The 144,179-nt window shown below is 41.5% G+C and overlaps 6 protein-coding genes and 2 pseudogenes across 15 annotated transcripts; 2 read left to right on the plus strand and 6 right to left on the minus strand.

Moving 5' to 3' along the window:
* The first annotated feature begins 19,785 nt into the window (after positions 1-19,785).
* Positions 19,786-28,533, plus strand: LOC131239353 (mitochondrial phosphate carrier protein 3, mitochondrial-like). Its single transcript, XM_058237030.1, has 6 exons — positions 19,786-20,185; positions 21,585-21,946; positions 22,039-22,082; positions 26,989-27,203; positions 27,324-27,448; positions 28,145-28,533. The coding sequence occupies exons 1-6, from the start codon at positions 19,883-19,885 to the stop codon at positions 28,209-28,211; spliced, it is 1,116 nt and encodes a 371-aa protein (XP_058093013.1). The 5' UTR covers positions 19,786-19,882; the 3' UTR covers positions 28,212-28,533.
* A 7,804-nt stretch (positions 28,534-36,337) lies between these two features.
* Positions 36,338-39,625, minus strand: LOC131239351 (GDSL esterase/lipase At5g03980-like). Its single transcript, XM_058237029.1, has 5 exons — positions 39,338-39,625; positions 38,039-38,251; positions 37,468-37,619; positions 36,914-37,187; positions 36,338-36,774 (listed from the first exon to the last, which is right to left on the minus strand). Exons 1-5 carry the CDS (start codon positions 39,609-39,611, stop codon positions 36,557-36,559), a joined length of 1,131 nt encoding a protein of 376 aa, XP_058093012.1. The 5' UTR covers positions 39,612-39,625; the 3' UTR covers positions 36,338-36,556.
* A 37,125-nt stretch (positions 39,626-76,750) lies between these two features.
* Positions 76,751-85,315, plus strand: LOC131239349 (mitochondrial phosphate carrier protein 3, mitochondrial-like). Its single transcript, XM_058237017.1, has 6 exons — positions 76,751-77,156; positions 78,510-78,871; positions 78,964-79,007; positions 83,875-84,089; positions 84,244-84,368; positions 85,084-85,315. Exons 1-6 carry the CDS (start codon positions 76,758-76,760, stop codon positions 85,148-85,150), a joined length of 1,212 nt encoding a protein of 403 aa, XP_058093000.1. The 5' UTR covers positions 76,751-76,757; the 3' UTR covers positions 85,151-85,315.
* A 510-nt stretch (positions 85,316-85,825) lies between these two features.
* Positions 85,826-86,812, minus strand: LOC131238518 (GDSL esterase/lipase At5g03980-like). Its single transcript, XM_058236224.1, has 2 exons — positions 86,526-86,812; positions 85,826-86,299 (listed from the first exon to the last, which is right to left on the minus strand). The coding sequence occupies exons 1-2, from the start codon at positions 86,810-86,812 to the stop codon at positions 86,110-86,112; spliced, it is 477 nt and encodes a 158-aa protein (XP_058092207.1). The 3' UTR covers positions 85,826-86,109.
* A 14-nt stretch (positions 86,813-86,826) lies between these two features.
* On the minus strand, positions 86,827-88,314 carry LOC131238526 (GDSL esterase/lipase At1g28580-like; annotated as a pseudogene).
* A 7,106-nt stretch (positions 88,315-95,420) lies between these two features.
* LOC131238530 (GDSL esterase/lipase At5g03980-like) lies at positions 95,421-99,268 on the minus strand. The gene is made up of 5 exons (XM_058236229.1): positions 98,979-99,268; positions 97,701-97,913; positions 96,389-96,540; positions 95,833-96,106; positions 95,421-95,692 (listed from the first exon to the last, which is right to left on the minus strand). The coding sequence occupies exons 1-5, from the start codon at positions 99,250-99,252 to the stop codon at positions 95,475-95,477; spliced, it is 1,131 nt and encodes a 376-aa protein (XP_058092212.1). The 5' UTR covers positions 99,253-99,268; the 3' UTR covers positions 95,421-95,474.
* Positions 99,269-104,943: 5,675 nt separating this feature from the next.
* LOC131238535 (acetylajmalan esterase-like) lies at positions 104,944-106,994 on the minus strand (annotated as a pseudogene).
* A 4,745-nt stretch (positions 106,995-111,739) lies between these two features.
* Positions 111,740-133,886, minus strand: LOC131239350 (uncharacterized). Of its 10 annotated transcripts, none has more exons than XM_058237022.1 (11): positions 133,568-133,886; positions 133,430-133,489; positions 128,383-128,550; positions 124,444-124,510; positions 123,990-124,162; positions 123,760-123,888; positions 122,926-122,959; positions 120,814-120,935; positions 120,098-120,154; positions 119,743-119,823; positions 111,740-112,051 (listed from the first exon to the last, which is right to left on the minus strand). In XM_058237022.1, exons 1-11 carry the CDS (start codon positions 133,772-133,774, stop codon positions 111,986-111,988), a joined length of 1,164 nt encoding a protein of 387 aa, XP_058093005.1. In that variant the 5' UTR covers positions 133,775-133,886; the 3' UTR covers positions 111,740-111,985. The 10 variants fall into 10 exon arrangements, with proteins under 10 accessions (XP_058093005.1, XP_058093009.1, XP_058093006.1 ...); XM_058237026.1 differs by having other exon boundaries at positions 120,844-120,935; positions 123,769-123,897; XM_058237023.1 differs by having other exon boundaries at positions 123,769-123,897.
* Positions 133,887-144,179: the final 10,293 nt, after the last annotated feature.

Here is a 144,179-nt window from a genome sequence, read left to right on the forward strand (position 1 = left end):
AATCATAACCTCTGAGTGGTAAACACTTGTTTGTTGAAATCAAACCATATGATAGGATTAATTTCTAACTGTCTAATATTTTTTAATAAATTTGATATTAGATGATCAAGCGGGCATAATTTTTTCCTAAATATAAACTGATACCCATAATTCAGACGGTTTAATTTGAACTAATTTTATGCCATGTATGCATGTCTCAAGTACATGCGTATCATCTATGATACTTCGCCAGAGTATCAAAGGTGTTTCTCGGTGAGGGATCCAGGCACATTAATATAATGGTAGGTTGTGGAGCCCAAGCACTGTGGGCTCCACCATGATGTATGTGTTCCATCCATGCCGTCCACCCATTCTTTCAGATCATTTTATGATATGAGCCCAAAAATGAGTTCGAACCAAATCTCAAGTGGACCGCACAGTGTTGATTGAACGCCCACCATTAAAAACCTTTTGGGAGCCACAAAAGTTTTGGATCAAGTTGATAAATATTTTTTCCCTTCTTCTAAGTTTTTATTACCTAATCAACGGATTAGATGTCAAATAACCATTACAGTTGGCTCTAGGAGATTTTTAATGGTGTAATTCAATCACTATTGTTTTCCCACGGTGTGGTCCACCTGAGATTTATATCTACCTCAATTTTGTGATCAAGCCCTAAATTTATATTTCAAAATGGATGGACGGCATAGATAAAACACATACATCATGGTGGGCCCTACGTAGCACCAACCACTGGGCACACGAAATCCCTTCCTCCAGCGTAGATTCCAAGGAGGAGCTTCATAGTCATGCCTGAGATGACGTTTTGACAGTTCTCTTTTGACTTATTTGAAACGGATGGGCTATTCGTGGTCGGTGCTCTGTGGGTCCCATCATGATGTATGTGTTTCATCCATTCCGTCCATCTATTTTTCTAGATCAATTTATGGTAATACACAAAAAATGAGATACATCCCGGTCTCAAGTGGACCACATTACAAGAAACAGTGTTGAATGAACTTCGACCATTAAAAACCTTTTCAGGGCCATAAAAGTATTGGATTAAGTTGATCTTTGTTTTTTCCCTTCATCTGGGTCTTTATGACCTAATCAACAGATGGGATGTCAAATAAACAGTACAGTGAGCCTTAGGAGGATTTAAATGATGGATATCCAATCACTGTTGTTTTCCTATAGTGTGGTCCACTTGAGATTTATATCCCCTAATTTCTGGCATAAAAACCTAAAATGATATTTAAAAATGGATAAACGGAATGGATGAAACATATACATCATGGCGGGGCCCATAGAGCACCGACCACCACCTCTGGGGCTCATGTCAGGGGGAGTAGCCAATCCGCATCCCTGTTCTCTGAAAAAAAAATGCATCCCTATTTTGCATCCCTATTCTCTGGGAAGTAGCCAATCCATTCCATCCTTTTCACCTCCAACCTCCTACATCCTACCATTGTTCTTATACCCATGTTGCAGGCAGATACATGAGAGATCTAATCCATCCACTCATCAGGCGGGCCATCACGGAACTCGATTCGAGATCCAAGCCACTCATCAGGTGGACCCCATTCTCCAACGGAATCAAGAAAGAGGAAAAAAGAAGAAGAAGAAGAATCACCTTGATGATGTTGGTTGGGCGGACGTGCAGCGAGCAGGGGCAGCGAGCTGGGTGGGGACCGTGGGGTAGAGATGAGAAAGAGAAGAAAATTAGAATAGGGAGAAAGGGAAAGGGAGGCAGTTGCGGGTGGGGTGGGGACGTGGGATAGGGTTTTTAATTTTTACGATTTATATATATATATATATATATATAAACATATTTCTAACGAGCCGAGTCGAGCGCGAGTTCGAGTTTCGAGTCGAGTTCGAGTTTGAGTCGAGTCGAGTTAAAATGGGTCATGGTCGAACTCGGCTCGTACTCACCTTGAGCTGCAGTATTTCAGCTTGACTCGGCCCGACTCGGCCATTCAAGCCGAGTCAATCCAAGCTGACTCGAGCTGAGTCGAGCGAGTTATTCGAGCTAGCTCGACTCGTGAATAGCTCTACTGATGTGCGGTTTTCCCAGTCGATCGAGGAAGATGACTCCCTTAATAACGGTACAACTCGAAAGGTAAGTAAATCCAATGATCTAGATGGTCCGATCGGTGTGGATTTGTACTCTGATCCTTGTGGGACCCATGTTTTGGACGGACAACCAATATCCCTAGATGGCGCCCAAACATCTCTCGTTCCACACCCGATTTCTCGAGTCAACAAGATCTCGTACAATATCTCCTAGCTAAATGTCGTGGAGATTCTAACACCCTAATTTCGACACTTGAGATGATCCAAGATCATTTCTACAAGGATCCTAATGGCTGAGATTATGTTAGCTGTCTAATAGAAAGATTCCCTTGAAGCTTCCCTAGCGGCGGAGAGAAGCAACGTTGGTTGCCCTAAGAGGAATGATTTAGATGGTGTTCATCCAACAGCTGAGGATGTAAGAGGTTAGGGTTGCCAGCTTGGCAAACAGGAGAAGAAACGGAGTTTTCTGTTTTTGGAAAATGCCGCACGCACTCCTGTCTTGTGCATGTGATTGCATACATGCACACGTGCTTCCACGTGTGGGATGAGTTGGGTTTTGGTCAAACCGACCCTCTGAACTAGATTAACGGTTTAGATTTTGATGATGGAGCATGAGGTGGGCCACAGATCATGCACAAGCTAACCAGTTTAAACGGCTTTAGTAGAAGACAGAAAAAGTGCCTTTAACTGCCCCTCTTTTCTTTCCTAGGAAACCCTAAAACGCAGCAATAATGGAGGGCTAGGATGTATTCATTTCAATGGCTTGGGTTCGAAAGCGGTTTTTCTCAGATTTGCCAGCTCGTCAAAAAGAAAATCTTCCATTTTTAGAAAGTGTTGTACACATGCCTATTTTATGTCAGTGATCGCAAGCACGTGCCTTTATATCAATGTGGAATAAGACCTAAGGTCAGGTCGGATCTGAGGTTTATGCATGATGGACGGTTTAGATCTTTCTTATCGTTGAAGTTGGTAGGCCACGATTAGCTCTAGCGAGGCAATGAAAGGGAAAGGAGCTTCCATCCTTCCAAAAATGGCTGCAAGCACAGATGATCGTGCCTGTGTGTAGAAGAATTTGTGGTGTGGTCGGATTTGTGGACCGCACGCGATGGACGGTTCGGATCCATCCAATGATCACCATGGTGGGACCCATTTTGAACAAGGACGACCGTCCGTTTGAAATTGATCTGGCGGGAAAGGAGAATTTCTCCTTTTTTTGCAAATTCCTCGGGTCATCGCCCGGTTTGGTCTATTGACCGGTTAGGTGTGGTGCAAGTGCACATGCTATCGTGCACACAACACCTGTGTGGGGTCCATATGGATGTCTTTGACAAATCCAGTCCATCAGTTTATTTTTCAAGATCATATTAGGGCAGAGGTTTGAAGATGAGGCAGATCCATAGCTTAGGTGGACCATAATGACTAAAACATGGCCGTTAAGCGCCAATTATCATCGATCTGACGATTGGATCAGTTTTAGTTTGTATATTAAGGGTAATGGTCCCCAAAGTTGATTTGTGAAATTCACTCCATCCATTTGTCTTGAATAGGTTTGTTGTGCCATCCCACCAAAGTTGAGGTAGATCCAATATTTAGATGGGCCATACGTTTAGATTTCGGCCTTCTAGTTGTAGATTCTTGTCGATCCGATGGTCAAATTGCATTTAATCTGGTCGTCAATGGTTGTAATGGTCCTAGGGTCTACCTAGATAGGATTCAATGGTTAAATTAGTGGTCCAATGGCTTAAGTGTGATGACAAAGTGACGAACCTTTAAGTTGGACTCAGATGAATGAATGATTGCAAGTTGCAAGTTACACCAAGATCTAGGTCTATTGACCAACTATTTGTATAATTTAGATTGTCACAGATGACTTCGTTTGATTGATATGAATTGGGCGCACTAGATTTGTTTTGATTCAGGGTTAATGATCTTATAGCACTAAAGTTTCGTTTAAGTAGTTTATAGAGCTTTTCGGCTAGCTAAGTGAGTGCGTATGGTAGGTCGTTACTAACCAAAATCGGATAGTTGAGATGGGTGGATAAATAGGTGGTTGGGCGATGGTGTACAGAATAGATTTTTAGATGACTCCATGCATATGCATATACTAATTAGGCATCCAAGGTGAAACTCGAGTATAGAAAGTACGGGGTGTTACAATCTACCCCCCTTAAAGAAATTTCATCCTTGAGATTCTATAACACACATCCTAATTATCAATATTATGAGTGATTAAATCATCCTAATGGTGGGCCTTGTCTTTCACTTGTCAACATAAAAAGTCGCAACTTACATCCTTAACAAGAGGTATCTAAATCTATTGTAACCATTAAGTCCCTAGGGTAACCAATGGTCTAATGTATATGGATCTCACTAAAGGTTAGAAATATATTCAGTACTATTTAGAAATTAGGGATTCGTTTTAATGCTCGTCACCATCTTGATTTCCCATAATATTTATTAGGGTTACAAGTTTGTTTAGGTGACGACTAAGTAATGCTAATATATCTTTCTCTTTATTTTCTTATACTTTTAATAATAGTTTCCTGTCATCTAAAGTACAATGCAATTTTCTATCTTCAGAGTTCGGGCTAATACGATCAGATGGTTGTAGTAGGATTGAGCCTGATACATCGATCATCTGGTTGCGCAAAATAGTGGATTCACAAGTTTCATTTTCCAATCCCGGTAATTGAGGTTTGCTAGGATTGGAATTTGGATCAAACCGCATATGCTTTGCTTAAATGCGTTTCCGTCAGTTCATGATCCCGACTATTCTAGACACTTGGGAATATCATAAAGTTTTCTATTAGTACCACAAGAGTACTCAAAATTTACATGAAACAAAACTAAATGACCATCACATTCTCACAACGCACTTTAGTTATCTCGTGCACTGCTTGAAAATTTCAAGGTCCAGAGTTCTATAAGAAAGTTCGAGTTTTAATTCTGCCAAATTCATGTAGATTCTCAAATCCATGCTTAGTCTAGGGTCCAAAATTTATCCAAAATTTTGTAAATTCACTTCTAATACTTCTAACTACTGGAAATCATGAGAATTGTGTCCTCTAGCTAGGGAGAAGTATCAGGGGATTTCAAATTACAATTCCTAGTATGATTCCTTATGTTTGGGGAATGCTTATGTTTGATATAGTGTTCAATAGGGATATTAAGGGATTTCCTACGATGCCTAAGTTCATTACATTAGTTGAAGGTTGAAACGATCTCATTTATAACCAAAGGAAAATCATGGGAACAGTTTAGATCTTAGATTTCCACAAATGTTCATTGGGTGTCTAATTCAATGAATGTTCTTGTTTGATCTAATGTACATCATAGTGGTTTGTTCATTCTCTCATGGTACCTAAATTTAGTTTCCAAGATTCAATAACTAAATCTAGAAATTACAAAGGAGCCTAAAATTCTGCGTCTCTATATTCAAAATTTTCCTTAATTCTAAAGGAGTTATAAATAAATTCAAATGGCCTTTCTAATAATTTTCTAAGGGGACCTAGTGTTTGGTTTATGGGAATCTAAATTTAATTTCTACATTCAAACAACTAAACTTGAACTTTCCTATGGGGCCTAAAGTTTTAAGCCTCTACATTTTCAATTTCACTAATTCTGAGGGAATTTTAAATAAGTTCGAATAACTATCCTAATAATTCCTAAGGAAGACTTAAGTTTGGGTCTCTACATTCTCAAATTTCTCTCCAAGTCTAGGGAAATTTACTTATGTTCAAATATCTAATCCCAACATCTCAACTTGAGACATTAAAGGTCTGTATAAGTTCGTTTTCCAAAGGCAAGGTTAGTCTAGACTCTCTTTGATACCATCTTGTAACACCTTGGTTTTCGGAACCCGAGTACACTACTTGTTTTCCAAAAACCCGAGTGTTAACCTTTAAAATTCTTCAAATTTCACATACATTTTTTTTAGAGTTAACCATTTAAGCTGAATAAAAACAATCCAAGTATAAGAGGGAGTCTAAATATACATAAACAAGGTTTCAAGTGGTTACCCAAAAACTTATACAAATTAATGTCTTAACACTTACAAACATGACAATACAAATTAAATACAAATGTAATTAGGAATAAGGAGTCGCAAGATCATCTGGCTCCTCCCATTCCATATGAACGCCAGTATGCATGTCATCTGCGTCTCCTGCACACTGAATACGGTTTGATAGCGTCAATGGCTATCTAGTGGGGTATAACCCCCAAGATTTATCGCAGCATCAAGATAATTAGGCATAGTTATTAGAGACAGTATATAACAAATATTACACAATGATTATCAAGGGAATCAGATAAGGTTCATCAGATATGCATTTATTAAATAAATCACACAAGATAATCTTGTTTAAATGCATAAATACATGCACATGCTCATAAACCTGAGGATGCACATCCAACTAGTAAAAAGTTATCCAAGGAGAACTAGTCACCCGAAAAAGACCATACAGACCGCCCGCGGTAAATTAACTACCTGAAAAAGGCCATGTAGACCATACACACTGCCCGTGGTAGATTAACTACCTGGAAAAGGCACATGCTCACGACCATTAGGGTCACCATTGTAAGGCCCATCATTCTTAAATGCAATCAGGTTATCCTAGTCTGTATTCAATCCCCGTATCACGCCTAAACACCCGTTAAGATCCTAGGACCCTTGATAAATGATTTTGAGGCAAACCAACTATTGAATTATAAGCAAGCGTTACAGCCGATGTACAACACGAAGATGCGCAGTTGCTTAAGATTACTTAATCAAATGGTTGGATGGAGAGGTGCACTACAGCCTACGAGTTTAATGACTTAAGAATCATGTAAAGACGCCTATTCAAATGCACCTATACTAGTTCGTGATCCCTAAAACCACTCTAGGCCAAATTAGAGGCTATCCACCCAAGGAGTCAATCAAAATCAATTTAATCTTTATTTTTGGAAAATCTATAACTTAGCACTAAGAAATTATAATAAAAATTATCATGTATGGTCCACTAATACATGTAATACACCTTAAATTTGGGACCGAAGCCTAGTATTTATAGGCTTAACAAATGTCTCTGACAGGAAACAAAACGAAATGAAATGAAATAAAATAAAATAAAATAAAATAAGATTAGGCCTTAAGAAGAAGATAATAATAATAATAGCAATAATTAAATATTTAATAATATAAAATCATGAGAATATGGGAAATCCTAGTTACCTACAGAGTGAGACCCATGACATGGATAAAAATATATGCATGTGCAATGAGGAAATAATAATAATAATAATAATATTATTATTATTATTATTATAAGTATGGTAACATGATAGTTAATGCATAATTGGTGATATAACCCACAATCTAGCCATTGAATTCTAGGTTAAATGGTCCATTGGATTTTTTTAACCGTTGACGTTCGATTTAGAGATGATCCGACCATCGGATCAATGAGAATTCACAAGTAGGACTCAAAATTCAAGTTATATGGGCCACCTGAGCCTTGGACCCACCTGATATCCGGTTAAGGGCTCTGATTGGGCCCTGCAAGTGGGGTAGACAGTGTGGATTTATCACAAATATCATGGCAGACCCCACTTAGCGGCGCACATGTGCACAACTGGTGTACACTCAAGGTGCACCAGACTGCCTACACGGTCAGATGAGCTCTGACTCGTGTTTTATCAAAAATAGAGAGGTCTTCCCTTTCTCTGTTTTTTGACAGCCGACGGACAACGTCCGTTTGGGACGCACCATGGCCCACCATCTCAGATCAGATGGGTGATCTGAACCGTCCATACTGTCCACATCTAAGGCTTGACCAAAACCCGGTGAATCCCGTATGTATGTATGACCGTATGTACACACAAAAGTACGTGCAAAATAGTCCTACAAACACACATTTCCAAAAATGGAAACTGCTCTCACGACAGCAGGGTGTTTCGCGTGAACCTACTCCTAAAATCTCAGCCCTTAAATCCAAATACATCTAGACCATCCATTTCAATGCAGGAAACCCTAAATGGTATTCTAAAGTTTTGCCATTCACTGTTCTTACGGCAACACGAAGAAATCGCCGTTTCCTTCAACTCGCAAAACCACCTCACTTTCGGTCTTGGAGCTTCGATTTCAGCCATCCACGAGCTCCTATGGGTGTGTTCAAACCGTCCAAAAATGATGGAATCAAAGGACCCATCGGTTTGAGAGACGCCATTAGAGCTGGCCATCTTCCCTAGTAAAACCCGACAACTGACCAGCCAGCGACCGCATTTCAGGTGTGGTTGGGCCGCGCCAGACGTTTGCTACTGGGTTTCCAGCAGGGAGGAAAAAGAAGGGAAGAAGCAGAAGAAGAAGGAAGAAGGAGAGTGGTGCGGTTGTTGCACCGCACCAACACGAACTTGGAACCAAGCCCAGTTCAAGTCCGAGATGGGCCGAGTCTGTCGTGTTGGGCCACCCCAGTGATGGGTCCAGCCACGTCTGGACTGTCCGGAAGCAGAAAAGAAAGAGAAAAGAGAAGCAGGAATGAGAGAACAAAGAGAAGGAAGAAGAGGGAGCAAGAAAGGGAGAAGGAAGAGAGAATAAACGTGAGTCGATTCGGTTTGGGATCGAGTTAGCCTGCTGGCCATTGGTTGGGCCAAGTCTAGACCTTGGTTGGTCCAGCATGATGGTCAGAGGAAGAAAAGGAATTATAGAAGAAGGAGAATCAAGTAGTGGAGGGAGAGGTCAGATTAGATCGACTTGCCACTGAGTCAGGTGAGTCGTCGACTCACTGAACCGAGTCAACTCGAGTTGGGCCTGGTTCGAGCCATACTGAGGAGGGAGAGATGGAAAAAGAGAGAAAAGGTAGGCGGTTGAGTGGAGTCGAGTCAACTCACTTGAACCGAGTGGACGAAGGTAAGTCCACCTCCTTCTATATTGAAGTTATTTCGATTTTAGTATCAATATTATCATTAGCAGGATCATAAATCTTGAGCATGATTAACCATTAGTAAATTACCTATACTTGTATTAGTTACTATAGGCAAATTTCATGTGTTAAATATAAGTATTTTGCATTCTTAAATATTATCATGGATGGTAGGGCATGCTATTTAATTTCATCACATGCATGGATTATTAAGATCACATCAACTAGTATATATTATATCCTTAATGTTAATGATCACCATGAGATTATCAATATTATTAGCGTATGGTCAAACGTAAATCAATATTTTATTAGTGTTAGTCCTTATCATTAGTGAATATTCTACTATTAATACTTGTATTATTTAAGAGATTACTAGTCATTGTAAGAATATAAGATAATGTCGGTACATTTAAATATGAACATATGAATCATCATTATTAATATTGATGGACTAATACTCCTATTATAAATATTGTTCGATCCATTATACAATAATAATAATATTAACAATATTTATAATAATTTAGTATTCAAATCATCTAAACATTAAAGTACACTTTAAAATAAGATCATAAAACCTAGGTAATCCAAACCTCAGGTTGAGACCTTAACCCTAAATAATGTGTAAAACTTGTATCTGACCATATGATTTTACAATGTATGGTAGGCTTTGGTTCTAATGACACATACGTTTCCTAGTGACACTAATGAGCAACTCGACACGTAAGGTGAGGACTCACCCTTTGAGCTTCGTACTTTGATTCATTAACCACTAGATGATGCCTTAATCCTTTCTATTCAGTGTCTTCTAAGTTACTTGATTTTGTTACTTAACTTATCATGTGAATAGGTGAATATGATAATGTGTTTTGCACCTGATTCCTGTGATAGATAATGAACATATCTCTTTAATTATAACATGTATAAATGATTTGGCGATAACATGCTATCTTTAGTTGTATATTGTTAAATAACTATACCCTTGTTGTCTACGATTGAGTGATGTAATGAATGAAACCTGTCGTGAACTCACCATCTTGCGGTCCATATTTGACTTACACGAATTGAATCTTACTTTGCCTTATATGGCTCGGACCACATATTTGCCCTATGTGGCTTGGATCGTATATTTGACCTCATGGCTTTGATGGTCTATTGGTGCCCTTTTGTGGCTTGTTGGTTATGTTCACATACCCTGTTGTTTTCTAACCATCTTGTGGTGTTCAGTCGTACCATGATTTCATGGTGGAAATAAAGTTCGATTATCGATTTTCTAGCCATCTTGCGGTGTTTACGTATGATATGATTTTTGGATAGTCTAGAGTCGTATGTTGGTTTCCTAGCCATCTTGCAGTGTTCAGTCGTACCATGATTTTCGGGTGGAGTTGAAGTTCGTTTATCAATTTTCTAGCCATCTTACGGTGTTCACGTACGATATGATTTTCGGGTGGTCTAGAGTTGTATGTTGGTTTTCTAATCATCTTGCGACGTTAAGTTGTACCATGATTTTTGGGTGGAGCTGAAGTTCCCTTATTGATTTTTTAATCATCTTGCAGTGTTCACATACAATATGATTTTCGAGTGGTCTAGAGTTTGTATGTTGATTGTTTCTTCATTTATAGAGTCAGTCGTACCATGATTTTCAGGTAGAGCTGAAGTTTGCTTATCGATTTTCTAGCCATCTTGCGGAATTCACATACGATATGATTCCCCAGGTGAAGTAGAGGTTTAAAGGTTGATTTTTTATTCACCTTATGGATTTCACTTGTACCATGATTTTCGGGTGGAGCTGAAGTTTGCTTATCGATTTTCTAACCATCTTACGGAGTTCACGTACAATGTGATTTTTAGGTGTAATAGAAAGTCGTATGGTTGATTATTTGATTATCTGAACATATTCCCTTAAATTGCGATTAGTATTATATTTTGCCTATGAGGAGATTCTGTTAATTGGCTTGATTTTTGAGTATGTGATAATGATTATGAAATGCCTTGTTTAACATATTCATTTTCATAACTTGTGATTTGTAATGGATTATGAATGATGAGTGCGCAATCTTAGAGGGTGCTCCTCACTGTGATAGCCATTGACGTTATCAAACCATAACATTTGATGCAGGTGTAGAGAAAGTCAATGCTATTTACAGAGTTGCTATAGGATTTCATATCCCAAGGTTTTTGTAATTTACTTTATTTCACATGTAATATTATTTCATTTTGTAATTGTAAGAATGGGGGCATTGGTTTGTATAAATCATTATGGGTAGCTTTTTGTATATTTCAAATATAAATGAAATTTTTCCTTATGCTGATTTGTCCACTTTACGCTCATCTGCTTACTCTGAATGAATGAAAAAAAATGTATACTCGAATTTGACTATCCTTTAAGGTTAATACTCGGGTTTTTGGGAAACGGGTCATATACTCGGGCCTTAAAAAGTCGAGGCGTTATAGAGTACCTGCATAGAAAGAAGATAAAGGAGACCCTGGGTAGAGTAAGGGACCCTCTGATGCCAAAGTCAGGCTAGGAATCTATATCTTGTAGTAATGAGGGGTTTTGGGTGAGAGATTTTGTATACCTTTCACCATTAGAAATGCTCCTATTTATGGAGAGAGAGAATGTTGTAGTATGGGGGATTCTTTCCTGATATCTTGGAGATCTACTACGATACAGGATCTTCCGGAGATTGTAAGGATTTGATATTATCTTCTAGAGATCTTTGAGACTTAGGAAGATTCTTTGGATCGGTAGTTTGACTTTAGTTCGTTTATCAAGGCGGGTGCCGAGTTGGAAACGATTGATACTGTCCTGCTCAATAGATCAGCATTCACTATTTTCGACTGTCAATCAAGCAGGAAGGTTCATGTTCCCTGCAGCTGGGTGTTAAGACTTTTTAACCTTGTCAGAGGTTCTATGATCGTATTATGGCCGACCTATAGCCGATCTATGACCGATATATGGCCGATCTGTGACCGATCTGTGGCTGGTCTGTGACCTATCTGTGACTGATCTATGTCCGATCTGTGACCGATCTATGGTCAATCTGTGACCAATCTATAGCCAGTTTGTGACTGATCTGTGGCTGATTTATGGCCGACCTATGGGTTAGGTCGATATCTAGGCTTTAGGCGGACTCGTAGTCACATTCTTTGAGTGTCCTTACATTTGCATTACCCTTCTTAAAGGTTAATATGGTTTTGGACGTAGAAGCCTTATCAGGCTCGGGTTTCACCAGGCCTATGATGGTTCAGTAGAGTTGGTCCATTCCATAAGCTGACTTATCGACTTGTCCATTTTTCCCCCAACAGAAACCAATATTCATGTTTACATTCATAATTTCCCTCACAACCAACTTTCAAAGTCTAAAACACTCTTAACTCAAAGAACACTTTCCAAAACCAATCAAATCCATATTGAAAATAAATTAAAAGAATCATTTAACTATAAAACTAACTATTTAGAACTCTTAGGGTTGACTACGTGAATCCTTTTCCACAGTTCCACTCTATCATGCATCTTTGAAGACCCAACATGCATAAGAACCCAAGGCTCATATTGATGTTTATTTGTCATCTAACTTATCCATAATATTACATCGACATGGATAAGGGAAAAACACAAATATCAGCTTAATCCGAAACTTTCGAGGGACTTCCGGGGGCCCTCAAAAAGTTTCAATAGGCGTTCAATTTCCTTTATTTCCTGTGGTGCATAGTCCACTTGAGCTCTGGATTTACCTCATTTTTTAGTTCAATCCATGGATGACGAAGATAAGCCATATACATCATAGTGGGCCCCACTTCTTTCATAGTCCTTAGTTTTAAGGCTGACTACTTGCAAAAAGCAAACCGTCAATGTCTGCATGAAAAATGCTATCCAAAATTAGCTTGATATATAACTACTCCTTTACCAGGATGTACAAAAGGTAAACTAAAAAAACCAAACATTGCCTAAATTGAATGAACTCTTAGCAAAATAATGAAATTTCAAAATAGATGGCATTTTCATTTACCACTAATTTCAATATTTACCATCAATCACACAATGCCGACTGGAACAAAAAAACTATAATTATCATCAATTACCACCAAATATGTAGTGCCGAGTGATATACCGTAGCATGCAAAAATGTTGCAAAACATGGGCCTACATTGCTAATAAGGTTTGCTGAGCGATATTTCAATGTTGTTGTTTCATAAATATATTTAAAAAAAAAAAAAAACTTCAACACTTTTTAAAAAAAAAATTATTTTATAACTGATGGATAGGAACTTCGAATTGCACGCGTGTAGTGACGTCACATATAAATAACTCCAATTGAACCCTTCAAATTATGAGTCCCTGTTGAGATGTAACACAAACCAAAACTTAAATTTAATTTGACGACTTAACTACTGGAATGGCATGCATTTATTAGACGGTTGAAAATGAAATTATTCAATTATCTTATTTGAAACGAGTCCTTGGGTTGCGGGCCTTGAATGGGCGGCTACAAGAACACTACGTCCATTGGCGAGGAGAAAAAGTGACAAACATTATACATCCCAGATCTTCCCATCCGATAGATTGTTAGGGTCATCCCCCTTCTTCAACGGAAATCATGGGGCCCACTAATGGGAACGGTAGATCAAGAGACTATTTTTATTGTGATGAATCGGCACTCAAAAATTCCCTAGCAATTGAGCATATATTAATGGACATCAACACTCCTTAATCACCAACCCCATTATCCAGTCAGTGTCCTCTGTTGGAGGATATAAGCAGAAGCAGTCCCAAGTTAAAATCAGACGATTAAATATATAGCGAACACAAAGCTTTATATGAAAAAACTCTCATGAAAAAACAACACAGTACAAAGCACCAACGAATCTATTATGATAATCAATATTGCAAGAAAAGAAAGAACTTAACAATTTGAAAATACACTCCAAACACCACGAAAACCCTTATATTTGAACGTCTCTTTGCTCACCAAAAATTATAAATATATTTTCAATAAACTATTCATGAATTATAAACCCATAAAAATTATTAAAATCAAAATAGAGAACAAAACTAATAATTCTATAAAACTGTATAAGTTGGCCGATGAGAACTTCAACCATATTGAGTGTCATTGATGTCTTATTGACGGGGTATAAACCACCTTTGATCAAATCAATTTGGAGTAAAAAACCGTCCGATAAGTAACGGCAAAAAAATAGGATTTCTCAAAAGGATTAGGTGACTCTCGATTGATCGACAACTGCTACATTTGTAGTTTGTCAATATCATCAGCAAATCCAGACAAATTTAAGATATGTGATAACATCTTTTCTCTTTTTGAGCCATCAATCTACCACAACAGCTAAACTATAAACTACTAAGATAATTTCCGTACGTGCACACCACCTTGGGAAAAGATCGTGTACACACCAACTTGGTATGCATGTATCTCCGGCGATCCAATAATGGCGGGGAGAAGAGTTGAAATGAATGCCAGGCAAGCATCTTCAAGTACTCATTTTAAAATGCCTTTGCCGAACATTTTTTTTAATAATGTGCGTAATGACTCTCGGTGCTCTCAGAGCGCACACAAGCCGTGTTCGCATATCCCAGAATATTCAAACCGTGGACCAGCAAACCACGAACAGAAAACTTGAAATTTTCATTGAAAATTACGTCTTCTCCGAGAAAGTTGGTCAACAATGGATGCGGATTGGGCACGACACCTGGATATGGACGGTCCAGCGAAGTATCTGTGGGGCCCACTGTGATGTATATTTTTCATCCACGCTATCCATTTATTTTGAAATATCATTTTAGGGTATAAACCCAAAAATGAAGCAGATTGAAGCCTGAAGTGGACCACACCATTGGAAGTAATGGGGATTGAACTCCTACCACTGAAAACTTCCTAGGGCCCACCGTGATGTTTATTTGCCATCCAACCTGTTCATAAGGTCACATAGACCTAAATAAAGGGAAGACATAAATAATGATCTAAAACTTCTGTTGGCACACAAGAATTTTTCAATGGTAGATTTTCAATCCCCAATGTTTCCTGTAGTGTGGTCCACTTGAGGCTTTAATCTATCTAATTTTTGGGTTTATGCAATAAAATGATATGCAAAAATAGATGGACGGCATGGATAAAACATATATATCAAGATGGACTCCAAAGGTTCTGGTGTGGTAGTACCCAGTCTGCATCCATCAACCGTGGCATTCGTCGTACTGCACAATGGAAACTGGACCATTGGTCAATAAATTTCGGCCGTTCATGCATCTATACATATGTGTACCCCACCTGCTGGTCGAATAAAATCCTACCGTTGAATTCTTGGAAGGTGGACCTGTGCTCTGTTTGAGTTGTAGAAGAAATTACCGTTGACTAAAAAAATTGCTGATTAAGATTTCAAAATCATACGGCTCATCAAAAATTTCCATTATTATGTTTATAGCACATTAAAAATTATCTTGATATTATACACTTAAGCCCTGGACCTGCCTATTTTTTGCATCATAGGTTAAAATGACCTGATAAAAGCGATGAACGGCGTGGATAAACCACTTACATCACCTTGGGCCCCACAGAGCCCTGCCCAGTCAAGCGACTATCCGTCACATTCTTTGCGTGGAAGACTTCCAACCACGCAGTCAATTCATGTTAACTGCAATAACTCGCACGTGCGTAGGTGCAGGATCCAAGCCCCTCATCAGATGGTCCACACCTGATGAGCCGTTTGAATCTTGCACGTAGGTACGTGTTGCATCGGCTAAGGTATGAAATGATTCCCACCTGTTATGTCCATTTGAAATCTACTCCGTCCATCAGTATTATGGCCAATGTTAGCAATCACCACAGGAACAGTGGTATGGATTGCCCATTATTAAAGGTTCTAAGGTCCACCTTGATGTATGGATTTTATCCACACCGTCCATCCATTTTTCCATATCATTTTAGTTTATAAACTAAAAAATGAGGCAGATCCAAGGGTCAAGCTTTCCTCGCTCAAGGAAGCAGCGATGTTAATGACACCCAATGTCAAAATCTTCTTAAGGCCCACCGTGATGTTTAACTGCCATCAAACATGTTCAAAACGTTACATAGAACTGGATGAAGCGAAAACGCAAATATAATCTTGATACAAAACTTCCATGGCCCCCAAAAAAATTCAATGTAGGTGTTTAATCCCTACTTGTGTGGTCTACTCGAGTCTTGGGACTGGCTCATTTTTGGGCTTATGATTTAAAATGATATAAAAGAATGGATGGACGGTGTGGATAGAACCTTAAATTACGGTGGCCCCTCAGAGGCCCTGTCCGTTCCAAGGTAGGGATGGGTAGGTGTAGTACCCAATCCGCGTCCCTGGCTGAGGCTGCATCGAATCGCCTTATGAAAAGCGGTATCGATGATGGGCGCTTCCATCCACGTGTCTCCTTTTGGTGTGGCCCACTTGGGTCTTGCATTTGAGACTTTCATCATAAGCTGTGAAACTGATGGATGGAATGGATTTCACTCTCAAATAGAGGTGGGCCCCACGGACTGTGAGGCAGGAACTCCGAAACTCGCCTTCCGCGAGTGTTTTCGCAGTCCACGTGGCAGTTCCTAGCTGGTCGTAGAGGCCGAAATGGAGGAGCATGAGAAAGGTCGTCGTGTTAAATACGCATTCGCCTTCCTTTCATACCCTAGCGGATCCCGCTTCAGAAAAATGCCACTGTCTTTGTCCAATATTACAGAAATGGCATTTGGGACCTGCGTTCCGATGCTGGTCACTTTGCGAGTTATTCGCATGCGTGTGTAAATCTACTCATCAATACACATATTCATTCACCTGCGTGTACGCTGGCCGTACTGACTAAAACTGCGTGGGGCCTACCGTGATTTATATATTTTATCCCTCCGTCCATCTATCTTACTATATAATTTTAGGCATCCACACCACATGAAAGAGTATGATTTGAACATTTATCCACCGTTGAAAATTTCTTATGGCCACGGAGTTTTTTGGATCAAGCTGATATTTTTGTTTTCCCTTCATATGTGTGTCTTCGTGATCTTATGAACAGGTTATATCACGAATAAATATTAGTGTGGGCCGCAGAAGGTTTCGACCATGGAAATCATTAATCTCACAGTTTCTTGTGGTGTGGTCCATTTAACCTTTGGATATACTTCGATTTTAGGATCAACCTAGAAAATGAGGTGGAAAAACGGATGGACGGCGTGAATCAACTATAAAGATTCACGGTGGGCCCAACGGTACTAAGCAACTAAAGTACGTAATCTATGTTGATGGATGGTCACGGATGGATCTGATTTTTGGTGCGTCCATCATGACTCTATCCACACATATACTATGGATGGTCCAAACGCTCCCATTTAAGCCAACTTATCGACTGTACACGCCGTAAGTTTTTCATCCTACACGCAGGCTATTCTGGACCGCTCGATCTGAGGGTCACGGTGGATAAAGTGGAACCCAAAATTGCAAAGATCGAATGACCAATCGGATCATGCCAGTTGAATTTTGGACCATCCCTATTGAGTCTAATAATCCATTTGACGTTCGACAATGAAATGGTTCGGATCACACGTTCATTGCACTCTTGAGATATCGGTTAGAAAAATGTGTTGGAAATATTGAAAAATAAAATATAAAATAAAAATAATTATTTTTGTTTTACTGGGCTGAATTTGCGTTTAGCAATTACAGAGCGTTTATTTAGGAACAATTCAACACAGCAACCGTTTTTCTAGTAGAATCAAATAGTAAATGTGTTAACAATATTTTAAGATGGATATGCTATATGGTATCCAAAGTTCCAGGTACAAATACTATACAAACATTCACATATAAACCATAATTATCTTTTTTTCATTTTTTAACACCCTGATCCATAGCTCAAGTGGTATATTTAATAGGCCCCTTGGATATTTAGCTGTACAGGTTCAGCTCATGATTGTGGATTTTAAACCACTGATCCTTGCAAATTCTTTTGGACCTTACAAGATTTGCCATTTTCTCTCCATTGAAGGCCGTCCATTCCTATATTTCTTTTCCCTTCCGTCCATCTCTGGGCACCAATTGAAGCGATAGGATCATCCGAATGAGGAGAATTTTAGATCAAGGTCCACCAGGTGGGACTCATTAAGATATGAACAATGAGCCCTGGTCTCATTTTGTATCTCTACTCACAATTGCTACTTTAATAAGCTCTCTCGTCTAGATTATATTTAAAATAAACTTGTTTATTAAAATTACTTTTTCAAAATTTAAAAAGTTATTATTTAAAATAAGTATGTTTTGTGACACATTTAACTGAGAGCTTTTTTTTTTTTAAAAAAGTAAATTTATAAGCAGTTGATATACTTTTTAAAATTATGGAAGCAATGTTGTAAAGCTGTTCATGTAATTGTTTTAGTAAATCTCATCATATATGGACTATCCCCAAATGGGCACCATGGATTTGGGAGGTTTTGAGGGAATTTTAAATCGCCTAATCACTTGGCACAAAAAAGTAATTAAGGATTTCATATCCAAGGAACTCAAAGAGAGAGTTTGAAATCCACGTTTAGAGCTTAGATTACATGTAAAATCCTTTTAAGAGCTGCACGTGTAATATATATGTTATTGGACTATTATTCTATTAGGCACACGACCTACTAATGATGTTCCAAAATAATTAGATTATCAATTACATCATTATAATTACCTTAATATTATGATCAACACCATCCAAACATTATTCATATAAATCAACGATAAAAAATAGTTGGTTAGTCACTTGGACGTGATTTTGTGCTTTTGGCCTATTCAAAACTTGGAATTTCTTCATTTTTAGGCAAAACATATATTAGAATGGGCTTACTATGGGCTTACTGTAACTATTGTATTAAATGTTACATAATATTCGTTCACTGGTTAAAGATATTAAAGTTGAAAATTGAGGCTCCCAAATTGGCCTTATGTTTTAAGACATTTAGTCATCCGTTACGTCACATCCCAAATGCCACCTTATAATCATAGGTCGAATTGTAGAAGCCCACATCCCAAGTACACCCGTGCAAGATCCAAGCCGTTAATTCCGTCTTAATGCACATGCATGTCAGCTTAAAAGTTCTGTGGGGTTGGCTCCAAATGAATTGTGTACTGAGTAAACTCAGCCGGGCTTACAGTGATTTTTTAAATTACATTCACTTTGTCCATCTATTTTTCCAAATAATTTTAGGACCACACCTTGGCAAATGGTGTGAATTAAATGTCTAGTACTAAAAAATATTCAAGAGTGATGAAAGTCTTAGATCAAGCTGATATTTATATTTTCCCATTGCTCATGTTCGTATGATGTTATAAACATTTGGATAACAAATAAACATTGCAGCGGGCCTAGCAAGGTTTTAACGGTGGAAATCATTATTCCTGCTTTTTTCAGTCATGTGGTTCACTTGAGCTTTGGATATAGCTTTATGCTGGGCTCAACCCCCATAATAAGCTCGAAAAACGGATGGACGGCTTGGATAAGCCGCATACATTCAAGGGGGGCCCAACAGAGTTTACTCAGTAGGATGAAATCGTACTGAGTAACTCAGTAGGCAATCCGGTTTCAGGCTGGCCATCCTTTCTCCATAAGCCCATTCTCGTACACGTGTGGTCCATCAATGCGTGGATACGACATGCCCCTGGTGGGCCGCATGTGATCAGCGGCCCGATCTCGCAGGCGTGTGCCGCGAGTCCCCTTCATTCCATTTATTCCGAGAGAATCGCCCTAGCATTTCACCTATGTAATTTATAGAAAACACAGGGGCATATTCGTCTCCACACCCTTTATATATACCGCCAGATCGATCTCGTTGGACAGGGTCGGCGTTCAGCTCCCATTTTCTGTCGCCAAACCCCGACTCTCTCTCTCTCTCTCTCTCTCTCTCTCTCTCTCAATGGCTCTCTCTGAAAGCTCTCGCCAATCCCTCCTTCCTTCCTATCTCTACTCATCTCCTTCGTCCCAAGGCCTAGATCTGCAGAAATTCCTCCAGAGAAACCCTAGCTTCACGTCGTCTCCATCTCCATCTCCCTCAAATGGAGTTCCTAAGGCCTTCATCGTTCCAGCGCCAAGCGAGCCCGGCAAGATCGAGATGTATTCACCGGCTTTCTACGCCGCCTGCACCTTCGGTGGTATCCTAAGCTGCGGCCTTACTCACACGGCCGTCACGCCTCTCGATCTCGTCAAGTGCAACATGCAGGTTTGCTTTCGTTGCTTTAGTGTTTTGATTTTGGCTCAGAAGCTTCGATTCCATTTCTTTTAGGTTTCTTGCTTGGATGTGATGTTTCTGTGTCATTTGTGGTCAGATCTGTTTGGATCTTCGATCGGACCTTCGATCTCTAAATTTCTAGGTTTATTATTATTATTTTGTTGATTTGGTCTTGATTAGGGTTTGATTTCTTCATTTCTAGGTTTTCAACTACCACTTGATGGATCAGAGCGTTAGTTTATAAATTTCTAGGTCTTGATTAGGGTTTGATTTCCTTCTTATTTTATATTTTTGGTTTTCGATCCTGGATCGTAAATTAGATTGACGATTCTTTGGTTTCTCCTTTAACTTTTGATTTTTCCAGTTTTGATGATAGTCGTATGTGATCAGATTGTTGCTTTGACGTCTTCATTTATAGGAATTTTGGCCGGATCCTAGTTGGATTTGGGTTTTGACTTGTATTGGTTGTTAAATTTCTTGATCTCTGTGGTTTCTGCCTCTCTTTAGTTGTTTCCTTCTTTAATCTGGACGTTTGATGTTGGATCAGAGCTTATATTTCCTTATTTTAGGTTTATGCTTCTTTTTGATGTTTTGATTTGACGGTTATTTGCTATTCTCAGTGAGCTCAATTGAATTAGGGGTATCATTTGCCAGTGATCTGTTCTGAATTCCTTGTTGCGGGAAATTGAGCATTTTTCCTTGAGGGAAACCGTCATTAGAACGATAGTCTTCATTCAAGGAAACTTGGGAGTAGCACCAATGGGTAATAAAATGAATAAATTATACTTAGATGGTCTGGCCATGTGCAGTAGAGGCCCAAACAGTTGAAGCCTCTATAAGGGCAAGGGGACTGCCCAAAGGGATGTTGGTGGAGATAGTGAGAAGATCTTCATTGATAGAGTGGAATGGCGGAACGGGATTGTGTAGCCGGCCCCAATTAGTTGGATAAGGCTTATTAGATGATGATGAATGATGATTTGATGCTTGGATTAAAACAGAAGTAGAGGATCCACAGGATTCTATGGATTCTGTGGTTTTTATTCTCGATTCCATTATATTGATGTTATTCTCATTTTGATGCTTCTATGTTTGGATCTTGTTAGTGGTTGAACTTGGTTGCATTAGTCTTTCTGTTCACATCCATGTTCCAAGTTGAGCTTTCCACACGTCTAAACAACCTATCTGTTGACATCAATGAGATTGATATTAAGGTTGTTTTGCCTTGACATTAACCTTTGGGATGTTTGCAGAAATAATAATCTGTTTGGGTTGATATTGAGATGTTCTGCATTGGATTGTTAGTTTGGGTTCTCGATCTTCGTCTTGGTTGATCTGTTTGCTTTTCTTCTCATGGATTCCTACTAATATTGTCCTCTGCTTGTCTCTTCAGATTGACCCTGCAAAGTACAAGAGCATCTCCTCTGGCTTTGGCGTGTTGCTCAAAGAGCAGGGACTTAGAGGTTTCTTCAAGGGTTGGGTGCCAACACTGCTTGGTTACAGTGCTCAGGGTGCCTGTAAGTTCGGCTTCTATGAGTTCTTTAAGAAATACTACTCTGACATTGCTGGGCCAGAGTATGCAGCCAAATACAAGACCTTGATCTATCTTGCGGGTTCTGCATCTGCTGAAGTGATCGCCGATGTTGCCCTTTGCCCAATGGAGGCAGTTAAGGTCAGGGTGCAAACTCAGCCTGGATTTGCGAGAGGATTGTCTGATGGGTTGCCTAAGTTTGTTAGATCTGAAGGCGTTCTTGGGTATGGATTTTCATCGCTGTTTCTTCTGTTTTTTAAGTCAGGGACCTTGAAGTTGTAAAATGTTGTTTTCTGATGCTTCTATACTTGCACAGGTTGTACAAGGGAATTGTTCCTCTTTGGGGACGTCAAATTCCATGTAAGCAGAGATGTTCTCTTAGCTTGTTTTACATTTGCGGCCTTCCCTTATTTATACTTATTAGTTACTTAAACACACACTTATCCTATAGAAAGTTATCCGGAGCACTGCTTTGGATAGAAAAGGATCATAGAAGTATGTTTGGCTGGATCATGTAGATTCTTTTCTCATTGCTTTGAATTTGAATTATGTTGCATAGTAGAGATGAATTGGGAAAGCAATTGGTTAGTATGGATGGTTCTAGCGTGGTTCTTCATGTGTTACCACAGCTTCATTTCTCTTTGAAAGCACATTTGTTTTCCTTAACATTAATTCTTGCTTATTTTATGCATGCATGTGCATGTGTGCCTTTATTTTACCATTCTTTGCACATTGGCTTGTTAGTTTTTATCATTTGGTTATGTCATTTTTGATCATCTTCATTGTCAGCATAATCATCATCATAATAATATAAGCCTTGTCCCAATTAATTGGGGTCGTCTACATGAATCATGTTCTGCAATTCCACTCAATCATGGGTCAGGCCTTCAGTTATACCATTGGTCATCTAGTCGTTTCTCACTACCTCCATTCATGTCCTTTTGGGCCTTCCCCTCGCCCTTTTAGAGCCTTCATCATGTACCAACGCACGCCTAACTGGTGTGGTTCTTGGTCTTTGTTTCGAACAAAAATGAGATATTTGGATATCTTTTTTTTGTTTGAAAATTTTATGTTAGTTCATGCTTACTGCTGGTGTTTACCCATGTGTCGCAGTTCAGCTTTCTCTTTGTTTTTATTCTATTTGTGTGTAGTGTTGAATAAACCATTATGTTATGTTACTTACTGAACTACTGTTGTAGGAGTTGTGCAGTGTTGTGATTGAGTTTGATGATACTGTTTCTCAATGATGCATATGTATGTCTCACACTTTAAGTGCCTGTTAACCATTCAAGTATACAGTTAGACTAGCTGTTTATTCTATCCCTAAAAACAGTAAACAGAGACTTGAGGACCTATGGTTTGACTGAAGATAAGATCTGTGATAGAGTGGAATGGCAGAACCTGATTCGTGTGTAGCTGGGCCGAATTAGTTGGGATAAGGCTTAGATGATAAATTGTTGTTTCTTAACTTAAACCCCTTTCTTCTCTCTGTTGAGAAAGATGCCTTTTTTATCCACTTCTGGGGAAAACAACCCTCATTGGATACCAATTGTAAAGCTTTGCTATTGGTGAACCTTATCACTCTGATAAAGTATGGACTATAATGTGTTCCCCACTTGCTAGAGGTTTTCCCTTCTTGTTGTGGGGTAACGTGTGATCTGCTTATCCGCATTTGAACTTCGATTATATGGTGGTAAGATTCATGATTTGGGCTTACTTTCATGTTTTGGGATAATGAGATGCTCCAAATATTAAAATGGTGCAACTTCAGTTTAAAAACTCCACGCCTTTGGTTTTGGGTAATGGCATTCTGTAGAATCATTTGTTTCTCCAAGTAGAGTTGAATAATATCCATGGAAAAACTTTACTGATCTTTGTTCGCTCTTTGTTGTTGATCACTGGATTTACCTTTTTTAATATGTATATGTACAAGGTGCAAGTGGTCATGTTTCTTATGTGGTTGTCTTCTTTTTTTATTTTTTATTTATTTTTTAAAACCTTCTGAGCATGAGCCAACAATTGATTGGTTTTGGCTTTTCCAACACATGCACTTGGACTTGCATGAACTCAAGTACTCGTAACTAATGATTGTGCCCATTTTTTAAGACCCCCTGTTTGAAGCACTCTGCAGCTGCGGCACACTGCCGTACGCTCCTTGCCACTAGAATGTAATGATCATTTAGATTTGATGCATAATTTCCACTCCTAAATTCTCTGTTTTCCTCTTTGACTCTCCTTGTTACCCTTTATATATCTCTAATCAAACTGTTGAGTCAGGGCATGGTTACTTCAATAGTCAGGCTAGCCTTCCAATAACGCAAGTTTGCTCACTTTAAATATTCGAGAAATTTAGGGGTCGTTTGGGTGCCTGTAATTTTTTTAGTTGTAAACACATTACACCTGTAAAAAGTTTCAGGTGTAATAGGTTTACATGCTATTCATGCTATTCTGTTTGGCTTTTAAGTGGTAATCTGTTTACAGGAAGACAGATTATGTGTTTGGCTAGCCTCTAAAGCGTGTACAATGGATGAAGTAGGTATTCATACCATACAGCTTGGGCAGTGAACCTTCCAAAATCCACAAATCACACAAGGACTTGATTTTTTTTAGGGCCCTAGGAGAGCATTAAAGCATGCACACACTAAACGGATTGTATGTTTTCCACCCATCACAGTGGGCCCCAAATGCAATCTAGACATTTTTAATGGTGGATGTCCCATGCTTCCCTCATGTGGTCCATTTGATAATGAGGCTGTCCTGACTTTCAAGGCAATCATGCCTAGAGTAGGGCATTAACAGACGTAATAACTATGTTCTCCTTCCGCACCTAGTTCTTCTTGGAATCTGGTCATGGTTTTCAAGATTTTAAGTGTGCGTAGAGCAAAGCATCCTCTCTGCTTGAGTCTTCTCCTTCTTATTTTTGAATGGAGCAGCACTCCAATGATGTGGTTCACAAACAATCATGTATAGAATAAGCCATTATCTCACCGTTTAGACATACATTGTCTGTTTTCCTTCCGCACCTAGTTCTTCATGGAATCTGGTCATGATTTTCAAGATTTTAAGTGTGCGTAGAGCAAACCATCCTCTCTGCTTGAGTTTCTCCTTCTTATTTTTGAATGGAGCTGCACTCCAATGATGTGGTTCACAAACAATCATGCATAGAATAAGCCATTATCTCACCGTTTAGACATACATTGTCTGTTTTCCTTCCTCACCTAGTTCTTCATGGAATCTGGTCATGATTTTCAAGATTTTAAGTGTGCGTAGAGCACACCACCCTCTCTGCTTGAGTCTTCTCCTCCTTAATTTTGAATGGGGCTGCACTCCAATGACATGGTTCACAAACAATCACGCATAGAATAAGCCATTATCTCACCATTTAGACATACATTATCTGTTTTCCTTCCACACCTAGTTCTTCATGGAATCTGGTCATGATTTTCAAGATTTTAAGTGTGCGTAGAGCAAACCATCCTTTCTGCTTGAGTAGTCTCCATTTTACTTTTGAATGGAGCTGCACTCTAATTATGTGGCTCAGAAACAATCATGCCTAGAATAAGTCATCGTCTCACCGTTTAGACATGCATTATCTGTTTTCCTTCCGCACCTACTTCTTCTTGGAATCTGGTCATGGTTTTCAAGATTTTACGTGTGCATAGAGCAAACCATCCTCTCTGCTTGAGTCTTCTCCCTCTTACTTTTGAATGGAGCTGAACTCCAATGACGTGGCTCACAAGCTTGTCTCCTTGCTTGGTCTAATGACACTTTCGGACTTCTATATATTGGGAAATTATTAGATTCGTGTGATTGATATGCTCTGACATGGTTGATTGTGCATGACTGAAGAATCCCCTGGGTTGGAAGATCCCCTTCTCAGTTCTCATTCAAGTCAAACACTGTCATTAAAATGGCAATAAAGGCAATTGAGGTAAAAAAGAAAAAACTGCAAGCGGCTGGAATGAGAAAAGGTTGATGAAGATGGTTGGAAGGATGTAGCATGGTCCTGAAAATGGCCAATGCTATGTGCTTGGGATATAGTCTGGACATCTTTTGTATCGACCCTCATCTTCTGGGGCTCCTCTGATCAATGTTCTGAATGACTGATTTGTGGACCCCAATTCTATGTGATTGCATGTAGCTCCTTTTGATGTTCGTCATCTGACATCTAACTGTATCATGCTACATTTGTAGAATGCATATATAGCTTTGCCATGTAATCCTGACTTCCTATGAGCTTTATGCGTTGTTTTGTATTTTTTAGGAAAGTATATCTGTTCAGAAAGCACCCTGCTGACACATGCCCATTGTCTTCGTGTCTCTCTCTCTCTCTCACACACAAAAGGAAAAAAAAAAACAGTAAAGAAAAAAAAAGACACATGCTCGTCTTTAGCTGGATGATTAAATGCATCACCCTTATTTTATACTGCAGTTTTAAAACTCGAGAACTTGACTTCAAAGTCTGTAGAGCTGATTTATGTAACTGGTTTTTACTGAGCCTGAACCCCAGGACTTGGTTATGTTTCATGTTTAGAGTCTCGGTGTGTTTAATTATGTTCTTTCCCCTCCTTTTAGAGCCAAAATGAGTTGACTCAACTGAGTGGCCCTTTTGAGTTGAATCGAGTGGATTGAGTAAACCTAGTTGAGTAGACTCAGGCGAGCGAAGTGGATTTTTTTTTTTTTCCGTGTTTCCAGACAAGGATTTTATACCCTTACATGACACCTTTCCCTGCACCTATTTCTGCTTGGGATTTTTTAATGGTTCAATGTATTGTGTGCATCTTCATAGATCGAGAAACAATTGCAGGAAATGATGCATGGAAGGAACTAATGAACGGTCACATTTGATTGCGAGTGTTCTAGTATTAAGCAGAAATGTGAAATGCACATTGGGAAATGGGAAACAAGAGATGTTTGTTCTTGCTAGGAAACAAGTTCCTCGTAATTATCAACGAGCTTTTGCTTTTGAATGGAGTTGCATTCTGGTGGTGATGCATGATACTTGTCTCGGTCAGCTTCATGGTCATTCTGGTGAAATAATAAGTTTCAACCACATTGTTAAAAAGACGTGAAATTACTTCCATGTTTGTCCATATAGTTTATGATGGCAAATTAACATATGATTTGCATCCGGTTAAATGAATAAAATCTGATAACCTGAGGAACAATATAGATAGGTGTGAGACAACTGAAAGATCTTTATTTTTCTATTTTCCAACAATTTTATCTTAGTTGTTCTGTTCTAAAACCAAATGTGTAAATGCAGATACCATGATGAAGTTTGCATCATTTGAAACCATTGTAGAGATGCTATACAAGCACGCCATCCCTACACCAAAGGACCAGTGCAGCAAACCTTTTCAACTGGGTGTGAGCTTTGCTGGTGGCTATGTTGCTGGTGTCTTCTGTGCCGTTGTTTCTCACCCTGCTGACAATCTCGTGTCTTTCCTGAACAATGCGAAGGGAGCAAGCGTGGGTGATGTGAGTCATCTTTTTCTTTTGTACTTTGATGCCCTGATGGTTATTCTTTCCTTTTTTTTTTTTCCCGATTACTTTGTGCGGCTCTGCAACTGAGTATGAGGCTTTTATTCATCTTTGCAGGCTGTGAAGAAACTTGGATTGTGGGGTCTCTTCACCCGTGGTCTTCCTCTTCGAATCGTCATGATTGGAACCCTGACAGGTGCACAATGGGGGATCTACGATGCCTTCAAAGTTTTCGTTGGCTTGTAAGTTCTTCACAAAAGCAGCTAATTTATTTCTTTCATTCTTTTTCCTTGTTTGTATCTTAGGGTGTGCTTGGTTGCGCAAGATATCATGAAATTTCATGACGAGCCAGGCCAATTTGGTGCAACCAAGCACATCCTTATATAATATAGTTATTGCTATTTGCCTATAGAAAACATGGGAGTAAAACTATCTTAAAAAAAATAAAAATTATGGGAGTAAAACTGAAACTTAATGACCTTAATGACCACAACCAAAAGATAACAAAGAATGATCTTATCCTTCCAGTGGTTGTCCCTTCCCTCATTCAATGCAGACTGCTGCCAATAATGTTGTTTCTCGTCCATTTTGAATATGGGTGGCAATGGGTTTGGCCAGTCCATCAGGTCTGGCCTTTTATGGAACTGTCTCAGATTGGACCTGGACTCCTAGGCCCTTTGGGTCTTGAAGTGTGGGCTTGTTTGGTAATCAGGTGATGGCCCAAGCATGGGCATAATGGACTTTCTGACATGTTGATCAATGGGGAACTGGCCAATGGATATCCATGTTGGAGTTGAGCACAGTACAGCAGAGAAGGAAATTGTCATGCTGTGATGGGGATATGTTTATATAAAGAATGACTGAAAATCATGTAATGGAGATGAAATAAGAGAATGGAAGTCTGAAGCTCATCCTATTTCTTTTGTTCTGATGTTCAGGCCAACCACGGGTGGGGTTGCTCCGGCGGCAGCTGCTGCACCTGCTCAAGAACTTGCAAAAGTGTAATAGCTTTGCCTGATCTCAGGCAAATGGCCATTGTATGTTGAACCTGTGGAGGGGAAAAAGAAGACTCGGAACCATGGTAATAAACAGTAGGTATTTTGCTGACACTGCTTGTTTCAATGCCAAGTGGGTATTGTATTCTTTTTTGAAACATAGTATTCTTTTCAACCTTTTTTTTTTTTTTGGAATTTTAGGAAGGGTGGTTTTGATCTCACCCTTCCAACCTCGACGGAACTTGTTGGACACAGAGTAGGATGTTCTGGCATTAGAAATGAAACTGAAATAACGACAGATTGGGAGTAGGATCTGTCTGTTTGTACTTGAATCATTATCTTTCCTTCTATTTTTTTTTTTTTTAACCTTTTATTTTTGGGTATGCCATTACCATTTTCTCCATCACTTGCAAGTGAGATGGAAGCCGAAACTCCATTTTACAGATTTTACTTATCTGCCCAATGCTGTTGTGTACTTTGCAAGCGCCTTGTCTATTCGACTTGTTTCAGCAATTTATTTTGGCTATTGAGTTCCTGTTCCAATAGTCTGATCAAGATTGGATAGATGGTATGGTCATGAGATTTGAAGTTTCATTTCCCTTTCTAAATATCAGAACAGTTATCATTTTCTTTTTTCACCTTTGATAGATAGTGGAGAAATGATCAGGGCCTACCGTGGTTTGTGTTGGCCACATAACTCGTGAATCAGGTGTGGCCTACTATCATTATGGAACGTCCCTGAGAAATCAGCTAGTCCAACCATCAGTTGGGCCCCATGAAGGTTTGTGTTTGGATATGAAATCAGCTAGTCCAATCATCAGTTGGGCGTTTGTGTTTGGATAGGTCTTATATCTGTGTTCACGTTCTAACATTTAGAGCTGCCACAAATAATGAATGACAACGAACATGTATCTCGAATTAAGAATTAATTAGCTCTTATACCTAAAAAAAATAAAAAGAAAATAACAAAGCCTGAGTTTCTAAGCATTTAGGTAAAATATCCAAAAAGCTAAAAAGAAATATCTACACCAAACGTTTCCACTGTTTGGCGATGTTGAAAATGAGCCAAATAGCTATTTGCCCATAAGCCTCTTCGGTAAGATGAATGCTGTCCCAATGGATGTATTTTTTGGGGTGAGGGCTCACCAAAACACCCTGCATATCACACATACTAAAGGGATTGAAGTTGTAAGCCCTTCCAATTCTATCTAGCTCCAATCCTGGTCATAAACATTGAAAAGAAACCCTTAGTGATTGTTATCTAAATGAAATCATAAGAGCTAGATTGTTATCAGCTAAGTGGCCAGGTTGCCAATCTTATTTGCATGCATGAGATGAGTTTTTTTACATGAGAGGGACGTGACTTGCACTTACCTTTAACTGAATCATGGTTAATGATCCCCATTAGTGTATTGTAGTAATCGGTGTATGTTATCAAAACCTGTGGGTATTTCTCTTTCAACTCTTGGATGGCCAGTTGGAGTTGACGGTTGTGGTACATTAATGTGAAGTCATTAAAGTATTTAGACACTTGTTGTCATTGTACGATGTTGGATGGTATGCAGGAGTTGACGGTTGTGGTACATTAATGTGAAGTCGTTGAAGTGTCTTAGACACTTCTTTTCATCATACGATGCTGGATGGTATGCAAACGATCGGGAAATTCCCAGGGATTGTTTGTTATCAGAACCTGTGGTAATTCCTCTTTCAGCTCTTGGATGGCCAGCTGGAGTTGATGGTTGTGGTACATTAATGTGAAGTCGTTGAAGTATCTTAGACACTAGTTTTCATCTTACGATGCTGGATGGTATGCAACTGATCGGGAAATTTTCAGGGATGATAAGATTAATAGCACCCATGTCGATGAGTTGCTGGATCCATCATCACCACAAAAAATCGTAACTATAATTAAATACGATTTAATGGTTAATCTGTTCCCATACAACCTTCAAAGGTCGGTTTAAGAGTTTTTTGGGCACAAAAATCCATGATGGGGTTTGTTCATCTGGTGGGCCCATGATAGCAAGGGGACAAAGATTGTTTTTTGGCCAATTGATCTAGATGGTGGTTCCCATGCAATACACGGCTAGGATATTTTGCATGTTTGAACATTGGTACTGAGACAGAAAAAGAGAACGTACATGGATTTCCCTTGTAGGAAAGCATAATTGTAGTCGTTCTCACCAATCTCTCGGACCAAAAAAAGTGTGGGCCCACCAAAAAAAGTGTTAGAACGCTAATTGATCAGATACAAAATGGGCCACAATGATCACCTTGTAAAGTGTGGTAGCCATTCGATATAAGAATGTTTGCTGTTGAATATGGACCGTTGTTCAATAGGCCACAAATCTAAAAGATGGAAGAGATTTTTGAGGCGTACATCCTGGGTTAGATTTTGAAGCCCAATTGAGACAGGCCTGGGTCTAGATCTTATAAAATTTCCTACTGTTAATGCCTAATGCAATGGTCAGAACATGCCTATTCTATTTATGTCCTTAATACTTGATCGGTTTGGGCTCGATTAATGAATGGTCTAGGTCCAATCCTGCCTAACTCGGTCCATCTTGGAGATATGATCCTATCTTCGATGGGTCCAACAAGCCAATGGTTTGGATCAGTGGGCCATGGGCGTTACTTTCACAAACAGAAACATGGTACTATAATGATAATTAAGATGAATTTAATGGATTATGGTTGATCTTACCAATTTGCCAGAAGCAGATAGAGCTGAGGTGGGCCTTAAACCAGTTGAGCTGGACTTCAAGGGAACTCTTTGTATAAGGCATTAGGACGCCATGGTTCACCCAAAAGAATAGCTGGAGAGCCGTCGCTCCAGCTACTACAAAATTAACTCCATGATTGAATGCAGCGTCCCTCTGAATGTATGGGTTGAGAAAGGGTAGATCTAACCACCTTGCTGCAGGAAAAGAAAAGAAAAAAAATAAATTCTGAATGGGTACTAAGTGGGACAAGCCCAACCCTTCAATCGACCCGTTAATAAGAGGAATACAACAACAACAACAAAATAAAAGATTGGATGGTTATTATTTTCCCATCAAAAAAATTTCCACTTGCCATGTGGGGCCCATTAGAACAACAATCTGGACCATTAAACCATGGACCTAACTCATTAAAAAAAATATAACGGAAGAGATTTTTCAATACCGAGTATATTGACCATGAGTAGCCCATTCGAGCATCGGCCAGTGGGCCAGAGGAATTACGTCTCTCGCTATACGGAAGTTTAGCGATGGACGAAAAGGGGCTGAAATTGTCTTCACGGATAAAGTTTCCGAGATATGAGATCCCCTAAATTGTATATGGCTTGAAAGCTTGAGCAGCACATTAAATATTTAGAAGAAAAATAACACTAAATGTAAATAGAATCAAAGAGAAGAATTGCTTTGTAGGTACAGCCATTGTAGGAGAAGAGAAGCCACCGGTGTTTGTATGAATGAGATATGAGTACGTTGAAAGAGTCTTCTATTTAGATTGAAGAGAGGATTTGTAGTTTTGGTTTCAACAGGAGATTTTTTTAGTTTTTACCACGTCCTAGTAGCATGCGGATTTCCTGCGAAAGTGCTGGATGGGACCCACTGAGATGTTTGTGAGAAATCATCCCCGTTCATATGCATTTTGGGCTCATTTTAGGATATGCGACCAAAACTGATGTGTATCCAAAACTTAGGGTCACACTATAGGAAACAGCAAATATCGGTGTGAATCGTTGAAACATTCTTGGGCCATTAAAATTTTGTGTGAGATTTTTTTTTTTTTTTTGGTATTTTAACTTCATGATAATGACCTTATAAATGGTTTTGATGGCATATAAACATAAATGTGGAGCCCAGGAAGATTTCGACGGTAGGAATTTCTTTCCCCAACTCATTTCATAAAATGAAAACTCAAAAGGGATGGACGGGGTGCATTTCTCATAAACATATCTGTGGGCCCCGTCCGGCATCCTTGCTGAGGAACTTTCTAAAAAATAGGCTTTGGTAGGAAATCCGCGGGACACAGATGGCCTGAGAAAGCCCTTTTGCAAGAAGTTAGGTGGGGCCCACCATTATGTTTGTGAGAAATCCACTCTGTTCATCCGTTTTGCTAGATAATATTAGGACATAGGCAGAAATGAAGTAGATCAAAAACTCAAGTGGGCCACATGATAGGAAAAAGTTTAGGATTAAACTTCTACCGTTGAAACGTTTGTGAGGCCACGGAAGCTCTGGATCAGGTTAATGTTTTTGTGTTTTGAGTTCATCCGAGTAGGAATGACCTTATGAACGGTATGAATGGAATATGAACATGACGGTGGACCACAGGGAGGCTTCAATGGCAGGCAGGGCTTTTTCATGTCGTGCGGGCCGCTTGAGTTTTGGATCTACATTATTTTTGGTCCCATGTCCTCACATGATCTGGAAAAACGTATGAATGGGGTGGATTTCTCACAAAGATCACGGTGGGCCCCAGCTAGCTTTCCATAGCAAGATTCGTAGGCAATCCGTGTCAGGAGTGTTCTTAAAAGAATGATCACTCATGTTTGGATCGCATGGTTGTTACCGTACAATCCGGGAATGTGGGCCCACCCAAGACTATTCATTTTCACAGTAGAATCATTCAGATCCACAACTCAGGTGACATATTACAGGGAGCAATATTTAATCATGCCCAAAACTAATATATTGACATGGGGTGGTCCACATGAGTTCTTTAATTGGATGATTTTTGGTGGGGCCCTTGATCCAGGTGGGGATCATCTGATGGCTGGATTGAATTGGATATACACAACTTGGTGGACCACACATTCCATTTGGAAGTTTCTATGATGGAGGCCCTTCCCCGATGTCTTCCATTGTCATCTTTGGTGCAGCCCAACTGACTCGAGGAAAAAGTTGGATTTCGAATCAGGCCTAACATGGGGGACACATGTGATGGATGGTTTGGATAGCACGCGGATTGTGCGTCCTACCCCGCCAGTCTCCAATGGGAATGGGCAGAAGTTTTGAGTGGCCACCATCTTATCCACACCGTCTATCCATTTTTCGGTATCATTTAATGGTAGAAGAGCAAATATAAGGCAGATCCAAGGCTCAATTGTACTACAAATTGGGGATTAAAATCTTACCGTTGAAAACTTACCCAGGCCACGAAAGTTTTAGATGGAGCTGATATTTGTGTTTTCTCTTCATCCAGGTCCATGTAGCGTTATGAATAGGTTTGATTGCAAATAAACATCACGGTGGCCCCTAGAAAAGCTTCAACGGGGAGAATCATTATCACCGCTTCTTCCTGTGGGTGGTCCAGTTGAGCCTGGGATCTGCCTCATTTTTGGGTTCCTATCCTAAAATGATACGGAAAAATGGATGGACGGTATGGATAAGACCCATACATTAAGGTGGCTACTCAAAGCTCCTGCCCGTTCCCTGATGAGACTCACAAAGTTCCAACCCATGGTAATTAGCATCGTTCGGACGTATGTGATCATTCCCCGCTTACTCACTGACGCAAGATGTGTTAGAAGATGGGTGGGGCTTAATTTGATGTTTGTGAGAAATCCATACCCATGTTAGGAAATCAGCCCAAAACTGAGATCTAAAACTCAAATGGGCCACACGACAGGAAAAGGTGGGGAGGGAAATTGCTTCCGTTGAAATCTTTCTTCAGCCCACTGTGATGTTTATATGCCGCCTAAACTGCTTATAAGGTCATCATTGTCACTTAAATGAATTTAAAAAGAAAAAATGTTAGCATGATCCAAGACTTTTGTCGCCTCACAAATGTTTCAACGGTAGGTGTTCAATTCCCACTATTTCCTGTTGTGCGGCCCACTTGAGTTTTGGATCCGGCACATTTTTGGGGCTAATTTTCTAACATGAGCCATAACCAATGGACCCGGTGGATTTCTCGCAACGATCACAGTGGTGGGCCCTATCGAGGATTGCAAGCAATCCTCATCCGGCCAAGTGGCCATGTAGGTTTATATGTGATCACGTGGACCATCGGATATTATGTGGCTCGCGTGCAATCTATCGATGAGTACTACTCTCCAACCGTCTATGTTAATCAAATGTCATTCTGAAACCATAGGAAGTGTTCAAATTTCATTGTGAAACTAACTAGTTCGGTTACACGGTTGAGGAAGACTTGGATACTCAGGTTGACTGTGATGGATGATACATAGGACGCGGTTTGGTTGATGATCCCAACACCAGCCAGCCACTTGGTGTCAAGGTATTGTGCACCATGTGTTTTTGTAACGTCCTGAATCTCGTGGCCGAATAGATACTCGACTCCCCATATTTTGGATGTTACTTATGCCTTGCAGAATCGTGTTTTATGGTTGTTTTACTTGGCATGTAAGCATTCGAGGAATTAAAGTGGATAATGCAATGTGCACTGAAACGAATGCAAATTCTATCTCGAAGTACAACTAACAAGAATATGTATGTGTCTAGTGTACGCGATCATATCCTAGCAAAAATACATATGGCTCTAAAATACGAAATGTCACAGCTCAAAATATCATCGCTGACCCTAAAGCAACCTATGGTGGCCCGCCTAGCCACTGAAAATACGAAAGCTCCTCCTCTGAGTTTACGGATGTCTCGTATAACGCGTCAGACTTCGGGGTACCTACATCTATGATAAGGTCTAGTTGATGTTTTAAAACATCGTCTTAGAGTGAGAGTGAGTGATCAACTTAGTGGTTCTATTAATATTAAGTTACACATGTTATTAATTCCACAAGCACAATTAACGATAAAGCAACAGAAACATTTAGTTCCTAGATACGCTTATTAATGCATATGCATACTATTATGAGATGATGCATGCCCTCACAATCTGACACTCCCTCATAGCGACTCTAACACCACATTCACAAATACTAAAACTTTCTCATCACGCAACCACAACGCCCAAGTCGCTACAACGTATACTAATGCGATGTGATAAGTAATCATGTTAGTTGAATATTTAATTAAATCTGTTCATCTAGCAAGATGGGGATGCTGAAATACGTCAGCTTAATCAATGACGATAATCCGATCACTAGGCTTAGGGCGGCTGTAGCGGCCCTGTACCTGCAATCCTTGATCTATCTGGGTTTGTCACTCATAGCTGAATTCATATGATAGGCAAGATCGTGAACAAAATTTCTCAGGTCACTACGGAGAGTCTCATCACCCCAGCGTAGGCCAACAACGCGGACATAGTGTCCTATACTATCATGCCCGGTTCCTGATGCTTGGGGATCGTATCGCTAACGGTTATGAGTGGGCCTCTTTAAGGCGCACGGTGCATCAGATTCATGTGGGTGTGATCAAACGTAGTAGACACATATGGTTGGTTAGCTAGTTGACTAGATCGGCTGACTCAAGCGAACTCCGGCGCAACCAACACTGGGTGCATGCATCCAGTGTAGTTTGACTACTGTCGGTTGTCCGTGTAGTCTAACTACTGTCAATTCTGATATTTATAAAAGGAAATGACACTTCAGAATATTGCCATACCTTCTGAATTTGATTCGGAATCTCCTCAGCAAGCGTAGATCTTGCATGAGAAGATAAGAGTTTCCAAATAGTCTGTCTGATTAAGGTTGGATAGATGGTATGGTAATGAGATTTGAAGTGTCAATTCCTTTTCTAAATATCAGAACAATTAGCCGCACATCTCTTCACCAGTCTACCAACTTGCTGATACACGGTCCACATTCGGGAAGGCACAATCGGTTAATCATCCAAATGCCAAATGCCCTTTATTTAGTGTGGAGCCCACCAAGGTGTGTTCACCTCATCCAATCCGTGCATCATGTGCTTAGTCCTACTGAGAATTGTTTATGGCATCCAATCCATACACATGGTGGAACCAAAAAAATGGTAGTACATCGCAATTAGCCCAATCCAACCATCAGCTGGATTCCACCAATTGAACTGGTTTACATATAGGCATCTATCAGGGTTTAACCGTGGTTTGTGTATGCCACCTAACTCGTGAATTTGGTGCCGCCTACCATCATTATGGAACGTCCCAGAGAAATCAGCTAGTCCAACCATCAGTTGGGCCCCAAGAAGGTTTGTATTTCAATTAGCTTTACATTTGGGTTCACATTCTAACATTTAGAGCTGACATAAATAATGAATTGAGTGGATGTCACATGTGCACCACGATTCCCCACTAGAACTTTTTAAAAGAAAAATATCTCATTAATCTTAAATAGCTTGACAACGAACATGTATCTCGAATAAAAATTAATTATCTCTTATATAAAAAAAAAGAAAAAGAAAAATAATAAATCCTGTGTTTCTAAGGATTAAGGTAAAAAATCTGTAAAAAAGAAAAGCTAAAAAGAAATTTCTATGCCAAACATTTCCACTGTCTAGCGACGCTGGAAATGAGCGAACTAGCCATTTGCCCATAAGCCTCTTGGGTGAGATGAACGCCATCCCAATGGATGTATTTTTCAGGGTTAGGGCACACCGGAACACCCTGCATACCACACATACTAACGAGATTGAAGTTGTAAGCACCACCGATTCCGCAACACGCTTTCAACAAACTATCCGACTCGAATCCTGGTCATGAACATTGGAAAGAAATCCTTAGTGATTGTTACCAAAACGAAATCATAAGAGCTAGACTGCTATTTACTATGCTGCTAGGATGCAATGTTATCTACATGAGATGAGTTAGTGGGATGTGGCTTGCACTTACCTTTATCTGAAGCATCCTTAATGATCCCCATTAGTGTATTGTAGTAATCGGCGTATGCTATCAGAACGTGAGGGAATTCCTCTTTCAGCTCTTGGATGGCCTGCTGGAGTTGACGGTTGTGGGACATTGCGAAGTCGTTGAAGTATCTTAGACAATTGTTTTCATCGTACGATGCTGGATCGTCGCTGCGGAATATTGTGAGGTAGATCGGTATGCAGCCGATTGGGAAATTCCCAGGGATGACAAGATGAACAGCACCGGCGTCGATGAGTTGCTGGATTCATCATCACCACCAGAAAAAAAGTAAATCATAACTATAATCAGATATGATTTAATGGTCAATTTGTCCTCATACATACTTCAAAGGTCGGTTTTAAAGTTTTTTGGGCAAAAGATGCATAATGGGGATTGTTCATCTGGTGGGCCCATGATAGCATGGGGACGTAGACCTTTTTTTAGCCAATTAATCTAGATGGTGGGCCCTATGCAATACATGGCTATGATGTTTTACATGTTTGAACATTGGTACCGAGATAGAGAAAAAGAGAACTTACACTAGCAACATCTTTGATCTTGTTGACCACATTGGGCACAAAGGTTGTAACCTCTTCAATGGATTTTCCTTGTATGAAAGCATAGTTGTAGTCGTTTCCACCAATCTCTCCCACCAAAAACAGTGCTTGCTCCAGCAGCTCATTTTCACATACTGCGGGCCCACCAAAAAAAGTGTTAGAACGCTAATTGATCAGATACAAGATGGGCCACACCATGATCACTTGGTATGAAAACCAAGTTATTCATTGAGTGGGCCACACCAATACACTAAGTCATACCAATGTCCATTGTTGCAACATGAGAAATAGTCTAGTGCTCTTGGAATTCCTGCCCAACGGTTGATTCTTACATCTAATCAATCATCTATAAAATGGACGGTTGAAGTTGTTTAAGGAAAAATTGACCCAATCTGCAATTTTAGCCATTTAGTTGTTGGGGCTCGTCTTTTTCTTTTGAAGATGAAACTATATTAGAGAATCGTAACCATCCTATCCACGGGTTTGAAACATGGTTATACATTGGCAATTAAGATGAATTTAATGTGAAACCATAGATCATCGTTGATCTTACCAATTTGTGAGAAACAAACAGAGTGGAGGTAGGCCTTAAACCAGTTGAGCTGAACTTCAAGGGAACTGTTTGTATTAAGCGTCTGGACGCCATGGTTCAACCAAAAGGATGGCTGGAGTGCTGTCGCTCCAGCTACTGCAAAATTAACTCCATTACCGAATGATGCGTCGCTCTGAAGGTATGGGTTGAGAAATGGAAGCTCTAACCACCTTGCTGTAATTAGAAAAAAAAAAAAGGAAGAAGAAAACAATTTGAATGAGCATGAGAAAATGTGAAAAAAAAAATGTGATTGGTGGGCCAGTCCATGGCGTGCATTCATGGCCGTTTATTAAACTGCGGCCATTCATTGGTGGGTCCAAGTGGGCCCACCTCTGATCCGGGCATGAATTCTTCTACGCACATCGGTGGATCCAAGTGGGCCCACCTTTAATCCAGGCATGAATTCCACAGGTTGGATTCTACACACATTGGTGGGTCCCACGCGCAACCCTTGGGGGCTTTAGTTAACGGTTCTGATCAGCTTATATAAACCCCACTTATCAAAGACCTAACTATTCTAAACAATGCACTGCAGCTCCCCTAATGAGTCCACTAGATGAAGAGTCCAGATCACATGGTTCATAGGTCGGTCTCATCTACGGTAGAGATTCGGTGGACCACACTAGTTGGAGGTACATCCTCTTTTTTTCAGTGGTTGGGCTGGCTACTTAAACCTGGTCTAGTGTTTGAAAATCCCACCAAAAAACATGTCCAAGAGTCAAAACCAACACTATCTGCAAGTGGGGCCCACAGTTTAATGTTCTTGAAAGTTTATATGATGGGACCCACTGGGGATGGATAAGTCTCCCAGATTGGAAGATCCTAGCCATCAAATCTTTTGACTCTTTCAAGTTGGGTTGCCTACACTACATTCCATCATATAATTCCTCCTAAAACCTGATAGAAAATCCAATTTATTGGATAAAGCTCATATACCAAAGAGAATTTTGAGAAGTTATATGATCCTCGTCCTAAGATTCTACTAAATGATTCAGACTCTTTATTTAATGGCCCCAAAGTGGATGGACCATGGCTACAAATCTACTAAGTGGGATAACCCCAACCCTTCAATCGACCTGTTAATAAGAGGAATACAACAACAACAACAACAAAAATAAAATATTGGACGGTTATGATCTTCCCATCAAAAAAATTTCTAATTGCCATGTGCGGTGCCTATCAGAATAACAATCTAGACAACTAAACCATGGACCCAGCTCATTAAAAAAAAAACAAACAATGGAAGATATTTTTCAATACCGAAGAAGTCGACCATGAGCAGCCCATTTGAGCATCGGCCGGTGGGTTGGTGGAAGTACGTTTCGCCATACGGAAGTTTAGCTATGGGCTCAAAGGTGCCGAGATTGTCTTCACGGATAAGGTTTCCGGTATCTGAGATCGAGTCGCCGAAATTATATATGGCTTGAAAGTTACAATCCATGGCTTCAGCAGCAGCACATGGAAGATTTAGAAGAAAAATAACACTGAATGTGATTAGAATCAGTGAGAGGAATTGGTTGCTAGGTGCAGCCATCGTAGGAGAAGAGAAGTAACAGGTGTTTCTACGGAGGAGGAGAAGCTATGAGTATGTTGAAAGAGTACTGTATTTATACCGAAGAGAGGATTTGTTGTTTGAGTTGGAACAGGAGTCTTTTTAGTAAACGAAGGACGCAGATTTCCTGCGAAAGCCTTTCCTTTATTAAGGCCCACTTGGCATCATGTCCTAACATGAAATTAAAAAAAAAACGGATGGATGAGGATGATTTGTCAAAAACATCACAGTGGACCCTTCCTGACTTCCGCAGGAACTTCCCGCTAAAGGCTTTCGCAGGAAATCCGCTTTCGAAAAGGAATGGGCTACTCCCCTGCCAACGGCCAATGGATGACGGTCGGTATTCTGAGGGCCCACCATGATGTATGTGTTTCATCCATGCCGTCCATCGATTTTTATAGATCATTTTATAGAATGAGACCAAAATTTAGGTATATATCAATCTCAAGTAGGCTACATTACAAGAAATTGTTTTGAATGAATGTTGACCATTAAAAACTTTTTGGGGGCCATAAAAGTTTTGGATCAATCTGATCTTTGTTTTTTCCCTTCATCTGGGTCTGTATGACCTAATCAACAGATTGGATGTCAAATAAAAAGTACGTCGGGCCTTGGGAGGATTTTATTGGTGGATCTCCTATCACTATTGTTTACCTGTGGTGTGGTCCAAATGATATTTATATCCCTCTAATTTATTCTATCAAATCCTAAAATGATCCGTAAAAATGGATGAACGGAATGGATTAAACACATACATCATGGCGAGGCCCACAGATCACGGAGTAGCCGATCCGTTCTCTCCTAGTTTTGGAGGCGGATTGCGTTATACCTTCGGACGGATTAGCAGGGCTCTGTGGGGCCCACCGTGATTTAATTTATTTTATCCCTGCCATTCATCACTTTTATCATATCATTTTAATTTATAATCTTGAAAATGAATCAGCTCCACAGCTCCATTGAACAATACCAAAGGAAGCTGCAGTGATAAACACTCACGGTTGAAACCTTCCAAAGGGCCACTGTGATGTTTTCCTACCATCCAACCTATTCATAAGGTAACGTAGATGTTGATGAAGTGAAAACAAAAATATCAGGTTGATCTGAAACTTCTCCAGCTCCCAAGAAGTTTTTAACGGTGAAAATTCAATCCACACTTTGTGGTCCACTTAACGACCATAACTGCATTAAGTTTTAGCTTACAACCTTAAAATGATTTGAAAAAAAACCATGAACGGCGTGGATAAAATACTTACATCATGATTGGCCCCACATAACCCTGGCCGGACGGATTACCGTCCAGGCGGGGGTAGGACGCAATCCGCGTCCGTTTTTACAACGTCCTGGACTCATGGTAGGACGCGGATTTACTGCGAAGTATATCCCAGGAAGTTCCTGCACAAGGATGATGGGTGGGGCCCACCGATATGTTTTTGAGAAATCTTCCCCGTTCATACGCTTTTTGAGCTCATTTGAAGACACGTGACCAAAACTGATGTGTATCCAAAACTTAAGTGGGCCACATGAGAGGAAATAGGGGTGCTCTGTGTGAATCGTTGTATATATATATATTTGATATTTTCACTTAATCCCAGTGGCAACGACCTTAAAAACGGTTTAGGGCCTATTTAGATTCGCGTAATAGGATGTATTATATTGTATTTGGGTATTGTTCACGTATCCGTTGAAAGATTTTTAGAATACATCCTAATCAGCATGCCATTATTCAATGTTTGGATAGGACATATTGTTCAGGCAAGTGTACAATTTCTTGTACTATGCTATGTTTGGATACGACGTTTTAGGCCTGCGTATTGTACCATCGTACAACATCTATACGGAATGATTTTTTTGAAATTCAACGTCCATTTCATGTAATACCCGTATCCTAGCCCGTACCATTCCATAGGCTTTCGCGGTCCTCCCGGTCGAATTCCGCCGACCCGCGAACTTTTATCGATAGTTGCGCGTGACCTCAAGTCGTATCCCGTATTCCAAAGTCGGCTCGACTCGAGACTTGTACCAGTGCGACTGCGTCGTCGTTACGGTTCCGACGCCACGTCTGGTGCGCCGAGGCGATACCCAGGTCAGGAGATGTGGGCCCGCGTTCAGTTCGAGAAAACACCACGTATTTGCAAGCCCAAGAGAATCTCTACAACATGTCAAATCAATCCCATTAATTAATCAAAGTACAACCCATCACTCCATCCCATCCCCAAGTACACAAGCCATTTCCCAAGTCAACTCTCTCTTACATGTCAAGTACATGCCCATCACCCATCACTCCCCATCACTCCATCACTCACACCCATCCGTCTCTCTTACAACATCTCTCTCATTCTCTCTCATTCTCCAAGCAACTCCAACGTCTCAACCTCTCCATGAGAGAAAGCTTGGTGTGGCCCACCTCCTAGCTCCCATCTCCACCATCTAAAGATCATCTCAACCATTGAAAATGCACCATTGGAGCTCTAGATCACATCGGTGTAAGGAAGAGTTCATGATCTAACGGTAGGTGTATTTTATGATTTGATTTGTGAAATTTTGATGATTTGAGGGCCCACATATAGTGAGACCCATCATGATGTATACATTGTATTAAGGGGCCCATAGTGGCGGGGCCCCTCCTCCATCCGTCTCTCTCTCTCTACTTTTATTTTGTTGATGATAGTAATGATATGTGGCGTGGGACCCACCATGACTGTCCATGCGAAATCCACACCGTCGACTAGGCCATGTGGCCGTGTGTGTATGTGTTTTACCCACGCTGGCCATCAGCTGTGGGGCCCACCTTGTGGCCGTGCTCCGTCTAGTACGTGGACTTCCCCCCTTGATGCTACCCAACGTCCAGAGCCTGGAAGTTTTAAAAGAATTTATATATATATATATATATATATATATATATATATATATATATACATATATTATAATAATAAATAATATAATATAATATAATATACATATATTATATGTATATAACCGATGGGTCCCACACGTGTGGACCCACCTGACCCTTGTATCCTATCCAGGCCATCCGTGGCCATCTTGATGTACGTGAGAACTCTCACCATCCAGATCTGGACGTGTGAGAGTCACTGTGATGTATACATTTTATGCACACTGTCCATCCCTCTGATGGACGTGGGACCCGCCCACACATGCTACATGTGTGGGGTGGGGGTGTATTTTATCCCACGCCGTTCATCTATACATCAAACCGTTCATCTGAGTTGGCCAGCAGCTGCAGCTGCTGTGCAGCGTCAGCAAGGTTTGTGGTCCCATCTTGATTGTATGGGTATCATCCACACCGTTCGTCCATCGTGGGACCCACCTTGAATGTATGTGCCTTGCATCCACCGTCAGTCCAGCGCGTCCAGAAGATCTGGACGCTAGACTGGATGGTGTGATATTGTATTATAAATATTGTATATGTAATATATTATATTATAAATATTATATAAATATTATGTATGTAATATATATATATATATTAATAATATAATATTTTTTTATATATAAAAACATTATGGTGGGCCACTCCCATGTGGGTCCCATGTGAATCAACACCGTCTAGATGAATCCGGACGGTGGATCTGGCTCCCCTTATATATATATAATATTATATTATATTTAAGTATATAATATATTGTATTATATAATATAATATAATATGGTGGGCCCCACGTGGGACCCACCAGATGTGTGTATATGTATATATGGTGGGGCCACATCCACGTGGAAGCCCACCTTACTGCATTATTTAGAGCCGTCCATCCATTGACGTGCTGGGCCACGCTCCTTGTCACGCTCCAAATTCGGGGACGGACAGCTTCCGTGATGCCCCGAATTCGGCACTCGACTTCCATACACCAAGTCTCGAGTTCGGCGCACCACAAGGAAGATTTTTGATTGATTTTTTTTTATTTTATATACATAGTAATACCTGAGCATAAAGATCCATGATCAAATTACCAAGTAACACTCTCCAATAGAAATCCTGATTGTTACAAATACAATGCCTTCCAAAGGTACATAACGTTAATATTGCTAAATCGAAAAATAGATGTAATGCATCGAGAAAGCTAAGTCTTCCAAGCTACTCCAACCCTGAAAAAAATGAAAAATAGGAGGCTTAGGCAAAAAGCCTAGTGAGTACACACGTGTGTGCAGTGTGTCCTACATGTAGGCAAGATAAATATGCTACAAGGAAATCATACCACAGCCATAACCATATTACATGCATCCGTAATCACGTCATCATCATCATATTGTCATGCCATAATTATACAATATCGAAAATACTGACAAGTCCATAAGTCATACAATATCAGAGTACGCAATATAAATCAGCATGTAAATGAGGAGTTATAAAGAGCCAAATATCAGATGTCGAGGATGCAATACAATATGTGGTGCGAATGAAATGACTATGCTGGAGTGAAGTCGGGATGGTAGTACGTAGTATCGCAGACTATGGGGTCTATCACAAGGGACTTTTATCCAAAATAGTCCCATACCTAATTTGGATAGTCAGACTCAATGTGGTAAACTCCTGATCTCAGGTTAGTCGCGCGCCCCAACCGAAATCCTGGCCATTATGAAGGTACACTCAACAAATAGTTGTGCACCACCAGCTCGAGTGAATAGTGAATGAATGAATGAGTATGCAACTCTTGTTCAATAAGTCCACATATCAGTACAGTTCATCTCTCGGATCATCACCGGGGTTTAGTACACTCCAAATGGCACTGTCTCTCTCCCAGCAGCACAGTCCAGGTGAGCGTAAGAAACCTCACTATCCGCCTGGCCAATAGTCTGCTAATACCCATCCGGCACGTCGATAGCGGACCCATTTATGAGCTGGTCAAACTCAGCCTAGTAATGCCCCCTACCCTCGGGCAGGTAAGGCCACACCCCCTCCCAACCGACCACGACACAGTGGGAAACGCGGCCTCCTGGTATTCGGCACTCGGACGCTCATGTATCCACTTGGTCTCGACGTTAGGGCGTCTCCTGGCCTAGGAGGTTTAGGAATTTTCACCCAGGGACATCTATGGCGCCTATATGCTAGAACCAAATATTTTCGGTGTCCCATCTGGCCATCTACGATATGCCTGTGGAGGCTACGGCCTTGATGTTGCTAGGGCACACAATGCAAGATGCATGAGTCATACAATATAGTGATGCATCAATCTTGCGCATACCGTGCACTCATGTGAGATAACCTCCGCCTATTAGGGAGTCTCATAACAATCTGTCCAACAACATATGCAATGGTCAACCACATCTCATAACAAAAATGCAGATGATGCGTATGGGCATGTATGATAATACTGTGCTGACACATACTCATAATCAGTATCAATAACCGGCCTCAACAATCGGCTTTGACAATGTGGACATTTAACCAACATTGTCCCCAAGGAATGGCCCACATAAATATCAATACATACATCATGGTGAAATCACACCACATCGGTCCTCAGATACATCACTTCGGGTCTCACACAAGGGCCGCACATTCATCGTATTGGGCCTCACTCATGGGCCGCATATACATCACATTGGGCCGTATCATAACTGCACTACACATCGCAATGGGCCTTGACTCATGGGCCATGAATACACCACATCAGGCTTCACGACCCATGGGCTTCAAATACTCAAGAGGTGAGCCCTACACATGGGCCTAAAATATATCTCAATGAGCCACGCCCATGAGTCTCAAATACATCACATTGGGCTTCGCCCATGGGCCTCGAATACATTGCAAGTGGCTTCAAATCTATTTCACAGGTAAACCACATACCTGGGCCTAATATACATCACTATGGGCCGCATCACATGGGACGAAAATACATCACAATGAGCTTCATCATATGAACCGAAAATATATCTCAATGGGCCTTGCCCATAGGCCACAAATACATGGCTACACCAATTATGATAAGTCTTATACTACAACCACTTCACACGTCACATAGATAATGACTCATATTCGGTGTCACATGGTTAAGGGCCGAGAGCCACATTTCATCATACCATTTATAGTTTAAAGATCACATTGTATAAAAATACAGGATCTTGATAGCATTAGCTTGGGTAATATAATCCTAAATCATATTCGGTTTAGTGTACAACTTGGTCATATGTGATTCAAGTGGTGGTATCGATGTCGATAAGTACAAACCTACGTTGTTGAATGGTCATCAATGCCACTTGATTTCATACGGTTAGGTGGCCTTGTACGTACTTCACATTCACACAGTTAGATGACTACATATACTACATGTACTCCACCATTGCCTATGATTAAGTGGCTATACATACATCAAATACCCACATGATCAATGGGCCAAACAGGTATCACACCCTCACACCACTAGAGTTTATATATTTGTTATAATTAAACATGTTTTTAAGAGTTTAAACACAAGTATCATGATCCTATTACTTGGGGCCGCACTCTAACTAAGGTGCCAAGTGATCAAGGGATGTCCACAATCAGCCCATTTAAAGGATTAATCATCATTACTTCAAAAATTACAATACCAGTTCATCATACGTTCCACACATGAAAATTACAAACTCTTATCGAAGAGGCCCAATGGTTGGCCCAAACAAGACTATCACTGATGGGCCCACATGGCGTTCACTCAAAATGGGGCCTTAACATTCTTGGGCTCACATATCAATGGAATTCATAATGGGTCCTATGCAATAGAGTCGATGGGGATTTCCCATGAGGTTGAGTTGTGTGTGACCCACCTACGACTTAGGTCTGCTTTGATTTTAGTCCAAGTCCTAAAAAGATATGAGGAAGTGGATGGTCTGCATGGATTAAATAGATACACCATGGTGGCCTTAGGTTGGATTCAATAGTTAAGTACTTATCCTCACAGCCTTATATTGTATGGTTCAATTCAGGTTGGATTGACTGTTCTATGGGATAATGGCCTAAAGGAAACCCGATATATGGGTCGATATCTAATACATCGTCAGGATGGCCCATAATGAATTTTCAATGATGAGAGTTTAATTTGCATTATTTCAGAACGTACGACTATCTAATCATTGGATGGGCCTAAGTCTAGGTAACATATCGTCAAAAGAGTTGATAAAATAGATAAACGATGAGGATCTTAAATATAAATCATGTCGTAACCATGGTGGATTAAGTGGCATAACACTTATATCAAAGTGGGTCATACCACACACAAGTTGAGAGGGTTACCCTCCCTTAAATATTTAGAATTATTTGTTGGGCCCACAGAGGTGTGGTTCATAAATCCAGCCCATCCATTATGTGTGTCCCACTTGGTTGAGTGGTCAGACCAAGTTTCAGATACATCCAAATTTCAGGTGGACCTAACAGGTGATTTACATACTCGAGCTTCGAGTTGTACAGACAGTTAAGGAGATCAAAGTTACATGGGTGCAAAGAGATGTATTTATTGCATATACACAGTTCATCTATTTTTTTTATTTTATTTTATTTTATTTTATTTTTTGAGATCATTTTATAGGATCATCCAAAAATGAATCTATCCGAAGATTATCTGGACCTCACCACAAACAGTAGTGGAGATAATGATTTCACCGTTAAACAATTTACAGGGCCCACCATACCGTTTATTTTCCATCCAATCTGTTCATAAGGTCACAAAGACCTGAATTAAGGGGAAAAATAAATTTCATACTGCTCCAAAATTTCTGACCCAAAAAGGGTTCCAATGGTTTACGTTCAATCCCTGCCACTTTTGTAGTGTGGCCCACTTGATAGTTAGATCTATCTTATTATTATTTTTTTCTTCTCAAGCCTTAAGACAAACTTGCCAAATGGATGGACGGTTTGGATATAACACATACCTCATGATCAGATTGATCCAAATCTTTTTTTTTTTGTAATTATTATTTATTATATATATATATATATATTTATGGTGTGGGCCGCCTGAGTTCTGTGTATAGCTGAAATTTGGGGGTGACCCATTTTTAAATGGGACCCATCAAATGCACGGTGCTGATGTTCGATATACATCAAGGTGGGGCCTATGGTGGGGCCCACCTCCTTCCAGGGTCAGTGGAGACGCTGGCAGCAATAGCGTCACCGCCGTTGTGGGCTTTTTTTTTTTTTTCATATATGGGGCCCACAACAGGACGATCCAGTCCATCTGTTGTGTGTGTCCCACTTGATGGAGGGGACAGTCCAAGTTTCAGATGCATCCAAATTTCAGGTGGGGCCCAGCAAGTGCTTTTATATGCTTTAGCCATGTCTGCACATTAGTTTAGATGGTGTGGACCACTTAAGTTCTTTGTACGGTTGATTTTTGGCGTGAACCATTTTTAGGAGGGGACCCAACAAATGCACAGTGTTGATGCCCGACACACATCAAGGTGGGGCCTGTGGTGGGGCCAACTTCCCTGCCCATTCCAATGCATGCGTCCAAAGGACGCTGGACGTGGTTGATTTAATCATGTTTGTAATGCAGGGTGTGTTTAAGAGCCTGGACTGAAAAAGGGTGGTAAATGCATGGATTTGACGCTCCAGAAGCACCAAGGCAAGGAACGGACTCTAGAAGACCAAGAGCAACGGAATTATACACTAGGGGTCCGCGAAAATCGAGAAACTGAAGCTTAAGTGGCCCAAAAGACGTCCAAAATGCAAGATCACGGGGTTCTCGCCATCCGATCAGCTCAAAACTTTATACATGGCCTGAGGGTCATAAATTAACCGTACACGTAAATTTTCATCCATTGGATCGCTGTGGAAGGGGCCCAACGGACAGATCAGCCCACAATTTACTGATCTGGGACCCACCTGATCTCTGGATACTCCTCATCTTCGGTCTCAACGCCTTAAATCATGAGAAGAACAAGATGGATGGTGTGGATTTCTCATAATCATCATACAGTGTATATAGTACACTTTTTGCACTAACACTGCATGGCAACACAGGGACGTCATCCTCTCGGATTCAAATTTTCGCCAGCGCGAAAACAGAGCTCGCGGCTGGCGTTTGTGGGGCCCAGGCATTGTTCAAAAGACAGATCTGGACCGTCTATTGTGACGAGAGGTTAGGGTAGACCCTCGCCTAGGTGTCGTTTTACCACCATGCAAGCTATTGTAAGATCCTAGCCGTTAAACGTAGGATGGACGGCAGAATAAAATATCGTATGGGCCACTCCAATTTCACTCCAAAAATATCCCTTCCAAAATGTTTTTTGGAGTAGATTCCAATGTACGGAATGGATTTTCGTCCTGACATCAATCAGTGGGCCGCCATCCATCACAGCGCCGACGCGGAAGCTCTGTTCGCAAACAGAGTTCGCGGTTGATCTCTATAGGCCTCCATAGGACAGCAACGGTCTGATCTGGACCGTCCATAAGAAGCCCACGCTCCCCATCATCCTAACCTAGGTGACGAATTTTCAAGAGGCAGCAGAGATATATTTTCATCCGTTCAAACGCAAGATAGACGGCAGTGAGAGAGATATTCCGTACCACTAAAGATCCGATCCAAAACCATCCATATACGACCGGTTTTTCTAGGTGAGCTCAGTGGACGGAGTGGATTTCCTGTCCAACTTCGATCATGGTTGCATGTGCAAACAAAACTGAAAAATTATTGGTTTTCTCTGTTGCGTAAAACGTCTCCAACTACGAAACAACCGACTTGCTTGCTGCGCAAACAGCCCAGCCGACCTACATCGGGTTATAAAAGGACAGAGAAGAGAGAAAGGGAGCCATCATCTGGGACAGGAAGTGCAGCCGTGGAGGCGAATTTTGAAGCCGGTTTCTGGAGTTTTTTTTTTTCCTTTTTCTTTTTCTTTTTATTTCTTTCCTTTCATATTTTTTATTTGGTTCTAGCAGGATCATGCTAGGCTAGACCTCTTAGCTCGGGCTAGGAGGTGAAGCTTGTAGGAAGATGGGAGATTCTACTTTGTGCCTTTAAATTTCATAAACTGAATTTGATTTAGTGATTATTATAAAGAATATTTTTCTTAGTCTTTAATGGTCAGTTGTGACTGAAATTACAATGGGTTTGCAATGGCTCTGAATATTTCTTTCCCCTTTTATGTTTATGAAGTCAGGAAGCCCTGTTGTTCATCATTGCTCCATGGGCATGGTAGGATGACAGTACCCTTCCTGATCCTCATACATTGTTGATTGGTTGGTAATTAGTTTAATCCTGTTGTTTGCTTTGTCTCCTGGGCATGGTTAGATGATGGAATCCATCCTAATTCATATACCATTCACCTCTTGAAAACTATATCAAAGGAAGTCTAGTTCAATTCCATGATTTCTGAAGCAGGCATAATTTCTCCCTGATCTCTACAAGTGGATCCTCTGAATCCCTAGTTTCCTTCCTCTGAATTCCTTAAAGTTTTAGATAATTATTCCACAATTATTCCTTAAATTTACATTTGATTTTGATTACATCTTAGGCTTGTTCTATTTCTACCTAGTTTCAGGAAACGTACAAGTTTCAGTCCCTGTGGATTCGACCTCGGTCTTACCGAGTTTATTACTACATCACAACCCTATACTTGGGGAGTGAACACCTCACACTGGCGTTCAGACAAAAAGACAACTTCAAAATATGCTGGACGTGGTTGACGTCAGCAATGGGCTGACGCCCTTCTATGTATATTTTTTTTTTGTTATTTTTTTTTCTCAAGGTTTTCCATATGTGGGGCCCATATCCTGACGATCCACTCCATCTGTTAGATTTTATGGCCCGAGACAGACCTAACAAGTCTAATATTCAGTATTTTCAAAGTACAGAATATCACAGCAGGCCCTAACAAATTATTACTTTTAAAACAATCATTTTGATGGTGTGGTCTACCTGAGATTTGGATTGTCTTCATTTTTCAGCTCCATGGCTAAAATGAGCTGAGAAATTAAATGGACAACGTGGATTGAATACATTCATCATGGGTGGGGCCCGTTAGGGACCCACAGCCCCTGCCCCTTTAGATCAAATTACTGGGACGCTGCTGCTAGCAAGCAACCTTCTTCTTCTTCTTCTTCTTCTTTTTTTATACGTGTAGGTGTGTGTGAGTTTGGCCAGCCCAATGGGCCAATGGTTGGATGACTTGGATGCCATACAAACATTTTGGTGGGTCCCACTATCAATGGGTCCCACATGAACTCTATAATAAATTGATTTTATATGTTTTCTCCTATGCATCCACACCATTAATATCATCATCATCATTATTGCAATTATCTTCACCATCAATTATACTATCTTCATCATCCACACCATTAATCACATCATCATCAACATCATCTCCACCATACATAAACACAACAAAAATAAAATAAGAATGAGTAGGGTGGGTGTACTCACCTTGATGAATTAGATGGATGGTTGAGATGGATGAAAGGTATGGGATTGATGGAGTTGATGGCCCACCAAGATCACTCCTCTCTCTCTTTCTCTTATGGAAAAATGGTGAAATACTAAGGGATGGGGGGTATTTATAAAAAAATGGATAAAATTTTGGTTAAGTTAAGCTAATGTGATTAATATTAGCTTAGGCTAGGATTATGGTACTTAATTCATGCTTTGCAATTAATGGTGGATTAAAGGAGCATGGGATAGCATGGTGTGGTGATGTCATGCATAGTGTATGGCATGGAGAAAGGTTGACTTTTATGCACATGAGAGAGAAGATGTATGGGTATGTGACATCACACACATGGGTAGTGATTCTCTCACCCATGTGTGGCATGTACATGTGTGCTGTGCACATGTGTGGAATGAAATACATGGTGCCATACGCACATGATACACTTATTATTCTTCACGGCGTATCTCACTAACGGATTATCATACCGACGCACGGGTGGTACCTCCACGATCGCGGCGACAGGGCAGTCAATATGAGATAGGTTTCGAGGTCTTGGGGTTCCGGTCAGTTGGGTGTGTACTATGAACGGTCAATCCAGGTCTAGCTAAGGGCATCGATCATCATGCATATATGCATGAAAAATAGTACCGAATGGACCAGGTGTTACACTCCTGGACCCCACCATGATGCGTGTGTAGTATCCATACCGTCCACCTATCTGGCGTGCCAAGCACGGCCCCACCATGATGGATGTTTTCCATCCAAACCGTTCATTCATTTGGTGGACAGCCACGTGCGTGAACCCCACCATGATGTATGTGCTTTATCCATGCCACCCATCAGTGGGCCCCATGACGTTAACAGTCCTGTGGGGGCCCGCTGCTATATGTGTTGCATCTAAACCACCCATCCATTTGGCAAGTCTGTCTCAAGGATTGAGACTAAAAATAAGGTAGATCTAGTTATCAGGTGGACCACACTACAGAAAGCAGTGGGTTTGAACTTCTACCATTGAAATCTCATTTTGGGTTACAGAAGTTTTGAATTAATATGATATTTGTTCCTTCCCCCTGTCCAGGTCTTTATGGCCTTGGGAATAGATTGGATGGAGAATATGGTGGGTCCTCCCTTGATGTAATTATGGCCCATCCATGGGGCTCACCCAGATGTAGTTATGGCCCATTGATACGACCCACTTGTAGTTGGTGCAGCTCATTGGTGCGGTCCATATATGTGGCCCACCTTGATGTATTGGTGGCTCATCCGCTAAGGCCCACCTTGATGCAATTGCGGCCCTCTTGATGAGTATGAAGCCCATTAGTGTGGCCCATTGATGTACCCCACTTGATGTGTATAAGGCCCATGTGTAGGGCTCACCTAATGTGTATTTGAAGTACATAAGGCCCATTGTGATATATCTGAGGCCCATGGGTCATGGCCCATATGCAGGGCCCACCTGTTATGTATTTAAAGCCCGTGAGATAAGGCCCATTGTGATGTATTCCCGGCCCATAAGATGTGGCCCATTGTGATATATATAGGCCCCGGTATGTGGCCCATTGTAATGTATTTGTGGCCCATTTGGGGAGGCCCGATGTGGTGTATACGTGGCCCTTGAGTGAGGCCCATTGCGATGTATATTAGGCCTTTGTGTGAGGACATGGGCCCACTATACATTTGACTCTATGTGGGCCACTTCTTGGGTGCAATATTGGTTAAATGGCCACATTGATGGGCAATGATGGTTTAATGTCCACATTGTGACCTTCCCTTAGGCCTTGTTCGTCCAAGTGTTGAGGCCGATTCCGATTGTCGAGGCCGATTGTATAGGCTGATTCTGATTGACGTGATCGATTTGTCGATTCCGATTATCAATCGATTCCGATTATTGTGACCGATTTGCCGATTTTGATTATCTATCGATTCTGATTGTCGTGACCGATTGACGATTCCAATTGACATGACCGATTTGCCGATTCTGATTATCGATCAATTCCAATTGTTGTGACTGATTGTCGATTCTGATTGATGTGATCGATTTGCCGATTACCGATTCCGATTGACGTGACCGATTTGCCAATTGCCGATTAGCGATCGAGGCCGATTATCATGACCGATTGTCGATTCCGATTGACGTGACCGATTTGCTGATTCTAATTATCGATCGATTCTAATTGTCGTGACCGATTGTCGATTCCGATTGACATGACCGATTTGCTGATTCTGATTATCGATCGATTCCGATTGTTGTGACCGATTCGCCGATTTCGATTATCGATCGATTCGATTTATTGAGACTGATTTTTGAGGCCGATTCCGTTTGGTAGAGGCCGATTCCAATTGTTGAGGTCGATTCCAATTGTCGAGGCCTAATGTAATGTATATAAGGCCCATGAGATGCGACCCTTTGTAATGTATATTAGGCCGGTGTTAGAGGCCCATTCTGATGTATATGTGGCCCATGTGATGCGGCCCACTTGATGTATATGAGGCCCAATGTGACGTATTTATGGCCATCCATTGGGGCCCATCTTGATGTGATGCATAATGGACTCGTGTGAGAGGCCCATTGCGATGTGTTTTGGGTCGATGGGTTGTGGCCCATTGTGATGTCTTCGAGGCCCATCGGACGTGGCCCATCCGATGTATATAAGCCCATGTGATGTGTATTAGGCCTATGTGACACGGCCCATTATGATTGTATGAGGCTCATTGTGGTGCATTTGAGGGCCAGGCTATGGAGCCCATTGTGATGTATGTTAGGCCCATGTGAAAGGCCCATCGTGTCACGCCCCAAACTCAGAAACCTGGCTTACAAAATTTTCGATCGCCGAATCCGACGCCGACAGCCTCCGTAGAACCCCATTCTCGGCTCCCAGCGCTCATTCTCCAGGTTCCGATCCTGGGATGCTACGAGGAGGATTTTTTTTTACATCAGTTTGATTCGTAATAAGCATAACCAAAGGCATAACCCACAGACAACAACCAAAAACTCCATCACATTTCCACTATGATCAAAAACTTTACAAGTACAATGAGCATAAAGGGAAATACAATGATGATGAACAAAAACTCCAAAATGATCTGCCACGCACCCAAACCTCAGCGCTGCTGAGATCCAACGTCACCTGCACGCAACGGTCGTGCATAAGATTATATAAAGCTTATAGGGTGGTGAAAGTGTATGCTCAAGGTGGTAATGCAGTTATGCAGTATCAGAGTAATGCGAAATATTCTGATGAATGCCAAGAATACCATTAGCCGTACCAAGGCCATGCGGTGCAAAGAATGATGTCGGTCATACCAAGGTCATGTAATGCGAAATGCAACTCAAGCATACAAATCCTCATCTAAGTTCACATATCAATACAGCTCAAAATCTGGAATATCACAGGGGTCTAGTACACTCCAAGCCAGATTGCCGCCCCATCGCGCGCAATAAGGTGAGTGGAAAAGACCTCACTATCCGCCTGCCAATATCGGGCTCGGCTCGTCAATAGCGGACCCATTCCTCGAGCTGGTCAGACTCAACCTAGCATTGCCCCCTACTCTCGGGCGGGTAAGGCCGCACCCCCTTCCAACCGACCACGACACAGTGGAATGCGCAATCGTCTGGTAATCGGCACTCGGCGCTCATGCACCCACTCGATCTAAACGTTGGAGTAACCTCTTGGTACCAAAAGGGTTTAGGACTTTCACACAGGGATATCTATAGCACCCCATGTAGAACAAAATTTCCGGTATCCAATCCTGCCAACCACGATACGCCTGTGGAGGCTACGGCCCTGATGTCGCTAGGGCGTAAAGTACCATATCACACAATGTGAATGCATGAATCACACTATGCAGCAATCCTGCGCGTATCATACGCTCATGTAGGGCAACACCCCTTGTACGGGAGCCCCTAAACAATCTGCCTGAAGGCATATGCGATGATCAGTCATTTCTCATACCAAGCATACGTATGATGCATATGATCATGAATCATGGAACTAAACATGTTATATGGGATGTATGATGTTCATAACGAAGATGGGCCTAGACGGCCTACACATAACACATACGAGCCTAACAATGGGCCCTAGGGAAAGTCATAATGCGAACATTTAACCAACACTATACTTGCAATGTGGACGTCAAACCACCATTGCTCCCAAGGCATAGCCCGACGTAAACATCATTACATAACCCATGTTGGGATCGTACATTGCAATGGACCTTAGGTACATCCCATTGGGCCTTAAATACATCAAATGGGCCATATCATATGGGCCTTATATTCATCAAGTGGGCCACATCATTGGGCCGCACCAATGGGCCTTATGTGCATTGCAATGGGCCATAACCCGTGGGCCTTAGAATGCATCAAATGGGCCTAATCTTATGGGCCTTATGTGTATCAAATGGGCCACACCAATTGGGCCCCATATGTACATCAAATGGGCCTCAACCCATAGGCCCCAATACATCTTAATGGGCCATAACCCATGGGCCTCTAATACATCAAATGGGCCTTGACTCATGGGCCTCAAGTAAACTGAGATGGGCCTCCCACCACCAGTATATTATATGTAATATAATATAATATATGATATATATATATATATATATATAATATAATATTATATATATATATATATATTTATATACACACACGTACACACCCACACACGCACGCACAGGGACACACACATCACAGTGGGCTCCAACGTCCGCCCGGACGGTGGGAGTAAAACATATACACCACTGTGGGCTCCACGTGGGGCCCACCATAATGTCTGCTTTCCATCCAACCCGTTGAGAAGGTCACGCAGACCTGGGAAAACAAATTTCACCCTGATCCAAAACTTCTGTGGACCCAAAAAGGGTTTCAAGGGTAGAGTTCAATTCACACTGTTTCCTATGATGTGGGCCACCTGAGTCTTGGATGGACCTGAAATTTGGAGGGTGGTCCACTGCCCTTAGGGCCCACCATATGAATGGATTGGATGACAAATAAACATCAAGGTGGGGCCCACGGCTACAGCCGTGGGTGGCTGTCCGTCTGCCCGGGCGCTTGTGCGCAGACAACGCCTGTTGCTTTTTTGACACATTGGTTTTCACAGGTGGGGTCTACATCTAGACAATCCATTCTGTCCAATGGCCCTCCATGGCTCCAGACAAGCAAAACAAGCCCAATATTGGGCATATTTCGTCATATAAAAGTATTAGGGAAGGTTTCAATGGTGAAAACCACCATTTGCTATGGTATGGCTCGCCAAGACCTCGGGTTGACACCATTTTTCGGTTCAACGCCTAACATGAGGTTGGGAACGGAATGGACGGCGTGGATTGAAGACATACATTAAGGTGTGGCCAAAATAAGTGGGCCTCCCCCATTGGCTTGGAACCAAGCTAATGTTTGTGTTTTCCAACAAAATGTCCAGCATCCCTGGACGTTGGACTTTAGTAAATACATTAGAGGTGGGCCCTGCTTAGGTTGGCCACCTCATGGAGGGTAGTGTGGATACAACACACACAAAGTGGGCCCCACTTATAGATGGTTTGGATAGAATGCATGCCTCATGGTGGGGTTCATTTAAGTGGTCCACACAACCTCATTATCATGATCTTAAAAAAAGAAAATGAAAAAGAGAGGGAGAGAGAGATAGAGAGTGGGACACGCGTGATGGAGGGACCCCGACACTATGTGCCCTCCCTTCAATGATCTACAACAGAAATCAAGTGGGTCATTACATGTGGGCCCATTAAATCGAAATCCAACGGTGGAGATCCATTCTCCATTAAAACAGACAGTCTAGATGACCCTAGGTATGCAAGGAAAATAAACATCATGATGGGGTCCATGGAGAATGACCCCATCATGGAATGATCATGATGATCCAAGTGGGCCATCGGCCACATCTTAGGGTCTAAAGTGAGATCCAAACCATTGATCGGTTGGCCTCACTTGGCCCATCTTAAAAACATTAAAAACTACCCTATCAAAGCACCCATTGCTTGATCTTCTTGCTCCCTTGGCTTCCTTACCTCCTTGTGCTTCTCTTTGATGGAGGAAGATGAGAAATGGATGGCTAGGATGAGAGATCTAGGGATGAAAAGGTTGGCCTCACATATGCATTTTTCTCTCCATGGAATAGCTTGGACGTGAGGAGCTCTTGGGTTGCTTGGATTGAGTTTGAAAATGAATGAGAGAGAGAGACTTGAAAAGTGAGAGGGATGGGTGATGGATGTGTTGATGTGGTGAGTGATGGGTGTAAGAGCCTCTTTTTGACTTTTGTGGCAAAAGTTATAAGGAACTGTATGGGCTTGTAAGATCTTTTTGACTTTTGGAGTTTGCTTGGGAATGGGTGAAAGATAATGTATCCTTGACATGATGGGATTGATGAGTTGATTGATTGATGTGACATCTTGTAGAGATTCCCTCGGAATTTGCACGCGCGGCGTTTTCCTCGCACCGAACGCTAGCCCACATCTCCTAACCACGGTATCGCCTTGGCGCGCGAGTCACCGCATCGGAACCGCGGCGACGATGCGGTCGCTAAGGTACAAGTCCTGGGTTGAGTCAATTCAGGTTGACGGCATGAGAATCAAGGTCGCGCGCAAATACCGGTTAAGGGTCGAAGGTTGCCGAAATTCGATCGGGAAGACCGCGGAAGTCTATGGAATGGAATGGTCTAGGATACGGGGCTTACAGCTCTCCCCTCCTAATAGAAATTTCGTCATCGAAATTTACATAATCATCGCAACTAAGCAGAACTCATAAGGAAGAAGAAACATACTCATCATCATATAACACTAGAGATAACATACAACATACAACATAATCAATCATAAAAAAGATGCTCGGCCTTGCGCTCCCAAGAAGCCTCCTCAACAGAATGGTGACAACAGAATGGTGACCCCACAGAACCTTCACCAACGGAATGACCTTGGTCCGGAGGACCTGCTCCTTCCGATCAAGAATACGGACTGGCTGCTCGATGTAAGAAGCGTCCTCACAAACCTTTAACGGTTGCCAATCGATAACAGGAACGATGTCTGACCCACACTTCCTCAACATGGAGACATGAAAAATGTTGTGGACGCCAGACAACTGAGATGGTAAGGCAAGCCGATAGGCCACGGCGCCAACGCGCTCAGTGATCTCAAAAGGTCCTATGAATCTCCGGGCAAGCTTGCCCTTCGCTTCAAATCGCACTACGCCCTTCATGGGCGAGACCTTGAGATACACATGGTCCCCTACATCAAACTCCAAGGGACGACGCCGACGATCAGCAAAACTCTTCTGCCGGCTTTGAGCTGTGCGCATCCTCTGCCTGATGATATCAATAGCCTCTGACATCTTCTGCACAAGCTCGGGACCTAGGAGACGACGCTCTCCAACCTTGGTCCAATAACTCAGTGATTTGCATGGTCTGCCATATAGTGCCTCAAAAGGAGCCATACCGATGGTCGCCTGATAGCTGTTATTGTATGCGAACTCAGTCAATCGCAGATGCTCATCCCAGCTACCCCCGAAATCAATCGGGCAGGCCCGAAGCATATCCTTAAGGATCTGGTTAACCCTCTCGGTCTGGCCATCGGTCGGCGGATGGTACGTGGTGCTGAGCTGCAAATCAGAACCCATCGCTCTCTGGAAGCTCCCCCAAAACTGAGATGTGAAACTCGGGTCTCGGTCAGAAACGATCGAGACTGGAACGCCATGCAGTATCACAATATCCTCGATGAATAATCTCGCAAGCCGGTCTAAAGGCCAAGTCGCACGTATCGCGATAAAATGTGCCGACTTCGTCAGACGATCAACGACAACCCAGATGGCGTCACGACCGCGCTAAGTCCTCGGCAAGCCCATAATGAAATCTGTAGATATGTGCTCCCACTTCCATATCGGGACACTCAGCGGCTGCAATAGACTAGGGAATTTCTGATGATTGGCCTTGACACGCTGGCACGTGTTACACTCGGCCACAAAATTGGAGATCTGACGCTTCATCCCCGCCCAAAAATACTGTCACCTTATATCATGGTCCATCTTCGTCGAGCCAGGGTGGATAGAAAACCGCGATCGATATGCCTCAGTTATAAGATTTATACGTAACTCAGCAATATTTGGGACACATAATCGGCCTCTGAAGCGAAGTCCACCGTCAGAACCAATCTGCCAATCTGCCTGACTCTGAGATGCTGCCTCTGCTCGATAATCCTGTAACGACTCGTCTGCCTGCTGAGCCTCGATCACCCTTTCGACAAGAAATGGTTGAATCGACAAGCTCGATAACTACACAATAGAAGACTACAAGCCAAACTCAAAGTCGTACTCTGCTATATCCTCGAGCATCCTCCACTCCTGAATCATCATATGCGCCACCAGGCCTCGTGGCTGACGGCTGAGGGCATCCGCCACCACATTTGCCTTACTCGGGTGGTACTGAAGATCGAAATCATAGTCCTTCAGGAGTTCCATCCAGCGCCTCTACCTCATGTTCAACTCAGACTGCAAGAAGAGGTACTTCAAGCTCTTATGGTTAGAGAAGAGCTCGAACCTGACCCCATAAAGATAATGTCTCCACACCTTCAGTGCAAAGACAACTGCAGCTAACTCTAAATCATGCGTGGGGTAGTTCAGCTCATGGACCTTGAGCTGACGAGACGCGAAGGCCACTGGTCTCCCGTGCTGCATCAGGACAGCACCCAAACCAATATGCGAGGCATCGGTAAATACAATAAAACCATCACTCCCAGAGGGAAGAGTGAGGACAGGAGCGGACGTGAGGCGGTCCTTCAACTCCATAAATGCTCGCTCGCAGGCATCGCTCCAAATAAACTCTGGGCCCTTCCGGGTCAACCTGGTCAACGGGGCTGCAATACGAGAGAAGCCCTCAATAAAACACCGGTAGTAGCCCGCTAAACAAAGGAAACTGCGAATCTCGGACGCAGTCATGGGCTGACCCCACTGACGCACTCCTCAACCTTCGAGGGTCCACTGCGACACCCTCCCTCGTCACCACGTGACCGAGGAAGTTCACCTCATCCTGCCAAAACTGGCACTTCTCCAGCTTCGCATGCAGCTGGTGTGCACGGAGGGTCTGTAACGTAACCTCCAAATGCTGCTCGTGCTCCTCACGGGTCCTCGAATAGATCAGAATGTCGTCGATGAAGACTACAACAAACAGATCGAGATACGGACGGAAGACCTCGTTCATTAACTGCATGAAGACCGCGGGTGCATTGGTCAGTCCAAAGGACATGACCTGAAACTCGAAATGACCATAACGCGTCCTGAATGCTGTCTTCGGAATGTCCTCTTCTCGGACCCGAATCTGATGATAACCGGAACGCAAGTCAATCTTTGAAAAGAACTGTGCACCCTGCAGCTGATCAAACAAATCATCAATCCTCGGGAGCGGGTGCTTGTTCTTGATTGTGACCTTGTTGAGCTCGCTGTAATCTACGTAGAGCCTCAACGAGCCATCCTTCTTCTTCACGAAGAGTACCGGCACTCCCCACGGTGAACTGCTCGGACAGATAAAGCCTAACTCGCGTAACTCATCCAACTGCTTCTGCAGTTCCCGCAACTCCAATGGTGCCATACGATATGAGGCCTTTGAAATAGGCGCGATACCGGGCACGAGATCAATCTGAAATTCGGTGAGTCTGCAAGACGGTAATCCCGGAATCTCCTGTAACACATCGGGAAAATCGTAAACCACGGGCAACTGGTCGATGCTCACCGCTATAGGCTCCTCTATGGCACATGACATCAAACAAGACAACGGCTCTCCTCTGGGCTTAGCAATGAACTGGAACTGCGGCAAGCTAGGTATACAAAATGTGACTGTCCTCGTGGAACAATCCAATATGGCGTGGTACTTGGCAAGGCAATCCATACCCAGGATGACGTCAAACTCGGACATCGGCAATGCAAACAGATATCTCCAACCAGAACGGGGCAAGACGAGCAAAATCGGCCCAACACTGCAGTCTTTCCCAAAGGAGTTGATACTGTCAACCCCTCACGAGTAGACTCCAATGGCAAACCAGTCGATCGGTAAAAACTCTCAGCCACAAAAGAATGCGATGCACCAGAATCAAACAACACACGTGCAATGCATGCAGATACTGGAAGTATACCCTCAACGATTCCTCCAGATGACTGAGGATCCTGCTAGGCCGCATATAATCCAGCCTGAGCCGGTTGGGGAGGTACCTGTCCCCTCTGAGCATGCTACTGCTGCTGCTGTCGCTGAGGTGGTCGAAACTGCTGCCTATGCTGCTACGGTCTCGGAGGCTGGTGCTGATGCTGCTGCTGAGGTGGCCTCGGTGGTGGGGGCTGCTGTCGCTACTGCTGTAGGGGTCTCTGCTGCTGCTGCGGTGGTGGAGGCTACTGTTGACCTCTCTGCTGCTGCTACTGGGGGCGAGGACACTCCCACATACGGTGTCCTGCCTCACCGCACCTAAAACAAGTGCCGGTGAACTGCCTCGGAGGTGGTGCTGGAGGTGCTGCTGGCGCTCGGAAGGCTGGGCGACCTATGCGCTTCTGCTGTGGTCGACCCTGCTGGGAATCACTAAAAGGAGCCTGCGTCTTCCGGTCCCTCCTCTGACTGCGATCAGACTGAGAACCGTCCCACTCAGCCTTAAAAATCTGGGCCTTCCGCACCACTTCCTCGAAAGTCGGGAGCTCATGCCCAATAACACGGCCTCGAAGACCGTAACGCAAGCCGCCCTCAAATCGGCGGGCTCTCCGCTCCTCATCATCCACTAGGTATGGTGCAAATCTGAACAGTGCTACAAAACGAGCAGCATACTGAGCCATTGTCATATCGCCCTGCACCAAGGCCTCAAACTCCAATGCTCGCTGTCATCGGATGTGATCAGGAAAATATTGTCGGTCAAACCGATCCACAAAATTCTCCCAAGTCCATACAAAATCAGCGCCTGTTGCTCGGGAGACTGATGCCGACCAGTGCTCAGCCTTACCATGAAGGAGAAATACGGCTAATCGAACTCGCCGCTCAGTCGTGCATCCCATCGTCTCAAATATCTTCTCCACATCGGTGCGCCATCTCTCAGCTACAGTCGGGTCTGGCTCACCTTGGAAATGTGGGGGATCGAGTTGTCGAAACTCACGAAGGAGGGTACTCGCGCGCTCCTGCTCTGGCTGGGCCGGTGAAACAACCAGGTGTCTGCTCTACCCCTGAAGTGCGGTCGTCACAGCGTGCAGCATCTGCTGTAAATAGGAAGCACTCACGGATACGGTCAGATTTGCACCGGTCTCTAGTGGAGGAGCAGCATCCTCAGGATGGGCGGTATGAATCTCTGGTAGAGGAGCGACATCCTCAGGCTGGGCAGTAGGAATCTCTGGTGGTGGAGCAGGGATCGTAGGTGGTAGGGCGGGAGTCGCAGGTGATGGAGCCGGAGTCTCAGGTGGTGGTGCGGGAGTCGATCGGGTCACTCTCCTGCGCGGCATGTCCTACAGGAAAGAGCGAAGGTGCCTATCAACTTTGAAAACTCTCGAAGGCACACTCGTTAAGGGTCGGTAATAAAAGATTGCTAGGCTAACCGAACTTATGACTTAAATCATTCATAGCATACATGTAATGTTGTTCTTGGTTATTCCCAAGTTATGCTCTGATACCAACTTCTGTCACGCCCCAAACTCGAAAACCGAGGTCACAAAATTTCCGATCGCCGAATTCGGCACCGATAGCCTCCATAGAACCCCATTCTCGGCTCCCATCACCCATTTGCTAGGTTCCAATCCTGGGATGCTACGAGGAGGATTTTTTTTACATCAGTTTGATTCGTAGTAAGTATAACCAAAGGCATAACCCACAAACAACAACCAAAAACTCCATCACATTTTCACTATGATCAAAAACTTTACAAGTACAATGAGCATAAAGGGAAATACAATGATGATGAACAAAAACTCTAAAATGATCTGCCACGTGCCCAAACCTCAGCGCTGCTGCGATCCAACGTCACCTGCACGCAACGGTCGTGCATAAGATTATATAAAGCTTAGAGGGTGGTGAAAGTGTATGCTCAAGGTGGTAATGCAGTTATGCAGTATTAGAGTAATGCGAAACATGCTGATAAATGCCAAGAATACCATTAGCCGCACCAAGGCCATGCGGTGCAAAGAATGATGTCGGCCATACCAAGGCCATGCAATGCGAAATGCAACTCAAGCATACAAATCCTTATCTAAGTCCACATATCGATACCGCTCAAAATCTGGAATATTACCGGGGTCTAGTACACTCCAAGCCAGATTGCCGCCTCATTACGCCCAATAAGGTGAGTGAAAAAGACCTCACTATCCGCCTGCCAATATCGGGCTCGGCTCGTCAATAGCGGACCCATTCCTCGAGCTGGTCAGACTCAGCCTAGCATTGCCCCCTACTCTTGGGCGGGTAAGGCCGCACCCCCTTCCAACCGACCACGACACAGTGGAAAGCGCAACCGTCTGGTAATCGGCACTCGGCGCTCATGCACCCACTTGGTCTAGACGTTGGAGCAACCTCTTGGTACCATAAGGGTTTAGGGACTTTCACCCAGGGATATCTATAGCACCCCATGTAGAATAAAATTTTCGGTATCCAATCCTGCCAACCACGATACGCCTGTGGAGGCTACGGCCCTGATGTCGCTAGGGCGTACAGTACCATATCACATAATGCGAATGCATGAATCACACTATGCAACAATCCTGCGCGTATCATACGCTCATGTAGGGCAACACCCCTTGTACGGGAGCCCCTAAACAATCTGCCCGAAGGCATATGCTATGATCAGTCATTTCTCATATCAAGCATACGTATGATGCATATGATCATGAATCATGGAACTAAACATGTTATATGGGATGGATGATGTTCATAACGAAGATGGGCCTAGATGGCCTACACATAACACGTACGAGCCTAATAATGGGCCCTAGGGAAAGTCATAATGCGGACATTTAACCAACACTATACTTGCAATGTGGACGTCAAACCACCATTGCTCCCAAGGCATAGCCTGACGTAAACATCATTACATAACCCATGTTGGGATCGTACATTGCAATGGACCTTAGGTACATCCCATTGGGCCTTAAATACATCAAATAGGCCATATCATATGGGCCTTATATTCATCAAGTGGGCCACATCATTGGGCTACACCAATGGGCCTTATGTGCATTGCAATGGGCCATAACCCGTGGGCCTTAGAATGCATCAAATGGGCCTAATCTTATGGGCCTTATGTGTATCAAATGGGCCACACTAATTGGGCCCCATATGTACATCAAATGGGCCTCAACCCATAGGCCCCAATACATCTTCATGGGCCATAACCCAGGGGCCCCTAATACATCAAATGGGCCTCGACTCATGGGCCTCAAGTAAACTGAGATGGGCCTCCCACCACCAGTATATTATATGTAATATAATATATGATATATATATATATATATATATAGTATAAACAATATTATATATAATATAATATTATATATATATATATACACACACGTACACACCCACACACGCACGCACATGAACACACCCACCGTCCAGGACGGTGGGGTTAAAAATACAAACATCACAGTGGGCTCCATGTGGGGCCCACCATAATGTTGATATGCCATCCAACCCGTTGATAAGGTCAAGTAGACCTAGATGAAGGGTGAAAACAAATTTCACCCTGATCCAAAACTTCTGTGGACCCAAAAAAGGGTTTCAAGGGTAGAGTTCAATTCACACTGTTTCCTATGATGTGGGCCACCTGAGTCTTGGATGGACCTGAAATTTGGAGGGTGGTCCACTGACCTTAGGGCCCACCATATGAACGGATTGGATGACAAATAAACATCAAGGTGGGGCCCACGGCTACAGCCGTGGCCGCTGCCCAGTCCGTCCGTCCGCTGGGCGCTGGTGCGCAGGCAGCGCCTGCTGCCTTTCTGACACAGCAGCGCTACTGTGTTATGATTTTTTTTTTAAATTTCAGTTTTTTTTTTGGTTTTCACAGGTGGGGTCCACATCTAGACAATCCACTCTGTCCAATGGCCCTCCATGGCTCCAGACAAGCAAAACAAGCCCAATATTGGGCATATTTCGTCATATAAAAGTATTAGGGAAGGTTTCAATGGTGAAAACCACCATTTGCTACGGTATTGCCTGCCAGGACCTTGGGTTGACACCATTTTTCGATTCAACGCCTAACATGAGGTTGGGAACGGAATGGACAACGTGGATTGAAGACATACATCAAGGTGTGGCCAAAATAAGTGGGCCTCCCCCATTGGCTTGGAACCAAGCTAATGTTTGTGTTTTCCAACAAAATGTCCAGCGTCCCTGGACGCTGGACTTTAGTAAATACATTAGAGGTGGGCCCTGCTTAGGTGGGCCACCTCATGGAGGGTGGTGTGGATACAACACACAAAGTGGGCCCCACTTATAGATGGTTTGGATAGAATGTATGCCTCATGGTGGGGTTCATTTAAGTGGGCCTCACAACCTCATTATCATGATCTTAAAAAAAGGAAATGAAAAAGAGATGGGAGAGAGAGATAGAGAGTGGGACACGCGTGATGGAGGGACCCCGGCACTATGGGCCCTCCCTTCAATGATCTACAACATAAATCAAGTGGGTCATTACATGTGGGCCCATTAAATCGAAATCCAACGGTGGAGATCCATTCTCCATTAAAATAGACAGTTTAGATGACCCTAGGTATGCAAGGAAAATAAACATCATGATGGGGTCCATGGAGAATGGCCCCATCATGGAATGATCATGATGATCCAAGTGGGCCATCAGCCACATCTTAGGGTCCAAAGTGAGATCCAAACCATTGATCGGTTGGCCTCACTTGGCCCATCTTAAAAATATTAAAAACTACCCTATCAAAGCACCCACCGCTTGATCTTCTTGCTCCCTTGACTTCCTTAGCTCCTTGTGCTTCTCTTTGATGGAGGAGGATGAGAAATGGATAGCTAGGATGGGAGATCTAGGGATGAAAAGGTGGGCCTCACATATGCATTTTTCTCTCCATGGAATGGCTTGGACGTGAGGAGCTCTTGGGTTGCTTGGATTGAGTTTAAAAATGAATGAGAGAGAGAGACTTGAAAAGGGAGAGGGATGGGTGATGGATGTGTTGATGTGGTGAGTGATGGGTGTAAGAGCCTCTTTTTGACTTTTACGGTAAAAGTTATAAGGAAATGTATGAGCTTGTAAGATCTTTTTAACTTTTAGAGTTTGCTTGGGAATGGGTGAAAAGTAATGTGTCCTTGACATGATGGGATTGATGGGTTGATTGATTAATGTGACATCTTGTAGAGATTCCCTCAGAATTCGCACGCGCGGCGTTTTCCTCGCACCGAACGCTGGCCCACATCTCCTAACCACGATATCGCCTTGGCGCGCGAGTCGCGGCATCGAAACCGCGTCGACGACACAGTCGCTAAGGTATAAGTCCTGGGTTAAGTCGATTCAGGTTGACGGCATGAGAATCAAGGTCGCGCACAAATACCGGTTAAGGGTCGAAGGTTGCTGGAATTCGACCGGGAATATCGCGGCAGTTTATGAAATGGAACGGTCTAGGATACGGGGCTTATACATCGTAATGTATATTAAGCTCTTGAGTGAGGCCCATGGTGTTATATTTTTAGCCCTTGTGTGAGGCCATGGGTCCACTATATGTTAGGCTCTATGTGGGCCATTCCTTGGGCGCAATGTTGGTTAAATGTCTACATTGCTGAGATCGACTGTCGATGCTGGTTATTGATATCGATTATAAGTATATGATAGCATAGCATCATGATACATGCCCATATGCATCATCTGCATGCTTGTTATGAGATGTGGCAGATCATTGCATATGTCATTGACCAAGTTGTTATGAGACTCCCTAATAGGCGGAGGTTATCTAACATGAGCGTACGGTATGCGAAGGATTGATGCATAACTGGATTGTATGACTCATGCATCTTGCATTGTGATTACTGTACGCCCTAGCGACATCAGAGCCGTAGCCTCCATAGGCATATCGTGGATGGCCAGATGGGACACCGAAAATCTGTTAGTAGCATCGGGCTGCCATAGATGGCCCTGAGTGAAAATTTCTAAACTCTCTTAGTACCAGAGGATGCCCCAATGTCGAGACTGAGTGGATATATATGAGTGCATGAGGGCTGAATACCAGGAGGCTGCGTCTCCCACTCCACTGTGTCGTGGTCAGTTGGGAGGGAGTGTGGCCTTACCCGCCCGAGGGTAGGGGGCATTACTAGGCTGAGTTTGACCAGCTCATGAATGGGTTCGCTATCGACGTGCCGAATAAGTATTGGCAGACTATTGGCCAGGCGGATAGTGAGGTTTCTTACGCTCACTTGGACTGTGCTGCTGGGAGAGGAGCAGTGCCATTTGGAGTATACTAGACCCCGGTGATGATCCCAGAGAGGAACCGTACTGATATGTGGACTTATTGAGCAGGAGTTACATACTCATTCATTCATTCACTATCCACTCGGGCTGGTGGTGCGCAACCATTTGTTACGTGTACCTTCGCATGGCAAGGATTTCGGTTGGGCGCGCGACTAACTTGAGATCAGGAGTTTACCATATTGAGTTTGACTGTCTAAATTTAGGTATGGGACTGGTTTGGATAGAAGTCCCTTATGATGGACCCCATAGCCTGCGATACTACGTACTATTATCCCGACTTCACTCCAGCTTGGTCATTTCATTTGCACCGGATATTGCATTGCATCCTCGGCATCTGATACTTGACTGTTTATGACATTATATTGAATACTTAGCTTACTATGTCTTCGCATTACATAACTGATTTACATTACTTCTTCAGTATTTGCCTCATTATGATCTGCATTGCTTGCCCTGATATCGTATGATTCATGATCTTGTCAGTATTTTCGCTTAGTCTGATTACTCTGATATTGCTTACTTGGCACTTACCTTGTGCATACACTCTCACCACCCACTAAGCTTTTTATAAGCTTATGCACGATAGATAAGTGCAGGTAATGTTAAGTTGCAATAGCGTGGAGCTTGGAGCATGTAGCTGACTTCTAGAGCTTTGATTTTAACATATGTATTTTCCTTTTAGCATTGTATTCAAAAGTTTATATTAGTGGATATGTGACGATGATGTTACCTTTGTGATTTGGGTAAACTTGTGGTCATGCTTCTTACGAGATAAATGTACGTTGGAAAATCCTCCTCGATCTGAGGATCGGAACCTGACATATGAGTGCTGGGAGCCGAGAATGGGGTACTACGGAGGCTGTCAGCACCGGATTCGGCGATCGAGATTCCCGTGAATCCGATTTTCAGGTTTGGGGCATGACATTTCATAAGAGCCGGTGCCTATCGTCAGTTGATATCATTAATCTCAGCCGTCCAACATGTTCGTTATTGAGTAATCCTATCCAACCATCCATAGGGTTCACGTTAGTGAGGCCAACCTGCCGATATTGAGTATGACAAAATCAAGCAACCGATGGAAGGCTCTGATCTACAAAGTATCATGATAGTAAGGCCCACTTGGGTTACTAGCTCAGGAACATCTTGCGAAAAACCTCCGTCCGAAAAATAGGGGGCCGGTTGTGGACCCCACGATGAGGTCAGCGCTCATCCACACCGTCCATACATTTTTTAGGATTTAACGAAACCTGATCTAGGCCACCTTTGTGCTTTACATTAAGGAAAAAATTGATGCATAATTTTAAAATAAAAATCATAGCAAAATATGCAATGGAATAAACAAAATGCACCTCACACATCTGATCAGATTTTTCACACCCGAATGAAAGTCACTAGAAAAATCGTACACATAGTATGTTCCTAAAAAAATACTATATATATATATACATACATACATACATACAAAAAACGCCATTACAATCCTTAACAAACTACTTTAAAACAGTCTTCTAAAACTAAAAAAGATTCAGACTTAAACTGAAATCGGCTTCTCTGGACAATCACGTAAATAACGACAAAATAAACTCCCTACTAGCCGGTGCAAACAATATGAACAGACTAAGTAGCAAACCAATAAGCGGACGATCGATGACTGGTTCGCTTCCTATACCATTAGTCGCCACCCTTTCATGCCTGTCTTCTTCTGAGCCAATGTCGTCTGTTATGGTTCGCTCTATGGGTGCATCTACACACGTCCTACTGTCCATCGTCGCGGGATGACTTGATGCACGAACATGCTGAATTTCAGGTGTTTCTTCGGCTGTTCTATCGATGGTGATGGCCTAAATGAAATAGTAAACAAATTATATTCTTTGTTAATATGATACTAGTAAGATTTAATAATCATTGCTTTAACTATCAAATCTTAAAACGTACGATATTTTTAAGCATATTAACCAACCTTGTATTGATTCCATGCAATCATGACATCTTCACAACACGAGAAAGACTTTGCACCTACTAAATCCGTGAACTTGTGCCTTACATTCTTCCCACGACTCATATATCCCGAGTTTCCTTTCGACGAACACCATGTAAAACTTCTTCTTCATTTTTCCTGCAATTGGTAAACATACAGTTTGTCAGCGCAAAAGGAGATTGATGTCTAGCAAATATCTTGACAAATTGAATAAGAAGCAGGCAAAATGAAAGTGATGGTATGTAAACATAATGAGGTCAGAAGTATATCAATATGAAACTAATTCAAATAGCTCTGATTCAGTGATATAATGTCAATAGTACCTATCGAAATATTCAAAACAAGAGTGTATCGAAAATCCCGTGAATCAGAAACAGTAATTCAACATTAACCTACCAATATTATCCAAACCAACTATTAATAGTGGTAGACAACTGAACCAATATTACAAATCTGGGAACCAGATTTTCTTGTCTAGTAGAACTGTATCACTCAAAACCTGTCAAGGCTATCTGTCTCGCAAAACAAATCTGCGAACCAAAACTCCCAAACTAGCAGAACTGTATCAATAGCAATATATGAATGTTATCTGTCTACCTCATCAAATGTAAGCTATGGTATGTTAGATTAAAATAGTCAGAAGTATATCAATACGAAACTAATTCAAATAGCTTTGATTCAGTGATATGATGTCAATAGTACCTATCGAAAGATTCAAAACAAGAGTGTATCGGAAATCCTGTGAATAAGAAACTGTAATTCAACATTAACCTGCCAATATTATCCAAACCAACTATTAGTAGTGGTAGACAACTAAACCAATATTGCAAATCTAAGAACTAGATTTTCCTGTTCAGTAGAACTGTATCACTCGAAACCTGTCAAGGTTATCTGTCTCGCATAACAAATTTGGGAACCAAAACTCCTAGACTAGCAGAACTGTATCAATAACAATATATGAATGTTACCTGTCTACCATAACAAATCTGGGAACCATAATTCCCTGAGTAGCAAAATTGTATTAATACAAATATGTGCAGATTATCTGCATACCATAACAAATCTGGGAGCCATAACTCATTGAATAACAGAACTGTATCAGTACAAATATGTTAAGATGATCTGCCTACCAGAACAAATTTGGGAACCATAACTCCTTGAGTAGCAAAACTGTATCAATACAAATATGTTAAGATGATCTACCTACTCGAACAAATCTAGGAACCATAACTCCCTGAGTAGCAGAACTGTATCATTATCAAATATGTGAAGATTATCTGCCTATCAGAACAAAATTGAGAACCAAAACTCCCTGACTAGCAGGATGATTCATGCCAGAATTGTAGCAGTAAGAATGTTAAACCTGCAACATTATAAGCAGACTTTGGAATAGTTCAGTGGCAATGCATAACTGCCACAATTCCTACTAACTAACATAAACCGTGCACGAATTGCATGATCCATTCGACTTGCATTAAAACCTGCCACATGACCCATTTGACCTGCATTAAAACCTGCAATATTCTTATATATACAACACAATCAATATGGGAAGGTCAAGATTGTCATCAGAATTGCTGATCCAACAGTAATTTAAACATCCACAGTATTAAAGTTAAATCCCAAAAGACCGCTCCATGTATGACCTAGATAAAACAGAAACCACACCCATCCAGCAGAAAGAAAGTAATGTCCAAAACACCATTGTCAAGAAATATATGATAAGTGACCCAAATTCACTACTGGCCACTCTGAGGAAGGATAACTTTTTCTATCCATTCTTTTCTTCTTTCGTGTCCCATCTTCATAAAATAACCATCACTTACTAAATCGGATTGCAGCACCCTTGTAGCCCGAATCCGGTCCTCACTGCTAAGACTATCCACGTCCTCAAGTATCCCTAGGAGCCGATGCACACGTGTCATGTTCTTGTCCTGTGCCATAGTTATGGTCAGGGCCTTTATAGCTTCTGCCACTTCCCCCATCCTGTCCCCTATTTGTTCACTCTGCTTACCCTTCTTATGACGGCTATTGTCACTCGCATCTGTGCGACTGTGACGAGATCCTGATATTGTCTCCATTGGGCTTTTATCATATCCCGTTGCCCTTTTTATGGATCGATCGACACCGCGAGTGCGGGGAGTAGGCCTCTGATCATCCTCATCATCGGATGAGAGTTGTACAATATTAGAAGCCTACTTATCAGAGTCGTCATAAGAATTCAATTCGTTACGACTGCGCCGCTTCCCTAAAATAGGTGAAGAGTAAGCCGTGCTTGCAAATGAATCCTGTGCACATTCATTGCCGAATATAAACGCCAAGTCATCCCATCTATCAATGTGCTTTCCACGCACTTGTTTAGCATAGAGGTGTGACTGTACAAACAAAGACAATATATTAAACATCATATATTGAAATCTAGAACTTTGTGGAATTGAAAGAAAAAAAATCATAAATCCTACCACGACATATCCATCCCAGACATCATCGATAGCGACAACCATCTTTCTGTCTTCATCCCACCCAAAACCAGATGCATTGAGTAGGTCTTTTATAGCCCAATACAACCTCTTCAAGGTCCGCAGGCGATTAGATATGTGACGATTTTCAAGTAAAATGCCACAACTATCATGGATTTCTTTGATGGTTGCGTTGTAGGCCTCGGGTTTAAACCCGATATCACTCTTAAGGCCGAGATTGATTTGTTCAACCAAGGCATCTACCAACGAATTGTCCATAATGTCGACCCATTATACTTTACTTATTTTACTAGTAGAGGCTATCCTACGCCTCGGGGTAAATATACCCTTTGGTGAGGGCCCTTTCCTTGAGGACGTAACAATTTTTTTTGGAGTTGAAATAGGTTGTTTTAGTGATCTTGGACTTATGGCTGGATGACCACCCATATTTGAAAGTGATGACTCGACGTTTTTATTCCTCAGATCCTTCGTGCTACTCCTTAGGAATTTCATTTGACCTACAACCATAACAAATTAATAGCAATATGACAGAGAACATTCGGAAGATGCACAAAATTAATGATTTATAAGGGAACATAAAAAGTTTACAGTCTATTTAACCATAAATTCCACACGAAAAGTAAAAATGAGTTAAAATATTCCTGCTATAAACATAACAGATTAGTATAGAATCAGTGAAAACTAAATACGTTGTCTGGTGCATGGAAGACTGTCATTCCACATTCTCTCAGCTATCTCGTCTCTTTTTCTCGCCCACTCTTCCTGACCGCAATCCGTCACCCGAGATAAAGCTCGTCCTTCCTCTATACTAGTTATCTCTACAGGGGATGGTGAAACATCTTTTGTACTGTTTCCACTGTCCTCTACTACCTTAGTCAGCTCGTCATCACCATTAACATAAAAAAATTATGAAGGACACAACAAGCTATGCCAATTTTAACTTGATTTTTAAACTTGAACTAATGAGGAGTACGTAAGATAGGAAATCGGCCCTTTAAAAGCCCAAAAGACCGCTCTATAACATTTTGCAACTGAGAGTGGTGATAATTGAAAAGTTCCTTTTGATTGACAGACTTTCTTCTAGTCTGGAACTCATTTAAATGATATTGCACACCTTGATAAGGGGGCCATAAATCCGAGCGAATGTGCATATTCAGCATCAACAACATAATATTTTCCTACACATTGCAATATATGTTTCAGTTATGTTTCATAAATAAACTCTTAAAATGTAAAGAAACACCTCCTATATATGATATTATGAGGAATCAGAAAACAGTCCGGGCAACGGTTAACGTATTTTGTAAGACGTGTATCGGATGCGGAACCATCTCAACTAGCAAGCACGTACACAAATTTCATATCGAAAGTACATGCGGCTTGAACATTTTGAAACAGAAATCTTTTTATATTTCTGAAAGTTGAGCTCGTTTCTTTTAGCAAATAAGCCAGGATATGGGTACATCTAGGCCCCCGATGCAATCCTACAATCAAACGTGTGCCACATGATCAGTTCCTTCCTTTTACCACGTATAATTCTTACCTATGACATCTAACACTTGTATAATATTACTTGAAAGTATGCACTCCATAGAGGATTGTCGGATATTTCTTTGGGTGTGTGTAATCAAAGGAACTTCACATATTCTAGATATAGACTGATAATAACATCCAACACCCTAGTAAAGTGTCTCCTTACAGTCTCACCAGATTTTGTAAATCGTTGACTAATCACACGATTACGTACATTGTGTCTGACAGTATATAAGAACATTACAACCTGCTCTTCCATACCACACCCCTTGTATCGGATATGAGTTTGTGATCTCTCAACAATGAACATAATTAGAAAAAATTGTCCCTAGACATTCTCACCTGCGCAAGACAATCAACATCGCTTTTTTTTATTATGCCATTGACAAATCTATCCCTATCAATGTGACAATCCTTCTGCTTTGCCTTAATATAGTAACGACGATAATATTCAGCAGCGCCCATTACACATGCAGAGGCTGCAATGACTGTTAATGCTGTAGCTACTTCACTCTCAGTCCATTCACTAGCAGAGGACCTTTCATCATTATTTTTTCCGCTATCGAAAGCCATAAGATTATTGTAAATGAAATTTATCTGAATGGAAATTACAATGGACCATAAAAATTATAGAAAAATATGCAAATGATATTCAACAGTCACAACAAGAAGTTAAAAAGCATGTGATGCATTTGTTTTTATGCAAACCAAATCATTATCTATTTACAGTGTTTTTTTTTCCAATTGAATGAAGTATGAATCTCTTTTTACAGTTGAATGAAGTATGAATCTCTTCTTACAGTTGAACGAAGCATGCATCTCTGAATACAGTTAAATGAAACATGAATCAAACATACAGTAGACATATTGAATTATGAATGTCTGTTTATAGTTATGTAAACATAAATGAATTTGTTTACACTTACACATCCAATCATGAACTTTCAAGTTCACACATGTATAATTTTTTTGATGCATGAATATTTGTTTACAAATATTTAAGCTTTGGATTCACTATATCTGTTTATAGTTATGTAGCCATACATGAATATATGTTTTTAATTATTTAAGCAAATCGGAATATCTATTTACAGTTATTTATGCAATCATGAATATGTGTTTACAGTTGTTTATCCAACCAACTGATCATCATCGATTACTTGAACACCTCATTTACTGGCTACATGTATCTTCTAAAGTTTCTGATATACACATAATTATTTTGATTTAAGTATCTGTCAATGAACATCATATATTCTAATAAACATGGGAATATCAAAATCAGTATTCACATACTTGTTCTCTGAATTGGAGATTGTAGAGACTTGGAAATATTGCACTGAGAGCTGCAAGATTTCTAATGTCTGAATCGGCGCATGATTAGTTTTAGGGGTTAGGGTTTGTTTTGATGATTAAAACATTTGATTGAGGAGATGGCAAATAAAAATGCGTGCTCTGATAGCACGCATGCCTTGATATAGAAATGTAGACAATAGTGAATAAGGAAAATATATTCTCATAGGACTTTTCATTCATTCAATCACCCTTTCGAATCATGTCTCTGTTACCACACACCGATGCACAGGCATCAAGCTATTTTAACAAGCCAGAATTTTAAAGCTGGAAAGGCATGAAGCTACCATAGAAAATCTCAGTACAACCGCATATAACCTTGCAGTTGTAATTGTAACTAGACAAATAACAATGTTAACAGGGAAAATCCTACAATGGTCTCGCATAACAGTTTATAAGGACTTTCTTGCTGAAAATGGTAGACATATACGAAAGAATGCATTTTAAGAAAAAAGGGTTTTAGAAGTGTAATACCTCAAAAAGAGATCAAGCCGGTAGATGGATAGCCTTAGGAGAACAAAAATATTTCTAAATACATAATGTTTTGCAAAGATTATATGACTGTGGGTATTTATAAACAGAAGCATTCCAATTTTCAAAATTTCTACAAGCCACAGACAATCGACTACCTGATTCTGGGTTGCATGCACCTGTCCTTTCCAATACTCCACCCTTCGAAGATGGATTTTGCAAAATCCCCAGTTGGATTCGATGAGTTGATATTTTCCTGAATTTCTCTCCATCAGCGGTATAGGCATAGCTGGATAAGGAATATGGGGTTGACAGATAGGGGTGTATATGCCTGACCGTATACACGCCATCAGCGAAAAATGAGCTTTTGCAAACGAAGAGGGAGATGCAACATTGAACCATGAATCGGCTCATGGTTATACTTCCAAACTGATCGGAGATCCAACCGGGAGAGAGATGATCATACCTGTATGATCGCCCTTCTGCCTCAGAGGTAAGTGGTGCGAATGACCGATTTGCAACCCGCAACGTCCTCAAGGAGGTTATCCTGGCTCCTGTTACTGGAACAGTACCTTCGGAAGGGAAGAAACAGTCATTGGATGGCGGCATGCACAATAGTGGTGATGAGCGTATGAGCTGCTAGTGTAGACTACTCATCGTTCTCCCCCTGGAGATAAAGCTTCTGTATTTCTTGGAATTCTTTCACATGATATTACAGTGCAAGTGCATTGAAGAGAGTACGCCTGGTAGCAGAGCCGTATGACAACGCTTTACTCCCATTTTTTGTGTCGTTCTAAAAGTTTTAACCCCAATTGTATAGTCCACTTGAGCCTTAGAACTGTTTTATTTTTGGGCTTCTACCCTAAATTATTTTGGCAAAATAGATGGACTGTGTGGATAAAGCCGTACGTCGTGGTAGCCCTGTGGATGTCCCAGTGGCACGACATGGCCAAGCTCACAAAATGGATGTTAACGAAGTGCATGCTACTCTTAACCGGGTGGTAGACTCCCAGGAGTTTCAACACCGGTCAAGGGTTTGAGTACCCATCAGTGGTGAAATCCCACGGCGTACGTGTGCATGTGTAAGCGTGTGTGTGTGTGCGTGTGTTATATATAAAAAAAAAGTGCAGGCTACTCTTCAGCAGTGGTGGTGAAATTATCGGGCGCTAGTTTTGAACGGCAGCTGTAAATTTCTTACAGCCTTTCTTTAGTTATTGGGAAATGGATTGCCTGTGGCGCCCACGACAAGGATATTCCCATGGCTCAGCGTGGCCCAACCTCTGTGGGGCCCACTGTACTGTGATTGTATTTTATCTATATTGTATATCTTTTTGCCATCTAATTGGCCCCACACAGCTTGAGCCACGTCGTGCCACAGGATATTCAGACACTCTGCTTCCGCGTTTCCGGGGAGAATGTACTTGGTTGTCTAAGGAGTGCATCCACCACGCATACCGTTGACCAACAAAAGTCGTTGCGCCGCCTTGGCAGACTCAGATGATATAGTTTGTCACCCAAATGCATACCGCCAGATCGAACTCGTCGGACAGGGTCCGCGTTCAACTCCTATTTGCTGTCGCCAAACCCCGTCTCTCTGTCTCTTTGTCTCTCTCAATGGCTTTCTCTGAAAGCTCTCGCCAATCCCTCCTTCCTTCCTATCTCTACTCATCTCCTTCATCCCAAGGCCTAGATCCGCAGAAATTGCTCCACAGAAACCCTAGCTCCACGTCGTCTCCATCTCCATCTCCCTCAAATGGAGTTCCCAAGGCCTTCATCGTTCCAGCGCCAAGCGAGCCCGGCAAGATCGAGATGTATTCACCGGCTTTCTACGCCGCCTGCACCTTCGGTGGTATCCTAAGCTGCGGCCTTACTCACACGGCCGTCACGCCTCTCGATGTCGTCAAGTGCAATATGCAGGTTTGCTCTCGTTGCTTTAGTGTTTTGATTTTGTGGATCCTCTACTGACGCAGGGGAGGACGTGAGGTCGAGCACCGTCTTCGTCAAGAGGATAACTATTCCGAATCCACGGAACTTATCTGGACATCCACGAGGAAAGAAAGCAAGAAGTAGAAATAAATTCGAAATTGATTAATGAATCATTGATAATCTTCTGATGCATCTCCTTACACCATTAATAAAGAAAAAATAAACTAAATTTCGTAATTACCAAAAATAACAAAATTCTAACTCTAATAAAAATCCTAATTCTAATAAAACTCTTCTAATGCCTAATTTCTAAAAATAAAAATTCCAAATAAACTTTCTCTAGAAGATTCCTGGTATAATTAAAAGTTATTTCTAAAAAGGAAGAAAATTTAAAACTCTAAAAATAGTAAAAATATAAAATAAAATCGGAATTACTAAAAATAGTAAAATTTTCTTAAAAATTCGTTTTTGAGCTGAAAGCGTGGTTTTCTGACGAAACGGACAAATGTGACCCACTTTGTGGGTTGGTTCACCTCGGATGGCCCGTTTCAGTAAAGATTAATAGATTGTGCACCCCGTAATGATACCCAGATCAAAAGTTATGGTCAATTTACAGTCCGTCTTCTTTTGGCCCCACCATGCTAGGAACGTATCTGTGACAACGTTCTACATCATCTACTTTTAATCCAAGCATCAAATCATCACTCATCATCTAATAAGCCTTATCCAACTAATTGGGGCCGGCTACCGTTCCGCCATTCCACTCTATCATTGAATATTTTCTCGCTATCTCCACCAACATCCCTTTAGGCAGTCCCCTTGCCCTTATAGAGGCTTCTAACTGTTTGGGCTTCTATTGCACATGGCCAGACCATCTAAGTATAATTCGTTTATTTTATTACCTATTGGTGCTACCCCCAAGTTTCCTTGAATGAAAATGATCGTTCTAATGACAGTTTCCTTCAAGGAAAATTGCTCAATTTCCCCTAACAAGGAATTCAAAACAGATCACTGGCAAATGATACCTCTAATTCAATTGAGCTCACTGAGAATAGCAAATAACCATCAAATCAAAACATCAAAAGAAGCATAAACCTAAAATAAAGAAATATAAGCTCTGATCCAACATCAGACGTCCAGATTCAACATCAGAGATTGATATTAAGGTTATCTTGCCTTGACATTAACCTTTGGGATGTTTGCAGAAATAATCATCTGTTTGGTTGATATTGAGATATTCTGCATTGGATTGTTAGTTTGGGTTCTTGATCTTCGTCTTGGTTGATCTGTTTGCTTTTCTTCTCATGGATTCCTGCTAATATTGTCCTCTGCTTGTCTCTTCAGATTGACCCTGCAAAGTACAAGAGCATCTACTCTGGCTTTGGCGTGTTGCTCAAAGACCAGGGACCTAGAGGTTTCTTCAGGGGTTGGGTGCCAACACTGCTTGGTTACAGTGCTCAGGGTGCCTGTAAGTACGGCTTCTATGAGTTCTTTAAGAAATACTACTCTGACATTGCTGGGCCAGAGTACGCAGCCAAATACAAGACCTTGATCTATCTTGCGGGTTCTGCATCTGCTGAAGTGATCGCTGATGTTGCCCTTTGCCCAATGGAGGCAGTTAAGGTCAGGGTGCAAACTCAGCCTGGATTTGCGAGAGGATTGTCTGATGGGTTGCCTAAGCTTGTTAGATCTGAAGGCGTTCTCGGGTATGGATTTTCTTCGCTGTTTCTTCTGTTTTTTAAGTCAGGGACCTTGAAGTTGTAAAATGTTGTTTTCTGATGCTTCTATACTTGCACAGGTTGTACAAGGGAATTGTTCCTCTTTGGGGACGTCAAATTCCATGTAAGCAGAGATGTTCTCTTAGCTTGTTTTACATTTGTGGCCTTCCTTTCTTTATACTTATTGGTTACTTAAACACATACTTATCCTATAGAAAGTTATCCAGAGCACTGCTTTGGATAGAAAAGGATCATAGAAGTATGTTTGGCTGGATCATGTAGATTCTTTTCTCATTGCTTTGAATTTGAATTATGTTGCATAGTAGAGATGAATTGGGAAAGCAATTGGTTAGTATGGATGGTTGTAGCGTGGTTTTTCATGTGTTACCACAGCTTCATTTCTCTTTGAAAGCACATTTGTTTTCCTTAACATTAATTCTTGCTTATTTTATGCATGCATGTGCATGTGTGCCTTTATTTTACCATTCTTTGCGCATTGGCTTGTTAGTTTTTATCATTTGGTTATGTCATTTTTGATCATCTTCATTGTCAGCATAATCATCATCATAATAATCTAAGCCTTGTCCCAATTAATTGGGGTCGTCTACATGAATCATGTTCTGCAATTCCACTCTATCAAGGGTCAGGCCTTCAGTTATACCATTGGTCATCTAGTTGTTTCTCGCTACCTCCATTCACATCCTTTTGGGCCTTCCCCTCGCCCTTTTAGAGCCTTCAACATGTACCAACGCACACCTAACTGGTGTGGTTCTTGGTCTTTGTTTTGAACAAAAATGAGATATTTGGATATCTTTTTTTGTTTGAAAATTTTATGTTAGTTCATGCTTACTACAGGTGTTTACCCATGTGTTGCAGTTCAGCTTTCTCTTTGTTTTTATTCTATTTGTGTGTAGTGTTGAATAAACCATTATGTTATGTTACTTACTGAACTACTGTTGTGGGAGTCGCGCAGTGTTGTGATTGAGTTTGATGATACTGTTTCTCAATGAATGCATATGTATGTCTCACACTTTAGGTGCCTGTTAACCATTCAAGTATACAGTTAGACTAGCTGTTTATTCTATCCGTAAAAAAGTAAGCAGAGACTTGAGGACCTATGGTTTGACTGAAGATATGATCCTTGATAGAGTGGAATGGCAGAACCTGATTCGTGTGTAGCTGGGCCCAATTAGTTGGGATAAGGCTTAGATGATAAATTGTTGTTTCTTAACTTAAACCCCTTCTCTGTGTTGAAAAAGATGCCTTTTTTATCCACTTCTGGGGAAAACAACCCTCATTGGATACCAATTGTAAAGCTTTGCTATTGGTGAACCTTATCACTCTGATAAAGTATGGACTATAATGTGTTCCCCACTTGCTAGAGGTTTTCCCTACTTGTTGTGGGATAACGTGTGATCTGCTTATCTGCATTTGAACTTCGATTATATGGTGGTAAGATTCATGATTTGGGCTTACTTTCATGTTTTCGGATAATGAGATGCCCCAAATATTAAAATGGTGCAACTTCAGTTTAAAAACTCCACGCCTTTGGCATTCTGTAGAATCATTTGTTTCTCCAAGTAGAGTTGAATAATATCCGTGGAAAAACTTTACTGATCTTTGTTCGCTCTTTGTTGTTGATCACTGGATTTACCTTTTTTAATATTTATATGTACAAGGTGCAAGTGGTCATGTTTCTTATGTGGCTGTCTTTTTAAAAAAAAAAAAAAAAAAAAACCATCTGAGCATGAGCCAACAATTGATTGGTTTTGGCTTTTCCAACACATGCACTTGGACTTGCATGAACTCAAGTACTCATAACTAATGATTGTGCCCATTTTTAAAGACCCCCTGTTTGAAGCACTCTGCAGCCGTGGCATACTGCCGTACACTCCTTGCCACAAGAATGTAATGATCATTTAGATTTGATGCATAATTTCCACTCCTAAATTCTCTGTTTTCCTCTATGACTCTACTTGGTACCATTTATATATCTCTAATCAAACTGTTGAGTCAGGGCATGATTACCTCAATAGTCGGGCTAGCCTTCCAATAACGCAAGTTTGCTCACTTTAAATATTCGAGAAATTTAGGGGTCGTTTGGATGCCTGTAATTTTTTTAGTTGTAAACACATTACACCTGTAAAAAGTTTCAGGTGTAATCGGTTTACATGCTATTCTGTTTGGCTTTAAAGTGGTAATCTGTTTACAGGAAGACAGATTGTCTGTTTGGCTAGCCTCTAAAGCGTGTACAATGGATACAGTAGGTTTTCGTACCATACAGCTTGGGCGGTGAACCTTCCAAAATCCACAAAACACACAAGGACTTGATTTTTTTAGGGCCCTAGGAGAGCATTAAAGCATGCACACACTAAACGGATTGTATGTTTTCCACCCATCACAGTGGGCCCCAAATGCAATCTAGACATTTTTATTGGCGGACGTCCCATGCTTCTCTCATGTGGTCCATTTGATAATGAGGCTGTCCTGACTTTCAAGGCAATCATGCCTAGAGTAGGGCATTATCAGACGTAATAACTATGTTTTCCTTCCGCACCTAGTTCTTCTTGGAATCTGGTCATGGTTTTCAAGATTTTAAGTGTGCGTAGAGCTAATCATCCTCTTTGCTTGAGTCTTCTCCTTCTTATTTTTGAATGGAGGTGCACTCCAATGATGTGGTTCACAATCAATCATGCATAGAATAAGCCATTATCTCACCATTTAGACATACACTGTCTGTTTTCCTTCCGCACCTATTTCTTCATGGAATCTGGTCATGATTTTCAAGATTTTAAGTGTGCGTAGAGCAAACCATCCTCTTTGCTTGAGTCTTCTCCTTCTTATTTATGAATGGAGCTGCACTCCAATGATGTGGTTCACAAACAATCATGCATAGAATAAGCCATTATCTCACTGTTTAGACATACATTGTCTGTTTTCCTTCTGCACCTAGTTCTTCATGGAAATCTGGTCATGATTTTCAAGATTTAAGTGTGCGTAAAGCAAACCACCCTCTCTGCTTGAGTCTTCTCCTTCTTAATTTTGAATGGGGCTGCACTCCAATGATGTGGTTCACAAACAATCATGCATAGAATAAGCCATTATCTCACCGTTTAGACATACATTGGCTGTTTTCCTTCCACACCTAGTTCTTCATCGAATCTGGTCATGATTTTCAAGATTTTAAGTGTGCGTAGAGCAAACCATCCTTCCTGCTTGAGTAGTCTCCATTTTACTTTTGAATGGAGCTGCACTCCAATGATGTGGCTCACAAACAATCATGCCTAGAATTAGCCATTATCTCACTGTTTAGACATGCATTACCGCACCTAGTTCTTCTTGGAATCTGCTCATGGTTTTCAAGATTTTACGTGTGCGCAGAGCAAACCATCCTCTCTGCTTGAGTCTTATCCCTCTTACTTTTGAATGGAGCTGAACTCTAATGATGTCGCTCACAAGCTTGCCTCCTTGCTTGGTCTAATGACACTTTTGGACATCTATATATTGGGAAATTATTAGATTTGTGTGATTGATATGCTCTAACATGGTTGATTGTGCATGACTGAAGAATCCCCTGGGTTGGAAGATCCCCTTCATTCAAGTCAAACACTGTCATTAAAATGGCAATAAAGGCAATTGGGGTAAAAAAGAAAAAACTGCAAGCGGCTGGAATGAGAAAAGGTCGATGAAGATGGTTGGAACGATGTAGCATGGTCCTGAAAATGGCCAATGCTATGTGCTTAGGATATAGTCTGGACATCTTTTGTATTGACCCCCATCTTCTGGGGCTCCTCTGATCAATGTTCCGAATGACTGATTTGTGGACCCCAATTCTATGTGATCGCATGTAACTCCTTTTGATGTTCATCATCTGACATCTAACTGTATCATGCTACAATTGTAGAATGCATCTATAGCTTTGCCTTGTGATCCTGAATTCCTATGAGCTTTATGCTTTGTTTTGTATGTTTTAGGAAAGTATATCTGTGCAGAAAGCACCCTGCTGACACATGCCCTTGTCTTCTTCTCTCTCTCTCTCTCTCTCAAAAAAAAAAAAAAAAAAAAAAAAAAAAATAGTAAAAGAAAAAAAAGATACATGCTCGTCTTTAGCTGGATGATTAAATGTGTCACCCTGTCTTTTATACTGCTGTTTTAAAACTCGAGAACTTGACTTCAAAGTCTGTAGAGCTGATTTGAGTAACTAGTTTTTACTGAGCCTGAACCCCAGGACTTGGTTATGTTTCATGTTTAGAGTCTCGGTGTGTTTAATTATGATCTTTCCCCTCCTTTTAGAGCCGAAATGAGTTGACTCAACTGAGTGGCCCTTTTGAGTTGAATCGAGTGGATTGAGTAAACCAAGTTGAGTAGATTCAGGCGAGTGAAGTGGAAATTTTTTATTTTTTATTTTCGTGTTTCCAGACAAGGATTTTATACCCTTACATGACACCTTTCCCTGCACCTATTTCTTCTTGGGATTTTTTAATGGTTCAATGTCTTGTGTGCATCTTCATAGATCAATAAACAATTGCAGGAAATGATGCACGGAATGAACTAATGAATGGTCACATTTGATTGCGAGTGTTCTAGTATTAAGCAGAAATGTGAAATGCACATTGGGAAATGGGAAACAAGAGATATTTGTTTTTGCTAGGAAACAAGTTCCTCGTAATTATCAACGAGCTTGCTTTTGAATGGAGTTGCATTCTGGTGGTGATGCATGATACTAGTCTCGTTCAGCTTCATGGTCATTCTGGTGAAATAATAAGTTTCAACCACATTGTTAAAAAGACGTGAAATTACTTCCATGTTTGTCCATATAGTTTATGATGGCAAGTTAACATATGATGTGCATCCGGTTAAATGAATAAAATCTGATAACCTGAGAAACAATATAGATAGGTGTGAGACAACTGAAAGAAGATCTTTATTTTTCTATTTTCTAACAATTTTATCTTAGTTGTTCTGTTCTAAAACCAAATGTGTAAATGCAGATACCATGGTGAAGTTTGCAACATTTGAAAACATTGTAGAGATGCTATACAAGCACGCCATTCCTACACCAAAGGACCAGTGCAGCAAACCTTTTCAACTGGGTGTGAGCTTTGCTGGTGGCTATGTTGCTGGTGTCTTCTGCGCCATTGTTTCTCACCCTGCTGACAATCTCGTGTCTTTCCTGAACAATGCGAAGGGAGCAACCGTGGGTGATGTGAGTCATCTTTTTCTTTTGTACTTTGATGCCCCGATGCAAATGTGCACTGTAGATGGTTATCCTTTCCTTCTTCTTTTTTTTTTTTTTTTTTTTTTCCGATTACTTTGTGCGGCTCTGCAACTGAGTATGAGGCTTTTATTCATCTTTGCAGGCTGTGAAGAAACTTGGATTGTTGGGTCTCTTCACCCGTGGTCTTCCTCTTCGAATCGTCATGATTGGAACCCTGACAGCTGCACAATGGGTGATCTACGATTCCTTCAAAGTTTTCGTTGGCTTGTAAGTTCTTCACAAAAGCAGCTAATTTATTTCTTTCATTCTTTTTCCTTGTTTATATCTTAGGGTGTGCTTGGTTGCGCAAGATATCATGAAATTTCATGACGAACCAGTCCAATTTGGTGCAACCAAGCACACCCTAATAATATAGTTATTGCTATTTGCCTATAGAAAACATGGGAGTAATGTAAAACTCTCTTTAAAAATAAATAAATTATGGGAGTAAAACTGAACTTAATGACCTTAATGACCACAACCAAAAGATAACAAAGATAGAATGATCTTATCCTTCCAGTGGTTGTCTCTTCCCTCATACAATGCAGACTGCTGCCAATAATGTTGTTTCTCGTCCATTTTGAATATGGGTGGCAATGGGTTTGGCCAGTCCATCAGGTCTGGCCTTTTATGGAACTGTCTCATGGAACTGTCTCAGATTGGACCTGGACTCCTAGGCCCTTTGGGTCTTGAAGTGTGGGCTTGTTTGGTAATCGGGTGATGGGCCAAGCATGGGCATAATGGACTTTTTGACATGTTGATCAATGGGGAACTGGCCAATGGATATCCATGTTGGAGTTGAGCACAGTACAGCAGAGAAGGAAATTGTCATGCTGTGATGGGGATATGTTTATATAAAGAATGACTGAAAATTATCTAATGGAGATGAAGAAAGAGAATGGAAGTCTGAAGCTCATCCTATTTCTTTTGTTCTGATGTTCAGGCCAACCACGGGTGGGGTTGCTCCGGCGGCAGCTGCTGCACCTGCTCAAGAACTTGCAAAAGTGTAATAGCTTTGCCTGATCTCAGGCAAATGGCCATTGTATGTTGAACCTGTGGAGGGCAAAAAGAAGACTCGGAACCATGGTAATAAACAATAGGTATTTTGCTGACACTGCTTGCTTCAATGCCAAGTGGGTATTGTATTCTTTTTTGAAACATAGTATTCTTTTCAACCTCCTTTTTTTTTTTTTTTTTTTTTTTTTTGGGAGTTTTAGGAAGGGTGGTTTTGATCTCACCCTTCCAACCTCGGCGGAACTTCGACACAGAGTAGGATGTCTGGCATTAGAAATGAAACTGAAATAACGACAGATTGGGAGTAGGGTCTGTCTGTTTGTACTTGAATCATTATATTTCCTTCTTTTTTTTTTGGGTATGTCATTACCATTTTCACCTTCACTTGCAAGTGAGATAGAAGCCAAAACTCCATTTTACAGATTTTACTTGTCTGCCCAATGCTGTTGTGTACTTTGCAAGCGCCTTACCTATTCGACTTATTTCGGCAATTTATTTTGGCTATTGAGTTCCTATTCCAAGAGTCTGATCAAGATTGGATAGATGGTATGATCATGAGATTTGAAGTTTCATTACCCTTTCTAAATATCAGAACAGTTATTATTTTCTTTTTTCACCTTTGATAGATAGTGGAGAAATGATCAGGGCCTACCGTGGTTTGTGTTGGCCACATGACTTGTGAATCAGGTGTGGCCTACCATCATTATGGAATGTCCCAGAGAAATCAGCTAGTCCAACCATCATTTGGGCCCCATGAAGGTTTGTGTTTGCATCGGCCTTAATATTTGTGTTCACGTTCTAACATTTAGAGCTGCCACAAATAATGAATGATAACGAATATGTATCTCGAATTAAGAATTAATTAGCTCTTATATGTAAAAAAATAAAAAGAAAATAACAAAGCCTGTGTTTCTAAGCATTTAGGTAAAATATCTAAAAAGCCAAAAAGAAATTTCTACACCAAACATTTCCACTGTTTGGCGATGTTGAAAATGAGCCAAATAGCCATTTGCCTGTGAGCCTCTTGGGTGAGATGAATGCTGTCCCAATGGATGTATTTTTTGAGGTTAGGGCACACCGGAACACCCTGCATACTACAGATGCCACACATACTAAAGGGGTTGAAGTTGTAAGCGCCACCAATTCTGCAACACGCTTTCATCAAATTATCCAGCTCGAATCCTAGTCATTAACATTGAAAAGAAACCCTAGTGATTGTTATCCAAACGAAATCATAAGAGCTAGATTGCTACCAGCTAAGTGGCCAGGATGCCAATGTTATTTGCATGAGATGAGTATTTCTTTGCATGAGACGAGTTTTTCTACATGACGGGACTTGCACTTACCTTTAGCTAAAGCATGGTTAATGACTTGCACTTACCTTTAGCTAAAGCATGGTTAATGATCCTCATTAGCGTCTTGTAGTAATCGGCGTATATTATCAGAACCTGGGGGAATTCCTTTTTCAGCTCTTGGATAGCCAGTTGGAGTTGACGGTTGTGGTACATTGTGAAGTCGTTGAAGCATCTTAGACACTTGTTTTCATCGTACAATGCTGGATGGTCGTTGTGGAATGCTGTGAGGTAGATTGGTATGCAACTGATCGGGAAATTCCCAGGGATGACAAGATTAATGGCACCAACGTTGATGAGTTCCATCATCACCACAAAAAATCATAACTATAATCAGATATGATTTAACGGTTAATCTGTCCCCATACAACCTTCAAAGGTCGGTTTAAGAGTTTTTTGGGCACAAAAATGCATGATGGGGTTTGTTCATTTGGTGGGCCCATGATAGCAAGGGGACGCAGAACTTTTTTCGGCCAATTGATCTAGATGGTAGGTCCCATGCAATACACGGGTAGGATATTTTTGCATGTTTGAACATTGGTACTGAGACAGAAAAAGAGAACTCACATGGATTTTTCTCGTAGGAAAGCATAGTTGTAGTCGTTCCCACCAATCTCTCATACCAAAAACAGTGCTTTCTCCATCTTTAATGCACATTCTATGGGCCCACAAAAAAAAAGTGTTAGAAAGCTAATTGATCAGATACAAGATGGGCCACAATGATCACCTTATAAAGTGTGGTAGCCATTCGATATAAGAATGTTTGCCATTGAATATGGACTGTTGTTCAATAGGTCACAAATCTAAAAGATGGAAGAGATTTTTGAGGCCATATATCCTGGGTTAGATTTTGAAGCCCAATTGAGACAAGCCTGAGCCTAGATCTTGTAAAATTTCCTACTATTAATGCCCAATGCAATGGTCAGAATAGGCCTATTCTATTTATGTCCTTAATACTTGGCCGGCTTAGGCCCGATTAATGAATGGTCTGGGCCCGATCCTGCCTAACTTGGTCCATCTTGGAGATATGATCCTATCTTCGACGGGTCCAACAAGCCAATGGTCTGGATCAGTGGGCCATTGGCGTCACTTGCACAAACTAAAGCATGGTAATTCAATGACAATTAAGATGAATTTAATGGATCGTGGTTGATCTTACCGATTTGCGAGAAGCAAATAGAGCTGAGGTGGGCCTTAAACCAATTGAGCTGGACTTCAAGGGAACTGTTTGTATAAGGCATGAGGGCGCCATGGTTCACCCAAAAGGACGGTGGGAGAGCCGTAACGCCGGCTACTGCAAATTAACTCCATGATTGAATGTGGCGTCTAACCACCTTACCATAGAAAAAGGAAAAAAATAAAAAAAAAATCTGAATGAGTACTAAGTGGGACAAGCCCAACCCTTCAATCAACGTGTTAATAAGTGGAATACAACAACAACAACAAAAACAAAAGATTGGACGGTTATTATCTTCCAATCAAAAAAAATTTCCACTTGCCATGTGGGGCCCATTAGAACAACAATTTGGACCATTAAATCATGGACCTAACTCATTAAATAATATATATATATATATATATATATAAAAATAAAATGGAAGAGATTTTTCAATACCGAGGACATCGACCATCAGCAGCCCATTCGAGCATTGGCCAGTGGGTCGGTGGAAGTACGTCTCGCCATACGGAAATTTAGCGATGGATGAAAAGGGGCTGAGATTGTCTTCACGGATAAGGTTTCCTGTATCTGAGATTTCCGAAATTGTATATAGCTTGAAAGCTACTATCCATGGCTTGAGCAGCGCACAAAAGATTTAGAAGATAAATAACACTGAATGGCTTTATAGGTGAAGCCATTGTAGGAGAAGAGAAGCTGCCGGTGTTTGTAGGATGAGATATGAGTAGGTTGAAAGAGTCTTCTATTTAGATCCAAGAGAGAGGTGTTCACTCCCCAAGTATAGGGTTGTGATGTAGTAATAAACTCGGTAAGACCGAGGTCGAATCCACAGGGACTGAGACTTGTACGTTTTCTGAAACTAGGTAGTAATAGAACTAGCCTAAGATGCAATCAAAATCAAATGTAAATTGATTAATAATGGGGAGAGATTAATGTAAAACTTTAAGGAATTCAGAGGAAGGAAACTAGGGATTCAGAGGATCCACTTGTAGAGATCAGGGAGAACTTATGCCTGCTTCAGAAATCATGGAAATTTACTAGACTTCCTTTGATATAGTTTTCAAGGGGTGAAAGGTATATGAATTAGAATGGATTCCATCATCTAACCATGTCCAGGAGACAAAGCAAACAACAGGATTAAACTAATTACCAACCAATCAATAATGTATGAGGATCAGGAAGGGTACTATCATCTTACCATGCCCATGGAGCAATGATGAACAACAGGGCTTCCTGACTTCATAAACATAAAAAGGGGAAAAAGGAATATTCAAAGCCATTGCAAATCCATTGTAATTTCAGTCACAACAGACCATTAAATACTGAGAAAATATTCCTTGAATTATCAACTTAAAAATCAAATTAAGTCCAGAAATTTTAAATTAAATGCATAAAATAAACTCTCCCATCTCGCTACAGGCTTCACCTCTTAGCCCTAGCTAAGAGGTTCAGCCAGACATGAATGGCTTGAACTTCTTAACAAATAAAAAGAAAAAGAAAACGAAAAATAAAAGAAAAATAAGAAAAATTTCTTATCTTTTCTCTCTCATCTTCTCTCTCTGTATTCTTTTCTTTTGTCCTCCACACGCTGCCAGCAGCTTGAATCTAAAACCGAGCACACCCTCTGTTCACGGCTGCACTCTCCCCACGGCTCAGCAGCAGTTGCTCTGTGTTCCTCCTCACGTTCAAAAACCAGAACCCAACACCTTCACATTCTTCCTCCTTGCCCAAAACTAAAGACGAGCCCCCTCTTCTCCCTTTCTTCTCTTATAAAACTGTCGTCAGGGAAGGATTTCCGTACTCCCTGCGGAAGTTTCACGAGCCGGAAGACTCCTTACACAACACTGCCGCTGCGTAGGCGTTTCCGCAGCCAAGAAAACGGAGGAAAGAGACTTCCCCTTCCCTTACATTCTTTCCAAATAGATAACGTCCCTCCGGACGGTTTTGGCCCCTCTACACAATAGACGGTCCGGATCACTGTTTTGATCAGCGATGATGGCCCACCTAGATCAACCGCAGCTTCCTGTTGCGAACAGTGCACGCGCGGTCGGGCGCTGTGAAGGCGGCGAACCGCTGATTGACGCCGTGTGTAAAATCCACTCTGACCATTCGATTCGCGTCGAAAAACCAGTAAGATTTGGCTGGTTTTATGTTAGATTCGGTGTGGCCCATACGATCTTTGTTCCCACCGTCCATTCCTGCGTTTACATGAAATCTGCCTCTGTGCGTGTGCATGAGCAAAAAAGGAAAGCTAGGCGACGGTGTTGGTCACCTCGCAGAGCATATGGACGGCTCTGATTGTCAAAAACTGTGGTTGATGGGGCCCACTACATGAAAACCGACGAACAGCGTCCGCCCGCTGTTTCCGTATGCGAGAAGGATCGGGTCAGCGGCGCTGACCCGATCGGCTTGATTCGGTGCAACGAGAGTGCACTTTTGCACTATGCACTGCTGCTTCCCATGGGTTCCATTATGATGTTTTTGAAAGATCCGCTCCGTCTATCCGTTTTGTCAGCTCATTTAAATGGTTGAGACCAAAAATGGAGAATATCCAGATATCAGGTGGGACCCACTTAAGGTTTTAAGGGGCTGATCTAACCGTTGGGCCATTTTCACAACGGTCCAATAGCTGATTTTTGATTTGTACGGCTTATTTAAGGTCTTCAAGCCATATATAAAGTTTCGAGCTGGACGGATGGTGGGAACCCCGTGATCTTGCATTCTGGCCGACTTTCAGGCTGCTTGAGTTCAGTTTCTCGATTTTCACAGATCCCTGGCATGTAATTCCGTCGATCTTGGTCCCTTGGAGTCCGTCCCTTGCCTTGGTGCATTCTGAATGTTAAATCCATGCTCTCAGTACCTTTTCCCAGTCCAAGCTCGTAAATACGCCCTGTAACACAAATATGATTAAAATGGGCTTATTAAACGGTACCATGTTCATAAATCCAGGCAATAAATGAGTCTGATATGCAATATTTGACCCTCAACAAGAGGATTTGTAGTTTTGGTTTTAACAGGAGAATTTTTTAGTTTTTACTACGTCCTAGTAGCATGCGGATTTCCTGCGAAAGTGCTGGATGGGGTCCACCGAGATGTTTGTGAGAAATCCTACCCGTTCATACGCATTTTGGGCTCATTTTAGGACATGCGACCAAAACTGATGTGTATCCAAAACTTAAGTGGGTCACACGATAGGAAACAGCGGATATTCGGTGTGAATTGTTGAAACATTCTTAGGCCATAAAATTTTTGTTTCGGAATTTTATTTTATTTTTTGGTATTTTTACTTCATGGTAATGACATTATAGACTGTTTGGATTACATATAAACATAAAGGTGGAGCCTAGGAAGATTTCAACGGTAAGAATTTCTTTCCCCAATTTTTACTCACGTTTGACCAAACTGAGTTTTAAATCCACTTCATTTTTGGTCTATTTTCATAAAATAAACACTCAAAAGGGGTGGACGGGGTGCATTTCTCATAAACATATCTGTGGGCGCTGAGGAAAAAAAAGGCTTTGACAAGAAATCCGCGAGACGGAGATGCCCTGAGAAAGCCCTTTGGCAAGAAGTTAGGTGGGGCTCACCGTTATGTTTGTGAGAAATCCACTCCGTTCATCCGTTTTGCTAGATACTATTAGTACATGGGCAGAAATGAACTAGATCAAAAACTCAAGTGGGCTGCTTGATAGGAAAGAGTTTAGGATTAAACTTCTACCGTTGAAACATTTGTGAGGCCACGGAAGCTCTGGATCAGGTTAATATTTTTGTGTTTTCAGTTCATCCGAGTGGGAATGACCTTATGAACGGTATGGATGGAATATGAACATGACGGTGGACCACAGGGAGGCTTCAATGGCTGGCAGGGCTTTTTCACGTTCGTGCGGGCCACTTGAGTTTTGGATCTACATTATTTTTGGTCCCATGTCCTCACATGATCTGGAAAAACGTATGAATGGGGTGGATTTCTCACAAAGATCACGGTGGGCCCCAGCTAGCTTTCCATAGCAAGATTCATAGGCAATCCGTGTCGGGAGTGTTCTTAAAAGAATGATCACTCATGTTTGGATCGCATGGTTGTTACCGTACAATCCGGATATTTGGGCCCACCCAAGATTATTTATTTTCACCGTAGAATCATTCAGATCCACAACTCAGGTGACACACTACAGGGAGCAATGTTTAATCATGCCCAAAACCAATATATTGACATGGTGTGGCCCACATGAGTTCTTTAATTGGATGATTTTTGGTGGGGCCTTTGATCCAGGTGGGGATCATCTGATGGCTGGATTGAATTGGATATACACAACTTGGTGGACCGCACATTCCATTTGAAAATTTCTATGATGGAGGCCCTTCCCCGATGTCTTCCATTGTCATCTTTGGTGCAGCCCAACTTACTCGAGGAAAAAGTTGGATTTCGAATCTGGCCTAACATGGGGGGACACATGTGATGGATGGTTTGGATAGCACGCGGATTGCGTTCTACCCAGCTAGTCTCCAATGGGAACGGGCAGAAGCTTTGAGTGGCCACCATGATGTATGGGTCTTATCCGCACGGGCTATCCATTTTTCGGTGTCATTTTATGGTAGAGGATCAAATATAAGGCAGATCCAATGCTCAATTGTACTACAAAATGGGGATTAAAATCTTACCGTTGAAAACTTATTGAGGCCAAGGAAGTTTTAGGTGGAGCTGATATTTGTGTTTTCTCTTCATTCAGGTCCATGTAGCGTTATGAATAGGTTTTATGGCAAATAAACATCACGGTGGCCCCTAGAAAAGCTTTAAAGGGGAGAATCATTATCACCGCTTCTTCCTGTGGTGTGGTTCAGTTGAGCCTGGGATCTGCTTCATTTTTGGGTTCCTATCCTAAAATGATAGGGAAAAATGGATGGACGGTGTGGATAAGACCCATACATTAAGATGGCTACTCAAAGCTCCCCCCGTTCCCCGTTGAGACTCACAAAGCTCCAACCCATGGTAATTAGCATCGTTCGGAGCGTATGTGATCATTCCCCGCTTGCTCACTGACGCAAGAAGTGTTAGAAGATGGGTGGGGCTTACTTTGATGTTTGTGAGAAATCCATACCGTCCATCCGTTTTTCCAGCTCATGTTAGGAAATCAGCCCAAAACTTAGAAAGATCTAAAACTCAAATGGGCCACACGACAGGAAAAGGTGGGGAGGGAAATTGCTTCCGTTGAAATCTTTCTTCAGTCCATTGTGATGTTTATATGCCATCCAAACTGCTCATAAGGTCATCATTGTCACTAAAATGAATTTAAAAAGCAAAAATATTAGCATGATCCAAGACTTTTGTCGCCTCACAAATGTTTCAACGGTAGGCGTTCAATTCCCACTATTTCCTGTCGTGCGGCCCACTTGAGTTTTGGATCCACCACATTTTTGGGGCTAATTTTCTAACATGAGCCATAACCAATGGACCTGGTGGATTTCTCGCAACCATCACAGTGGTGAGCCCCATCAAGGATTGCAAGCAATCCTCGTCTGGCCAAGTGGCCATGTAGGTTTATATGTGATCACGTGGACCATCGGAAAGTATGGGTCCATCGGGGATTGAATGTAACCTCAATATTAGCATTTTCATACCCTTTTTATTGTACGGCCGTGATTATCATGGTTATTATGTGGCTCGCGTGCAATCTATCGATGAGTGCTACCATCCAACCGACTATGTTAATCAATAGTCATTCTAAAACCATAGTAAGTGTTCAAATTTCATTGCGAAACTAACTAGGTCGGTTACATGGTTGAGGAAGACTTGGATTGTTTTTGCAACGTCCTGATTCTCGTGGCCGAATAGATATTCGACTCCCCATATTTTGGGTGTTACTTATGCCTTGTGGAAGCGTGTTTTATGATTTGTTTTGCTTGGCATGTAAGCATTTGAAGAATTAAAATGGATAATGCAATGTGCACTGAAACAAATGCAAATTCTATCGCAAAGTACGACTAACAAGAATATTATGTGTCTAGTGTACGGGATCATATCCTATCAAAAATACATATGGCTCCAAAATACGGAATGTCATAGCTCAAAATATCATTGTTGACCCTAAAGCAACCTATGGTGGCCCGCCTAGCCGCTGGAAATACGAAAACTCCTCTTCTGAGTCCACGGATGTCTCGTACAACGTGTCAGACTTCGGGGTACTTGCATTTATGATAGGGTCTAGTTGGTGTTTTAAAACATCATCTTAGAGTGGGAGTGAGTGATCAACTTAGTGGTTCCATTAATATCAAGTTACACATGTTATCAATTCCACAAGCATAATTAATAATAAAGCAACAGAAACATTCAGTTCCTAAATACGCTTATTAATGCATATGCATACTATTATGTGATGATACATGCTCTCACAATCCAGCACTCCCTCATAGTGACTCCAACGCCACATTCGCAAATGCTAAAACTTTCTCATCACGTGACCACAACGCCCAAGTCGCTACAACCTATACTAATGCGATGTGATAAGTAATCATGTTAGCCGAGTATTTAATTAAAACTGTTCATCCAGTAAGATAGGGATGTTGAAATACCTCCGCTTAATCAATGGCGATAATCCGATCACTAGGCCTAGGGCGGCCGTAGCGGCCCCATACCCAGGTCACTACGGGGAGTCTCATCACCCCAGCGTAGGCCGACAACGCAGACATTGTGTCCCATACTACTATGCCCGGTTCCCGATGCTTGGGGATTGTATCGGTAACGATTATGAGTGGGCCTCTCTAAGGCACGTGGTGCATCAGAGTCAGGTGAGTGTGATCAAACGTGGTGAACACATATGGTTGGTTAGCTAGTAGGCTAGTCCAGCTGACTCAAGTGAACTCCGGTGCAACCAAAACTGGGTGCATGCAACTAGTGTAGTCTGACTACTGTCGGTTGTCCGTGTAGTCTGACTATTGTCGGTTATGATATTTAGAAAAGGAAATGACACTTCAGACTATTGCCATACCTTCTGAATTTGATTCGCAATCTCCTTAGCAAGCTTAGATCTTGCCTGAGAAGATAGGAGTTTCCAAATAATCTGATCAAGATTGGATAGATGGTATGGTAATGAGATTTGAAGTGTCATTTCCTTTTCTAAATATCAGAACAATTAGCCGCACATCTCTTCATCAGTTTACCAACTTGTTGATACATGGTCCACATTGGGGAGGGCACAATCAGTTAATCATCCAAATGCCAAATATGCTATATTTAGTGTGGAGCCCACCAAGGTGTGTTCACCTCATCCAATCTGTGCATCATGTGCTTAGTCCTATTGAGAATTGTTTATGACATCCAATTCATACACAAGGCAGAACCAAAATAATAGTATATCGTAATTAGCCCAATTCAACCATCAGCTGGATTCCACCAATTGAACTGGTTTACATATAGGCATCTATCAAGGCTTAACCATGGTTTGTGTAGGCCACCTAACTTGTCATTAAGGTACCGCCTACCATCATTATGGAACGTCCCAGAGAAATTAGCTAGTCCAACCATCAGTTGGGCCCCAAGAAGGTTTGTGTTTCGATCAGCTTTACATCTGGGTTCACGTTCTAACATTTAGAGCTAACACAAATAATGATTTGAGTGGATGTTACATGCACACCACGATGCCCCCACCAGAACTTTTTAAAAGAAAAATATCTCATTAATCTTAAATAGCTTGATAACAAACATGTATCATAATAATAATAATAATAATAATAAAGCTTGTGTTTCTAACCATTAAGGTAAAAAATCTGCAAAAAAGAAAAGCTAAAAAGAAATTTCTATGCCAAACATTTCCACTGTCCAGCGACGCTGGAAATGAGCGAACTAGCCATTTGCCCATAAGCCTCTTGGGTGAGATGAACGCCGTCCCAATGGATGTATTTTTCAGGGTTAGGGCACACCGGAACACCCTGCATACCACACATACTAACGAGATTGAAGTTGTAAGCTCCACTAATTCCGCAACATGCTTTCAACAAACTATCCGGTTCGAATCCTGGTTATGAACATTAGAAAGAAATCCTTAGTGATTGTTATCAAAAAGGAATCATAAGAGCTAGATTGCTATCTGCTATGCAGCTAGGTTGCCAATATTATCTGCATGAGATGAGTTAGTGGGACGCAGCTTGCACTTACCTTTATCTGAAGCATCCTTAATGATCCCCATTAGTGTATTGTAGTAGTCGGCGTATGCTATCAGAACGTGAGGGAATTCCTCTTTCAGCTCTTGGATAGCCTGCTGGAGTTGACGGTTGTGGGACATTGCGAAGTCGTTGAAGTATCTTAGACAATTATTTTCATCGTATGATGCTGGATCGTCGCTGTGGAATATTGTGAGGTAGATCGGTATGCAGCCAATTGGAAAATTCCCAGGGATGACAAGATGAACAGCACCAGTGTCGATGAGTTGCTGGATTCATCATCACCACAAAAAAATAAAATAAATCATAACTATAATCAGATATGATTTAATGGTGAATCTGTCCTCATACATACTTCAAAGGTCGGTTTCAAAGTTTTTTGGGCACAAAAATGCCTGATGGGGATAGTTCATCTGGTGGGCCCTTGATAACATGGGGATGTAGACCTTTTTTCAACCAATTAATCTAGATGGTGGGTCTCATGCAATACACGGCTATGATGTTCTACATGTTTGAACATTGGTACTAAGATAGAGAAAAAGAGAACTTACACTAGCAACATCCTTGATCTTGTGGACCACATTGGGTACAAAGGTTGTAACCTCTTCAATGGATTTTCCTTGTAGGAAAGCATAATTGTAGTCGTTTCCACCAATCTCTCCCACCAAAAACAGTGCTTTCTCCAGCAGCTCATTTTCACATACTATGGGCACACCAAAAAAAAGAAAAAAGTGTTAAAACACTAATTGATCAGATACAAGATGGGCCACACCATGATCACCAAGTACGAAAACCAAGTTATTCATTGAGTGGGCCACACCAGTACACTAAGTCATACCAATGTCCATTGTTGCAATATGAGAAATAATCTAGTGCTCTTGGAATTCCTGCCCATCGGTTGATTCTTACATCTAATCAATCATTTATAAAATGGACGGTTGAAATTGTTTAAGTAAAAATTGACCCAATCTGCAATTTTAGCCATTTAGTTGTTGGGGCTCGTCTTTTTCTTTTGTAGATGAACCTATATTAGAAAATCGTAACCATCCTATCCACGGGTTTGAAAGGGATGGCTTAGAGAATCGTAAACAGTGTTTTTTGTCAAGTAGCCCATGAAATGTATAGTGAACCTTATGGATGGTCCGGATCAATCAATTGGCTGTCAATGATCCAGACGCAACTAGTCGCACCACTATAATAGTGCTCTGCGCGTATCGGATCATTTCTCGTGCAAAATTAAGGGTGCGTTTGGTTGCACCAAATATCATGAAATATTTCATCATTAATCATCATTCAGTTTAATTTAGTGAAAATTTTCATGATATGTCTTGAAAGTTGGTGCAACCAAACGGATTCTAAGAAGTATGATATGATAGATGGCCCCACATTATTCTATAGTATAGACATGCGTTTTCAGTTCTGAAAAGTGGGGCCCATGATTCGACAATCAAGACCATAGGTCTTTCAAGTCCCACCTTTGATGGATCTTGCACCCAAAATCTCCTAGATTGGAAAAGTGTGGCGGCCAGTCGATATTAGGATGTTTGCCATTGAATATGGACCGTTGTTCAATAGGCTACAAATCTAAAAGATGGAAAAGATTTTTGATGCCAAGATTTTGAAGCCCAATAGGGCCCGGGCGTGGATTTTACAAAATTTCCTAGTGTTAATACCCAATTCAATGATTAGAATAGACCTACTCTATTTATGTCCTTAATACTTAGGTTATACAATCCTATATGTGACGGGTCCAATAAGCAAATGGTCTGGATCAGTGGACCATGAGCCTCACTTGCACAAACTGAAACATGGTTATACAATCGCAATTAAGATGAGTTTAATGTGAATCATTGTTAATCTTACCAATTTGCGAGAAACATGCAGAGTGGAGGTAGGCCTTAAACCAGTTGAGCTGAACTTCAAGGGAACTATTTGTATTAAGTGTCTGGACACCATGGTTCAACCAAAAGGATGGCTGGAGTGCTGTCGCTCCTGCTACTGCAAAATTAACTCCATTGCCAAATGATGCGTCTCTCTGAAGGTATGGGTTGATAAATGGAAGCTCTAACCACCTTGCTGTAATAAAAAAAAAAAAACAATTTGAATGAGCATGAGAAAATGTGAAAAAAATATGTGATTGGTGGGCCAGTCCATGGCGTGCATTCATGGCCGTTTATTAAACTGTGGCCATTCATTGGTGGGTCCAAGTGGGCCCACCTCTGATCCAGGCATGAATTCTTCTACGCACATCGGTGGATCCAAGTGGGCCCACCTTTAATCCAGGCATGAATTCCACAGGTTGGATTCTACACACATTGGTGGGTCCCACGCGCAACCCTTGGGGGCTTTAGTTAACGGTTCTGATCAGCTTGTATAAACCCCACTTATCAAAGACCTAACTATTCTAAACAATGCACTGCAGCTTCCCTTATGAGTCCACTAGATGAAGAGTCCAGATCACATGGTTCATAGGTCGGTCTCATCTACGGTAGAGATTCGGTGGACCACACTAGTTGGCCGTACATCCTCTTTTTTTTCAATGGTTGGGCTGGCTACCTAAACCTGGTCTAGTGTTTGAAAATCCCACCAAAAAACATATATCATATCCAAGAGTCAAAACCAACACTATCTGCAAGTTGGGCCCACAGTTTAGTGTTCTTGAAAGTTTATATGATGGGAACCACTGGGGATGGACAAGTCTCCCAGATTGGAAGATCCTAGCCATCAAATCTTTTGACACTTTCAAGTTGGGTTGCCTACACTACATTCCATCGTATAATTCCTCCTAAAACCTGATAGAAAATCCAATTTATTGGATAAAGCTCATATACCAAAGAGAATTTTGAGAAGTTATATGATCCTCGTCTTAAGAGTCTACTAAATGATTCAGACTCTTCATTTAATGGGCCCCAAAGTGGATGGACCATGGCTACAAATCTCCAAAGTGGGATAACCCCAACCCTTCAATTGACCTGTTAATAAGAGGAATACAACAACAACGGCAACAAAAATAAAATATTGGACGGTTATGATCTTCCCATCAAAAAATTTTCTAATTGCCATGTGCGGTGCCTATCAGAACAACAATCTAGACAACTAAACTCATTAAAAAAAGAAACAATGGAAGATATTTTTCAATACCGAAGAAGTCGACCATGAGCAGCCCATTTGAGCATCGGCCGGTGGGTTGGTGGAAGTACGTTTTGCCATACGGAAGTTTAGTAATGGGCTCAAAGGTGCCGAGATTGTCTTGACGGATAAGATTTCCGGTATCTGAGATCGAGTCGCCGAAATTATATATGGCTTGAAAGTTACAATCCATGGCTTGGGCAGCAGCACATGGAAGATTTAGAAGAAAAATAACGCTGAATGTGAATAGAATCAATAAGAGGAATTGGTTGCTAGGTGCAGCCATCGTAGGAGAAGAGAAGTAACAGGTGTTTCTACGGAAGAAGAGAAGCTGTGAGTACGTTGAAAGAGTACTGTCTTTATATAGAAGAGAGTGGATTTGTTGTTTGGGTTGGAACAGGAAGCGGATTGCGTACTGAGTAAACTCTGTGGGGTCCACCGTCATTCATGTACTGTATCAACTCCGTAAATCCTCTTTATCATATAAATTTAGGGATTTAAACCAAAAATTAATCATATCCAAAGTTTAAGTGGACCACACCACCTGAAATAGTGTGAATTGAAGTCTACCGTTGAAAAGTTCTTGGGGCCCACAGAAGTTTTAGATCAAGATGATATTTGTGTTTTCCATTCATCCATGTCTGCGTGATCTTATGAACAGTTTGGATGACAAATAAACATCACTGGGGGCCTTAGAAATGTTTCAACGGTGGAAATCAATACTTCCACTGTTTCCTTTGGTATGGTCTACTTTAGCTTTTGATATACTTCAGTTTTAGGCTGAACCCCTAAAATGATTTAGAAAAACGTATGGGCGGTGTGGATAAACTACATGAATTCACAATGGGCCTAACAGAGTTTACTCAGGACAATAAGAGTGTACTGAGTTACTCAGTACGCAATTTCCTTCCAAAGGCTTTCGCAGGAAGTTCCTGCGCTGGGAAGCCGGGTGGGCCCACTGTGATGTTTTGACAAATCATCCCCGTCCATCCGTTTTTATTTTATCCACGCCGTTCATCGCTTTTATCAGATCATTTTAATCTATAATAGTAAAAATGAATAAGCTCCAAGGAAGCTGCAGTGATAATGACATTGACACTCCCGGTTGAAACCTTTCTAAGGGCCACCGTGATGTTTTCCTACCATCCAACCTATTCATAAGGTAATGTAGACGTTGATGAAGTGAAAATAAAAATATCAGCTTGATCTGAAACTTCTCCAGATCCCAAGAAGTTTTTAATGGTGAAAATTCAATCCACACTTTGTGCTCCACTTAATGACCATATAACTGCATTAAGTTTTAGCTTACTCCTTAAAATGATTTGAAAAAAAACAATGAACGGCTGGATAAAATACCTCCATCATGGTGGGCCCCACATAACCCTGACCGGACGGATTACCGTCCGGGCGGGGGTAGGACGCAATCCGCGTCCGTTTTTACAACTTCATGGACTCACGGTAGGACGTGAATCTCCTGCTAAGTATTTCACAGGAAGTTCCTGCACAAGGATGCTGGGTGGGGTCCACTGACATGTTTTTGAGAAATCTTCTCCGTTCACACGCTTTTTGAGCTCATTTTAGGACATGCGACCAAAAATGATGTGTATCCAAAACTTAAAAGGGCCACATGAGAGGAAACAGCGGGTTTTCTGTGTGAATCGTTGAAACATTCCTGGGGCATCAAATTTGTGTCAGGATTTTTTTATTTTTATTTTTATTTTCACTTAATCCCAGTATTAACGACCTTATAAACGGTTTAGATGGCATATAAATATCAAGGTGGAGCGGTAGGAATTTCTTTCCCTAATTTTTCCTCACGTGTGACAAAACTTAGTTTTAGATCACCTCATTTTTTGTATAATTTTCTAAGATGTGCATTCAAAATAGATGGACGGGGGATTAATTTCTTATAAACATCTCTGTGGGCCCCATCCGGGATCCTTGTGGAGGAACTTCCTAATAAAGGCTCTGACAGGAAATCCGCGTGATGGTATGAGTAGGACGCGGATGGCTGAGAAAGCACTTTTGCAAGAAGTTAGGTGGGGCCCACCGTGATGTTTGTTAGAAATCCACACAGTTCATCCATTTTTCTAGATACTATTAGGACATGGGTAAAAATAAAGTACGTTAAAAATTCAAGTTGGTGGCATAATACGAAAAAGCGGGGATTAAACTTTTACTGTTGAAACATTTGTGGGGCCACCGAAGCTTTGAATCAGGCTAATATTTTTGTGTTTTCAGTTCATCCGAGTAGGAATGACCTTATGAACGGTGGACCACAGGAAGGCTTCAATGGTAGGCATTTCCCTGCCCACTTTTTCTTGTTGTACAGGACACTTGAGTTGGGGGGTGGGGTGAACTTGGCGGACTATACATTCCATTTGGAAGTTTATATGATGGTAGTCCCTTTCCCTATGTGATCTTCCATTGTCATCTTTGGTGTAGCCCAACTGACACAAGGTTATAGTTGGATTTGGGATCAGGGCCTAACATGGGTGATACATGTGATGGATGATTCGTATGGAACTCACAAGGGACGCAGATTGCATCCTACCCCCTCCGGTCTCCGGATGGGAACGGGGTGTAGGAGCTTTAACTGGCCACCCTGATGTATAGGTCTCATCGACATGGTCCACACATTTTATTTTTATTTTTTTGTATCATTTTAGGGCATAAGCCTAAAAATGAGGCAGATCCAAGACTCAAGTGGACTACAAAATGGGATTCAAATTTTACCGTTGATAACTTCTTGGGGCCGCAAAAGTTTTAGATGGTGCTGATATTTGTGTTTTCTCTTCATCCAGGTCTATGTAACTTTATGAATAAGTTGGATGGCAAATAAACATCCCGGTGGGCCCTGGAAAAGGTTTAACGGTGAGAATCATTATCACTGCTGCTTCCTGTGGTGTGGTCAACTAGAGCCTAGGATCTGCCTCATTTTTGGGCTCATACCCTAAAATAATACGGAAAAATGAATGGACGGTGTGGATAAGATCCATACATCATGGTGGCCACTCAAAGCTCGGGTTGGTCCCCAGTGAGACTCGCAGAGCTCCAACCTATGGTAATGATTATTCCCCACTTACTTATGGACGGACGCAGGAAGTGTTGGAAGATGGGTGGGGCCTATTGTGATGTTTGTTAGAAATCCATACCGTCCATCCATTTTTCCAGCTCATGTTAGAAAATCAGCCCAAAACTAAGACAAATCTAAAACTTAAGTGCGCCACATGATAGGAAAAGTTGGGGAGGAAAATTACTTCCATTGAAATCTTCCTTCAGCCCAATGTGATGTTTTTATATGTTCGTAAGGTCATTGTCACTGAAATGAATTTAAAAAGCAAAAGTATTACTCTGATCCAAAACTTTTGTGGCCTCACAAATGTTTCAATGGTAGGCGTTCAATTCCCACTATTTCCTGTCATGTGGCCCACTTGAGTTTTGAATACACTACATTTTTAGAGCTAATTTTCTAACATGAGCTGGCAAAACCAATGGATCTGGTGGATTTCTCGCAAACAAACAACACGGTGGTGGGCCCCATTGAGTGTTGCAAGCAATCCTGATCCGGCCAAGTGGCCTTGTAGGTTCATATGTGATCACGTGTACCATCGGAAAGCATGGGTCTACCGGATTGAATGTAACCACAATATTAGCATTTTCATGCCCTTTTTATTGTACGGCCATGATTATCATGGTTAATATGTGGCTCGCGTGCAATATTCTACCGCTGACCACTACTGTCCAAAGGTCTATGTTAATCAATGATCATTCTCAGAAACTATAGTCAGTGTTCAAATTTCATTGTGAAACTAACTAGTTTGTACATAAGACAAGGAGACTAGGAGATAGTTACATGGCTGAGGAAGACTTGGATATTCAGGTCGACTGTGATGATGATATGTTGTATGCGTTTTGGCTGATGACCCCAACCCCAGCAAACCACCTGGTGTTAAAGCACTGTGGGCGAACCATCATGTGTGTTTTTTTGTAACACTGTATGTGTTTTGGTACCTTCATGAAAGAACGGGTTCTATTTCACTTAAGTTTCAGATTTTTGTCTAGGGGATTTCCATGTTTCAAGTGCTTTAATTTTTGGTCGAAGTTGAGCGATTTTGGGCACTTTCTTGGTTTGTCGCACATGATGAGCCTCAAGACTAGTGAAGTGGATAATACTCTATAGTTTTGGACTTAACGGAATTATGATGAGTGGTCTAAATCTATTTTGGTATGTCGGGGTGATTCTTGGGAGAGCCAACCCCTAAGGTCTGCTTCAGGTTTTGATCTTACTTAGGTTTAGCTATGTTTGTGGTGCCATCACCTCACAATTTGTGAAAGTTGCTGTTCAACCCCGTCTGTCTTTCCTTGGTTTATGGGGCTTCGCAAGCTTACCCCATGTAGTCTGCCAAGCTTGCCCCGTGTAGTCTGCCTGGCAAGGTCCTTAGGCGGCTCCGCTGGTGGACGCTCTAGGATCATGCGCCATTTGGCTTAGGGATCACAGTTTTATCCACCCCGTCCATCCATTTTGTCGGCTCCTTTTAGGGCCTAAGCCAGCTAGCTGGTGTCAAAGCTTTGTGGGCCGCATGATGATATGTGTTTTATCCACACAGTCTGTCTATTTTGCTAGCTCCTTTCAGGGCATAATCCCAAAATTCAAGCATATCCAAACCTCCAATTGACCACACCACCAATCAAGCCCCACACTTCAGGTTGGATGACAAACAAACAATGCAGACTACTGCCATTAATGTTGTTTCTCGTCCATTTCGAATATGGGTGGCAATGGGTTTGGCCAGTCCATCAGGTCTGTCCTTTTATGGAACTGTCTCAGATTGGAGCTGGATTCCTAGGCCCTTTGGGTCTTGAAGTGGGCCTTGATTCGTAATCGGGTGATGGGCCAAGCATGGGCATAATGAACTTTCTAACATGTTGATCAATGTGGAACTGACCAATGGATATCCATGTTGGAGATGAGCACAATACAGCAGAGAAGGAAATTATCATGCTGTGATGTGGATTTGTCTGTTTGTACTTGAATCATTATATTTCCTTTTTTCTTTTTCTTTTTCTTTTTTTAAAACTTTTTGGGTATGCCATTACCATTTTCTCCTGTAGAAGCCGAAACTCCAATACAGATTTTACTTATCTGCCCTATGCTGTTGTGTACTTTGCAAGCGCCTTACCTATTCTACTTATTTTGGCAATTTATTATTGCTATTGAGTTCCTATTCCAAGAGTCTGATCAAGATTGGATAGATGGTATGGTCATGAGATTTTGAAGTATCATTTCCTTTTCTAAATATCAGAACAATTAGCCAATCTTGATCAGACTCTTGGAATAGGTCTCAGTTCTAAAAGGTTTCGCTGCTTGCTGTTTGGGGCCTCATCAAGCTAAGAAACTTTTGTTTCTTGATTTTACTTAATCGGCATCATACTAATCCACAACTCAGTTGCGTCTCATGCACCTTCGCAACTCTGGAAAGTGTGCAAAAAACCTAGGTGTATTCTTCACGTAATCCAATCCCTGCATCGGGTACTCAGTCCTACCGAGTAGTGTTCATATGGCATCCAATCTGTACACAACTGCGTAATCAAAATAATGATAGTATATCGCAACCATTAGGTGGATTCCACCAATTGAACTAGGTATACATATAAGCATCTTTCAAGGCCTACCGGGCCACATAACTCGTGAATCAGGTGCGGCCTACCATTATTATGTAACGTCCCAGAGAAATCAGCTAGTCCAACCATTAGTTGGGCCCCAAGAAGGTTTGTGTTTGGATCGGCCTTATATTTGGGTTCACGTTCTAACATTTGGAGCTGGCATAAATAATGAATTGAGTGGATGTCACATGCAAACCATAATGCCCCATTAGAACTTTTTAAAAGAAAAATATCTCTTTAATCTTAAATAGCTTGAAAACAAAGATGTATCTCGAATTAAGAATTAATTAGCTCGTTTATATATATATATAAAGCCTGTGTTTCTAAGCATTAAGGTAAGAAATCTACAAAAAAAGAAAAGCTAAAAAGAAATTTCTACACCAAACATTTCCATTGTCCAGTGACGCTGGAAATAAGCGAACTAGTCATTTGCGCATAAGTCTCTTGGGTGAGATGAATGCCGTCCCAATGGATGTATTTTTCAGGGTTAGGGCACACCGGAACACCCCACACACCACACATTCTTAGGGGATTGAAGTTGTAAGCGCCACCAATTCCACAACACGCTTTCAGCAAACTATCCTGCTCGAATCCTAGTCATCAACATTGGAAAGAAACCCTTAGTGATTGCCAATGTTATCTGCATGGGATGAGTTTTTCTACATGAGTGGGATGTGGGCTTGCACTTACCTCTAGCTGAAGCATGGTTAATGATCCCCATTAGCGTATTGTAGTAATCGGCGTATGTTATCAGAACATGGGGGAATTCCTCTTTTAGCTCTTGGATGGCCTGCTGGAGTTGATGGTTGTGGTACATTGAGAAGTCGTTGAAGTATCTTAGGCACTTGTTTTCATCGTACAATGCTGGATCGTCATTGTGGAATGCTGTGAGATAGATCGGTATGCAGCCAATTAGGAAATTCCCAGGGATGACAAGATTAACGGCACCGGTGTCGATGAGTTGCTGGATTCATCATCACCACAAAAAAGATATTTAAAAAAAAAAAAATCATAACTATAATCAGATATGATTCAATGGTCAATTTGTCCTCATACAAACTTCAAAGGTCGGTTTTAAAGTTTTTTGGTCACAAAAATGCATGATGGGGATTGTTCATTTGATGGGCCGATGATAGCATAGGGACGCAAACCTTTTTTCAACGAATTAAACTAGACGGTGGGTCCCATGCAATACACGACTAGGATGTTCTACATGTTTGATCAGTGGTACTAAGAGAGAGAAAAGAGAACTTACACTAGCAACATCCTTGATCTTGTGGACCACATTGGGTACAAAGGTTGTAACCTCTTCAATGGATTTTCCTTGTAGGAAAGCATTGTTGTAGTCATTCCCACCAATCTCTCCTACCAAAAACAGTGCTTTCTCTAGCTTTTGTGCACATTCTGTGGGCCCACCGAAAAGAAGTGTTAAACGCTAATTGATCAGATACAAGATGGGCCACACCATGATCACTTGGTACGAAAAACAAGGTATTCATTAAGCGGGCCACACCATCGGTTGATTCTTACATACAATCAATCATCTATAAAATGTATCGCTGAAATTGTTTAAGGAAAACTTGGCAATTAAGATGAATTTAATAGATCGTAGTTGATCTTACCGATTTGCGAGAAGCAGATAGAGCTGAGGTGGGCCTTAAACCAGTTGAGTTGGACTTCAAGGGAAGTGTCTGTATGAGGCGTTCAGATGCCATGGTTCACCCAAAAGGATGATGGGAGAGCCGTCGCTCCGGCCACTGCAAAATTAACTCCATGATTGAATGCGGCGTCCCTCTTAAGGTATGGGTTGATAAAGGGAAGATCTAACCACCTGGCTGTAAAAAAATATATATATATATATATATCTGAATAAGAATGAGAAAATGTTTTTAAAAAAAAAAAAAAGTGTGATTGGTGGCTCAGTCCATGGCATGCGTTCATGGCTGTTTATTAAATTGTCACTTATGATCTTCCCATTGAAAAATTTTATACTTGCCATGTGGGGCAAATCAGAACAACAAGATGGACTACTAAACCATGGACCCAACCCATTAAAAAAATTAACAATGGAAGAGATCTTTCAATACCGACGAAATCAACCATGAGCAGCCCATTTGAGCATCGGCCAGTAGGTCGGTGGAAGTACGTCTCGCCATACGGAAATTTATCAATGGGCAAAAAGGAGCCGAGATTGTCTTCACGGATAAGGTTTCCGGTATCTGAGATCGAGTCACCAAAATTATATATGTCCTGAAAGCTACAATCTATGACTTGAGCAGCAGCACATGGGAGATTTTGAAGAAAAACAGCAGTGTATGTGAATAGAATCAATGAGAGGAATTGGTTGATAGGTGTAGCCATTGCAGGAGCAGTGTAGCTACAGGTGTTTGTATGGATATGATATGGGTACGTTGAATGAGTATAGTATTTATATAGAAGAGAGAGGAACTGTTGTTTTGGTTTGAACAGGAGTCGTAGGACGGATTGCCTGCGGAAGCCCTTTCGTAAGAAAGTCTTCTGCAAAGGTAGCTGGGGCCCACCGTGATGTTTGTAGGAAATCTATTCCGTTCATCCGTTTTGCTAGATTATGTTAGTTTGTGGGGTAAAAATGAAGGAGATCAAAAAGTCAAGTGAGCCGCATGATGGGAAAAAGCGAGGATTAAACTTCTATAATTGAAACTTTTGTGGGGCTACGGATGCTTTGGATCGGGCTAATGTTTTCGTTTTTTCAGTTCATCATAGTAGGAATGAGCTTATGAACGATATGGATAGCATATAAACATGACGGTGGACCCAGGGAGGCTTCAATGGCTGGCATTTCCCTGTCCACTTTTTCTTGTCATGCGGGCTAATTTAGTTTTCGATCTGCCTCATTTTTGGATTTATGCCCTAAAATGACCTCATAAAATGGATAGACGGTGTGGATTTCTCATAAACATCACGGTGGGCCCTACCTAGGTTTCCGGCAAGGAACTTCCTGCGCAGGGCTTTCGCAAGAATCCGCGTCCGCGTACGTGATCATTCCCCGCTTATTTAAGGGACGCAGGAAGTGTTGGAAGCGAAATCGGATTGCGTACTGAGTTATTCAGTACCCTCTTATAGTACCGAGTAAACTCAGTTGGGCCCACTTTGAATGTATGTGGTCTATCCACGCCGTCCATCCGTTTTTCCATCTAAGTTAAGGGGTTGATCCCAGAATTTAAGTATATCAAAAGATCAAGTGGATCATACCACTGGAAAAAGCGGGGATAATGATTTCCACCGTTGAATCCTTTCTAGGCCCCACAGTGATGTTTATTTGTCATCCAACCTGTTTATAAGATCATACAGACATGGATGAAAGGAAAACACAAATATAAGCTTGATCCAAAAACTTCTGAGGCCCTCAAGAAATTTTCAACGGTAGACGTTGAATTCAACTGTTTCCTGTGGTGTGGTCCATTTGAATATTGAATATGCCTCATTTTTGTCTTAAGTCCTAAAATTATCTGGTAAAATGGATGGACGGAGTGGGTAAAATACATAAGTGTGGACCTCACAGAGTTTACTCAGTACGCTGGTTAGTTACTCACTACGCAATCCGCTTCCTTTGGAAGCTGGGTGGGGCCTACCGTGATGTTTGTGGGAATCCATCCTGTCCATCCGTTTTTCCAGCTCATGTTAGAAAAGGAGCCCAAAACTGAGACAGATCTAAAACTCAAGTGGGCCACACGACAGGAAATGGTGGGGAGGAAAATTGCTTCCATGGGAATCTTTCCCAGTCCTACTGTGATGTTTATATGTCATCCAAACCGCTCACAAGGTCATTGTTAACTGAAAAAACAAAATTATTAGCCTGATCCAAAACTTATGTGGCCTCACCGTTCATTTTCCACTATTTCATGTCGTGTGGGCCACTTGAGTTTTGGATCAACCGCATTTTTTGGGCTAATTTTCTAACGTGAGCTGGCAAAACCAATGGACCCGTTGGATTTATTGCAAACATCACGGTGGTGGCCCCATCGATGGTTGCAAGCAATCCGTGGCCTTGTAGGTTCATATGTGATCACGTGGACCATCGGAAAGCATGGGTCTACTGTGGATTGAATGGAACCCCAGTATTAGCATTTTCATGCCCTTTTTATTGTACGGCCATGATTATCTTGGTTATTATGTGGCTCGCCTACCGCTGTCCACTACTATCCAACGGTCTATGTTAATCAATGATCATTCTCAGAAACTATATTAAGTGTGAAACTAAGGACAAGCGGACTAGGAGACGGTTACTCGGCTGATGAAGACTTGGATACTCAGGTCTGACTCTGATGTATGCTACACAGGTCGCGGTTTGGCTGGTGACCCCAACATCAGCCAGCCAGCTGGTGTCAAAGCACTATGGGCCCCACCATGATGTGTGTGTTTTATCCACCCCGTCCATCCATTTGCCAGCTACATTTAGTGCATGAGCCAGCTAGCTGGTGTCAAAGCCCTGTGGGCCGCACCATGATGTGTGTTTTTTATTCAAGCCGTCCGTCCATTTTGCTATCTCCTTTCGGGGCATAACCCCAAAATTCAAGCATGTCCAAATCTCCAATGGAACACATAGATCTGTTGGACTGACTGTAAAAGCTGTGGCCGTAGCATGACTATGTGCTTCATTAGCCCAACAAATCCATTCAGACCCAAATCTCAAGTGAACCATACTATAGGAAACAATGGTGTGATTGAATGCCCACCATTTACAACATCCTAAGGCCCATTATAATTTTTATTAGCATCCAACCTGTTGATTAGGTCACATGGACCTGAATGAAGCTTTTTTTGGCCCTCAAGAAGTTTTCAATGGTGGGAGTTCAATCAACATTGTTTCCTATGGTATGGCAACCTGAGATTTTAATATGCCTAACAAACATTATGGTGGGGCTCATAGAGGGACTGGATGGTCATTATGCTGAGTTCAGGTATATTAGGCTTTCTTCCTATGTGATATGTGATTTATGTAAGTAAGAACATAGTAGAGATAAATTGATTCTTTTAGGGTATTTTTCAATGTGAGATTTGTATATAGAGGAAGAGCGAAAGGGAGGTAAGTCTTGTATTTTAAGGAAAGGTCAGTAAACCTATACATATTATCAAATCATATAAATCTTAGTTCAGCATTAGGACTCTTGGTATGGATGACAAACATGAAGTTGACCAAGATTAGAGATAGGCATCAAGTCGAGTCGGACCGAGTTAGGGCTGACTCAACTCGATCCAGTTTTGAAATAGGCCTGACCCCAACTCGATACCGAGTCCAGCATGCTTGACTCGATCTGAGTTCGATCTGGCCTAGACTGATTCGGACTGAGTCCAATCCGGTCAAGTTGACACTGAGTTGGATTGAGAGATGTGGGAGGGAGGGAGTGGAGAGGAGAGACAGAGAGAGAGGGGGGAGGGTGATGGTGGTGGGTGGTTGCCGAGCTTGGAAGAGGAAGAGGAGGATAAGGGAGGGAGAGAGGGAGTGAAGAGAGAGGAGAGGAGAGTGATGGTGGTGAGTGGTTGCTTGGCTTGGAAGAGGAGGATGAGAGAAGGGAGAGAGGTTGGGATAAGTCGGGGTAGGGTTAGAGAGTCAGGTCGAGTCTAACTGGATCAAGTTTCGGGTCAAGTTAGGTCGACTTACTGGGTAACTAGAACTTGACTCAATTTGAGTTCGTACTCGATTCGGACCAACTCACCCATTCAGTTCTTGTCAAGTTGGACGATTCAAGTTAGCCGGATTGAGTTGTCTGGTGCCCACCTCTAGACCAGATGGAACTTTTGGATTCCACATGCATATCACAGGTGAGCCTGAAGCAACTTCCAAAGTCCCCTCCCATTCGGGTCTTCAGTTAGCCCGTCCAAACCATTGACACGGTGGGCCCTACTGTGCATGGCCCATCCACTCAGATTGAAGAGCGAATGCGTCAAACAATCTCCATCATAAGATAATCCTAATCTTTCAATCTGCAACATATAAACAGACCGCTGAAAATCTACAACAGCCGTCCCCACTCAGCTGGAAACGAATAGATGATTGGCTACCACCAGGGACTTCTGGGGTGTGATCAACGGTCTGGATGACCGAACCATGGGCTCCACTTGGACGCTATTTACCATGCGTCAATGGGATCAACATAACAAACCCACATCAGGAATCATACAATCAATGATCCAGCCAATGGTATGTACAGGAACTTCATTTTGTGAAAATGGGTGGGGCCCACACTTCCGTGATCCAAACCGTTGATATTGTGATTCCCACTGTGGTTGGTGCACCAAGGAGCTCCCAGAGTCCAGATTACAAAATCGTAACCCTTCAGTAGGTACCCCCAAAACAAAAACAAAAAAAAAGAAAAAAAAAGAATAAAGAATAAAGAAAAAAGACAGTTCATACCGGAGATGATACGATAGAGCCCCCAAGAACCGGAATATGGAAGTGCCATCTCTCTACATCACAAGTGGCCAGGATATCCATCAATCTAAACCGTCCAAATAGTGGGACTCATTATGGATGGATGACATTTCGAAAATCTTAAATACCAAAAGAACACAGCCATCACTAATCTTTAACCATTAACTTTTTTATCTTTTCCACAGTTAATTTGATGGCTAGGATCATCAGATCCATCCACATCATGAATCAAGGTCCATCCATAGTCGGTACCACTATAGGGACAGTCATGATTGAAAGAGAACCTTGCCATGCGTAATGTAGCAACATGGCCCTACCATATTCCCGTTCCTCGGGCCCCAACAGAGCATTTTTCTAACCCAAAAGGGCCAAATATTCCATAACCAGGATCTGGCAACCTGGTGGAGTTTTGGTGTATGGACCACCCTCCAGGTTTAGGTCCATCTTATCATCTGTTTAGATCAAGAGGGACTGGGCCCCCACCTGTACAAACTGAAAATTGAGGGTCCCAGACGTAACAAAATGTACAGACTTTCACTGACTTCCATCACACTGATGGCAATGAAGTACCCTAGTCGTGTGAATTTTAGGGTATGCCAGTCCACAATGGGACCCAGCAGATGAATGACCTACCTATAACTTCTGCAACCAAGATGCCATCGATCTGGAATACGAGAGAAATTTGATTAAATATATCTATAAATGATTTTAAAAAATAAAAATAAAAATCCAAAACAACACTCTAAACATTTAGATACAAAAAATAAAATAAAATCAACACCTCCCTATAAACCTGAAACATCTACCTTTTTTTTTTGACTCGATGGGAAAATGTCATGAATCTTGATAGTAGAGAGAGATACGGGTTTTGTATCCGTGGTTTCCTTTTTGCATCTTGATTACGGAGGGTGGCCTTGAAGAATCTGGACCAGGTCCCGGATCAGCGATTTCCTTTCTGCATCTTGAATCTGGAGACTGGTTTTGAAGGTTTCGAACTTGGTTCCTTCTCCAGTCGGTAAGATTGTTAGTAAGTGTAATTGATGGAACACATACATGCAAGCATGCAGGCCGAATTATAGGTTTCAGACGGGCCCTACCTACTGTGGATGACGGAGTTGCCAAAACCACCAAGATTAGAGGTTACTAATTTACACCTTGCTTATTCCACATAAGTGTGGAGTCACAGGCATCCAAGCATGGGTGTGCGTGTGCAAATATGAAACCCACGTGAGATCTGAGCTCTCTATACAGTTGGAAATAATGCATAAAACTTTTTCCTAAGGAATTAGACAATTTCACTCTTCACTTGAGCCACAATGTAGAAAGTAAATTGACAGGTTGAATTCTTTTTCTAGCCATTCATTTGTTTTGACATGCTGTGGCCCACCTAAGTTGTGAAACGTCCTGACTTTTATGCCAGAAGATCTAAAAACTTACCTGACGGAAAGCTCAGATTTCACATGCGTCACCTGCGTACGGATGTGTACGGCTCACGTACATGTGTGGGATAAGCAAAACACTCCTAACCCATTGTGGCCTACAAGCCAATGTTAATAGAACAACACTCAAGGTTGCAGAACAAAAACCAAACATTTTGTGGCTAAGATCTTCAATTTGGAAGAATTTAGAGTCATCCTCCGTCTGAGACTTTGATCCCACAAATCAATGGTTTTGCTTCCCCCACCCCCTTCTTTTTTTGGAAGATAATTACTGAAAATTTACAAAGAGACCTACATAATGGTCTGGTTCAATGAAGCATGGGCTGCATTCGTACTGGCTGGGTGCATCATGACCGTAGTTCAGAAACCTGAAAGCTTGACTCAACTTGATATCCAACCATGTGGGGTTGAGTCTATCACTCAACCTTCTTTTCTTTTCTTTTTTTTTAGATGCAACAAAGGAAAATATATTAAGAGGAAAAAAGAGATAAAGGAAAAGGAGGATAGAAAGATACTGCTGAGATAGCAGAAAGACACTAGCCTCCTAAAAAACAAAGATCGACGCCTTTCAAACCCTTTACATTAGCTGCCCATTCCGCTATATGCCTTTTGGCCCTACCCCCAACTACAGAACTCGAGGAAGAAACATTGTTAAAGCATCTGTCATTCCTTTCTGACCAAACCGACCACCAAATAGCCAAGATGGCCATTCTCCAAATGAGAGATCCAGATTTCCCTAGCTTAAGACCATGCCACGCCGCTAAGAGACTCTGAGCCGAAGCAGGGCTACACCAGGAGATGCTGAACTTATCACAAAAGTCTGCCAAAATGTGGGAAATGAAGGGGCAATGCACCAGGAGATGATTCACCGATTCCGCACTGTGCATACAGCAAAGACAGATATTGACAATCGGCATACCTCTCTTGTTGAGGTTGTCGATGGTAAGGATCCTGTTGCGGTCCGCTAACCAACCGAAACAAATGATCTTGGGGGGCACCGGATATCTCCATATGAAAGGGGAAGCAGGGACAGGGGAGTTCATAGGGGGGGATAAATAAGAATATAGGGATTTAACTGTGAAGGTACCGGTCTTATCTGTCTTCCAGATAAGCGTGTCTGGGGATGAGGATTGAGGCGAGGTTTTGGATATGCAGTTGAGGAGATCCGCGAATTCTGAAATCTCGTTATCACGGAGGTTTCTTAAGCATCTCACGTCCCAAACTAAACTGCCTGACGAGAGAGAATAGCAATCCGAAATGGGTAGGTGCTTTTCTGGAGCCAGCCAGAATATATTAGGGAAACGTGTTTTCAGTAACACCTCCCACCCAAAGGTCTTCCCAAAAACGAATGCAAGACCCACTCCCCAACTCGAAGCTGGTATTATGAAGGACAGCTTGCTTCGACTGGAGGACACCTTTCCACAAGTGAGAGGCCCTGTAATTCGATGAATCTTTAGTCGTCCAGCCCCCCTGGGATGTACCGTATTTCCCCTTAACGATCGACGCCCATAGGGCCTCAGGCTCAGCTCCTAATCGCCACGTCCATTTACCAAAAAGCGCCAGGTTCATTCTCCTCATATTTTTAACGTTCGCTCCTCCTCCTCTGAAGACCTTGCAAACATCCCTCCAATCTAGGAGATGTAACCTTTTCTGATTATCCTTCCCCGACCACAGAAAGCCCCTTCTAACAGTTTCGATGGCTTTCAAAACAGAGCTAGGGCATCGAAACAGGGACATGAAATACAAAGGAAGATTAGAGAGGGCAGCATTAAGAAGGGTCAGTCTGCCACCAAGAGACAGATATCGGCATTTCCATGTCGCCAGATGTTTCTGGAATTTATCAATAATTCTATCCCACATTCTTTTGGGAGGAGGGCTTATGACAAGGGGGAGACCCACAAATGAAGTAAGGAAGGAATCAAGAGGATAGCCGAGGTATGCGGCAAAGAACTGGAGTTTTTCAATCTGGACATTAACCCCAAACAATTTAGACTTTGCTATGTTGATACGGAGACCAGACACCGCTTCAACGCAATACAGCGCCGTTCGCAGATTAGAGATGTAGGTAGTAGAGGCCTCCAGGAAGATTAGCGTGTCGTCTACAAATTGGATATGAGTAATTGGAGTGGGAAGCCCTGGCATAGATAAACCCTTCAAGATTCCTTCTTCCTGACCCTTGAGCATCATCTTAGAGAAGGCTTCGCTGATAAGAAGGAAAAGGAGAGGGGAGAGGGGGTCCCCCTGACATAGCCCTCTCGAACTCTTGAAAAAACCGTAGGGAGATCCATTCAGCAAAACTGAAAAATGAGCCAAGCTGACACAAGCTTGGATCCAGGATCTCCATTTGGGCCCGAAACCCAAACGAGATAGCATATATTGGAGGAAACCCCAATCAACATGATCATACGCCTTGGCAATGTCAAGCTTGTAGAAGATACCCTCCCTGGAGGACCTGTGGTATGAATGAAGGATCTCATTTGCTATAAGAGCACAGTCCAAGATCTGTCTGCCTTTAATAAATGCGTTCTGGTTCGGCGAAATCAGCTTCCCAATAACTTTTGCAAGCCGTGAAGATAGGATTTTGGCGAGAATTTTGTATGGGCCGCCGACCAGACTAATAGGTCTGAAATCCGAGAAAGAACTAGCTCCTGCAACCTTAGGAATAAGGGATATGAACGACGCACCAAGGCCCTTGGATAATCTCCCTCTTCTATGGAATTCCTGGATGAAAAGGCACACATCGTGACCGACCACCTCCCAAAATGATTGGAAGAAGATGATGGGGAAGCCATCTAGGTCGGGAGATTTATCCCCCCCTAAGGAATCAACGACTGCCTTAATTTCTTCTATAGAAAATTCGGCTTCAAGGAGATCAACCTCAGTAGCCTGCAAGCTGTTGAAAGTAATGTTATCGAGATGAGGTCAAATCCGAGATTCCGCCAATAGGAGGCTTTGGAAATGATTGATAGCGAGGTCAGCTATTGCCTATTTATCTTTCGATCCACTCACCATTTTGCTTGATACTGATAATAGCCTTAGCTCTGGCATGCATATTGGCTATACTATGAAAATACTTCGTATTTTTGTCTCCCTCGGCAACCCATCTGGCTCTTGCTTTAATTTTCCACGAGATCTCTTCTTGAATTGCTCTGGAAGAAAGAATCTGGATAATTTGGAAGCGCCTACCAAGAGCCTCATCGGATTCTTGATTGCTTCCTTGATCGGCATCTATACGCTGGAGTTCTGAGAGGAGAGCTTCCGTATCAAACTCGAGCTTACATTGCTCCTCTTGAAGCCATTCCCTGATCTTCTGTTTAAGAAGTCTAAGCTTGCATAAAAGCCGATGCCCGGCAAAACCGTCTACCTGGAATGACTCCCACCACTCTGAAATCTTCTCCTTGAAGCCTTCTATAATGAGCCAAGATGAGTTGAATCGAAACGGTTTAGGACACTAGTTTACGTCTCCCATGATAAGCAGCAAAGGGCAATGATCTGAAGTCGTCGTTGGAAGCACCGTCTGGAGAATCGAAGGAAAAGACTCGGCCCACACCGGAGAGAGAAGGAACCTGTCCAGCCTAGATTGGATGGGGGATCTGCGTCCATTCGACCAGGTAAACTTTGACCCTAACAAGGGTAGGCCTATCAGCTAATGAAGCTGGATCCAGTCGGAGAAGTGTTGCATCGCTAATGAGACCCGTCTCGAAAGAGAGTGCTCTTCAGCGAAGCGAGTGACGTTAAAGTCTCCTACCACACAATACGGACCATCAAAGGACTGTCTAGCCAGAGTTAGCTCATCCCAAAAAGCAGATCTATCGGAATTACCATTAGGACCATAAACAACAGATAAGAGGCATTGAAAATTAGAAGACTTATCTTTTAGGATAAGAGAGACCGAGAAAGAGCCTATGGAAGAAGATAGAAGATCCCATCTGGAGTATCTCCACGCGACGAGGATGCCCCCGGAAGAACCTGACGCGTCGAGCGTAACCCACTGCGCATCTTGAACCCTCCACAGAGAGGCGAGAAGACTAGCTTTAAAAACTGAAACCTTAGTCTCCTAAAGGCAAAGAAAATCAGGGTCATTCTACTGATGGACGCCTTAATCAGGCTTCTTTTCTGCTCTGACCCCAGACCCCTTACGTTCCATGAGAGGATCTTCATTGAACAACCGAGGAACCCCGTTTTCCCTGCCTCCGTTGTTTTGTAGAAGCGTTGAGTCTGAGCCCTGGGCTTGATTCCAATCACTTGAGTTCGCGGTTGCTACAGGATTTAGGAGTCGATGGAGACCAGGGTTCCAAGAGAGGTCGACCTCTATTCTCAATGCATTGAAATAGCGCAACGTAATCCTCCATTATATTCCCAAAGGATAACCCGAGAGATCTTCCCACACACCCAAGAGCATCTCTAATCCACCTCTTATTGTGTATCTTTCCAAGCAGATCGACTCTGTTGACTTGTGAAGGCGAAACAACAGCGTCCTCCTGATGATGGTGCTGAATGTCTACACACATCTGAAGGGGTTCAGCAATGATGGCTTCGCCCAGAGGGTCTTGGAAAAGAGTGATAGGACCCAACTCTAAACCGTCTACTGGAGAATTACTAGGAGGAGGAGGAGAAGACGGACGGGAAGGATAATCGGATCCACTGGACATCTCACGCCTGGATGAGTTTGCGTCTGATTCACTATGAACGGAAATGTTAGCAGGGGACAATAGAAGGAGTTTCGGCATCCAGGAGGTCGCTGAAGGTGAGTCAAGATGGGTGGATACGGAAGGAGCCCGAGGCGAGTGGTGAGGCAAATTAGATGAAGGAAAATCAATTATACCCGAAGAGTTGAGACCCGAAGACAAAACGGGAGGCCCAACCGCTAACATATGGGAAGATTGGGGAACGTGGCGAGACGACGAGTTCGAGGTGCTAGCGATGAGTGACACGCGTCGCTTAGAGGAGGGAGAGAAACTAGGAAAAGGCTGTCGAGGAGGGACAGCTGGCAACGCCTGAAGACGAGAAATCTCCAGAATCCCGCCCTTACCGCCAACATGATTGAAATCTGGAGAGGTGCTGCAAGTCTTGCCACGTGTTGCCACCTCCTTTGCTATCGCACGAGGAGACGATTCGCGAAGATCTTTCGTAGGCGGCCGAAATAAATCCGATGTAGGAATGCCACCACATGGCCTGCAAGAGGCGTTGGCAACATCAATGAGAGCCATCTTGTTTACAACAGCTGCCTTGCTGGCGACAAGGTGATGGTGACAAGGGGACGCCGATACTGAAGGTAGCGAGCCACGTGTCGCAACAACCTTCAAACCCGCCTGATCACATGAATCACGGAGGGCAGAAGAAGGCGGTAGGGGAAGAGATGTGGGGACACATGTCTTGCAGATGGACAGGATGGGCTCTCCACAATCGACGGATGCAGGGAAGGCCGCAGACGGGCTAGGTACGCCGCGGGAGCATGGAACAAGAACTCGACCTTCAGATGACGACGTCGGAGGCTCGGCCGAAGCCAGGGGAGGGCCTTCCCTAGCTCGCTAGAGATCACCCCATCTAGGGTGCAGATCTTCCTGAACTTCTCTTACTACCGGAAAATCAAAAGAACGGTCGTCAACAAGGACCCGAACGAAGGAGGGAGGCGGGGAACCCTTCTTCCTTCTCACCCTTACTCTAATGACTACGATTTCTTCACCTAACTTCGTCTTGGAATCCAACTCGAGAAAGGACCCAAGGAATGCTGCTACCAATACGAAGAACTCATCGTACCAAAGTTCCATCGGAATACCCCAAACTTGGAACCAGACGTTCTCCTTACCGAACACGGAGAAATCCTCCCATTTCAACACCTTGGCAACTGGCCCTCTTGAATGCAGGTGTCCGGCCATAATGAGTAATTCCCAGTTCAGACCCGGGCAGACCTTAACCCATAACTTGTTATAACCCAGGGGTTTGATAATGTAGTTGCCCAGGCGAAAACACGTTGTTTCTAAAATCCAGTCTCTCACCTGAGACATGGTAGCGCCATCCTTACTGATAACGACAATCGATTCCTTGAGGTCGTCTCTGGCCCTGTTGAATAGATTAAGGTCGATGCGGATAGGTTTACCTTCAACAGATGAGGATGGATCAGGACTAGATATAGCAGGTTTAGATGGTTCAGAGGTAGATGGATCGGGGGTGGGAGGATTGTCAGGAGGACAGGATGACGATGGTCGATGTTGTAATAATGCTTCTTTGAAAGAGAGAGAAGGCTCTGTCTCTTTAGGGGGAAGGGGTTTGGGACGATATTCTTTGAGAGTCTGGTGGTTTTGAGTGGCAATGGGACCCTAGTTGATCTTCCGCATATGATCTCTGTATGCCGGGCCGAACCTGGGTCTCTAGACTAACAACGGGATGCCCCCATAACGCACTCCATGCAGCATTTCGATCGCCCTTGCCAACTCCGTCTCCAAGCTCATTCGGACAAGAGCAAAACCGTGCTAGACACCGGTAGTCCGATCTCGCGGCATAACAACGTCGATAACCGCACCCGCGCGCCCGAAAACTCTCTCGATGTTGAGAGGGTACCAGCCAGGAGGATATCCCTTCACGTAAAGGGTCAGTAGAAGACTTCCTTGTGTTTTTTTCTCTTCGTGACCTCCTCCCAGTCGTTCCTGCCGGAGGAATCTAAGTGTCCTGCATGCAGCTTCTTTGTCCTGGGCATGGGTAACAAGCTCTCCACGGATGGCATACTCGCATTTTAGAACCTTTGGATTGATGGTTTCAACAGTAACAGGAGAAGATGCATCGGAAAACATTGCAGCAGCAAATAACCTCTTTGAAACATACAACTCGACCTTCTTTTCTTGGCTAGACTCGGTACTCAATAATTGAATAAAACATCCTTAAAAATAGACATGGGTAGTTAAATAGACATTACTAGACTCGGGTCACCCAAAGACAATCAAGTCTTCACATCTCCGGCCATCAGGTTTTAGTAATGAAGGCATGTAGGATCTCTCACCAACCTCAAGACCTTTAATCAACGAAACAGTTAGCCCAATCAAGTGACTTCGGTTTGAGTTGAGAGTCAGAGCTGACCAAGTAGTTGAGTTGACTCGGGAAGTCACATTGAGTCACAATCAATTCAGACTTACAAGCAAGTTAGCAACTCGGCTCAAGCCTTCTCAAGCCAAGTTTGGAGTCGAAGTCACCGAATTTAAGCTCTGGTTAGAACAATTCACATTCTGATGCACGACAAAAGTTGCCAAATCAGCAGAAATACCTGGGATGATGAAGGCAGACTATTGCTTGGCGGGTTAGATGGGATCCCATGGCTGTGCTCAACGATCGAGCCTGTAAAAGCCTGCTTACATACAATAAATTCATAGCATCAAGAGGTCACTTTTATTTTTGGCCCTGTAAGCATGACTGGATGGTGCTACTCACACCCATCACATAAGCATGATTGAATGAAAGGCTACGCACACCACCCTTTCTATCTAGTTTTGGCAATACAATAATACAACTTTACACTATTGTATAGCCGATAGTACAAAGGAAAAAAGGGTGTTTGCAAATATCAATCTCCATAGGAAGGGAAAAAGACTATCAATATTTTGATGGAATGAGAGACATGCCTTTCGACGATCAGCACTTGATTTGGATGTTTGGCCCATGACATTATCACCAGGATCCTGTGAAAGACAGACATGCTGTAGTTACATTCTGGTTGGTATTTTATTGTTATTATCATAACAAAAATAAGAACTTAAAAAGCATAATAATAAAGCAGAGAAGAGAGGAATCACAGGGTCACGACTCCTGGCAAAAGTATAGTTTGCATACATCAGGACATGGTTTACGGATCCAGATCAGTGATCTGATGGGTCAAACAGTCATGGGGGAAGCTTTAAAAAAAAAAATCCTGATTAAAAGATCTTAACCCTTTGATCAGTAGCCTAAAAATAGATGGTTAGGAAAATAAATCCAGCAGCAGCCAACATTCAATGAAAAAAAGACCAGAGATTTAAGGGGTGTTGATCTTCTATTCTAGGAGATTTTTGGGACATGCCCCTCATGGCTTAGCCACCAGATAGACAGCCTTGACCATCGAACCAATTACCCCGCATGCACAGAACTGCAAGCATCAACAAACTGTACATTTGCCAAGACACAAAACCTCATAAGCAATCAAGCAGACAGATTGTCAAGAAAAGTAAACTAAATAGCAACCACATCTCTACACCTATACTTAAGCATCAGTCATAATCTTAAACCTCTCAAATTCATGCTGATAACACTTGAAACTAAGATGAAAGCAGCATGCAATGGGTAACCAACAAATGAATGACACCTTGATTTTTGGTGCAGGAATTGCACAAACCTTCTCCTCAGATCGAGGAAGAACAATAGGCTTCTCTGTAGTACCAAACTTCTCCATATTAGATGCTGAAGTTTTGCCAGGCCTAGATTCATCTGAATCAAGAATGTGATACAAAAATCAGTTTAGCAGTAAAGTTGAAAAGGCAATATCATGACAACACCGGTATTTTAGCAAGATGGACATCCCTATTCAGACATTACAATTGCAAGCAAATAATATTTATGGATTTATTGCTGCCACTAATAGGGCTGTCCATGGGACCCAAACCTGTGGGTACCTGATGGACCTCACAATTTTAACAGGTCCACTTCCTTTTCTTTTTGACCTGCTAAGAAATCGGGTGTGTTTGGGACTGACCTTTTTGGACCCAGTTAAAATTTTGGTCCAGTCAGGATCAGGTGGGCTCAATCAGGTAAATTTAATCCATCCATTGGGTGAGCCTGATCATGTAAATGCTACGAAATCTAAGTAATGGGCTGTTACGGGGGCTATAATGGTCTTTACAGGTCATTTTTCTGTAATGACCTTTATGACCCTGCAACGTGTAACGGTTGACACCGTTACCTCTACAACACACCATAGATACGGGGCAGTTGGTTTCTTGGGACCATATCGACCGTTATGGTGGTTGTAAAGGTTGTTACAGAGCATAACGACCGTTACTCCCGTAACGGTCGAAAAATGGCCACTTTTTTTCCTATTTAAATCCATTTTTCTCCTCATTTTTTCACTTTTCTCTTTCCAAAAACTCTTCTAAATCATTTTACAACAGATTTCAACCACTCTTACTATAGTTTTTAAGATTAAAACCATAGATTGAAGTGATTTGAGTGAATATAAGCTCCAAGGGCCATTTTTTCAAAAATTTGAAAAAGTAGTATTTATACCTTTTTTCTGATTTCTAGTTCTAGTGCTTGATTCTGATGTGTAAACATTAGAGACATATAATCATGTTCACAAATTCACTAGACAACCCGATACCACACTCTCACCAAAGAGTGGACTGTTAAACTACCATAAACATGTTTAAAACAAAAAATTAAACCATATTTGGAATATTTACATTATTCTGGATTTCTAAATATATTTTTTTCAGAATTTTTCTAGCAAAAGAAAAATTTCAACCGTATCGGCCAATACCTATATCTGTAATGGTGGTGACCATTACGGCCACCGTTACCGATACGGAATACCTTGATCATAGTTGAACGACATGCAATCAACTAATTCTTCGTTTTTTGCAAGAAAAACTACATATGAATGCAACCATCTATGATATAATTTCTTTTCATAAAAAAGTTGACATATATTTGAGTTTACTAACATAACAGTGAGCACTTGCAAAATATTCCATCCTGAACATCACAATGCAAGTTAGGAACATAATTAAAAAGCAACATGCAATAAGAGCCAAATTGTCATCAGAGTTTTGTTAAGCCCACAATCACCTATATTTACAGCCATGTGGCTACCTGGCATGTGTGGATCATCCAAGAGATGAAGGTCAAGGGGGGTCAGCTGTTTAGATGATCAGGCTCAAAAATCAGGAGAGCCAATCATAAGAGGGTGACAAGTCTACAAATCTACACCTGTTTAGATGTCAGAATCTTTTTAAACCATCCATTATTTTCATACATATCTCTATACCCTAATGAGTTGATTGCCCACATTTCAAGCATAAATAGAACACAGTGGGGCTCCTACCTCTCATCTATGCATGCTTCAGATGTTCAACACATGCCAGGTTGGCATGTATGGGCTGGCATATAGAGTCTTATTATACAGTTCCTGACTCTTGAGAATTCTATCCCTACCATCCAGCAATAGTAAGAAGAGACTAAATGCTAACCACACACTTCAAACAAAAGAAAATGGAAATCCGAGACTTCTCTCTCTTTCAGTTGAACACATAAATGTACAACCTACAGAATGAGACTTGGCTCAGTTACAGAGCAAGAAATGACCGTTCCTTCTTATTGGCTCAGTTACAGCTCAAGAAATGATTTCAAAATTCTAAACAAGCCAGTTGCATGTATATCTTACCTAAGTCGAAACAACAACACAGAAGGATTAAGAACTAACCTTTGGCCACAAAATGCCCCTTCAAATCCTCAACCTGCATTTTAAAATTCCACGCGATCAATGAATGATCAGCAGATATATTCATCAACCGCATATATAAGTAACTGATAATAAAAAGGAGCCTGCCAACACTACGCAAGAACGGGATCTTCAATCCTATTCTCCACGTGATCCAGGCCACTCATCAGGTGGGCCCCACTGTTCATGTGCCAATGCTCGGAAATCAGGCAAGTCCAGTCATCAGGTAGGCCACACTTGTACTTGAAGGGTGTATCATTAATCAGTAATATCTTTTTTTTTTAAGGGTTTGCATTGGGTGGGTAGGCGGTCATCAAACCTTTGCAAAGAAAATCATGAGAAGCTGACTCCAAAAAGACTGGTGATGAGGATGATTTGGTCAGTTTTTTTAACCATTCATTTGGTCAGAACAGTCTATTTTCTGGCCATGGCACATAGCCAGGGTAGAGTCACAAAATCCAATCCTTTTTTCCTTCTTGTTCATCAATCGGAAATCAAGACAAATCAGGCGCTATGGTGAGACGCAAAAACACCCGATCCCATTCCAACCTCGATATGTGGAATCGTCTTGCGCCATCTGTACTGAGATTGTTCGGGAGACATGGTCAAAGCCTGGTGAATCAAGCGACGAAGTAGACATATGGTAAGGCCCACCTGATGAACAGCTGAAGTCTCATGCACATCAGCATGTACTGCAAGTAGAATTTGCAATCCTACTCTTGTGAGTAGCCATTGCATTTTGCAATGCAAGAACAAACATTTGTATATAAAGAAACATGAAAGAGGAAGAAATGGGCATGAGAAAGGGAAAGAAACCTGAAATGCCTTGGGTTTGTTTATAGAAGTGTGCACGGATTGATCTGGTCCAGAGTCATTTCCGCTCAAAGGCTTTTTAGTAGTTGTAGATAATTGTTGGTTCATTAATTTCTCTATTGAGTCATTCAGCTGATTCTCCTTTCACATAAAACATTGGAACTTAATAAGTTACTGTATGCAATGAAATTTGATTGTTCAGGAATTTGATTGTCAAAAGAATGCTGACATACACAGAACCCAGTGTCAAATTCTGCATCCTCATCTTCATCACTCCTGGAAGCTTCTTGTTCTTCCCTTTCGAGCTCATCAAACCTAGACATAATTCGAGCATACTCTTCGTCTTCTGCAATCACTTTCGCACCATCTGGTTCAGAAGAATCTATAGAATTTGGCTTTGGCAAACCTGTTTTTTTTCAAACAGCACAAGTTTCTCATTCACAGAAACGGAGGTCTCAGAAATTAAAGAATACTCAAGCTTTTCTCCAAAAAAAGAAAAGAAAAAAAAGTGTAACAAACAGCATATTCTTCCATCAATCTACCACCATCATAAATAACATACGAAGTCACGAACATAAAGATAAGGGAGCATTTTATAATGACTATGCTATATATAACCAAATCATTCATGGATCCTTAGCATGGAGTAAAATACACAAGTAATAAGAAACCTTGAAGAAGTGGTACCTGCCTGATTCTTCCTTTCGGCTGGATGCTCTTCAATATACTCCTCCCTTATTTCTACAAGACCTTCCTGTTGTAAGAGGAGGAAAAAAAAAAGTGGATAGATGAACATCTATATATGCTTAATAGAAAAAATAAAAAAGAAGAAAAAAATTAGGGAAGTATTCCATAAAAAAAGGGAGCCACAATTTACACCAACCTCTTTTATTTGGGGCTGTGAATGGGTACCAAGACCCACGGGTAACCGATGGACCTGGCCCGATTTTAGTGGTTGTCTAGGTCCCATTTGTTGGGACCTGTTAAGAAAGTTGGTCAGATTTGCGTCTCACATTTTGGACCTGGTTAAGAAACGGGTCTAGTCTGGTTAATCGGATCAGGCCGGGTCTAGTCGGCTCTAGATTAGGTACTTTTAATAGTATGATTATATATTTTTAATATATATTGATCATTCTACTAAAAGAAATGAGGTTTCCTAAGCCAAACATGTACGAGAGCATGTTTCCACACCATGCACGTGGTAAAGTTGTACATATGTGTTTGATCTAATCCATCCTTCAAGTGGGCCCAACCATAAAATGCACTTATTCATCTAAAACTCGACTCCAAACCTAGATCCAAAGACCTGATATGACACAGGACAACTAATCACTTGCTTTAAAAGCTCAAACTAATAGAGTGTGGCAATTCAATCCATTTATCTCGTAGTCCATGGGTTATGTCATCGGCCGAACCCCCCTCATGGACCCCATATGAAATGGTTCCGCCTCACACAGGCCGCCCACCTCGAGTGTGACACTGCATCCTACATGCCACCCCACTCGAGCCTGATGTGAAAATGTCCTTGCATTAATCACCCCCGGTAAGGAGTCTCGAACACGAGACATCCTGCTCTAATACTACTCTGACGCAAGACAATTAACCACTTACTCTAAAAGCTCGAACTGATAGAGAGTGTCAAATCAATCCTTTTATCTCAAAGCACATGCCCCACATCCCATGGGTTAAGACGTTGGCCAAACCCTCCTCGTGGACCCCACTTCACATGGGCCCACCTCACACAAGCCACCTACCTCACATGGGCCGCCACCCTGAGTGTGCCCCCGCATCCCACAGGCTACCCCACTCGAGCCTGGTGTGAGAATGCCCCTGCATTATCATGCCTCATGTATTTGGAAGGCTATCTCCTCTCTTTCTCCGTCAGTTATAGTTGTTGCATCCTTCAAATTGGGGAGTGGATCCCAAATCCATTTCTGGGAGGATTATTGGTGTGAGGATCGACCGCTAACTAAAGCATATCCTTCCTTAGCTACTTTATCCATGGAAAAAGGATATTACAGTAGATCAATGCTTCTCCATGTGAAGGTGGAAGAGGTGTTTGGCGCCCTCCCTGTACAAGGAACCTTAAATAGGCAGAAACAGAAGATTTTGCTAATTTATTGGTCCGCCTTCAGTTTTTCTGTCCCTCTCCTGGTTCTACCGATTCATTACTATGGCCAGCATCTTCATCCGGCTCCTTCTCAGTTGGCTCTTTTTATAACACGATTTGTCCCTCAAGATCCGAATCGGGTGGCTCGATCCCCGATGCTTTTTGGTCCTATGGGGTCCCACCAAAGGTTTCCTCCTTCGCGTGGCTGGCGGGTAGAAATTGGATTCTAACAATAGATAATATTCAGAAGAGGGGGACGTCTATCTCGAATATATGCCTCCTTTGTATGAGCAATGCGAAGACAATCGACCATCTCTTAATTCACTGTCCTTTCGCTGACAAGATGTGGACCCACATCTTGCATGTCTTCGAGGTGCAATGGGTTACACCCAGTGTTGTCATGTGCGGTCGCACATGTGAATATACGATCGCATATGCGCATATATGTGGGCCGATCGCATATGCAATCGCATATGCCACATGTGCCAGCATATGCGATCGCATAATGGCCAACGGTCAGATTTCTGACCTTTTTTTACCCTTTTTTTTAATTCAAAATTTTACTCTATAAATATGCATTCTAAGCATTCCTACTTGCAAAAAAAAACTCAATACTCTCTCTCTCTATTCTCTATTTCTCTTACTACATCCTCTCTTACATTACATATTTCTAATTCTAACTTCTAAGCACTTTACAATCTACATTCTACATTCCACTCCTCTCCATCCATATTCCATTTCCATATTTCTTTTCTTTTCTTTCAACTTTCAAGAATCAAGAATCAAGGAAGGATACAAGAATCAAGAATCAAGAATCCAAGATACATGATACATCATACCATTACCATCCATATTTAAGAATCAAGATTCAAGAGTCAAGAGACTCCTCCTCACTCCTCTAGTCCTCTCCAATCTCCATCCACTAAGTTTCCTAAGTTCTAAGTTTCTAACAACTTTTTTCAATCATTTATATATATATATATATTTTGTTTGTTAATTGGTTTGTTACTTTGTTAATTGTTAGTTGTTACAACTTACAATACAAGTTACAAGTTTGAAGTTACAACTTACAACTTACAAGTGATAAGTTACAACTTACAAGTTACAACTTACAAGTTACAACAAGATTTCAAGATCAATACTCAAGTGAAGGGGCAAAGGTGAAGAGAAGACAAGTAGACAACTTAGAGTCGAATTTGGAAGTTGAAAGTTGGAAGTTGGGAACCTCTTTTAGATTTGTTGGAGAGGATCTGACATGGGCACAAGTTGAAGATGCCGCATATGGATCGACATCTGATGAAGGTAGTAGTACCACTCGAAGGCGAAGGACGGGGGGGAGCCGGGGGGCGAATAGTAGCCGTCAACCCGTTGATGAGATTGAGGAGATTGAAGAAGGAGAAGGTGATAATGATGATCAAATTGAATATCATCCATCATTGGATGTTGATGAAGTATTAGTACGTACAGATGACGAAGAAACGGAAGAAGAAGAAGTGTATGTGGAAGAAGGAGATGACTCGAATGATGATGATGATGGTGGTGGTGGTGGTGATGGTGGTGGTGGACCTGGTGGTGATGTGCCACAATGGATGCTAGATCAATGTATATGATTAATGATTATTGATTAGATAAATAATAAATACATAACTTCTTAATTTTGTTTAATGCTTGTTTCATAAGTCTAAGTGTGTTGATGTTGATGTTGTTGATTGTTGATAACTTAATATATTATGTATTGTATGATTTGTATCATGTACATGTAGTGTTGAATGTTGAATATGGATATTTGATATTTGTTATTGTTATTTGTTAAATGTAACTAAAATGTTAATTGTTAAGATTTAAGAAGTTAACTATATTGTAATTTGTAAATTGTAAATGTATGATGTATCATTATCAATTTATCATACATTCATATATATGTAATTGGTTGGTTTTTTTTTTTTTTTACTTAAATTAAATGTATTTCATGTCCCAATGACATATAATAATTTATTTTGATTTTTCTGATTTTTTTGATTTTTTTTAATTTTTTTGAAAAAATGTGAAAAAAAAATAATATGCGACCGCATATGCGATTGTGCGATCGCATATGCACACACGCATATGCAATTGCACAGGATCGCATATGCTATTTGACAACATTGGTTACACCTCAATCAGTATTGCAATTACTTTTGGCTTGGCATGGGGTCCACTCATTGAAAGATAGAACTATTCTATGGAGGCTATCCCTTCTGGCCGTAATCTGGAATATATGGACTGAACGCAACGCATGCTGTTTCAACAACAAGCTCTTGCCTTGTGATCAAGTCTGCTGGAAGGCAGGAAGGGATGTTGTTGAATGGATTGTTTCACTTTCTCAAGTTGATATTAATGTAGCTCGTTCTATATTGGCATTCTAAATCACATTCTCTTTGTTCTTTCTGTTCTGGCTATTTGTCAGGCAGTTTCTTCAATAAAATTATTCATGGTCCCAAAAAATTTTAAAAAAAAATAAAAAATCATAAACTTACAGCAGCTTCAGCAGCTGTAGCATTGAAAAACGATGCCTCAGCTTGAAGGTCCTGCATCATAGCTTTTAGGGACTCAATTTGAGATTCCAAAGCCTTTCCCCTTCTTTGTAGGATCTCTGTAGTTTGCTTTGATGTTCTTTCGGCATAGTACCCATCTCCTAGTAAAACCTGCAAGCACAACCATCATAACAACACGTGTAAGATCTAAAATGCAGAAATTCACTCCAATCAATTGAAATGGCGAAACTGTAACCTATTATACATAATTAGGAAGTAGCCCTCAAATTGTAGTCATATTCCTTTCAAGTCCACTCAAAGCAATGCTGCAAGCTGGAGCCTAGTCCCGCAATATCAATACAATCAGAAAGGAAAGGTAACTGGAATTTGGTCTTCAGTTTTTTGTTATTTCTTTCATGTATTGATGGGCTGAACTACAATTTTGCCATTTTCACATTATTGAACCAATTCTTGCATTTCAATTTGGTAGTACATCCGAACCAAGGCTTAGTAAAAACAACATATAAAACAATGTATCAGATGGCATGGATTCACATTCATGTCACCGATGTCTACATCGAATGTGTAGCTAACGTTCACTTAAGATGGAAGTCATAGGAAATTCTAGCCCATCATCCATAAGGCATCATGATCTACGAACTCGATACATAAAATAAGGTTGCTAAGACCACGCAATTGCCACCTATGCCCCCACGGGGCACATGGCACACACGTACAAAATCCAAAAGCTCATCCATGCGTGCAAATGGCGGAGTTTGTCCATTAAATTTAACCGTTGGTTGACTTTTTCTTAAAACCACCTATTTCTTTCTTTAAAAACTCAAATGGTTAAGGCCATCTATACAAAACAATTTCAGGCAATGTCGCATCCATGATGAGCTCTTTGGATTTGTATTCATGCCACCATAGAGATGCATACGATATTAGCAATCCAAAGATATAATTGCCAAATGTACCCCAAATAATTAGGTTAAAAACAACAAAAAAAACAAGCAAAATACCCTGATTTGAATTGTAATATCCAGTTTAATTACAAGTCATGAGCAAGGGTAAAATGTAAATCTGATGGTTAACCTCCATTTTCAAAATGGCAGTGAGTCATCCACACCACATGGTGGCAGTGGCACACATGCATGGCAAACCAGGATGCCAAACCATGGGACCCATTTTGGATGGAGCATGGCCCAAAAATCAGACAGATCACACAATCTTACCATCCAATTGGTTGGCTACCAAGTGGGTGGTCAAAATAAAATGGTCAGGAGTCCGAATTCAACTAGCAAAATCAGACAGTTAATATTGTCTAATCTTTGTGATTCTTGGCCGATGCCCATACTCAAAAGGAAACATGATTTGGGCAATCTAGATTGCCTGTTTGGGCAGACACAGCCAACATATGCATCACAGTATGGCACGTGTGCCACAATCAAAACTGTTGAAACAGTGGGGCCCACCATTGAAGGGTCACGACCCAAGAATCGCATTGAAGGATCAGTACAACTGTCCAATTGGCAGCCAACAAACAGGCAGTTAAAACTAAGAACAGCCAACAGTCCAAATGCAACAAACAAACAAGGTCAATTCCTCTACAAGTCCTTGTATGGTAGGCTTAGGCCGTGTTTGTTAACGCTGAATTTTTACACTTAACGCTGAATGAGAAAAATATTCCGTGTTTAGTGGTGTTTGTTAATGCGTTGTTAACGCGGAAGACGGAAAGCGCTAAGTGGTTTTTCACTGAATTCTTTCCGTGATAGGAGTCTGGCTTAATAGTGAACGCGGAATGCGCTCCATGATTTTTCATTAAGCAACAATTTTTTACTTCCAAAAATATCCCTTTACAAGTTACTATGGAAATTTTTTATTTTCAATTGTTTGCGCAGTACAAAATCAACCTTTAACCTGTGAAACTTTTTTATGCCTCACCATGATTTATGTGTTTGATCCACACCATCTATCAACTTTTTCAGATAATTTAACGTGTGATCCAATAAAAGAAGCAGGTCCTATAATTAATTGGACCATAAGGTGGGGATTGAACTTCCACCATTAAAAACTTCCTGAGAGTTGGAGAAGTTTCAGATCAAGTTGATATTTGTGTTTTCACTTCATCCACGTCTACATGACCTAATGAATAGGTTGGATGGTAAAAAAACATCACAGTGGCCCATGTAACTTTGATCTCTTTGAACAGTTCGTACAACGGACGCGGATTGTGTACTACCCCCGCCTGTCCCTGGCTCCAAACAGGCAGTTCTGTGGGTGGGCCCACCGTGATGTACCTGTACATCCAAACCCTCTATTCCTTTTCTCATATTATTTTAAGGCATCAAAACAAAAATGAGTCAGATCCAACAATCAAATGGACCACATCACAGACGACTCTTGCATTTAATGCAACTGGTGCATTTTAATGCAACCAAGATTATTATTTGGTGTGGTCCCCTTGAGCGTTGGATCTGCCTCATTTTTTTTTTTTGATTACTTAAAATAATCTGAGAAAAGGGATTGACGGTTTGGATGTACATATACATCACAGTGGACCCACCCACAGAACTTCCAGTTCGGAGCCAGGGACGGGCGGGGGTAGTACGCAATCCGCGTCCTCGTTAAACATGGCGGGAACGGATTGGCTACTCCCATTGCCACCGGCCAGTGGCTGATGGTCGGTGCTCTATGGGCCCTACCATGATGTATATGTTTCATCCATGCCATCCATATATTTTTTCATATCATTTCATGGTATAGGACAAAAGATTAGTTATATCAAAATTTCAAGTGGGCCACATTACAGGAAACAGTGTTGATTAGCGTTGACCATTAAAAACCTTTTGGGGACCATAAAAGTTTTGGATCAAGCTAATCTTTGTTTTTTCCCTTCATCTGGGCCTGTATGACCTAATAAAAATATGGGATGTCAAATAAACAGTACAGTGGGCCTTAGGAGGATTTTAATGATGCATATCCAAACATTGTTGTTTTCCTATGGTGTGGTCCACCTGAGATTTATATCCTTCTAATTTTTGGTTTGAAGCATTAGAATGATCTTTAAAAATGGATGAACGAAGTGGATGAAACACATACATCATGGAGGGGCTAAAAGAGCACCAACCACGGTGGCTGGTGGAGTAGCCAATCCGTTTCCGTCTTGGACTGGACGGGGATTGGATGCTGACGGGTTGAGTGGCAAGAGTCCCTGCTGAAGTGATGTCACCAAGTTCTGTGGGCCCCACCATGATGTGTATGTTGTATCCAAACCGTCCATACATTTTGAGAGATCACTTTAGGACATGATCCAAAGAATGAGGCAGATCCAAGGCTGGAGTGGACCCCACCACATAAAAGAGTGGTGAGCGTGTGCCCACCATTGAAACCTTCCAAATGTCTACCATGATGTTTTTTTAGATCCAACCTGTTCATGTGTTAAAGCAGACATGAAAGAAGGGAAAACACAAATATCAGGTCGATCGAAAACTTTCGTGGCCCTTAGAATTTTTTAATGGTGGGCGTACTCTCTCCACTGTTTTCTGTGGTGGGGTCTACTCGAGCTTTGGATCTGACACATTGTTTGGATTATGCCCTAATATGATCTGTCCAAATGGATGGACCGTGTGGATCCAAAATATACATCATGGTGGGCCTACCTAACTTGGTAACGTCACTTCAGTAGCGAGTCTAGCTACTCAACCCGTGAGTATCTAATCCACGTCCTCCTGCGAAAGCCTTTCGCCAAAAGTTCCTGTGCTAGGAACGCAGGTGGGGCCAAAGATGAACCGTATCTAATGCTTGTGAGAAATTCTTACCGTCCATCCGTTTTGTGAGTTCATTTTAGGACATGAGGCCAAAGATGAACCATATCCAATGCTCAGGTGGGCTGAAAACATGATAACTAAATGTCCACGGTTGAAATATTCATGGGAACACTGGAGATTTGAATCATGCTAATATTTGTGTTTTCAGTTCATTCTAGTAGGAATTTTTTAATGGTGGGCATATTCTCTCCACTGTTCCTGCGCGGGAAACCTATATAGGCACACCTTGACTTTTGTGAATAATGACATTTTAATTTTTTATCAAGTATTTCATATTTTATTTGAATTAAAAAGAATAATTTTATTTTTATTTAATAAAAAATAATTTCTTTATAATATAAAATATTTCCAAACAAGAGAAAGGGGCAAATGTGTCAAAATAACATATTTCAAACATTTCAGATGTTTGTTAACAAACAGATTGTTTCAAATTCAGTACTAAATTTTCAGACTTCAGCCATAGTTACCAAACAAGTTTTTTGACTTCAGATTTCAGATTCAGGCTTCAGATTTCAGGTTCAGGATTTAGACTTCAGATTCAGGCTTTAGACTTCAGATTTAACAAACGGGGCCTTATTCTAAGAATGATTCACCTGCAAATGAAAAGTTATTCACCTTGCCAATTCACCTATTTACCTGCCTGATCAATGGCTTATACCTGTGTGTGTCCCCCATATTGTCCGTATTCCATCCAACCCATGCATTGAGTCCACCCCGCCACGATGATGGGATACTCCACAAATCAGGCCTATCTAATCATTAGGTGGGACACACCATAGAAACAATTGGCAACCACCCAAAAAATCCAAATACAAGCTGTGGCCCACATGGTTAGATCAAACTCATTTTTGAGGTGAACAACTTTCATGATGGGGCGATCCTTCTGGTCAGGTTGGATGCCATACACACACCACAGCGGGCCCACACATAACCCTTGTAGAATAAGTTTATTCTACAGGGACTTGTAAAGGAACCAGCCTTCGAACATATATCCATCAATAAGATGCTAGGATAATCCAATCAATCCAATTCTCAAGATACGCTGCATCTATGGTGTGGCCCACGATTTGGACGGTTTGGATTGTGGGAACATCTACTCCACGCATACAAAAAAAGTGGAAATTACTAACCCATACCGAAATGGAGGGAAACGAAAAACCCTAAAATGAATTAAAATCAAAGAGACGCCCGAATTCAAATGAAATAGGAGGAAGAATTACCAGAAACTCGTTGGTGTGGATCAAACGGCCGGGGAAGAACGCTGCTTTGCCAAACGGGACCTGCAAGCCGTCAGATAACGATGATGATAATGGTGATCGAGGGATGGATGGATGGGATTGAGTAAGAGAGGGGCTTACCATGATGGGATGGGAGAGATCGTCGGGAAGCTTCTGGACGAGATTGATAAGGTTAGTGTTGTCGGTGATGAAGCGTTGGAGGTGGCCCACCTGTTTCTGCCGCTCGGATATGGCGTCTTCAACGCGCTTCGCGGCCTTTTGGGATTCTTCTACAGGGAAGATGGAAGAAAGGGCTGTTACTGTGCCCTTCGGGACACCGTCTCCCATGGTCCCGCACCCGCTCTAGACGACGCTGGTGGTGGTCGTCGGAGAGTAGGGAAGATGCTGCAAGCAAAAACCCCGTGCTTAGTTGGCAAGAACACTTGAAGCAAAACCCCTGCTGCTGCCACGACTTACGCTAGGAAAATTTTACAAAGCACTCCCTACTTAATATGTAATTGACAGTCCAGTGCCTTTCTCAAAAAGTTCCATTGCCTTTTAACTGGAAACGGATTGGGTAGTGACCCTACCACTAGCCAATGGCTAGTGGTTGGTGCTATGTGGGCCCTACCATAATGTATTTGTTTTCTCAAGTCGACCACATTACATGAAACATTGTCGATTGAACATGTACCATTAAAAACTTACTGGGGCTATAAAAGCTTCGGATCAAGATGATATTTGTTTTTCCCTTCATATAGGTTGGTACGACCTAATCAAAAGATTGGATGCCAAATAAACAGTACAGTGGGCCTTAGGAGGATTTTAATGGTGGATACCTATCCACTACTGTTTTACTTTAGTGTGGTCCACATGAGATATGGGATCTACATAGCACTAACCACCAGCCAGGGGTTAGTGGCAACGACACTAGCCAAACCACCTCCCACCTGCGAGCAAATGAGTCTGTGACTTAGGGTGGGTTCCACCGAAATATTTATGTAAATTTTACCCCGATCACAAGGTGCGTCATGCCATGTTAAGCCAAATGCCTTTAAGTAAGCTTCATCTGTGATTTAGGTGCACCACATGATTAGAGACAGTGTACAGGGTGATACTCAAGCTCCAAGTTGCTTTCATTTGTGTGGCCTACATCAATCATAGATAGGTGTTATTTTGGATCATATGTCTAAATTTTGTGTGGAATCTAATGGTTGGAATGGATTTTATATAATTATTATGGTGGCCCTATAAAATTTTAGGGTGAGCATCTCTCTAACCAATTCCTTTAGGTTGGGTCGCTAAAATAAAAAGTCTTACTCATTTATCTTTTCTTTTTCTTTTTTTTTGCCTCTAAGCTTAATATGAGAGAGTGGATCTTATGCAAACCTCCTAATAGGCCCTCTCAATGGATCGAACTCTCCTATTTTTCACCAAATTGAAAATTTCAAGATTTATTCGATCGATCGTGGATAGAGTCAATCAATCAAACTCTCCTATTTTTCACCGAATTGAAAAATTTAGGATTTACTCAATCGATCAGGATCAAGATTTATTTGATCGATCGAGGATAGAGTCAATCAATCAAACTCTCCTATTTTTCACCAAATTGAAAAATTCGGGATTTACTCAATCGATTAGGGATAGAGTCAATCGATCGAACCCTCCTTTTTTTTTTCCACCAAATTAAAGACACCAATTTCAAATCCATCAAGTAAATCATCCCTTATTAGGCCTTAAATCCATAATTCAAACTAATTCTCACCCTTATTAGGCCTTGAATCCATAATTCAAACTAATTCACACACTCGCCCATTTAAAATTTATATAAAATCCTCTAAATTCTTATAGTATGGCCTGCCTGAGTTTTTCTAAATACTGGAATTTTTTTGGTGATCATCTACTCCTAATGAGGCACATTAGATGAATAGATTGGATGGAATACGAATAAACCTAATGGTGGACGTGGCCTACCTGAGTTTTGGATCATTGTGATTTTCGGATTCCAAAGTAAACATGAGTCAGTGTACCTAATGAATGGAGTGGATCTCATGAAAGTTCCGCCGTAACCATGAGGTACCCTGGTAAAAACATTAACGGCTTGCTTATTTTCTCATTTATGGGATAAATAAGTTGTAAATTAGTAATTATTATTTACATATGTGTTTAGGTTTTGCAGTCACCCATTGATGTTGATGTGATATTGACGTCTACATTTGAAAAGCTGAAAGGAAGCGTTTTCTTGTTAAATATATGTGAGGCCACTCTTATATATATATATATATATATATATATATATATATATATATATATATATATATATATATATATATATATATATATATATACATGCCATCCATCCATTTTCCCACTCATTTTATGGCATGAGCCAAAAAAATGAGATATATCCAAAACCCAAGTGGACCACATAGTAGAAGGCAGGAGGAATTGAAGCGTTTATCATTCATTTTTTTGTTGGAGCCATAGAAGTTTTGGATTAAGTCGATATTTGTGTTTCTTTTCATCCATGTTTGTGTGACACCATGAACAAGTTGGATGACCGTTACACATCCCTCTGGCCCCTTGGCCCATTTATACTTTTAATGGTATTCAATTCTCTCTATTTCTTGGGGTGGGGTCCACCTGAATTTTGTATATGCTTGGCTCATGCTTTGAAATGAACACGTAGAATAAATAGATGGTATAGATCAGACACATGCGCAACATTGAGCCCCACAAATTATACTACTGCAATTTCGACCCCTTAACCCACCATTTCCTCTATGGCTTTTGAGGTCAAATTACACCATAGATAATTTTTTTTGAAACAAGTGTAAAAATTAATAATGACTTATTTACACTTTCTTTATCATGGAATTGAGAAAACTAACCAACCTTAAGAAATTGTTTATATATATAATTTATTTAATAATTTTAAATGTTTTATTTACAGTATTCTTACAATAATATTATGAGAAAACCTTAAAATTGAAAAAAAAAAAAAAAATCCATGAAAATTTTGAGAACAATATGCTTTGGCAGAATAAAGTGAGGCCGCTTAATTTGTAGCCATAAGATCTACATGGAGGTGGCCCAGAAAATTGTATTAATCATCTCATCCTTTCTTTCTATAATTTGGACCACTTAGTACTTTACTTTCAACCATTCATTTGATAGCCATTAATTAGAAGGTAGGGTCGATAGATCAATTTAATTCTATCTATATGATGTACCTATAATGGGGCCTACGGTTTGGATGGTGTGGATAGTTGTTATTGACATTGGTTTATTTTATGTCACATGTGGTGTGCGTGGGCGTATCAAAATCGATATAGCGGCTTGAGTTAAACCGATTAACTTTGAGCCTAAGCACCAAAATAAGCAAATATGTTCATATTGGAGGTGAGGTTATTCCTTTAAAGATGGGTTGCGTCTTACTTTCACAAGAAAATACTTTTCAACATACTAGTACAATCAAACAAAAGGAAAAATTTATAGTCAGTCACTAAGAACAATTGTAAGAATATGTCTTTTGAAATAACTACTTATATTGAATAAAAATTAAATTCAGTGTATAAGTATAAACTTGGATTACAACAAATGAATTATTGCTATTGGATTATCACTATTCTTAAGCTAGACTAAGCTAAGATAAATTGATAGATTTAATTCATTTATTGGATTTTTTGATTGTATATTATTTTGCTAATCATTTAGTTATTTATAAATCTTCTACCGCAATTATTCTTCACATGTTTTTCTTCGTCAATTAAACAATTATGACAGCTGAAGCATCAACATCTAGATCTTTCAATTGGTATGTTTCCTTTCTAATCATTCCTCTTCTCTCGATTTAAGCCTCTCAATTGCATCTTGACTCTCGGCCGCTCTCAGAATATCTTGGCCACAATCTGCTTATGGTTTCTTGACCACGTTGTACATTCTCTAAATCTCTCGGCTACATCCCAAGTACCTTGCCCGTATTCAAATATTCTAAAAAATCTTCCATATACCATATCTTTCCCTGCAATAACATGTGGTTGTTCTTGATTAGCTGTTCTAAGAATGGTAAAAAATAAGGTACAATAGCTCTACATTAGTTCCACATCCAAGGGGAACCAGTCCCTACCATTTTTTAAACAGCCGTAGTTAAGTGTCTAAACCAGTGCCTTTTCTTTTCTTTTCTTTTCGCAATTAATTTTTTTTTATATATAAAAATCATGGCATGCTCTTGCATGTGAACTTCCCTTGCAACAAATTTTTTGCCAACTTATTACAGATGTAAATATCCAACCGTTCAATAGGTGGGCCAAACCATGCTGACCACTTGATACAAAAAGTAAATCTTATTTGGTTACTTGAGTTGGATATAAGAACAAAATAAATGGAAATCCAATGGTGTTGTGACTTTGTATTGGTGTTGCCTACAAAATGTGTTGATCGACCTGTTTTTAGACGAGACGATCAGCATTACTCTTGTTAATGGGCCAGGTTCGGCCCGGCCCAAGGCTGGTCTAAGCTTGGCCCGCATAGTACATTTTAAACTCAAGCCTAGCCCAAGCCATGATGGGCCAAAATGGATAGGCCCAGGCTTCGCCTTAGACCAAGCCCGAATATATTTGCTATCTTTGGAATTGAAAAGGTCATAGAGGAGAAAATTAATTGTTATTAATTTTTGTAATTCCACCTTGTAAATATAAGTAAATGAGTAATAATTACCATTTAGGCATGTTTGGCAGGAATGAAGAAATGAGTATTTCCTCCTTGAAATACCGTTTGAAAAGGATGAACTTAAATTCGTGGGCCCCACTGTACTGTTTGTGACATATCCATGCTGTCCATCCATTTTACTGGAATATTTTAGGGTGTGAGCCTAAAAAATGAGGTAGATCTGAAGCTCAAGTGGCCCACACCATAAGAAATCATGGTCGTAAAATGTTTTTAATGGTAGGTATTTAATACACTATTTCTTGTGTTGTGGTCCACTTGAACTTTGGATCCACCTCAATTTTGTGCTTATGCCCAAAAATCAACCCTATAATGCATAGTGTAATCAACCTGCAATTCAGATTTACCTCATTTTTTGAATCATAACCTAAAATGAGCTGATAAAATGGATGAATGGTTTGGATCATATGCATGCATCACAGCAGGCCCCATTGATTGGACATATTTCCTTCTTCTTCACTTTGATTTTTGTGAAACTGCCAACGGCAGAAGCTCAACCTACATACATGTAGTTGTGGTGATAAATAATCTTTACCCATTTACATGCAATTACAATTATTGAAACAAACAAGCTAGGAGAATGTTAGTTAATGTTGATAAGTCATCTAATCTAAAATAATTCTTAAATATTAAAAAGAGGTGAAAATTTCAAATATAGGCTTAGAAACCATAAACAAGTGGTACTGGGCTGGACTCTGTCTAGATAGATAAACCTTTATACATAGCCCCAACTTGATTTGATTAATAAATGAGCTTATGAAGATGAAAAACAAGTTTACAACTCTTTGAATAAAGCTACCAGCAACTATTACTAAAACTCCTAAAATTGTGACTTACTATAAATAGGAAACTTACTATTTTATAGACAGTCGTGATTTCTACTCGTGTGCATCGTTTTCAGCCAAAAATAGTGTCTTATTTGGCCAAACCGCTGCATGCCCCTAACTTTTGTAAGCACTTTTTGTGTTGGACACAACTCTTAAAGCCCAATTAAACTAAAACTTACTAAAAAATAGTATAAAAAAAATAAATAGTGAATTCGGCTGTCAATATGATGGAATCTTGCAAATTCCGTGCGGGCAACCTAGCATAGCAGGTTGGGTGGCTAAAGTAGCTTGTCCTACCCAAAAATCATATATGGTATGTCCAATAACTCATTCCAGTTTACGAGATACATCCATTTTAAGTTCTGACGGTTCGGATCACCTCTGTCTCCGATCAGGCCTTTTCTGGCCCATCTTGGCCATGAAATTATCCTAAACCCACTCTACATCAGCTTCACTTTTAGGTCCGGTGTTTGGGCCATGTATGCTAGCTCAAATTTCAAATCTAGCCTGAAGTAGGTCAAGCTTGGAAGCTTGACGGATTAGCTTGGCCAATTGACAGCCCTTGTAACTCACATCTTCCATGGATAAGATATTTTACACATGGAACTATGTTCAAAAGACTTAGATCCCATTTGGATGCCACCAAATAAGTTACTTTTTCTACTTACAAGGATAGATAACTTATTTGAAATAAGTAAGCTCGGTTTATGATCAATTCTAAGTAATTTTATTATTATTTAAAGTTAATCACTTTAAGGCCTCTTTGGCTAGGCGAATCCCATGGGATTAAGAGGGAAGGAATGGATTTTAAGGTAATGATGGTGGTGTCAGTGGATTGGTTTAAGATCCATGGGATTGCTATATCCGGAACAAGTTCACTGTGGGTCTGTTTGGAACGCCTGGCATATCTCGGGATTTTACCTTCCAATCCGTCCAACCAAGGGATGGGATCAATTTTAAGGTAATGATGGTGATGTCTGTGGATTGTTTTAAGATCCATGGGATTGCTTATATCCCAAGACAAGTTCACTGGGTCTATTTGGCTCGTCATGCATATCCTGAGATATCGGGATCCCATCCCTCCTAATACCGTGGGATTGGTCCGGCCAAACAGGCCATTAGTTTAATAAGTACTAATTAAGATAAGCTACATTTAGACATAGTAGCTTAAGTAACTTAAGATCCAAATGCCTCCTTACCGCCTCAGCCAAACTCGGCCAGCTGATGGGTGACTTGTCCATGTGATTTCATATGTTGAACAAGATCAAGTCCGTTGGTTGACTCGGACTCTGACGGCTCACCTGAGTCTTGGATCCATACACAACACCTTATAGTGAGAGAAATGGATCCATGCATGAGCTCACATGCAACTTATCTTCTTGTAGGGGATTGATGTGGTAGAGTTATATGTCTTTGTACAGGTGGCTGGGTGACGTCTCACTCATGACAGTCCATTTAGTGGGCCCTAGCATGGATGGTAAATGAGTCATGGTCAGCACAAATGGAAAATATAGATGATCCTTCCAAGCAAAGGCTTATGTGGGAATCGGTTAATGGTCAACATTAGGTGAAGGAAAATGATAGAAGTGGCGTTTATGATTGTTTGATTGGTGTAGTTTTCAAAGGATAAGCCATCCATTATGAGGATTAATAGATAATAGGAAAACTTAACTTCTACAATGGTCCACTCAAGAAGCATGCTGATTTCTCATAAGCTTTGTAGGGTCCACCATAGAGTCTGTGTCACATCCACTCCGTTCATCAGTTTCCCAACTTGGGTTAGGACACCAGCCCAAAAAAGGTGAAGTAGATTTAAAATAAAAATTAGCCACAACAAAAGAAATAACTGAGATTGAATACCTACTGCTGAAACATTCTTGTGGAGGCATAAAAATCATGGATAAGGCTGGTGTGGCCCACTTAAGTTGAATGGGTCTTAAATTATATCTAGAAACTTCAATATAAAGTCCTTATCACCGAAATGCTACCAAGATTCGAATAAAATCTTTCACTCTGATACCATGTTAAACAACCACTCCATATAAAAGCTCAACCCATCAAAGTAGGCTCGTGTTTTTATGTATATCAAAGGCGCGAAAATAGGCTGACATTGAGCCAGGCCTGGATTAGGGTGACAATGGGCAGGGCTTGGGCCAGGCTTAGACTGAGGCCTGGCACGAGCTGACAATTTGGTTGGGCCCGAGCTCAATCCATGCCAACCACAAATTTCGGCAAATCCCTATTTCTCACTCCAGTGTTCCTAATCCATCCGTTCATCAAGTAAGCCACACATGCACACAAAAATAGCCATTCATAAGAATAAGATCAACGGTCCACATGGAAGATAAACATGTTGCATAACCAAGAATTGGAATTGTATACTTGTACAACAAGACACATCTACATACAAAAACAGCTAGAGCTGGGCTAAAATGACTTAAGCCAAAGCCCATCCCAAGAATAGATTGGGCCAATGCTTGATGGCCCGCGCACCCCGTCGCCTCCGCCCCTAGCTAGGATCAAACTGTAATTGAGAGGCTTTTCCATGGTGATTTTTTACTTAAGCGAAATCCATTGAAAATGGCAATTCGATGTGATTATTCGCATGATGGCAGTGGCCCAAGTCCAGCCCAATTTTTTGGGCTGGGTTTTATCTTGGCCCACAAAGCAATTGGACTGATTTGGGCTTTCATCTACAAAAGGCTTGACTAGTTAACACAGCTCATGGTATTACTTATTTAATATGTGGGCCAGTATTGGATAGTAGGCCCAACATCATGTCTGTCTGATGCTTTGGTTGGCTGGGTCAGCTTGGCCCATTTATTAGGTGGGCCACACACGTGGATGGGTTAGAAAAATGATAGGCCATGATCTACATACAACATGCACGTGTCACTTGAATAGTGGAAAGAGCCTGATTTTTAGAGTAGAACACATGCACTTGGTAGGGCATGACCGTCCGATCTACAAGATGCAAAAATGGATGGTCAAGATAGAGATGTAAATGGGTCCAATCATCAACTTGAGACATCCATTCCTGGGGCTCGTAAAATGTACGTTTCTAACAAAAGAAATGACCGGTGGCCAAAGGGTCAATATCATCTGATCGGTACAGTTTCCCTTCATGCACTAAAAATAGTATGATGGAAGGATGGACAGTCCAGATCAATGGTTGGACTCTTCCTCATATGCCCCCCTATTTTCTCTCTCCTCACACGTGGCACCCACATAAGATCAAAATGATATCCTAACCATCCGATTGGACGGTCTGGATAAAAGATTGAGCATATCGGACCAGATGAGTTAGTTTGAGTGGTCAAATCTTTTAACCGGTAGCTATGCCTAAGTGGGCCTAAATTTCAGGCCCAAGCCTAAACAAGCTGGGTTCAAGCTGAGTGTGCCCAGGCCCATTGATTTCTCTAGCACTAACAAAAGGATGGATTTTGTAGAATGTCTAGGATTATTTGGACGGTTTAGATAAGGTCCGCAATGTGCCGGACGTGTTGTTGGGAATGTGGGCCTGAACTGCCTTCAAATAGGCCTCTAAACCGTAGGTACGGGTCTGCATTTCAGGTCCGTTTATTTATAATTGAGTTGGACTTTCGCCCAATTTTGCATCTTTTGCTCCCCCCATCACATGCCCAACTCCAAGACCATTTATTATAACTTGACTCGTCCGACTCTAGGTGAGAATTGAGTAGACTTTGTCCAATCTAAACTCAAACCGAGTTGAGTTTGAATTAGCCAATAACTTGACTTGACATGAAATCCAACTCGGTATTAGCTCAACTCGATCCGAAACTTGGGATATATATATATATATATATATATATATATATATATATATATATATATATATATATATATATATATGTGAAATGGTACTATGAGGTTGAGCTGTGTGAGCCCCACCGTTATGTGTGTTGGAAATCAACACCATCATATAGACATCAATGTCATGATTTTTGGGATATCCCGTAATTTAAAGGGGACCCATCAAATGCATGATGTTGATGTTCAACACACATCACGGTGAGGTCGACCGCATATATAGAACCATTTCATATATATATATATATATAGAGAGAGAGAGAGAGAGAGAGAGAGAGAGAGAGAGAGAGAGAGAGAGAGAGAGAGAGAGAGAGAGAGAGAGAGAGAGAGAGTGTGTGTGTGTGTGTGTGTGTGTGTGTGTCATGCTCCCCTATGAACCTATGCATATGCGCACCTTTACACACGTGTCATGGGTGTCTAATCTGAATGGTCCATGTGATGCGGAATCCCATGAAACCTCATGTGACAAATTTTCACCCTTATCTAAAATTCTGGTGGGTCTTAGCAAAGAGAAAGGCAAATCAAGGGAGGAAACTGTTTTCATTTTTCATGGCCCATCAAAGTTTTAGATCAAAGTAAAACTTGGTCCTGGGGGATTTCACGAGGTGTTGCTTCATATGAACGGTTCAGATTTTGGATCCACATCACGTATGATGGGTTCTCAAAAAAGTTTGAATGTAGTACGTACAAACTGGTTCGCATGTGAGCGTTTCGGTGTATATATATATAAAACCTTTCATGAAGATGCTACAATTTTGGCAAGTGCACCTAGGTTTTGAGTTGTGATTTTAGCCTATGGATACTTGCTACACCCAACCTAACTCAGTGTCAACTTGATCCAACTCAATACTTTTGATAGGACCGAACTCGGTTCGAATTAGTCTAGGCATGATGGACTCGGTACTAAGCCAGGTCAAGTTCGGGTCAGGCATGTTGAACTCGATATTAAGACGGGTCAGGTCTGTTTTAGAACTAGATCAAGTTGGGTTATCACTAACTCGGTCCAACTCGACCCAATGCCCAGTTCTACCTATCATTGTAATGAACCTGAATTCAGACCTAACAAATCAATGGGCCTACTATAGCCCAGCTAGACTCCACCCGTTGCTGACCCTATTATACACGTTTCTAAGGTTACAAAAACATTTGCAATTTTCAGCTGTTATCTTCTCTTTTTAAAGAAATTGAAAAGATTTTTGCTGTGGTGAGAATGCTGTTTGGATTTGTGTTATTGCAATTTCAATTATTTTCTTGTGATCAAACTTGCAAGGTGCAACTAATCATAGATTGGCCCATCTAAGGAATGGATCTCGTTTGTTTTGACTCGAATCCCAGTCGAGTCAAGTTGACTCGGAAACTCGGATGAG

This window comes from Magnolia sinica, chromosome 3 (assembly GCF_029962835.1).
Source record: "Magnolia sinica isolate HGM2019 chromosome 3, MsV1, whole genome shotgun sequence".
In the NCBI taxonomy this organism is placed as follows: domain Eukaryota; kingdom Viridiplantae; phylum Streptophyta; class Magnoliopsida; order Magnoliales; family Magnoliaceae; genus Magnolia; species Magnolia sinica.

Bases quoted from the DNA above. Each gene is read 5' to 3' on its own strand.
- LOC131239349 (XM_058237017.1), top strand. From the start codon at position 76,758: ATGCATACCGCCAGATCGAACTCGTCGGACAGGGTCCGCGTTCAACTC. The intron at 78,872-78,963 runs GTATGGATTTTC...ATACTTGCACAG, and splicing joins AGATCTGAAGGCGTTCTCGG to GTTGTACAAGGGAATTGTTC. The intron at 84,090-84,243 runs GTGAGTCATCTT...TCATCTTTGCAG, and splicing joins AGGGAGCAACCGTGGGTGAT to GCTGTGAAGAAACTTGGATT.
- LOC131238518 (XM_058236224.1), bottom strand. From the start codon at position 86,812: ATGGAACTCATCAACGTTGGTGCCATTAATCTTGTCATCCCTGGGAAT. The intron at 86,300-86,525 runs GTCATTAACCAT...AGCGTGTTGCAG, and splicing joins TTAGCTAAAGGTAAGTGCAA to AATTGGTGGCGCTTACAACT.
- LOC131239353 (XM_058237030.1), top strand. From the start codon at position 19,883: ATGGCTCTCTCTGAAAGCTCTCGCCAATCCCTCCTTCCTTCCTATCTC. The intron at 22,083-26,988 runs GTAAGCAGAGAT...GTGTAAATGCAG, and splicing joins TTGGGGACGTCAAATTCCAT to ATACCATGATGAAGTTTGCA. The intron at 27,204-27,323 runs GTGAGTCATCTT...TCATCTTTGCAG, and splicing joins AGGGAGCAAGCGTGGGTGAT to GCTGTGAAGAAACTTGGATT.
- LOC131239350 (XM_058237020.1), bottom strand. From the start codon at position 133,774: ATGGGAGACGGTGTCCCGAAGGGCACAGTAACAGCCCTTTCTTCCATC. The intron at 120,936-122,925 runs GTTAGTTCTTAA...TTCTTGATTCAG, and splicing joins GGGGCATTTTGTGGCCAAAG to ATGAATCTAGGCCTGGCAAA. The intron at 120,155-120,813 runs GTGTCATTCATT...TGTCTTTCACAG, and splicing joins TTCCTGCACCAAAAATCAAG to GATCCTGGTGATAATGTCAT.
- LOC131238530 (XM_058236229.1), bottom strand. From the start codon at position 99,252: ATGGCTGCACCTAGCAACCAATTCCTCTTATTGATTCTATTCACATTC. The intron at 97,914-98,978 runs GTATTGAAAAAT...TTTTTATTACAG, and splicing joins GCTCATGGTCGACTTCTTCG to CAAGGTGGTTAGAGCTTCCA. The intron at 96,107-96,388 runs GTAAGTTCTCTT...TGATGAATCCAG, and splicing joins AGATCAAGGATGTTGCTAGT to CAACTCATCGACACTGGTGC.
- LOC131239351 (XM_058237029.1), bottom strand. From the start codon at position 39,611: ATGGCTGCACCTAGCAACCAATTCCTCTCACTGATTCTAATCACATTC. The intron at 38,252-39,337 runs GTATTGAAAAAT...TTCTAATTACAG, and splicing joins GCTCATGGTCGACTTCTTCG to CAAGGTGGTTAGAGCTTCCA. The intron at 37,620-38,038 runs GTAAGATCAACG...GTGGGCCCGCAG, and splicing joins TGTTTGTTTCTCACAAATTG to TATGTGAAAATGAGCTGCTG.